This window comes from Glycine max, chromosome 3, assembly GCF_000004515.6.
Source record: "Glycine max cultivar Williams 82 chromosome 3, Glycine_max_v4.0, whole genome shotgun sequence".
Classification (NCBI taxonomy): Eukaryota; Viridiplantae; Streptophyta; class Magnoliopsida; order Fabales; family Fabaceae; genus Glycine; species Glycine max.
In genome coordinates this window covers 45,839,702-45,981,836 of record NC_016090.4, presented here as the reverse complement: position 1 = coordinate 45,981,836, position 142,135 = coordinate 45,839,702, and the positions used below count along the sequence as shown (strand labels likewise).

Genomic DNA, 142,135 nt, shown 5'->3' with positions numbered 1-142,135 from the left:
CTATATAAATCATATGAACAATCTTATCCATAGCAGAAGGTCCCAAGCTATTGGCAAACTCTCTATTAGTGACCTTCCAGAATGTATAATTCGAGGCATTAACAAATATAAGATATTATTCTTGAATTTATAATCCAGAGTATTAACAAACATGGTCTGGAATACTCTATTCCGAAGACTTTTAACAATGTTCCAGATTGAGTAATCCAGATGACATGATTTACTAATCCGACATATAATTTTAACAATATGGAACGAATAATCTGGAGCCAAAATTTATATTATGGATTAATAAATCCATAATTGATGGTTAATGTTTTGATTTCATTCCAAACCAATTCAATCGCCCCTACACCTGCTAGTGCCAAAACTTATGAGTGCAGTCGCATACAAATTCCATTTCACCCTATTATTGCATGACGCGAGCTGAGTGAGGAGACAACGAATTTGTTGACGGGGAGTTTGGAAGAGATAGATAGATAAATGGAGAGAGAGAGGCAGGAGTGAGTGCTCGCCGTATCACATTGTTCTATTTGATATTTGCGTTAAACTGTTGACAATTTCATTTTGACTGATTATGTTGATCAGATATATACTTAAAAAAGTGTTCATTTTATCGTTGAATTAATGTTTTGCTGTTTGTTCACAGCAACAGTCGCCGGATTAATGCCGATGGGCAATGTGGGGAAAGAAGGTGGAAGGCAATATAGGGATATTAAAAATATAGGAGTGCAGGAAGCAAAAGACCGTTAACTAGTAATCCTGACGGCCCAAAAGCCTATTCGAATGGTCCTTCGAGATCCAAAAAAAAAAATAGAGAAGCAAGAGAATAGAAAATAGAAAAAAAGAAAAAAAGTTGTCGTTGGTTTGTTTTTCATTTCAACGAAAGTCTGAACCGAACACGACAGGTTCGAGCTATAGCAGTAGTACCCAAAACCCTAGCTAATCTCAGTAGTGAGGAACTGAAACACACTCACTGTGGCAGAAGAGGAAGCGTCGCTGCTGCATTATTAATCAGATTTTGAGCTCCGCAATCTCCTTCGGATCTTCCCGTTTTCTACAATGGCGGCGGAATCATTGCAATCTCTCGTTTCCCTCTCCGAATTGGTTTCCACTTCCTCCACGAACCACCGTGTTCGGATATTCCGTCGCGAAATCCCTGCGTTCTTGAATTCCTCTACTTCAGGTCAGCACCCAAGCCATCGCACTAACACGCCATTTCCATTTCCATCAACCAACATTGCGCTTCACTTCCAAAACGACGAGCGTTTAATCTCGAACGAGGCTTTGTTTTTCTTCGCTATTGCTTAGCAAGATAGACATGCATCGCACGGTCTGAATGCGTGATTTGTTTGTCATTCAACATAATCGTTTTGGTCTTTTTTTTTTTGGCAGAAATGTCAACGGAGCTCGCTTCGTTACTCACCGATATAATATTCAGAACGGTTGCGATTTACGATGATCTTAGATCGAGGAAAGCCGTTGATGATGTGATTGTGAAAGCCTTGGGTGGAACGGTGTTCATGAAGACTTTTGCAGGAGCTCTCGTTCAGAACATGGAAAAGCAATCCAAGTTTCAATCTCACGTTGGGGGCTATAGACTTCTCAGCTGGTCGTGTCTACTTCTGAGCAAGAGCAAGTTCGCCGCAGTTTCTAAGAATGCTCTGTGTCGAGTGGCTGCCGCGCAAGCTTCTTTGCTTAGCTTAGTTTTGAAAAGGTCTTTTCGGGAGCGAAGGGCTTGCAGGAAAAAGTTTTTCCATTTATTTTCTCAGGTTCAGCTCAACTTCATTCTTTTTATTTTATTGATGCTAATACTAATACGTGTGTTGCTTCCTCAATTTCATGCTTTTAAGTTTTGACCTCTTCCTTTTCGATTATATAATGTATACTAAAAATTATAGTGTAATTTAGATGTTTATGCTTGTTATCAGTTGCCGGATATTTATAAAGTCTACATGGAAGAGCTTAGAAATGGCCGAATTCCTTTCAAGGATAGTCCGGAATTATTAATGCTGTTGCTGGAGTTCTCAAGTCGATCTCCGTCTTTATTTGGGGAATTCAAGGTCAGTGGGTGCACATAAGTTTTCTGGTTTGTGTTTGCATTCGGTTTATGTTAACGTCATAGTGTCTGATGTAGTTCTTTGCTCCTTACAGCCAGCATTTCTTGATATATATGTTAATGCAATACTGAGTGCAAAAGAAAAGCCAGGAAAGAGTCTTACTGAAGCATTTCATCCACTTTATTTGCAAATGTCACATGAAGATTTTCAAAGTATTGTGATACCATCCTCTGTTAAAATGCTAAAGCGCAACCCAGAGATTGTGTTGGAGTCTGTTGGGATTCTGTTGAAGTCTGTTAACCTTGATCTGAGTAAATATGCTGCTGAAATTCTTTCGGTAGTATTAGCACAGGCTCGACATGCTGATGAAGGGAGAAGGGATGGGGCATTAGCTATAGTCCAGAGTCTGAGCCAAAAATCTAGCAATCCGGATGCATTAGACACAATGTTCAATGCTATCAAAGCTGTTATTAAAGGTATAAAATGTCACTATGCTTGTGTTGTTGGTTTGTTATGATGCCTACTAAACCATTTGGAGATTGTGGGTTATCTAGAGTTTTGATTGACAGTGCTAGTGGTGCTGTTGTAATATATTTTGACCGCACAAGTTTCATTCTGAATAGGCTCTGAAGGAAGGCTGGCTTTTCCATACCAGAGAGTTGGAATGGTGAATGCGATACAAGAATTGTCTTATGCACCTGATGGAAAATACCTCATCAGTCTGTCTCGCACAATATGTGATTTTCTTCTATCATACTACAAGGATGATGGTAAGCACATGATGTAATATTCCTTTTCGTTATATATATAATATATTTCTTTACTAAGTTTGTCTTTTGCTTTTTTATTCAATGTAGAATAAAATATTATTAGAAAGAAAAGAGAGAAAGGTAAATATTTGGAGAAGGGATCAGATATCCTCCTAAACAGTAACCAGACAAATGAAAGTAAAACAATAAGCTAAAGAGACTAAAAAATCTAAAGAGCCGTTTAACCACTTATATATCTATAGTGGAATTCCCCGAAAAGCAACCCTGGTTTGACCACCTAGGAAATTCAATACACGATCCTATCCCCTTACGTAACTTAGGGCAATGGGGGCATTGTTGAAATACGAGTGTTCCTCTCCAACCACATATAACAGACATCTGCTGAAGCTGCACATTGCCACAAAGCTTGGCATTGAAAACCTTTAAAGTATATCTCAAGAACTTTTCTAATGTGAAAGACTGAAAGGACACGTTCAATGTACACCAAGTGGCCCAAACAAATTATAATAATGCAGAAATAAATGATATTTCTAATTAGACTTGCACATAAATTAGGATAAAAAGTTGTCTTAGGTAAGTGAATATGCAGCATGTCATTTGTAATGCTTTTAAATGCCAGAGAGTATCAATTGGTATTTCTCATTATTCTTAATGTAAATCAATGAGTTACAAAGGAGGTGGGGTGACTGTCACTGATCATTATTTGGTCAGCTCTCTTCCGCTGGACGTTTTGCTTTTTGGTATTTATGATGTGTTTGGATAAACTCTGAAAAAAACACTTTCATGATATAAGTTTGTTTTTAAGCTACAATTTTAACATTTGATAAACAAACTAACTCTATTCCTTTTTTAAGTGTTGTTTTTTTGGAAAACTTTTGTTCCTATTTATCTGTTATTTTCACAGTTCAAGATAACATTAATTGTTTTTTTTGTCAATTATTCCTTACTTTCCACCTAATTTTTAATTATTTAATTCACATTTATTGTGAAGGCAGAAATAGAAAATAACTAATGTGTATTTATTGTGCAGTAAAAAGGAAAAAGGGTAAAATAGGTAACTTCATAACTATTTTATGAGGAGTGATAAAATTTATTGTATTTCTTTGTTGCTGTGCAAAAATCTTAAAAGACTCTTAAAAAGGAAGAAAGGTGGTAATACTTTTTTTGTTTGGTATTTTGTTGTTTTACAAGCTTATTTAATTACTTTAAAATTATTTATGATGTTTCTTTTAATTTGAAAGAGCTTTTCTACTTGACAATATCCCTTGCAAACAGTTCTTTATAAGGAATTAATGATCATATTATTTGGTGCTGAATCATGCTCTACACTTAATTGACAGGAAATGAGGAGGTTAAAATTGTGATTTTGTCAGCTATAGCTTCTTGGGCAGTTAGATCTACAGATATCATTCAAGAGAGTTTGGTTTCCTTTTTGGCTTCTGGCCTCAAAGAGAAGGAAACTTTAAGAAAGGGTTTTCTGCGCAGTCTACATGCTATATGCAAAAATGAAGATGCTGTCTTAAAGGTAACCTTTTATTATGATTATTTGTAATTGCTTGTTAATTTATTTCATGCATACTATGTGAACATCATTCCCTTATGTTTCAACTATATTTTTCAGATGTTACCTTTGATTGGCACTCTTATGCAACTTGTTAAAACTGGCTTTACAAAGGCAGTGCAACGTTTAGATGGCATATATGCATTGTTACTAGTTGCGAAGATAGCTGCTGTTGATATCAAAGCTGGTTTGTATTAGTAGAAATCTTTATATTCTTTAATATTGAGTACTAGCTTATTTCTGTTTTATTTATTTATTTTTTGCCAAAACTTTTATTTGTTCAACTGTGTTTACTTTCCTAGAGGAAACATTGGTAAAGGAAAAGATATGGGCTCTGATATCACAAAATGAACCTTCTGTCGTGCCAATTTCTATGGTGATTACTCAGCTAAAAATTGTTAATAGCATTACCCAAGTTTTATTCTACATATCTGAAAAGATGCTCTGCAGGCTTCAAAGCTTTCAATTGAGGATAACATGACATGCGTTGATCTACTTGAAGTGCTTCTTGTGGAACATTTACAATGGTAAATTCCATTATAATGCTAAAAAGATGACCATAGTTTTTGCCTTTATGTGTTGTATGCTTGACTATGCTTTGTTTTCTTGGTTCTGCAGTACATTGTCCAATTTCTCGGTCAGATTGATGTTACAGGTAAAGCACTTTGCATTTTATCAGATTCCTATATTTGGCTTGCTAAATTGACGCATTCATTGTTAACTTCACGCAGTTAATGATCTTTTTTATGTGTCATCCGAGATGGGATATTAGAAGAATGGCTTATGATGTTGCCAGGAAGATTATCCCATCTGCTCCACAGTTATCTAAAGATCTATTGTTGGAATTTTCGAAGTACCTTACTTTGATTGGAGAGAAACATTTAGCTTTAAAAACAAGGTAAATAGTTGATGTTAGAATGACCTGCATATTTGTCAGTTAAATTTGTATAAGTCAGCTGGACTTAGATGTGTATATTTCAGAAAGGTACCTCTCTTTGGTAGTAAAAGTTGCATATTTTGCTATTAGATTATATTGGAAAAAACCTAAGTCCCTCATCGGCTAGAGATAGTGCTAAGATAAAGTATATAAGTGGGGGCAACCCTCACCCTATGAGTTTGCTTTTGGGGTTGAGTTAGGTCCAAATCCACATTCTTAGAGATTTGGACCTACCAAAAGCTTAGTGTTTCTCCTGTCCAGTGGCCACAAATTATCTGGAAGTTTCCTCTTCAAGTTCCCCTTTAGGGTTTTTGTTGCTTTTCTAAATTATTAGGCTAAATTGCAATTTTGGTCCCCCTATTTCTAAATCAAGACATTGAGTCCTCCTATTTTAAAAAATAAGCAATTTTGGTCATTTCTTCTGGTGACCGTTAGTTGACCATCCAAAGTCAAATGTTGACTTTGATGTGGCATAATGATGCTATTGTGGAACTTACGTAGGCAATTAGCATGATGCTTATGTGAAAAAAAAATTAAATGAAGGGAAAAATAAAAAGTGTCTTAATAGGAATTGAACTCATAACCCTTTATTTATAGACAAGACAATAAACCACTAACACTTATTTTGTTTAGTTAACTACATTAGCATTATTTTCTATGTATCATTAGTCAATTGTTATTATTATTTTTTTTTCAAATTATCAAAATTTATAATTAAAATATATTTAATATATAAACCTTTTTAATTTTATTTTATATCATTTTATATGTTTTTATTTTTGTGTAGTTTACATATTTTTATTTTACCAATTTATAATTAAATTTCATAAATTAATATGAAAATTATTTACATTATTTTTTTAAAATTGATTTTAATATACAAATTATTTTTACTCTAATTATTGACGTAAAATTAAAAAAGATTAATAACTTTTGACTAATAATTTGTAGAAAATAGTGTTAATGTAATTAACTAAATAAAGCAAGCATCTTAGTAGTTTATTGCTTTGTCTATGAATAAAGGGTTATAAGTTCAATTCCTATTAAGACACTTTTTATTTTCACTTCGTTTAATCTTTTTCCACATAAGTGCCGTGTTGATTGTCTACATAAGTTCCATGTCAGCATCAATATACCACATGAAAGTCAACGTTTGACTTCGGATGGTCAACTAAGGAAGGACCATAATTGCTTGTTTTTTAAAATAGAGGGACTAAATGTCTTGATTTAGAAGTAGGAGGACCGCAATCGCAGATTTGAAATTATAGGGGGATCAAAATTACAATTTAGCCAAATTATTAATAGTCAAATGAGTGGAAAATTATGTTTTATAAGATTGGTAACATTGTTTAGTATCTTTTGGTTTTGCTTCTGGAAAAACACTTGTCTAATGTGGTTGGAGCAAGTTCTTCCACAATCTAGTAAATATAGCTTGTGCCTATCTTGCAGATCTTAATCCTCGAGAGGCTACTAATGTATTTTGGAAATTCAATTTTCTGGGATTTTTCATAGCAGTCCTCACTACCTATTATAGTTTATAGAGGGTCACAAACATGGTCCTAATGTCCTACCACATTTGAGTCGTACTTCTGTACTTCTTCTCTTACCAATCTCAACCTTTTCCATTCTGCTTTAAAACTATTATATTTGAATTTGCAGTGATTCTGATATTTCTTTGGACCCTCAAGTTCCGTTCATTCCATCTGTTGAGGTGTTGGTAAAGGCTCTGCTTATTATGTCACCAGCAGCTCTGAAACATGCTCCAGAATCATTTTTCAGAATAATACTTTGCTCACATCACCCGTGTGTAGTTGGTGGTGCAAAAATTGATGCAGTGTGGAAGGTAGTTATTTACATGTGTGTTGTCTTGTATTCCATTTTCACTTTTATTATTTAATTAATTGCTAATAAAAAAATAAACTAGTATAAACTCAGCAGTCTAGAAGCCTGACCTTGTGCATGTAATCTGATAATAGCCTAATGAATCTGATATGAGTTGCAGTTCAATTGAAATGTGTGTATTTATAAGAGTATACTTACTCTTATATGGTCTAGCTAGATGGAAGTATATCTCTTTTGCCCATACCCGAAAACTGTATGTATTATTTTTCAACAAGACATGTTTAGAATTTTTTCTTTGACAAGCCTTTGAATGAGTAATCTACTCTGGTTTTCATAATCATCTGTGAGATAATGATCATAATTGATTTTACCTTTTATTAGTGTAAATGGCATGTCTGTATGCCTGAAATATACATGGTGAGGGAATCTTTATTTACTCTAGTGCTTTTTTTTTCTCTTGACTTGTTAGCTAACCTGTGTCATTCTTTTTCCAGAGGCTCTCCAAGTGTCTGCAGACACAGGGTTTTGTTGTCATTGATGTCATTTCAGCTAACGTGGGGAATTTCTTACAGGTAATTGTGTGATTGATGTACTTCAAATCTTTTGCGCTTTCTTCTATATAGTTAGAGTAGCTGTGTGATTTACATATTCTGAAGGGATGAATATAGAGTTAGAGTAGCTGTGTTTCATTCTTTTCACTTTCTTTGTTATCTGTTTTTTTTGTGTTAGTACATATTTGTGTCGTGTTTTGTGCCAATTGTTTGACTTCAATCATGTATAAACTGGATTCCTTTAAAAGATTAACTATGTTCTACAAACTACCAAATGATATATTGTGTTGCAGGTCTTACTGGGACCAATGGGCTTGAAGAGTGCTAATCCACTAGAACAACAGGCAGCGATATTGTCACTGTGTAACTTGATGTCTATAATCCCTGGAGATACATATATAGAGTTTGAAAAGGTAGCCATGCAATTTATATATGTATGCTCAGATTATAATTTAGCTGGATTCTGTAATTTTTCAAGATTGTGATTGATATTCGTATATTCTGATTGATAACCTTACCGCATGTTCATGATGCCAGAATTTGCTAAATCTTCCCGAGCGGTTTGCTCATGATACACTTTTGGAGAATGACATTCAGGTAATTCACATAGTGCACTTTATACTGTCTATTGATTGATATTAATATCATCAGTGCAATGTCTTCCATTTGTTGTGATTACTACTTTAAATTTCATTTATTCTAATCGGCAAATATGATTTATATTTTTTTGTCACATGGTTTCAGATCTTCCTTACGCCTGAAGGAATGCTTTCCACTGAGCAAGGGGTTTATGTTGCTGAATCTGTTACTGCAAAGAACACAAAACAAGCAAAGGGTCGCTTCCGGATGTATGACGATGAAGATGGCGAGGTACATTATAATTTTTTCCATTTTCTTTGCTTCATTCCTGAGTTTTAGTTAGTTATACTATGCTTTTTCTTCAATTAGGATCATACACGTTCTAATCATTCTGTGAGGAGAGATCAACCTAGTAGAGAAGCTGCTGGTGCAGGGAAAAAGGATACTGGGAAGGCTGCAAAGAAGGCTGGCAAGTGTTGCACTTCTGTTTGTCTTAGTTTGTAGATTTTGAATTGAAAGTTCACCTAAGCTGCTTTTTACTTATGATGTTATTGTGATTCATTTAGACAAAGGGAAGACGGCAAAGGAGGAGGCAAGAGAATTGCTACTTAAGGAGGAGGCTTCTGTACGTGATAGAGTCCGTGAAATACAGAAAAATCTGTCTCTGATGCTAAGAACTCTTGGAGATATGGCCATCGCTAATTCAGTTTTTGCTCATAGTAGGCTGCCTTCAATGGTATTGGCATGCTGCCTGCTAATCTTTGTTACAATATATTTGATGCTATTTGAATTAACTAAGATCAGTCTGAATTAAAACTATTAATTAAGATGCCCATCTGTTAGTATTACAGCTAAACTACTCCTTACATGATTTGAGCAATCTTTCCTCTTTGTCTTAGCTTTTGTGGTTGAGTTATGTCTAATCCATTTTGAGTTAGGTCCAATTCATTTTTAATATGTTATCAAAGCCCATCTCGTCTTTATGTTCTTGGGTTATGGGTAAATATTCTTTCCTGTAACCTTCAAATATCAAATATCTAGGTATAGGCAAGTGGTGTGTTATGATCCCATATTAGCTGGGAATATGGCCAAAGTAGTCCATTTAAACTTCTGCAATACTCACCCTTTGAACTAGTTTTTGGGGTTGGTTTTGGTCCACTCCATTTCTAATTCTGTGCCCTTCATTTTAGTTAAATTTAATTGCTCTTTCCTAAGGTTGTAGTTTCTAATTATTGAGACTGTACAGTTTATTACATAATTTCTATCCCTTTTTTTTATTATGTGATATAATTATATATGGCTGTGATTCTGGGTCCAAATCTTGTGTCAGGTCAAGTTTGTCGAACCATTAATGCGATCGCCTATTGTAAGTGATGAGGCTTTTGAAACCATGGTGAAGTTAGCAAGATGCACTGCTCCCCCTCTATGTGATTGGGCCCTTGACATTTCCACTGCTTTGCGCTTAATTGTGACTGATGAAGTTCATCTTCTGTTGGATCTAGTTCCATCAGTTACTGAAGAGGAATTCAATGAAAGGCCACATGGCCTTTTTGAGCGGATTTTAGATGGCCTATCTATTTCTTGCAAATCAGGAGCACTTCCTGTAGATTCTTTTTCTTTTATATTCCCAGTAAGCAATTATACTTTCAAACGCTATTTAATCAATGTACCAAGGCTTCTATGTTCCTAACTCTGATTCTCTACAGATAATTGAGCGAATTCTTCTGTGCTCTAAGAAAACAAAATTTCATGATGATGTACTTCGAATATTTTATTTACACCTTGATCCTCATCTACCTCTTCCTAGGATTCGAATGTTATCGGTACTTCCCCAACATTTTATGCTTTATTTAGTATTCTCTTATTTTACCAATTGCCTTATTAATTTTATTTTCTGTAGGTACTTTACCATGTACTCGGTGTTGTTCCAGCGTATCAAGCATCGATAGGACCTGCACTAAATGAGCTGAGTCTTGGTTTGCAACCTGCTGAAGTTGCTTCTGTGTGTATGCTTAACTCTATTTGCATTGTGCAGTTGTGTCTTTGATTCTTTGTAACAATGCTTATGTTATCTCTCAATTTCTAATTATATAGGCACTTTATGGAGTTTATGCAAAAGATGTTCATGTAAGAATGGCATGCTTGAATGCGGTCAAATGTATCCCTGCTGTTGCTAATCGTTCTCTACCTGAAAACGTTGAGGTTGCAACAAGTATATGGATAGCATTACATGATCCTGAGAAGGTTTGAACTTTTTTCCCTGGAAACTTATTGCTTAAGATTTCTCCTTTAATTTTCCTTGTCCATAGAGAATAAACTACTATTTTAAAAAAATTGTACAGTAATATGATGTCTTTGCCTTTTATTTTCAATCCAATTTCACTTTAGATTGTTGTTTTCTTGTAATACATTGATATTTAATTCTGCTTTTGCCTTTTCTGTGGGTCTCCTATATATTCTTAGCCCATTTCTTTTAGAAAGACAATAAAAATGCATTGAAAGTGGTCAAATCCAGAGAACTTATGTTCTGGGCATGTGTAAATTGAACACTCTTGAAAGCAAAGCAATGATAGCGGGGGAAGAACCAAGAGAATGCTGAGTGCCGACATAAGAAATCAACTGTACAATTCATCTCACGATTGTTTCTGAGGTTGAAATTGGGGATTGCTGATGTAGACTGCGCCCTCTGTCCCTATTTATAAGATCTTTTTCAGAAAATTGTTTGTCCCTTTTTATAAGACTCTTTTCTAATTTTCGGATGCATTTAATTATTTTTTGCTAAAGTACCCTTAATCAATTAACAAATATTTTAACCAAAAATTAAAAAATGCTGAGTGCCGACATAAGAACCAAGAGAATGCTGAGTGCCGACATAAGAAATCAACTGTACAATTCATCTCACGATTGTTTCTGAGGTTGAAATTGGGGATTGCTGATGTAGACTGCGCCCTCTGTCCCTATTTATAAGATCTTTTCCAGAAAATTGTTTGTCCCTTTTTATAAGACTCTTTTCTAATTTTTGGATGCATTTAATTATTTTTTGCTAAAGTACCCTTAATCAATTAACAAATATTTTAACCAAAAATTAAAAAATGCTAGAAATTAATGAAAGCAACTCTTTCTCTCCCTTCTTAAGATTGGGGAATATAGCCTCAGATTACTGTTCTCACTTATCTACATTAATTATTCTCTCTCCAAATATTAATTAATTAGATGAGAAGTAATTAAGTAGAAAGAGAGATGATTAATTTTTAAAAAATAAGGGTAATTTTTAGAAGAACAGTACAAATAATTGACAAATTTAATGCAATTAACTAAATTAACTACTTTTCTTGAGGGATGTGAATTAGTTGAAAGGGTTTTATAAAGGATGAAGGGAGTCTTAGAGATTAGAGATATAGCTAAGTTTGCATTTCAAAATATCCTAGAAAGTCTATATTTTAATGATTTGTAGATCCAATTGTTCAGAACTCAACTGACTGGACCTGTAAATGGCTGAATTAATTATTTTTTACTGACTTGGTCTTGGACATGATTTAATTAGTTTCCATTTCAAAATATAATTCATTTTTAGAGTCCCCCCCCCCATCCACCCCACCCCTCCCACCATCCGTTAATTCAGAAAACCAAGAAGGCAATCCCTACATATTAAATTTGAGTCCTCACAATCAAGAGTGAAAACCTCTGCTAATCTACTCTTTTTTCGTGAACCACCTTTCTTTTTCTTTTTGCATTGCTTATTTCTCGAGTAGCTAAACTGTCTAATTGTCTTAAAAATGTGGGTGAAAGAGTTAACCACTAAAGTTCTTAATTGGCACGTGAAGGTGGCTTTTTTATTTGCCATTAAGTCTGAATGTTTTGTTAACTATACATGCACCTGATTTTTAAAGTCATGAAATACTGTTCCACATTATGCTTAAGTATTCTTAGATATGAATTCTTTCGTTACGGTACAATAAGGTTTTCATTTACTTTGTATTGCTATAGTATAGTAGCTTTTGCTGATCGTGCTTGGTAATTTTGTACTGTTTCCTATTTTTTTATTATTTTCATTTAATTTTCTTTAACTTGAACTATATTATGATAAGCTAATTCACTATTTTCAACATTTCAGTCAGTTGCTCAAGTGGCAGAAGACATATGGGATCATTATGGGTTTGATTTTGGAACTGACTTTTCGGGACTTTACAAAGCACTTTCTCACATTAACTACAATGTTCGTGTGGCAGCTGCAGAAGCATTAGCTGCTGCCTTGGATGAACATCCAGATTCTATACAAGTATGTCTGATTTATAATTTTCACTTTTTGCTATGTGGTTTTGGTCTCATGATTTACTGATAATTTTCAGGAGTCCCTTTCCACTTTATTTTCGCTGTATATTCTGGACATGGGTGTTGGAGATGACAATGTTGATGCTGGTTGGCTGGGTAGGCAAGGAATAGCTTTAGCATTACATGCTGCCGCCGATATTTTGAGGACAAAAGACTTACCTGTTGTCATGACATTTCTAATTTCGAGAGCACTGGTAATTTTACTGGCATTTATTTTTTGATTTTCATTATAATCCTAGAACTGAAACCTATTTTCATTTGGAGTCAACATCTTTTTTAAGAGCTAATATAGCTTTATATGAAATCAAAAATGAAAATATTTTTCACTGTTGAGATAATCAAAATTTGTTTTTTTTTTTGGAAGGCATAAAATATATTATATTATTAAGATAATCAAAGCAGTACAAGTGGTACTGAATTAAAAGAAATACAAGCACCTCTGGTGCTGCCCTCCAAAAGAAATCCCAAACTAACCCAGTAGGAAAGGCAACCCCACATAGTTTAACCAAAGGATTCCGATATGTTGGAAGACCAGTGGTTAAAACTAATGTCGAAACCTTTCTCTTTAGTTTTGAGCCAAGACCAAACTAAGAACATAGCCTCTTCCATGACTTTATATGAGTCAAAAGGTTTTCCTTGAAATATCAAAAGATTCCTATGTTGGCATATAGTGCTAGTTAGAGCAACCCACCATCCACTCCATCTGCTATGATTTATATTTGCACCAAACCCATCACAAAATTGTGCAAAATGGTTTAGTGGGGAAGCTGGAAGAGGTCCTACAGCCTTAATCAAAATTTGTTAACCGGTTAATATTTGATATTACTTATTGTTGTCTCCATCCATTTTTTCTTCAGTGCGAATTGTGCACATTTGAGCTTATGTCAGATGAATAGCAATAATTTTGCAGTGAATTTTCAATTTTTTGCCTTACCAGGTTCATTCATCAATGTAGAGTAAGAATTTTCTTTGGGTGAATATATGATGGACAACAGTTTGATTTAAGGTTCATTGAGTGCATATCAGGGTATTAGGGATTCATCCATGTGCCTATCAAAATGTTGTGCAACATAACCCATACCTCATGGCTCATAACAAATTGTATTGTAAATCATGCAACACATTCAAGGAGTGAGCAATATGCTCTTGCCACCACAAAAAATTACTTATCCTTGAGGAATTAGGGATTGAATTATACTGCTATAAAGGTTGACAGACTACCAAACAAAGAATGGGAACTATAAACACCTATTAAATATCATAAGCCTAAACCCATATTCAACACAGGTTCTGGATGGTGCAATAAAATGTCCCTTGTCTGAAAATGAAATGAAATAAATTAAAAACTTTTTAATGCTTGATACTCTCAATAATAGATGTTAATGTGACGAAATAAAATAGTCTGCTTAAAATTAAAAGTAAATGTAAATTTTTGACGGTAGTGTGTTTTGTATTGATGCTGTCAGTGAACTGTTACCTTGATCTATAGTGTAACTTTTCTACTAAACGTTTGACTTTTGGTATTGATTTCATTTGCAGGCTGATCTGAATGCTGATGTTAGAGGCAGAATGATTAATGCTGGTATATTGATCATTGATAAAAATGGAAAAGATAATGTCTCCTTGTTATTCCCCATCTTTGAGAACTACTTAAACAAAACTGTGAGTTCCTTATCACGTGGGAGATTGATCTGCTGGATACTGTTCTATTGTTCTTTTCTTTCTCTGTAGTTTGGCACTTAAAACATTTTTAAGAGTTATATGTGATGCTTCAGTAATAGATTTTCCCTCATTGTCTTAGGCTCCAGACGAAGAAAAATATGACTTGGTTCGTGAGGGTGTGGTTATCTTCACTGGAGCTCTGGCAAAACACTTGGCAAAGGTTAGTATTAAAGCTTGCTCCTCGTTTCTTAATTTTGGTAGCTAGTTAAAATTTAAAACTTTTGCTATTATTTATATTCCTTTTGGAGCAGGATGATCCTAAGGTTCATGCTGTTGTGGACAAATTGTTGGATGTTTTAAATACTCCTTCTGAAGCAGTTCAAAGGGCAGTCTCTGCGTGCTTATCTCCATTAATGCAATCAAAACAAGTATGCAAGAATATTCTTACATTGGATGCTTTTACTTCTGATCTTCACGGAAGGAGTGCCACTTTATCAGCATTAAATAAAAATTGGACAAAAAATAACCCTTGTTTGCATATTTATTTTCCCCCCTCTGTTGTTGATTAGGTGGATAGTATGAAATATCGACACAAGCAATAGGTCCAATATAAATAGTTATTGATGCTTGGTGTTAGGATGCATTTGTATGGTTTCACAGTATTTTGCTGAAAGGAATACTGAAACCTGGTGGCAAATTGTTGTATTACAATTCACATGCTTGTTTGGGTGTAACTCATCTTGTTTAAAGTACAAAGTTTGTGCTGTTATGCTAGCTTGTCAGCACCTTACCTGAACATAAATACATAGTTTTTTTTTTTTGATCAGCCAAAAATATAATATATTCATTACTAAGTACCAGAGGTACTAAATCGATACATATTTGTATAAATACGAATCATAGCTGATTCTATAACAAGCCTTGATATTATACAAGCTGAAAGAAAAGTAGAAAACTACATAGGATAATAGTGCAGAGCTTTAATCTATTTCCCTATGTTAATGCTTAAGGTGAATATTGTCTTACATTTTGATGTTTTCTAGATTTACTCAACTGAATTATTGTTATTTGATACTGCAACCATTAGGATGATGCAGCAGCTCTTTTTAATCGGCTGATGGATCAAATGATGAAAAGTGAAAAATATGGAGAACGGCGTGGGGCTGCTTTTGGACTTGCAGGATTGGTTAAGGGATTTGGTATCTCCTGCTTGAAAAAGTATAGGATTGTGATTACACTTCAAGAAAGTCTTGCTGAAAGGTTGGAGAGTTTATTGTGAACATCTTTTTTTCTTTTTAAACACTGCCTATTTTCTGAATTTTAGAAAATAAAAAATCAGTCTGATTTTTTAAATCGGACTTTTGACCATCAAAATGTGAGAGAAAGGAATATACCTAAATTATTTTTATGTTAATTTATTTTTAAACTGCAGGAATTCTGCAAAATCTCGTGAAGGAGCTTTACTTGGATTTGAATGCCTTTGTGAAACACTTGGAAGAATATTTGAACCGTAAGTTGCTAAGTATTTTGTCCCTAAAATTGTTGATTTTAAATTTAGTTTTATGTTGTGTGTTTTTTTAATTATTTTCACAATTATTGTGTTCAGGTATGTGATTCAGATGTTACCACTACTTTTGGTTTCGTTCTCTGATCAAGTTAATGCAGTCAGGGAAGCAGCTGAATGTGCTGCCCGTGCAATGATGTCTCAACTTAGTGCTCAAGGAGTGAAGCTTGTCCTTCCATCTCTCTTGAAGGTGATAAACATGTATTATCATTATGATTGATGAAACATTTTGTCTGCTCCAGATAAACAAAATGTGGTTTGAGTTGCCAAAATGCAAATTGGTTATTGTTTTGTAAAAGTGTAAATTTTCATCGTGATTCTTGGGTGCTTTACTCCTGTCATCATCTTTTATAGATTCAAAATCTTGACTTGAAGTAATTGATTGATATTATCGGCTTGAAATGTTTAAATCCCCCCTTCCTCCCTTTTGATTTTAAACTATATATTAATAAGATGCCTGATCACAGCCAAACCTTTGGTTTTGCATGTGAATTAAAATACATTTGGTAAGAATGGTATATTTGTAGGCATTCGGAGACTGCAATATCCATATACTTATTGGGAATTCTTGTGCTACTTCAATGACTTCTTGCAAAATCCTTGTAGTATGCGTTGTTTTTTTTTTTATTTCTCTTGTCAAATTCCTTGCACTTGTAGTCTGAAGGAGAGTATGGTAGTGATATGTTTCTCAAATCTCAATAATCTAACTGTGCTTAATGCGGCTTGAGTTGGTAATCTGAAGGAGAATTTATGTTTGCTTCCTACTTATAGAATTATCATTTACTATGCTTCTATTTCAATGAACTATTTCATAGCTAATCTATTTGCTCAGGGTCTTGAAGATAAAGCTTGGAGGACAAAACAAAGTAGTGTACAATTACTTGGTGCTATGGCATACTGTGCTCCTCAACAGTTGTCTCAGTGTCTCCCTAAGATTGTTCCCAAATTGACTGAGGTATAATATGAAGTAAACATTACTTTTTACTTTTAAATTCCTTCTAAGCTATAGATTGCATTGCCTTAACCCATATCGCTATTTGAAGGTTTTGACTGATACACATCCTAAAGTCCAGTCAGCTGGGCAAATGGCCCTTCAACAGGTTTGTCTTGACTTATGAACTATTCTATCCATTTGATTCCTGTTTCTGTGATGAATATTTTTAATTTTAATTTTTTTCCAGGTTGGGAGTGTGATAAAGAATCCAGAAATATCTGCTCTTGTCCCTACTCTACTTAAGGGACTTAGTGATCCTAATGAGCATACAAAATACTCCCTTGATATTCTTCTTCAAGTAAGGTTTACGGCATTTACTTTGTTTATTTTGTTTATTTTTTTACTTAGTTACCTAATATGTTTATGGTTGGTTGCAGACAACCTTTGTTAATTCAATTGATGCCCCTTCACTTGCATTATTGGTACCGATAGTACATAGAGGTTTGAGGGAAAGGAGTGCTGACACTAAAAAGAGGGCAGCACAAATAGTTGGAAACATGTGTTCCTTGGTTACAGAGCCGAAGGATATGATTCCATATATAGGATTGTTGCTTCCTGAAGTAAAAAAGGTAATTCCATAGAATGCTGCTTTTACTTTTGTTTCATTGGCCATGGTTTCTTCTCATTTCATGCATATATTATAAGAGCAGGTTCTTGTGGATCCTATCCCTGAAGTTCGGTCAGTTGCTGCTAGAGCCATTGGATCCCTTATAGGAGGAATGGGCGAAGAAAATTTCCCTGATCTTGTCCCATGGTTGTTTGACACACTGAAATCTGATAATAGTAATGTTGAACGCTCTGGAGCAGCTCAAGGACTGAGTGAGGTCAGACTTTTTCTTTTAATAGGTTTTACGTTTGAGGGTCTGTAGAATTTCAAAAAGGTGAGGATCATTTATTACAGCCTATGACCTTTGGAATTACATAAATAATGTTAAGAAGGATAGTTAAAAAATCTAGAGGATCATTTGTTTTACGAGTTGCAAATAATTTTTTATGGCTGAAAAAGTTACTAGTTAGCTTGTAAATTAGAGGAACTTTCCATTATGCGAATATTGGTGGTCTTTTAATGAACCCTATACATGGAAATTATATATACTTTTAATCAGAAAAATTATAATACAAGGATTGTGGGTTTGTTAAGTGAGCTGGGTATTTATAGTAGAACTGGAAACTGACAAGAATCATGGAAGCCTATTTTTTTTTTTTTTTTTGGAAGGCAGAAAATATATATTATTAATAAAAAACACAGCAGTACCAGAGGTACTGGTGAGATATACACAAGTACAAGACACCTACTGTGTCACCCTCCAAAAACAAAGGAAAACCCAACAATGACCCCACCACATAAGATAAAGATACCCGACCCAGATTAACCAAAGTACTCCACAAGATTGGAAGACCAGTGGTTGAAAGGAGTATTGAAATTTTTCTCTCTAACTTTTAACCATGACCATGCTAGGAATAAAGCATCATCCATCATGGAAGCCTATTTGATAACATATTGGTGGTAATCTGGTGTGAGAATAGTACTACTTTAATGTGTTATTTTCTGTGTAATTGTTTTGCTTTTTTTTCAAGTCTGTTAGTTTCAAGTCAGCTCTCATGCTTATAAGTTAGTTAGCTGCTAGTTTGTTTTTGGACAGCTGGCTAGTTAGTTAGATCTGATCTTCACACTGCAGCTCAAAACTTCTCTCAGTGTGAAAATCATTTTTACTAATTAATAAATAATATGTTTTCATTTTTTATGAATTCAACAAGCTCTCTGATTCCCACTGAAAGATATCATCATTCTTTAAGGAGACCATTTTACCATATTTTTTCTTTTGACTTGTTATTCATTTACAGGTCTTAGCTGCTCTTGGGATTGATTTCTTTGAGCATGTACTTCCTGATATTATTCGACATTGCTCCCATCAAAAAGCATCCGTACGAGATGGATACTTGACCCTGTTCAAGGTAAATAGTGAAAGTACAGTAACATTCACAAATCGCATTGGAGTTTTATAAGATTATTTTTGTAGACTTTATTTAATCATTTTCCCAAAATATTCTTTAGTATTTGCCACGGTCACTGGGAGTCCAGTTCCAAAACTATCTTCCCCAGGTGCTGCCTGCTATTCTAGATGGTATGGTATTATTTTTTAGGGTTAATTTATGTGCTATTATTGCTATTTCTTGGCTTGTTATCTTGGAAAATTTACCATGTTTACTTTTGACATTTTATAGGTCTTGCCGATGAGAATGAATCCGTACGAGATGCTGCCCTAGGAGCTGGCCATGTCCTGGTCGAGCATTATGCAACAACGTATGTTCTATTGTATCATTGTTTTTAATTTTTTGTGTTGCGTGGTTAATACTTTTTTATTAGCCCCACTCCTGGTAAAATGTGTTTGTGGAAACTGTAGTGTTGGCATATTGTTGCACTATTTATGTAAGACTTATCACTATTGATTGAATGATACTTGTGATTTATGCCACAAGTGGGGATGCTGTGCCAATCAGTTTTCTCTGAGATTTCTCTCCCTTTTTTCTATTTTCTCTCATGTTCTCAGCTCACTAATTTCTAATCATAATTAATAATTTTTTTCCCTACAGTTCTCTACCACTTCTCCTTCCAGCTGTTGAGGATGGCATTTTTAATGATAGTTGGCGTATTCGACAGAGCTCAGTCGAGCTGTTGGGTGATCTATTATTCAAAGTATGTGTTGCTCATCCCTGAGCAACTCCTTTACAGTTCACAGAGCTTGATTTGAGTTATGAGCCTATTTATTTGTTTCAGGTTGCTGGAACTTCTGGTAAAGCTTTGCTTGAGGGGGGCAGTGATGATGAAGGTTCTAGTACTGAGGCACATGGGCGTGCCATCATTGAGATTCTGGGACGTGATAAACGTAATGAAGTACTTGCTGCATTGTACATGGTCCGAGCTGATGTTAGTTTGTCAGTACGTCAGGTAATGACTACTACATTTACTTTTTTTTTAGTCAATATATTGTTCATTATTATTATTGGAATATGCTTACCAAATGTAACGACTGGATGCATTTTTCTTTTTTCAGGCTGCATTACATGTGTGGAAAACTATTGTGGCAAATACTCCAAAGACTCTTAGGGAAATTATGCCAGTTCTGATGGATACTTTAATTACATCCCTTGCATCATCATCATCTGAAAGGCGGCAGGTCTGTGCTATATCTGTGTCAACCTATTTTCTATCATAGGTTGCAGAAATTACATATCCCTATTGCTAATGTAGGTTGCTGGACGATCACTGGGTGAGCTTGTCAGGAAGCTTGGTGAACGGGTACTTCCCTTGATAATTCCAATCTTATCACAGGGGCTGAATGACCCCAACAGCAGCAGAAGACAGGTTAGACTAGCTTATGGTGTTGGAATTTTTTTATTTCATCCTAATGATCAAAAGTCTACCTTGGCTGTATCATAGATTCAATAGCTCATAACTTGTTATTTGATACAATTATGAATTTTATTGGTTGCAAGGGTGTATGTGTTGGTCTGAGTGAAGTGATGGCAAGTGCTGGTAAGAGCCAGTTGTTGACTTTCATGAATGAACTCATCCCAACTATTCGGACTGCCCTCTGTGATAGGTTTGTGCATTTTATTCTTATTTCACTGTTTGCAGAACTTTTAGACTGCATTATCTGATATTAGAGGGATATGTTTACAGTGTGTCTGAGGTTCGTGAATCAGCTGGCTTAGCATTCAGCACTTTGTATAAGGTTGTGGCTTTTACTGTATTTTTGAGTTTTTGTTAGTGGTGACTGGTGATTAAAATTCAATTATTTTAGCATGCCTTATCCCCCAAATTTGGAATGTAGAGTGCCGGAATGCTAGCTATTGATGAGATTGTTCCAACTCTTCTACATGCATTGGAGGATGATGAAACTTCTGATACTGCACTTGATGGCCTTAAACAAATTTTGAGGTAAAATGTGCAGTGACATCAATTTCATACTGCGAAGTTATATTATTTGTGCCAATTTCTTGTTTTAAACTAAATGCTTGCATTTTTCCTTATTTGTAGTGTCAGAACAAGTGCAGTACTACCTCACATTTTACCCAAACTGGTTCATCCTCCATTGTCGTATGTGTCTTTCTGTTTTGATCCATTTCTTCTAGATGATATAGCTCTTGTATCTTAAGATTTTTAACTAAGAACTTCTTGTTACTTGTCCAAGTGCCTTCAATGCACACGCTTTAGGTGCTTTAGCAGAGGTTGCTGGGCCTGGCCTTGACTTTCATCTTTGTACTGTGCTTCCTCCTTTGCTATCAGCAATGGGTGATGATGATAAGGTACACTATGCTCACATAATTTGGAGAGATACTTTTGCAGAATTCAGACATAATGTTTGCATCTTCATGTGACGATTTTATGAGTCTTGACCTTATAGAATGCAGATTGATTTGGAGAAATTTTATCCTTTTCTTTTTTTGTTGGTTGTTGATATTCTAGGAGGTTCAAACTTTGGCTAAGGAAGCCTCTGAAACAGTGGTCTTAGTTATTGATGAGGAAGGTATTGAGCCACTCATGTCAGAGCTTGTCAAAGGTGTTAATGATAGTCAGGTATTTTCTTGTAACAACAGATATAATTTGATGCCCTTTATCTGTCTCCTACATGCCCTCCCTACAATTTATTCTATTTTTTATGATGTGTCTACAGGCTGCTGTCAGAAGATCTAGTTCATATCTGATAGGATATTTCTTCAAAAATAGCAAGTTATATCTGGTTGATGAAGCTCCAAACATGATATCTACTCTAATCATTTTGCTAAGTGATTCTGATTCATCTACTGTTACTGTAAGTGCTGGAGTTGTTGACATTATACATAGATCCTCTATACAGTATATTGTTATAATTTGCTTTTCATTAGGTTGCGTGGGAAGCTTTGTCAAGGGTCATTATTTCAGTACCCAAGGAGGTGCTGCCTTCTTATATAAAACTTGTCCGTGATGCCGTGTCAACATCCCGAGATAAGGAACGGAGGAAGAAGAAGGTGAGGCTGTTACCATTAAACTTATTCCTATCTGGGACTTTCAGATATTGTTTTTGGTTCCTAATTGCTAATTTGCACATATTCTGTATAATTGCTCTGCAGGGAGGACCAATTCTCATACCTGGATTTTGTCTTCCAAAAGCACTTCAGCCTATATTGCCAATTTTTCTCCAAGTACTCTTCTTTTCATTCCATTGAAATTTCTGCATTTTGTATGATCATTACATGTTTTGCAATCCAGTTTCACACTTACCATTTTCACATTCTTTGTGGATATTTAAAGAAAACTAGTATAGGTATAGCTTTGTTTATATAATTTTTTAATCCTGTCTGAGATTTTTAAGAACATATCAGTTGATTATATTCTTATCAAGTAATGCAATTCTAGTCTCCTTTTAAAGCAGTTGTAAGTTGTACTGTTGTACCTTTGTGTCAATTTGAGCGTTTTCTATGCTATTGCTGTTGTGCCAGTTTTTGCTCATCTATGGTCTTGCAGTTCCACTGTCTCATTGTTCAGTCATGTCTCCCCCAGTCACTCCTGCTGAGTGAAAAGCACAACTCATCTTAGCATTATTTTTTTCATCTGGCTTTGACATCATTTATGTTCGATTTTTAAATAATATTACAAATATGCTGACTGTTTTCTTTCCTACATAGTTTAAAAATTCTAATATTGCATTGTTTGGTTCTTAGTCCTACATTGTGTGTTATATATAAAGTTGGAAGGTTTACACATAAAATTCATTCGTCAAGTTATTATTTTTGCACACAGGGTCTCATAAGTGGGTCTGCTGAATTGAGGGAGCAGGCTGCTCTGGGACTTGGCGAACTGATAGAAGTGACCAGTGAACAATCACTCAAGGAGTTTGTCATCCCAATAACAGGGTATCTAATAAAATAATTTGTTGATGTAGATTTTTTTTTCCTACAAATTTTCACATTTTAGCCCTTTTTTTTTATTTGGCAGGATTTCATATTTTAGCATAGCAAGCTCTAATAAGTAATGATATCATTTTATAATTTAATATTTCTGTCAATCTTTTGGTCTCTCTTATTTCAGTACATCAACCGAGAACCAATTCATTGGTTGTTGGCTTACTATTTCTCACTTAATCCGCATTGTATGCTTATGCTGACACAAATGATTTGATTTGGCATTTTCTATGTTTAAGAAAATTTCAATAAATTATCCCAGTCTTGCAATCTGCATTTCTTAAAGATATGAAATTATTTATGTCGTTGCCTAACAACGTATGATGTTGAGTTGTTGGAAAGTTGCCTTGTGGTCACCCCTAGCCCACCTTAGTTGTGGTATTGCGGCCTCTTTAGGGGTGCCTTAATTGCAGCCTCAAGGATGGTGGTCTAGTCCCACATCAACTAGACATATGGCTTAAATAGAGCTTATAAATCTTGGGCAGTCCTCACCTTAGAAGCCAGTTTTGTGGGGATGAGTTAGGCCCTAAGCCCTTGAGTCCCTGACTGGATATTAAGAGCCAGTTTGACCAATAGGTTTGTTTTGAGCTTGATCTTGCTCTTCTCATTGTTTTAATTATACATAGTTTCATCCCAAGAAGGCTCTAGGTGAGGTAGATATTTGATTGTCCATGCTTTATACTCAACTGAGATTCTATATTTTATCATTTATTATTCTGGGGACATATTTTATACATTCTGACTTTGCCAATCCTTTTTGTCATAGGCCTCTTATCCGTATAATAGGCGATCGATTCCCATGGCAGGTGAAGAGTGCCATCTTGTCTACTCTAACTACGATGATAAAAAAGGGTGGAATCTCCCTGAAGCCTTTTCTTCCTCAGCTGCAAACAACATTTGTCAAGTGTCTACAGGATAGTACAAGGTTTGAGATAATAAACGATCCCTGTTTCTTATTTTCATCTGCATGTAGTTTTAAGGAAAACGCAACTTGCCCCGTTCAGCTTTGACTTATGTAGATTTGATGCATGGTTTGAAAATATGGAAGTCACCTTTCAACTTCCCACAATGACAAAAATTGCCATCTTATTAGTAAATCATTCAATTAAATATTTGCAGGATTTATCCCATGACTTGCTAACGATAAAATAGTGGGGAAATCTCAAATGGGTCAAATGTAGTAAAAACTTTAACATTCAGTTATGCCGTAATTAAAGGGGAGAGACTGATTTAAAGGAATTGCTAACATTGTTAATGCATAATCTGTATTCTCATTTATTGACAAATGATTTATTAAGAAGATTAAGATGCAGATGTAGAGATATGAAATCCTCATGGGAAGAAGACATCACAATAAAAACTAAAAGGAAAATAGAACAGAAAACAGACTTTTTTCTGACTGTTCTGGCAGGGGAAGATTGGTCACCAATCTAGCATACATGCGATCCAAATCTCATTTTTAGTTGATTATCCATCTTCCTCCAAGGGTGAATCCAACAACAGTTGTGTGTTGGTACTTGGTGGTGAATTCTTGGGACTGCACAAAACCCAATATACATGGATGTTGCCTGTTTCTTCTTTCTTTGCTTGAAGATTGCACTATCCACAGGATTGTCCCCCTTCCATGATCTTCACCTCCATTTTGTCACCACCAAATTCTTCATTTCCTTCACAACATTTGATTTGTCACACTGGACCTATTTTTTACTGACTCACATGAATTTTTAAAGTGTATGAAAGATTGAAAGTAAAAAAAAAAATAACAAACCATTGTTGTCCATTGAATATCAATTATTAAAGGAGAGAAATCTCCTTTAAGGATTTTCCTTTACAGCTGAGCCTCTGCACCGTTTCTCAATGCTACAACCTTAAATACCACTCACTCCCTTGATTCCCTGCTATTTAAGATAAACCCCTGCCCTTCCAACCTCTAACTAATTGTTCTAATTAATTATTTGATAGTTTACTGTAATTAACTTGCAATAAAATGTTGGTATTTGGGAATCTCCTATATGTTATTATTCTTGCTTATTAGATTAGATGTGACTGCAGAACTGTTCGTTCTAGTGCTGCCCTGGCACTTGGGAAGCTCAGCGGACTCAGTACCAGGGTTGACCCTTTAGTTAGTGATTTGCTGTCAAGTTTGCAGGTGATTTCAGTACTTCAATTTTGGCTTAAGCTGATGCAACACTGTGAATCTAACATCTTAGCATTGCTGAATGTTACTTGTCCAATACAAAACTGTTGGAATTTGATTATTTAGGGATCAGATGGCGGTGTTAGTGAAGCTATTCTGACTGCTTTGAAAGGTGTCTTGAAGCATGCTGGAAAGAATGTGAGCTCTGCTGTTCGAACTCGTTTTTACAGTGTTCTCAAGGAGTTAATTCATGATGATGATGAGATAGTTCGAACATATGCTTCTAGCATATTGGGTATCTTGACACAGGTTTGTAGACTATTGAACGGATTTGGATTTTACTGACATTTTTTTTGTTTCCTCTATTCTTCTTTCCTTATTTGAATGACTATAAAATGTTACTCTTCCACTTTTCTTATTACATTTGCTTTCATTTCCTAAATTTATTACAGATGCTTAATTTTCTGTTTGATTTTGTTTTTATAATGTTTTTCTGATTGTTTTTTTACTATAACTCCAGTACCTTGAAGATGTTCAGCTGACAGAGTTGATTCAAGAACTGTCAAGTCTAGCTAATTCACCAAGCTGGCCACCTAGGCATGGTTCCATCCTTACAATTTCTTCCTTATTTCATTACAATCCAGCAACAATTTGTTCGTCTTCCTTGTTCTCAACTATTGTTGATTGCCTTAGAGACACCCTGAAGGATGAGAAGGTATGTTAATACTCAATTAGGTTTGGTAGGCCATGTTTCTGAATTAAGCACCTTAATTCTGTATTTGGAAGTAATTGAGGAGTTATTTGTGTATTAATTTCGAATTTGGCAATTATATGTTGTGATGTGATAGTTATAGTGATATATATAGGTTGTGAGACTTGTAGATGGCAATTAAGGTGTCAGATTATTATTTCTTGTGTTTTGAAGGTGGAAACTCTTGCTCTGGGAAAACCCTTTGTTGTTTAATTTTGATCTCAAATCTGGTCTAAAATCCAGATTATTTCTATAATTTTTTCAGAATTCATTGTGTTTATTTCTGAAGTCTAACAAGTTTCTTGTTATATTGCTATTGTCCGATTTTATTAAATTTTTCTGTAAAACAGTTCCCTCTTCGCGAAACTTCAACCAAGGCATTGGGAAGGCTCCTTCTTTATAGATCTCAGGTGGATCCTTCTGACACACTTCTTTACAAAGATGTTCTTTCATTGCTAGTATCATCCACACATGATGAGTCTAGTGAAGTTAGAAGAAGAGCATTATCTGCTATAAAAGCTGTTGCCAAGGTATGCGCTTGAACAGTCTTGCCTTGACCATGATATCACCTGTAGAATAATATGGTTGAAAATTTACATGGTCTACATTTCTGCAACATTACAGGCAAATCCTTCAGCCATTATGTCACACAGCACTATTGTCGGTCCTGCACTAGCAGAGTGTATGAAAGATGGAAATACTCCAGTTAGACTTGCTGCAGAACGATGCGCGCTACATGCCTTCCAACTAACAAAGGGTACTTTCACAGTTTCGCCTGCATTCTGTTATATGCTCTTTATCTTTTTATTGATATTTTTGTTGGGCAAGGTTGATTGTGATTATGTTCTCAACATATATTTGTCTTTGACCATTGAATAAATAGGATATCTGATGTTTAAGAGTCTAGTCTTGAAAGCATAAGCAATAATCAAATGCTAATAAAACATTTTTTGAATTTTATTTTTCTGGCTGGCACTTCTTACAAGTTGAATGATTAGTTTTGTGAATGAAATCAAGTAATTGGTGTTTTTCATGACTTTGTGCAAGTTCTGGAAGCTCATGACTTGTGTTTAAGTAGAAGTAAAACGGAGTATATGGATTGTTAGTTTAGTATGAGGTGTATTAATTCTTCTTAATGATGAAACTTAAAGACCATACCTTTCACAAATTACACGCTTTAAATATCTTGGGTCCATCATTAAAACAATGGAGAAATAAAGGGTGATGTAAAGCGTAGGATTCTAGTGGGTGAATGAAATGCAATAATTGGTGTCTTTCAGAACCCTAGTTAGTTCTTGCTTCAATCTGTTTCTAAACTAGCCAGCCTTGAAATAACTTATTACTCCAAAACAGCCATATATATAGCACTTAACACTCGAGTGCCATTCTTTCCCTTACATCTTTCTGTGTCAACAAAAAACCTCTTAAAATATTTATTTTTAATCTTACCATAAAAGCATATATAATCTATAAGAATCTTTAGTTTCGGCTTACATCAACATTTTTAATGTCACAACTGTGAATTATTGAATAGGTTTTCCTTTTTGTCTACTGGAACAGGATTTTAGATTTAGCAACTGATAATTGTATTATGGAAATGCTCTCCTAACTCTCTTTTGGGTTTTCCAGGTTCAGAAAATGTTCAAGCAGCACAGAAGTATATCACTGGCTTGGATGCTCGGCGCCTATCCAAGTTTCCTGAATATAGGTACTTATATAATCAAATATGCATTTCTATAGAATGATCATTTCAATCTTATGCAATTCAAGTACCAAATCCTGTATATTTAAGGGAGAAAACAAAATGATAATGAATCTGACATGCTACTAGTAACAAAGTCTTTTTAGGTTCCAGATGAGATACAAAAATCCTCATTAACTTAAAACTAGTCACAAAATGAAATAAAATTCTTAATGCATTTTAGCCTATTAATTTATTGACAAGCTAATTAGAGCTGTCAATGCTAGTTTGAGTCACTTTGCATTGATCTGCTTTTAAATGGGGGTGAGTGACTGAACAACGTGCATGCTGGGCGAAACAAGGAAGCCTGCCTTCCTAACGTTCTCTATCTATTACCCTTGTACCCTGTTGAACATGGAAAGTGGAGAGAATTATTAAATGTAGAAATATAGGAAAAAGGAAGGAAAAATTATAGAGTTTCATAAGCTTTATTGTTTGTATTTTTTCCCAGGAAAAAAAACAAATTTAAGTGCTGAAATAACAATTGTGTTTAATTATAGGTTAATTTTTAAACAAAATGGATAATCTTTATTACTAGCATAGATAATCCTTGTTTTTTCAAAAAAAAAATCAGTATAAAAAAATAATTACTCATCTTAATTAAGTTCTGTTAAATATCAGAAACTTTAATTGCAATTAAACTTTTTGGTAGTTTTCACTGGTTTTGTACGTAAGTCAACAACCCATGTAAAAATATGTTATTGATAAATCTCTCGTATTTACTGCTGTGCAGTGATGACAGTGACGACAGTCACGAAGATATATCAAGTAGCTAAGTTTGTCTTGGTGTTGTGTCCTTCCCTTTCTTCTCTGGTCGGAATACAAAATTCTCGTTGATAACCAAATTTTTGGCAGCACAATGATATAGTAAAAAAAAAAATATAGATATACGCAATTTGAGGCAGCTTACCCAATTTTTTTCCGCCTGGGTATTTGATTATGTCTATAATTGTAAATTAGATGAGGTGAATTATTTGTTTACTTAAGATTTTTATTCAATCAATTTTGGTGGTAATATATTTTTTACACCTGCAATATTTTGTCCATTCTACATTGACAATGCCATCGTAGCAGCTTTGATTTTTCCGTAATGTACTATGTGCAGGTGCAGATTATACTGTGTTTTTAAGATGAATTTTGTTGGATTATATGAAAATAATAGTGGAGTTTTATTGTTGTTAGTTTGAGGGAAGAATTTGGTTGTCAATTCAATTTCTGATTTGATATATTGAAATATATTTGTTGGATGCTAATTTTTTAAAGATTTTTTTTTTCATCACGTTGATTTATCATATGAGGGTAGTTAATAGCTCCAACTTAACGGACGGGGTTATTCACGAGATGTTTTCTTCCAAAAATTTATAGTTTATGATTATTTTTTAACGGTTTATTTTTTCTTTCAGCTAGCATACTTTTATGTGCAAAAATTGATTTTTTTTTTCATTCAAATGAAATTTACTTATAATTGATTATACGTATAATATTTATTAAAATTCTCTTATTTTCAGCTGTTCCAAACACATGATAAATATTATTGATTTTTGATTGATTGTGTAGTTTTTTTACGATGTTTTTTTTTCCTGTTATATAACTTATTGTGTACTTTTGTTTCTTCTCTTTCTATCGTTCTCGTGGTTGTAATTTATTTTTTACATTTTAATTGTAAAAGGAAAATACATCTTTACGTATTATCGTGCCAAATAGGTGATAGTTAGGTGTTGCTGCAATCCAATTCCTTGCCTTCGTATGGAGCTCATCACGATAATGACTTGATTGCTTTCGCCCAATGTTGATCTATCGAGTGGGAATGGTCGAGGTATTTATTCAAATAGGTATAATCCACAGAATTTCAGAAATCTTAAAAATGAAAGAATTCGAGTTAATGACTACAAGTATATGGAAAAAAAAAACCTTTTTTTTTTTGTAATACCTATGATACAATTGGAGCTTATCACCAAAAAAGAATAAACTTCGATCGTCCTTTGTAGCTCCGGTGGTGATTATTTCGTCAAGAGAAGTGCTCGTTTGCTTGATTATACTCTGTAAAGATATATTATTCCATGAAATGAAATGGTGTTCGTATTTTCTTTTTTCACTTTTTAAAAACAAAATACCACATATAACCCATATTGTTCCGTAATCATAGTGTTTCATTAAATGTATTCATGTTTCAATGGATAAAGCAGGAAGCTGATTATCTGTCTTTGAAACTTCCATTTAATGATTGAAGACCGAAGGTCGTGCTTTATTTAAGGTTGAATGCAGTGATTAACGAAAAGCTGGTCTAGAAATATTTTCCAAGTACTAGATGGAGAATTTTAATCAAGATTCCTCTGAGAGCCTTACGAGATAATGTTTGATATTAATATATGGGATTGTCAAAGTATAAGTCGGTTTCTCTAATGTGCATCCTAGAGTAGTGGTTACGAACATAATTTTTTTTATACTAAAAAGTGTTTCTTATATTAAAAATATAAAATATTCAAGGATTCACTTTTTTAATTAATTTGAAATACTTTATAATATATTTAATGTTTTTTAATAAGTGTCAAAACATTAGAAAAACTTGTTATCAAACTCTAACTATTATAGCTGCAAATACAAGAAGTATGATACTACTTGGTATATGATACACATACACTGCACTGACAACTAAAATTTTGTCTTCAATAAAGAATAATTCGAGATTCGCGATTAGAAGTTTAGCCGATTTAAATACGCTAATTATCATATTTGTACTAGTTTCCATGTCATATGGATGGCCGTGCGTTGGTAAAACATATGTTCAAATGGATCTCTCTCATAAAAATCAGAGAGAAGCCTCCCCAATACGTTGACTGAATACTTCGATCGCGATGTCTTAAAGTCCAAAGCGTAGACAAATTCCAGTGGAGATTCACTTTTATATTAAATCTCGTCCTATGGCTATATACTTACTTTTAATATAAATTCAAACTGTAAATTTATCATTTTAGGAAATTAATTTTTGCACTAATCTCAATTCCCGACGAGCGTACTTTGAGAGACATTTGATTGCTAGTTCTTTTTATTATAGATTTAATTTACATGTATAATTTCCTTTCTTTTTTCACTCGTCCTCTGTAGGATCTTTCATTTAGCTTCTTCCTATGCCTTAGCAGGGTCTAATATTTTAAAAAATGATTACATCAAGAAGAAAGAAAGATAAAATAATGATTAATTTTTTATTAGTAGACAATTATTTGAGAAACATGAAAGAGAAGTTTTTTTTTTTTTTTACAGACAGAGACATTCTACTCCGATTACATTTTTGCGACTGTATTTATTATCAAACTAATGTTTTTTTTGTCCTTATAAGTTAAATAATTTTAATCTAAAGTAGATAAAAATTATTGACTCAAGTGACAAATAGACATGAGAGGTGCAATATATAGGCATTCCTCATTTTTTTTTCACCACATTTTTTTGCAGTTAGGAGAGAAATAAGAACAAAACAGTGAAAAGTATAAGTGATGTTATGGATAGAAATAAAAAAATAAAAAGTATTGTAAAATAAATTGTTGGAAGAACATGAGAAGGGATGTACACAACCAAAACGAAACATTATTACTCGATAAATGCTACGGTAACAAAAGTAACTATTTTTTCGTTTTCATTTTCCATCCGGCCTCAGAAAAACAAAGAGCAGAACAACACTAGGTAGTATTAGATTTTACCAATACATACACACTGGTTAATTTTTATTTCTGTTAAAAAAAATACAAAGGTGAATATATAATTCTTGTTCTTGTTCATTAATCAGAGGCATGGCTACATACACAGATCATTTGCTTACATAATTTTAGGGGAAAATATTGAAAAGTGACTAGCTATTGTCAGTCAAGCCCAGGTTAATTGATTGAGATTTTTTACTCTGGTAATATCCGAGATATCCAATAACTTTCAGTTCTAATATCGGATTTGGAGCTTAATCACACTTAAAAATTTTCATCTTTCTCTGATGATACATTATGTGATAATCAAATTAGATTTTTTTATATAAACTACAACGGAATTATACTCACTGGTACAACTCTCCAACATTTGATTACCCACTTGTCAGTTTTTTTTTTCAAACATAAAAAAAATCAAAGCAAAGCAAAACAAAGTTATAAAGTAGTAAAGGAGGGAAGGCATTATACTGGTTTCAAGGGAAATATTAATGGCAAAGTGTATGGTGGCAGATGCACATTGAAGAAGTGCAATAAAAAGGGGATTGTTTTCAGTTGGGTAGGTCTGCGTTTTTATTTTGCTTTCAATAAGTTTCGAATGTGAGGCCTGCCAGGCCACAACCACAACTTTCTCCTCTCTCCTTAGTAATTTGCTTCAACGTTTGAAACATATGTTTAGACTTTAGATAGATGATGAAGCCCCATGATCATGCACCATTAATATACATGATGAATCAAATGCAAGCAATCATGATATTGATGCTGAAAGTCCAAGAGGGTCTCTGAGCAGCACCTTAATTAACCCCACCCACCACCCCATCCTCACCATTAATACTGTTAAGAGAGAGAGAGAGAAATAATAAAGAGATCAGGTTTACCCCCCCCTAATTACAAGTCTTTTTTCCAGCTCTATTTTCTTTGTTTATGTTACTATTTGGGTGTGGTATATGGAAAAACCCATGAAAGTCAGATTTACTTTGTGCTGTTTTCTTTGCTAGTAATGGTTTTCCTCCACTTTACCAATTATTTTCATTCTTGACACTGAAAGAGAAAAATAATGGGTATTGTTGTTGGCTGTTCTTGTTCTGCTCCTCCTCATCCTAGTCATCATCTTCTCCTTCTTGGTTTCTTCTTGACCCTTCTTCTACAAACGTTTGAGGTTGAACCCAGCACCTTCAATTACACAAGGTATAGGAAAGTCAGCAGCTTGAGACTCCAAAGGATTCAGAGACACTTGGACAACATTAACAAGCCTCCGGTCCTCACCATAGAGGTAATTAATATGCTAAATATGTGTATGTGTCAATGGTTGAAAATGTTCATGTTTTTCCTTTTTTGTTTTTCTATATAATAATCATCATTATTAGAATATTTTCATTGATAAATGATGTTGAATCTTAATTATTATTTCAGAGTCCAGATGGTGATCTCATAGATTGTGTCCATAAAAGAAAACAACCAGCTTTAGATCACCCCCTTTTAAAGAATCACAAGATTCAGGTACACGTACACCTCCTTCATAATTCAAATCATAAGATATCTATCTATCTATATATATATATATATGCACCTAATTAATTAACTTAGATCACTAGTTTTTTTTTTTTCATTTGATTAATGGATAACAGAAAGCACCAACGAAGATGCCAAGGGGTATGAAGAGAGTAGAAGAGAAAGAGATAGAAATTAGGAGTGCATGGCAAATGTGGCATAAAAATGGAACGCGCTGTCCAAAGGGAACGGTTCCGATACGGCGGAGCACGGTGCATGACGTGTTGAGAGCAAAGTCTTTGTTTGACTTTGGAAAGAAGCAACGACGGTTTCGTCTTACTGGGCGCAGTGACGCCCCCGATGTAGTCAGCGGCAATGGCCATGAGGTTCGTACGTTTCATTTGCAACTACTACTAAACAATTAAACAACGCTACCATTCTTTACTCTACATTGTTAATTCTTTTTTCAAAGGACCATCTCTATTTATGCCTCTATATTCACTCGCCATATCGCTTTTATTATATCATTTATTTTTTTTTATTTTTCTTAGGATATCATTTAACCAAGATGCCCAAGTTGTAAATGTCATTTTTTTAATTGAAGGAAATCAAATCCAGTTGTCTTTATACTTGTAAGAATATCAAGTTGATGAATATATAATTATCTCCTTTTTTAACAACTAATTATTTAATTAATCAAAAATAAAAATAATGATTAATTAATTTAGTTGATAGTAATAAAGTTATCATAAATTTATATATTTTTAAAAAAATCATTTTTAGTAATGTTTTTTTCTCTAATAAATATATGTCAATACTCAATATAACATTTCTCCTATTTAATTAGGAATATTTTTATTCTAAAATGGATTAATATAAAAAACATACTCTAAGAAATACTTTAAAAAGGAAAAAAAAACAGTATAAAAAACACTAAAATTGATAGATTACTAGTGATTTTTATATGGACAAAAATTTTGTGAATTTCAAAGTGTTACTGCAAAATAGTTGACAATTCTAAATGTGAAAGTGAAACTCCGAGAAGTACTAGTATTTTTTTTTAATTTTTTAATTTTAACATAAACAAGAGGTTGGCAATTAATGTCACTGTTATAAATACGTGTCAATATTTTGACCGAGGCGAGGACCACTAACCATTTACACCGTCTCGTTTGGTAATTAATTAATTCTGCAAATGTCCAGTTTTTATTTTAAAAAATTGAATTCCTAACATTCTTTTATTAGTTTTATATAACAAAGTTTACAATTTTTTTTTATAATTATGAGAGATAGAAAAAAAAAGTGTAAAGTAATATGAATGATGCCATTTAGAGAAATAGTGAGTTTTATAAATCATTTCAATTAGCCTACTGTTTTTTTTTATTAAGTTATAAGTATATTTGACTAAAATAAAGGTATTTAATTAGTGAATGAGATTATCTCATTACTTTATAACGTTAATTAGTTCAGACACTAGCATTTGAACTCTGATAATTACCAAATAATTAGTATACCTGATCATCCCATCTTACTTCCCTTGGCTAACAGTACCTATATTTCATCAATCAATGTGCAAATTGCTTTGACGCTGTATTTTATAATATTATCTTATCATATAGTAATCGATTATCCGTAAAGATATTGGGTCCCAAAAAACTAATATATTAAATCTGAATAATGATAAATCAAACTATCGAAGTTTATCAGTCTGCAGTATATATGAATAGCTTAATTTTATAGTATAACTCTAACTTTTGGGGAATATAATTTACGTGAGTAAAACAGTTATATTAATGTACCAAAAAGAAATATATTTTGCAACTGTAGTTTTTATTTTGATTGAGAGGAAACTTAGCATTAATTATTAGTAATTATTTTGTGTACATATGTAGCATGCGATCGCATACACTGGATCATCACAGGAGGTTTACGGTGCAAAGGCAACAATAAATGTGTGGGAACCTTCGATCCAAGTAGTCAACGAGTTCAGTCTCTCTCAAATTTGGATTCTTTCTGGCTCCTTTGATGGCACAGATCTCAACAGCATTGAAGCTGGATGGCAGGTATTCTATCTAAATTCTACTCTCTCTCTCTTCAAAGTTTCATAAATAACGTTTTCATAAAAGTTAATTGTTTAATCATTTGGGCAGATAAGATATCTCAAAATAATTATAATTGTATTTTCACATATTTATATCATATATTCATTAAATAACAAGCTATATATATAACTTTTTTTACTAGATGATTTCAAAAACAAATTTCTAGTAAGAGTAAGTAGATTTACATTTTTTGTGTAGTGTCTTATTTTGCTTTATTACATACTCTACATTTATAACTATCTAAACTAATTAGATTAGATGATTACAAGTGAGAAGTAGTACATTGCATCCAATGTGGAGAAATAGAGAAGCTAGATTTACCAAATAATAGTATATATCTCTCTCTTAATCTTTTGGTTTATGGTGGAATTAAGAAATGGTCTCTAAAGCTTTGATTGTTCTACTAGTCAGGTCAGTCCGGAGCTTTATGGTGACAGCAGGCCCAGATTATTCACTTACTGGACGGTCAGCATTCATCTCTCTCTTTTCTTCATTCTCCTCCTACTCACATCAATCAACCCTAGCGTAAACATGAATGAACTTTTATATATATGACAAAGCGGTAGGGTGAATTCCTATTAGATGTTTTTATAACAAAATAAAAATAATAAACTTGCAATAAATTAAACTCATGTATTTATTACTCAGAAAACAATTATTGGGATAGTTTGCCCTTGAGTGGAGATTTATAAATTTTGTCTAGTTTCTTTTGGGTGATGCAGAGTGACTCATATCAAGCAACCGGATGCTACAACCTTCTTTGTGCGGGTTTTGTGCAAACAAATGGCAGGATAGCCATTGGAGCTGCCATTTCCCCCATCTCATCTTATGAATCCAACCAATATGACATCACCATCCTAATTTGGAAGGTTAATATTTAAATTCTTCCACATGCAAATTAATTTAAAGAACTTATGATTTAATTTTGTCCAAATAATTATCTAATCCAATATATCAATTATGCATACTCACTTCCTTTTGTAATATTAATTAATTAGGACCCGAAAGTAGGGAATTGGTGGATGAGTTTTGGTGATGGCACATTGGTAGGGTACTGGCCAGAAGGGTTATTCACACACTTGGCCACACACGCCACCATGGTGGAGTGGGGTGGCGAAGTGGTTAACACACGTGCCAATGGCCAACACACCTCAACCCAAATGGGCTCGGGCCACTTTGCTAATGATGGTTTTGGAAAATCAAGCTATTTTCGTAATCTTGAGATTGTAGACACCGACAATAGTCTTAGCTCGGTGCACAATATCTTAACACTTGCTGAGAACACCAATTGTTATGACATCAAGAGCTCCTATAGTAATGAATGGGGCACATACTTCTATTATGGTGGGCCAGGCAACAATCCTCTGTGCCCATAACGCATGATATCATATCATATTTAATATTCTTCTTCATCATGACGTACCTAGCTTTAATTTGGTTCTAGCACTATTGTTTTTGAGTTAGTTCACGTCCAAGTAATACCTTCGTGTTGTTGTTGCATTCTTTGCTTGTACGTAAATATAGAATTATTGTTGTAGAGCCATTTCCGTTCTTGTTTCTGCCTTCACTTTTTTGTTTTGTTTCCTTTGGATGGAAGGGATCGAAGGAAAATGTATGTGGTTGACGTTGTAGACTTGTAGTCAATAAGCAATTAAGGAATATCAGGACACATGTATTGTATATGGATGCATAAACACGATTGGAAAATGGTTAGATATTATTGAATGGCTTTCATCTATTAAATGTCAAGCTTAATTCTGTGAGATTTTTTTTAATCACGTCATTTAATTTTCTCGTCCTTTCAATAAAAAATTACATCTGAAAAACAAATAGCAAAGAAATTTAGTCACATGTCATATTTAGGGATAGGAAAAGAATCACAAAAAGGATTTTTTTTAAGACAAACACAAACAGGGGATATATATATATAAATTTGTCATCATGAGTCATGACATATGTATGTAATAATTTTAAAATTTCACATTCTCACTAAAAAAATGACATTTTTGTACCCTTAATTTTTTTTTTTGGTTTTACATTCTTTCTTTCTTTCCTTTCAGATTACCTATCACTCATATACCACTTTCTTTCTTGTCCTCTAATGGGTTATGGTTGTATATATATATATGTTAGATGTGTCAGACAATCGGTATCCTATTTTATTTCGAACAATCTGTATTTTTGTCCTATGCAATTAAATGAAAATGATACTTTAGAAAACAAATTATTGAGACTACCAAAATTAAATTATGATAACTTACATTATTAATTATCGTAATCCATTTTTTTTCTTATATTTCAAATCTGATGGAGTAAGTTAAAATGATCCTGTCCACGTCATTAAAAATAAGTAAAAACTATATAAGTTGAAAGAATTTTTGGGTCCATAAAATATTTGAGACACAGCAGAGCATGGCTCCACCCTGCCCTCGAAGTTGAAACAGGCCTGGATCAAGCTATAAGGAAATGAGCTATGCTACTCCGACCTTTTTTGGGTGTTGCTCGATGCATCAGGCATATTCCTTGTGCATCCAAGAAAGTGAATTTAAATAATAAATTTTGTGACAATTAATTTAATATAATTTATATGATTAATATTAAATATATATTAAATTTTTTACTATTATATATATTAATATTATTTATTTTATAACATAATTAGCATGTTAGTTCAATTGGTTAAAGCGTGCACAAGCATTATGTCTAATGCACCTAGAACACCCCCTTTCTTTTGTTAAATTCAACACCAACTTTTCCAAAATACTATTTTTACAAAGTTACCCTTGACTGAATATATGTTGTTGTGATATGGGGTGTAACTTTGCAATACACAATGAAAATACTGTGCCAAAAAATAACAAAAATATCTTTTATTGTGTAATTAATTTTTTGAAAATGACAGTCAAGGCATCAAAAGCCGAAAACCAGCCCAAATTTATAAAATTTTCATGAGTTATTGTGATAAATTTTTATTATTAAAATGTCGTTCCAAGATATATACCCTTTTTACAACCATATATTAAACTCATTAGTTGTTATGTATCAACCGATAATAAACAGATGGAGTTTTTTGGGCTTTGGAGCAATTGGTGGTGGTGAGGATGTTGGTTGGATGAGAGGAGCCTGTCATACTTAAATTTGTAATTAAATAAAAATTAAGGGAGGGATAAAATTGAGTAATTAATCATAAAAACTAAACTAAGTTAGGTTTAATTTAATATACTTGTGGTGGAGGAGTGATTTAGCTCTCGAGACCCAACTGTGATGGTGGACTAGACTATTACAATTCGAATTATGTAATAGAATTTGTTAATTTCTGAGAATAATGATAATATAACTTAATTAATTTAAGTTCATTTGTTAATTTTAATTCTGTTACTCTTTATGAATTAAAATATATATATTTTTGTTAAAATAGTAATGGTGTTTGTTAATTTCATGGATTCATTATTATCAGTGTTTGTTAAAAAATTAATGAATTAAACAGCAAATTGTATTACACCAGACAGTAAATATAATATAAAAAATTTATTCATCAGTAAAAAAAAAAAAACTCTAAATAAGTGAGGTAATTGTTTCATCTTTTTCTTAAATAAGTGAGATAACAAAATATACTTATAGAATTACACTTTTATCTTAAAAAAAAAAGAGCGTCAAAATTAAAACTACATATTTATCCTTAAAATAAAAAGATCAAGATTATTTATTCACAATGACACAAAGAATACTGATGATGCATAATCATCAACTCGCTGTTAAAGGACTGATATACTTCCGTGTTGCCATCAGATTGATGATTTTTCAAACAGTTAATACTATAGTATTTTCAAAGCCAGGCAGAAGAGCATACTAGTTTAACAAGTTATACAACATCACGTATCCCTTTCTTAAAGATTGCAATTTACATCTTCCCCTAGCAAATCCTCGTCTTCAAATTGGCAATATACAAATTAGAATTGCAAAACAAAAAAGGATCCATTTCATATTCGGATATTCCTAGCAATTCATCTTTCCCATTCCAACTCTGAAACTTTAGAGTCACCCTTTGCTTGAAGGCCATCTATGCCTCTGGATTGCTGATTAGTTATCTGGTCCCAACCCATAATGTGTGGCAATGCAAACTGCATCAGAAGACAAATTAATAAGTGACAAATCTCTTACCAAGGTGCAAAATAATACTAAACATTTTTTGGGGAACGAGGGCTGCTAGAATAAATGTAGAGATGAAAATGGAATTGAAGTTTCACTGAATCAACTAGTGTGGCTTTCTACAACCTGTTTGGATGACAAACTATCATAACCACAAAACATCAGAAAGAAGGAAACAGAGAAAACTGAAAGTAATTAACTGCTATCAATAGAATTAACAGAAAATGAATAAAACTAATCATCTAAGAAGGACTAGGGGTCATATATGAATAACTGGATCCAAACTCAAGAAACGAGCAGGGACTGGGAAGTAAGAACTGGATCCTACCCCACAAATAAATAAACTAGCATGAATGCTCCTAGTTGCCCAATACAAACAGCTATTTTGAGAATTGATTTAAAAAAAAAAAAAGTTAATAATAATTCAACCAGGTTTATTTAAGCCAAATGATGAACCAGTTTCAAAATACAAAGGCCACATATAAGCAAGGCATGATATCACTTGCCTCCCTCCTACTTTTCATGTATGTTGTACTCATTATCCTACAAGGGACTTGCAAATAAAACCTCCTCTTAACTTTAATATATGTTGTATGTTTGACTGAGTGTCCAACGCGAGACTTCGAAGCACCAAGCAACACAATAGTTGCCCTTTCAGCCCCTTTTTGCTTTAATGTTTTATTTCATGTTGCATTTGTAGGATGATCTTTATTTAACCTCTTATACTGGGTTTTTCTTTTCTTGCAGGTCATAGAATATGGTGTGCATGTGGGAGTGTATATGTTTGGTTCAACCATGCTTAGACTAGTGAACCACGAATACCTTCATTGGTTCAATGACTAGAACAGTTTTATATATACTTATTTTAAGTTCTATTTATCTACAGTAAATTGTGAATGAAATCAACGCCATGACAGTTTTTTGCAGTAAACAAAATAACATATATTCAACTATATTTCAATCCTCACCTAAAAACAAAACTGGGTTGTTGCCAACATGGTCACATGTGCAGAAAATAGTTCAAGAATGCTAATAAAAATGTCAAACAGGCAGTCTGAATAAATTTAAAGGACCACAGTGTTAAATCAAGATTCAAGGCATTATTGTAAAGTATTATTTTAAGACAAGAACTGTGTTGATTAAAGATTAACGGAATAATAGGCATGAAGAATGCCAGGATAATTATTTTCTTTATCGGTTTCTCACTTCATCGCTAGAAAGAAAATTGTTGACAAGATAACAGATAACCCTCTCCATTCTTATTTCATAAATATCGCAAGCAGAAACTCAATAGTCCATAACTAGTGGAAGCTATAACATAATTAACACAAACTTATGAGAAACTAAGCAGATAAAAGGCATACAGTGCAAGCTGTCTTCATTACAGCAAACTCAGCAGTTGTGACGGGAACACTGAAGTAGTCTTTGGTGTTTAACAGGTTGTTGACAACAGCTGCCAAAGAAGGAGAAATAATCAGAGAGAGAGAGTGGGTGCATTGTGCAATCTATAGTAAGCAGCACAAAAGGAGAAAAACTCAACAAAAAAATATCTTACTCAAAGACACAAAGTAGCCATTTGCATGAGGCTTAATTGATAAGCTCTTCCTTACTTGACCAGCATTACTGCAACATAAGGTGCTTACTAAACCATCACTAATCATCTTTAAAGTGGTGTAAACATAAAAAAAAATCTAATTAATAGGTTAATGATAATTAGTTGGCCAGAAAAAACCTAGTCCAAGAGCCATGAAACCAACCTTGATAACATTGAGGGGTCATGAAAGAAATCACAGGAATCTTGAGCGTCCATGGTTATCAAAGAACCAACTTCAGTTGCCGAGAGAGCAAATTTCTACAAAAGGATAATTATTATTAGAGGAAGATAAAGGGACATCAAAATATTCTATGTATGTTTCCTCCTTGAATTACTAAATAGAACATCAGAAACAAGATATTAGGTCAACTTGACAATGCATTCTCTATTGCAGAAACGGGGGAGGAGGAGGAGAGGAGGGGGACAACCCAGACAACTTTAACCGTGCAAATGGAATAGCAAAAATAATTACCTGTCTTTTATCCCAGTCATATTTGCGCTCTCCAATAGAATGCATGAAAGACATCATGATTGAACCGCGTCGATCAACTACAACAGTCCCAGACTGACAAGTGGAATTGACAAATATGATGCTTGGTTAATACAACACACACACACACACAAAAAAAAGTCACATTCAATAAATTTGTTAAAAGAAAACCACAATCTTACATCCAACTTAGTGAAAGTTGGAAGACAAGGAATCAACGAGAATGCAGCTTTGCCCTTGTAAACAGTATAAGGAGCAAATATTCGATCGGAAGCGTGTCCTGCAAGTTTATGGTAGGAAAACAGAAGTAAAGGTAATGCCTCAACTGGTAACAAAAATATAAACACTTGTATAAAGCAATGCCTTTGGCAGCATAGTTATTTGTAGCAGTAGAAATGGCAGCTGAATAGGTAAAATCGCGCCCCTCTTGGCGCAGACGGTCTCCGACTTCAACTTTCCTAGAGGACAGCACTTCCAAGAGCCTATGCCTGTTTCACAAAATTGCAAAATTTAAATGCATATCGTGTCGTGATGTCATCTATCTAACATTATCAAAAGCATATGTTTTATTTTGCAAGAGCGTGGCCTAATAAACGAGAGATTCCATGTTAAAACAATATAATAAAGCCTATGCCTTTTTTACAACCTTTTTCTTTAGTGTTCGGACAAGGTTGCGAAGAATAATGAATCGATTAGAAAGTAGAGGTAATAAGTGATAGTGAAAGAAAGTAAGTACCTGGAAGGGGAAGTGAGAGGGAACACGCGAGATAGCGTGAACATTTTGGAACGCTTTCTCTTCTCAATCTCTCGTTCTTCTTCACTTGTGAGTTGCGTCAGTAGCGGTAGCACACGAAATGGGGTTTTATATTGCCTATGCCGGTTGATGCCCAAACAAAATGGAAATGGAAACGGAAAATGCTTCCGATTGACCACTCTTTACTCTTCTTGCCTTTCCTGAAACGACGCCGTGACCTAAATATTTTGTTGTGATAAAAGAAAATAAGTAATTACACCTGGCCAGTCCCACCCCTTATATTATTTTAGTATTATGTGTTTTATATATATATTATTTGAGTTTCAAAATATTTTATCGTTTATATGTAAAACTTATAAAATATATATCACTTTTTTTAAAAATATTTTTTTAAGATATATTTGATTTAAGATAGATGAAAAATTAAACCAATATATATTTTATAAATTTGGTTTAAACAAATTTTTAATGAAAATCAAAGTGTGAACACCCTTAACAACCCTACTAGCATGAGCCTCACCCTTATAGCTCATGATTTTTTAACCTTTTCTCTCTCTTCCCGTTTCCCATAAATATTTAATACGATAATTTTTCGTTTTGTTAGATATTTTTAAAATATTTAACACAACAGTAAAACAAGTTTATATAAAAATAAATTTATAATAAGATTTTTTACGGTAGAGCATATGACGTGAAATTGTTTATATTAGAAAAGACCAAAACGTTCTTTTTAAAATCATTAAACATTCACTTATCATTAAATTTTAAAATATTTATACAAGATATTTTAAATATGGAGATCCATACCAGCATTATTTACTCGAGTAATACTAGTATCTATTATTTTAAAAATGTGACCGTGAGGGAATATTTATCATATAGATTCTTGAAGAACACTAATGGCATCGTGACTCAAGAAAAAAAGTTATTTTATTTTAATATAATTGTGTTCATATTACAATATTTAAAATAATAATTAATGTTAAATAAACTAATATCACAAAATCAAAAACATATCCACAACGCCCTGATTTATTTATTATTTATAGGAGTATTGTTTATTATTCATTATTTTGCTGTAATGTGTAATGGAAACTTTTATTGGGTTCTAGAATAAATTATAGAAATGATATGGTAATTTTCCCATTCTCTTTATTTTGTTTCGACTGGTATTGGGTACAGCTTTGTAGTTTCTTCTTGGTGGATCCATTCAGATCTCATCCACGATGTGTTGCATTTGTTTTTCACGATGCTGAACCCGAAGCCGCGCTTCTTCTAATCACACGACGACTCATTCCGTACACTTGACACTCTCGTCAACAATGGCCGATGTTGCCGGAGCCACAGTGGTGCGAACCCGTCATCTTTCTTTTCAATTGCACTTCAGTTGAAACGATTCTAGTTCCCAGTCTCAGTCAATTATTATCACCATTTTTCATTTCTCTTTTGCTGATTCGGTTCTCTGCAGAGTCCCTCTATCGGTGAAACCAACGATGCGCAGAAGAATGTGTTCGATTTGGGAGCGTTTGTTGGAGACCTAACTTTGGAAGATGATCCAAGCAGGTCTTCTTCACTTTCTACTAAGTTTATTTCTAGTTCATTCACTTTTGAGCATGCAACTTTAGAATCAAGACTTGTTTTATATGTTTCTGTTAACTTTGCAGCGATGATATATCATTGGAAGGACTAGAACAGGAACTAGAAGAGTGTAAGAACAATGATGTGAGTCACTTTGCCGTTGTTGTGTTGAAAACACTGCTATTGAAATGGATCGGCGTATATTAAGTTATTGTGTTGCTTTGTTTTGTGTAGGTAGTTGCAAATATACTGTCTAAAGGTACCAAACTTAGGGATTATACAAAAGGAGTTGAGAACGATTTGCGCAAAGTTGAATTGGATTCAATTCAGGTTTGTGGTCAATTTTCTGAAATTTTTTACAGCTATTGCTTTTTATTTTGCTTATCCTGGTTAGTATGAATATCTGATTAAGGTGTGGTTGTTTGTACTCAGCTAATGCTTTTGCTTTTGTTTGATTTGATGATTAGTTTTCCTATTGTTCCTTTTTTTGCAGGATTATATTAAAGAAAGTGATAATCTAGTTTCTCTTCACGATCAAATTCATGATTGTGATAGTATCTTGTCACAGATGGAAACTCTTCTAAGTGGATTTCAGGTATGTTTTTGGCCAAGTAAGTTTTACCTTGAAGCTTGAATTTGACACTTCAATTTTCCTCTCTTTTTATGAAGACCTATCCCCATGAAAATTCTTAGATTCACTCTGCAATGCTGAAGTACTTATTGACCTGTTTTTCATCTTTAATAGTCATGCAACAAAAACCATGTACAGTCACAGTAATACATTCAATAATTTGAAGGACTTGATAAAAAATTTGAAGTACATTTTTTATTGTCTATATTGAATATTAAATCACAAAATCTTTCTTATTTTTTATCAGGCTGAAATTGGTTCCATTAGTTCAGACATAAAGATTCTCCAAGAGAAGTCTATGGATATGAGTTTGAGACTTAAGAATCGCAAGGTATGAATGTTTAATTTAGACAAAAAAAATTCAAAGTTGTTCATAAATTGTACCACCCTTTTGCCTTTGGTTATTTTTTTTTCATCAGCAAAAATAAGTGTGTATTATATATATATATAAATCAGTACAAGTAGTACCAATATCTGTACATCCCAGTGTGCATGTTATCTATGTTGGGTTATGGTTGGGAAATATGCTTGAGATATTAGAATACCATAACCCCCATTTCTGGGCACACTGGAATACCCATTACAAAAAGTATCTATGGTCTAATCCCTCCCTTGTACAAGAATCCAGATTTAATATTATCTAAATGTCTGAGCCACGTCCAGCAGAAGAAAATTGCATCCTCCATCAATTTCTGTCCATTAAACTCCTCATTTGAGAATACAATTCTGTTTCTGAGATTCCAAATGCACCATGTGAGGGCAACCCATCAAATCCACCATCTGTTTTGGACTATTCCTATTGCCTTACAGTAAGAGTGTTGTAGAAAGTGTTCCTTAGGCGATGCAGGGAACACAGTTACAAATTCTGTTCATGCAAGGCTCTCCCACCATAAAGGCATTATTCTTTGGCAGCCAAAAAATGTGTGGGACACTTCCTCCTCATGACTCGAACAAAACAGGCAGCGATAATCATCTAGCTGCACATTCCTTCTCCTTAGGTTTGCTCTTGTTGGTAGTCTATCCCTCACCAGCCTCCAAACAAAGTGTGCTACCTTGCTTGGAATTTTCATTTTCCAGATAAGTGTGAATGCCCCGTCTTCATTCTCATCCGCCACAACTTCATTAAGCAAATGATATCCACTTCCCACTGAGTACAACCCACTCACATCCCACTTCCAAATCCATCTATCTTGTTGGTTAGGCTGAACCCTCTACTCCTCAATATCCTCCGTAAAGCTAGCTGCTAGTTCCATCTCTCCTTCCAACAACATTCTCCACCACTCAAAATTCCATTCCCCCGATTCCCCCACCTCAATGCCCATCTGTTGAATAGTGTGATGTTGCTGTTGAGATATACAATATAGTCTCTAGTACTTCTCCATCAACAATAACCCCTCCTCCCTCCACCTATCTTCCCAAAACTTTACCCACTACCTACATCCTATTTTCCACTTCACACCTTCATTGAGCCACCCACCTTCCTCCTCCGAACCACACACAAAACACAAGTCCTGCCCCCAAATCGACTCCTTGTGGTTCCTCCTTGCCTCATCCTATTTTGCCTTTGCTTAATAGTAATACAACCAAAGCAAAATGACTAGTATTATGTAACTTACTATCCTTTTGATCTGGGAAGCATCCTGTACCAGAAGGCTGCTTACACTTAACAATCTTTTAATGTTTATCACATGCTCTTTCTCCATTTTTGTCTCTTCTCTCTACTTGTGTTAAGATTTGTCTTGTTTCATTCAACAGGTGGCTGAATCCAAATTGGCTAAGTTTGTGGAGGACATAATAATTCCTCCAAGGATGGTTGACGTTCTTGTTGATGGAGAGGTATATTTTTTTTTCATGAACTACTTCTCTCCACCAATATTGCATAAGTTGCTTCCGGTGGTGTGGAAAATATTTAATATTTTCCTATAGTATTATACTATCTTGCTTGCATTTTACATACGTTTCTGTTTTCACGACTTCAAAACCAACATTCTAAATTCCTAATTAAGGATCTTAGGTGTTTTGTTTGTGACTTTGATTGTTCACACCATCGGTCGTATCTTGTTTATGATGTTATAGACTCAACATCTTATTATTTTTGACATATCTAGAAATTGGTAGCCATGGCAACATTTAAAAAAGTGTATAATGATTATATTGAATTTGAGAATAATGTCTAGATTGACAGTTTATATCTTCCACTGAGATACATTTTCTGGATCTTCTTTGATGTTTTGGCCTAGAGTTAATTTATTTCAATTTAATCATCGTGGTCTATGTTTTTTATTTTTATTTAGATCACTTGGTTCTTAATGTGTATAGTTTTCATTATATTTACATGTTACCATTATATTCCCTTATAATTAGACTTGTACACTTTGGACTTTTTTTCAGGTCAATGAGGAATATATGAGAACTCTTGAGATTCTCAGTAAAAAACTGAAGTTTGTAGAAGTAGATCCAATGGTTAAAGCTTCAAAAGCTCTAAAAGATGTCCAACCTGAGCTTGAAAAGCTCAGGCAGAAAGCAGTTTCAAAGGTTATTAATGCCTAAAATATAAGAATACTATTTTCTTCTGGCTGATTTTTCTTTTTATTTGGTAGACCATTTAATAGGTAAAAAAAATAATTATCATGGCTTCCCATCTGCAGGTGTTTGACTTTATTGTGCAGAAACTTTATGCACTGAGAAAGCCCAAAACAAATATCCAAATACTTCAACAAAGTGTCCTTTTAAAATACAAGTGAGTTTTTCTTATTGTTTTTTGGAGCATAGTAGTTTGCTATGGTGGTGATTGCTTGAGAGTTGAGATAAGTGAAAATATAGTTATTTCATTCTGAAACCTGTTTCTGGATTTCTGCATTTTATGGATTTGGTTACCATTTGAATGGAATGATTTTATTCTTTGTATTGCCTTTTAATATCCTGAATTTAACAGATTATTTGATAATTAACCCTTTCCTTTTCTTAAAAATCTATTGGCAACATTTGCTCATGTTTTTTATTTAGATTTGAATGAAATGAAACTCGCTGTTGGTTTTGGCATTTGGTTGAATTGCTATATCACTTTTTTGTTTTTTTTGGCTATGAAGCTGATTTGTGCTTCTTAAGCCACTCCTTCACACTTTATTCAAAGTCCAATTGATAATTTTTCCTAGCATGTAATTGCATCTACTTGATAACGGCTACAAACTTTGTTTATACTTGTCTCTCTTGGAGAATTAGATGGTATTCAAGCAAATCTCCTTTTTCATATGTTGTTGACTAAATATTATTTTGTTTAAATTGGTGTGTATTCAGTCTTTCTTGCACAGTGCCTTTGGTAATAAACAGAACTGTTGATCTTGAAGAATCTATTTACTAAATATTCAATTAAATGTTTTTGTTACCACCATTTGCATAAATTTTATGTTGCCTGCCAACATTGGAAGGCTGTAAAATTTACCAATCTATACTTCACTTCGTTGGCCCCCCCTTTAAATTATGGAATCACTTTGGTAATGTTGTGTGCTTTTGGTTCTCTATCTAATGGATGGAAGTATACATGTCTAGGTATGTTGTTTCCTTCCTCAAGGAACATGGCAAAGAAATATATAATGAAGTTCGTGCAGCATACATTGATACAATGAATAAGGTAACTGTTAAAATTAGAATCTTGAATCAATATTGCTATCAGGAGTAGAAAGGATTGGTTGCTTTTGATGTACTTATCTTTGTTTATAATCTTGATTCGAAGCATCTTTTTCAAAGTATATTGAACCTTAGATGAACATCATGGCCCATGTGTCTTCAAGAGAAATTTTTTGTTTGATAAGTCTAGTTTAGTATTTTGAAACCTGAGCCTCCTTTAAATTTGTAATCTCATGACAAAAACCTTGTTTTGTATGATTATGATTCCACCTAAATCTAGGTTCAATAATGAAGGAAGCCAAAGCCCACCACACTAAAAATACATAACATATTTTTTCTTAAATGCAGTTTAAAATGAGATATGGATATGATAGCATTGGAGACTTTAGGTAGCTGTGTTTTGGTCTGACAAGGACAACTGCTGTATGGAAGATGTTAATGATTCTAGGTTGATAATCAAGTGTCTTTGATGCTATACCTGATTAGTCTATTGTTAATCTTCACAGATTTGTAGTTCTAAATCATTAATTTGCATAAAAGACTTTGTTTTGGGTTGTATTAGCTGAAATTTGCATAATTAGGCACTTGTCCAATAAACTCTTGTCAAATGAGAGCTAATTCATAAGTCTGATTGTAAAGCTTACTGAAGTAAGCTAGAAAGAGCTCATAGGAAGGTCATAAGCAATTTCCACAAGCCCAAATAAGCCCTTCCAAATCCACACTGGGATAATTTTAGATAGAATTATAGAAACAGTAAAATTGAAGATAATTTCAAGAAATACGCTAATGCTGTTGAATGTTTGCAGGTTCTTAGTGCTCATTTCCGCGCTTATATACAAGCATTGGAGAAACTACAACTGGATATAGCAACATATAATGATTTAATTGGTGTAGAGACTAGAAGCAGTGGCCTGTTCATAAGAGCAAGGGAACCGCTGAAGAATCGATCTGCAGTATTTGCTCTTGGGGATAGGATTAGTATATTGAAGGTATAACCCTGTCCAGAAAAAAAAGGAAATTCATGCAAGATGATTCTCTTTATGACTACTAATCAAATTGGCCTAGAAATCCATGTGTTTATTTAAGTAAGTTATATTGTTATTAATGCCAATAACTTTCTTCAAGGAGTGAAGGTAGATTTTAAAATTAGGAAAAACAATAGTTAGAAAAGAAATAAATATTTTATTTTAGCAAGTTGTGTTTCAAGATTTGGGGACCTATTACTAATTTTATAAATCAATCATGATTAGTTATATGTTACTTTGATTCAACAAATAAATAAAGAGTTTAATGCTTTTCCACAGACAGTGTAAAATAGTTTTACACTATCATCCAATCATAAATCACCATTTGAATTACTTTAAGATAATTATTTTCAAAGTCAACAAACTAATCATACATGGTAGTTATGATTGGATGACCATGTAAAACTTTTTACACTGTCAGTGCATAATCTTTTTTCTCATAAATAAATTCATACTTGAAATCACATTTTGTTAAGATATCCCATATTGACAAGCAATATAGTTTTTGGCAACCCTCCCTTCTTAAGCTAGTTTTTGGGTTTGAGTTATATTCAGTCCATTTCTAATATGATATCAGAATCTATCCAATTTTTGTTTTGGTCGCTCATTGATGTCCAGTCTTGCTAATTTCATCTTCCAGATGCCAAGGGGTGGGGGTAAGATATCTAATTTTTAATATGGTATCAGAGTACACTTGTTCCTCTGTTGTAATATTAAGTCATTCTTGAGCTTTGCATGGTTCAATAGGAATTCATATATTATTAGGTGACTCTGCACACATTTTACAGACTTTTGGATAACTGCATCAGATTTGACAGTAGATTAATTGTTATACTGTTAACAGGATATTGATGAACCTGCATTAATTCCTCATATAGCTGAAGCCAGCTCCAATAAATATCCATATGAGGTCCTGTTCAGGAGCTTGCAGAAGCTGCTGATGGATACTGCTACTTCAGAGTACTCTAAAAGTTCACTATGTCATGTCATATTGTCATAGCCTAAAGTCACTTTTATACATATTGACATTATCTTCGTTCATATGCAGATATAATTTCTGTGATGATTTCTTTGGAGAAGAATCTATATTTTATGAAATTTTTTCAGGTATTTTTTATGGAGTGTCTTGATTATTTTGACAAGTTTTTTCAATTGAAATTTAAACAAATAGTATACATAAGGAGGACTTTTAGCTTATTGGTATGTGAGGTGAAGGTGAACATTGTTGGATTCATTGTCACCTTGATGTGTGTAAGGAGCACATAAGATGAGAACTTAGTTATTGTGAGAAATAAGATGATCATACAAGGAATGTTTAGACCAGGAATATTCATATTGGATAGGAAGTTGGAGTGGCATCTAGTGTGGAAAAGGAGGTAAAATCACATCTAATATGGTTTGGGCATGTGAGAACAAGACTGCTAAAGGCCCTAGTTAGAATAATTGGCAGATGATGGATAGCCTAATAATTTGGGGTAGTGGTAGATCAAGAAAGAAACTAAATGAAACCATTAAGAAGGATTTATAATTTAATGAACTCTTTAAAGAATTAGTTATAGACAGAACATAATGGCTTCATTCGATTCATGTAGCTGACCCTACCTTCTGGAAAACGGCTTTGGTGGTGGTTGTTGTAATGATTTGAATTTGAATAAAGAAAGGATTGTTGTTAAATTCATTGTGTTATATATTGTATATTATATATTATAATTATACAAGCACCACTAGATCACTTCAGTGTTGAATTCCATGTCATCTCAGAATTGGGTTTTCAAGCAGACCCTTATTATTTGCTCTTTGATATTGTCAGGTCCATTTGGTGTCATTGATGAGCACTTCGATTCTATACTTCCAAATTGTTATGATGCTATAGGCCTCATGCTTATGATTCAAATAATACACAAGCATCAGGTAATGTTTTACTCTGATTTTGATCTTTGGGTGAAAAGAACATGTCTAAACAAAAACCATAGTGATGCTAATTAGACACTTCTAGCCTAAGTGTAATCTCAATGGATGATTCTTAACAGTTCTAGAATTTTATTCCAAGTTCCAAGAATATAATTCTGAATCTTAACCCCCTCCTGAAATTCTTGAAAGTTGTGTTTGGAATAAAAAAATTAGAAATAGTTTGATTTGATTTATGAATTAATTCTTATGTTTGAAATTCCATGTTTGGAACACATTAAAGATAAATTGAGTTGACTTTATGTTTGAAGTTTACATAAAATAGGTTAAATGACTTAACTAATAAGGGCAAAAAATGTCAATTTCAACAATTAAAATTAAGTCAAATCCAACCAAATTTGAGTGGATTTCTATTTGCACATAACTATTGAAAAGGGATTTCCAAATAAAATCATTTTTTATATCATAACTATATAAACAAATGATTTCATTTTTAAATCAAATAAATTCTTAAAATATTTGATTCCAAACAGACTGAAAGAGAATTCACTTAACAGTTGGGGATCTTGGAACATCATTTAGGAAGGAGCTACCATATGAATGAATAATGTTGAAATGATCCATGCAACATCATGAGTATATTGATGACTCTCTGCTCTTTAACTTTTTTAGCACATAAAACATATGTAGACATAGAACTTTGTAGAAGCATATAGCAATCAACAGAATAAATTGCAGTATGCTGCATGTTTTAGCAGATGTACTTGGTGCATTTGAAGATATTTCACTTTTACAATCAACTCGTTACTGACTTTTTTCAATTTCAGCTCATCATGTCTCGAAGACGGATTCCATGCTTGGATTCATATTTAGACAAGGTCAGTTTTCTATGCAATGGTTATAGACTTGTTTACACAAGATTAGTCTTTTCTTGAGAGTGTTTAGACTTTAGACCAGGAAACCATATAAGTTAGATGAATGGACTTCTATGCTTGGGAGTAGCTTTAGTGCATGCATTGAGCTGTGAGTCTAGCTCTGTTCACTATAAGGCATTGAAGTTACTGGGATGTAACTCTTGTTAAAGTTAAATAACAAGAGGTAAAAGAGAAAAAGTAAAATATGATTGACATTGGTTGATGACAGCAAAACTCAAATCTGACCAGATTTTACCCCTGTTTTCATTTGGGATAATGTTCATTGACATTTTTTTGTATAATATGTTGATTGTTTCCTAATCCTTTGCCCACTTTGAAGTGTGATTGAATTTGCTGGATGACAGCAAATATAGTCTGACTAGGTTTTCCAACTTTATTTTCTGCTACATAATGCAAATCACATTTTTGTACAATATATAGAAAATTTATTTATTTATTTATTTGGCAAATATCACGAAGCAGAGTGTGGAGGGTTTTTTTTTTACTTTTTTTTTCTGAATCCCCCCCACCCTCCAATTCATCTTCCTTCTCACCCTTTTCTTTATTATCTCTTCTATTTATATACACATTCTTGGTTTTCTAATGTCCCTCTCACTTGCATCTGGCTTATAGTTGGAAGTTACCTTTGGATTTAGATGGACTGGGTGCTAATAAGATAATGTGCCTGTGTATCATATAGAATTTACTACTATTGGTCCCTGATGAAGCTAATTTTATTTTGGGCAGGTCAATATATCCTTGTGGCCTCGATTTAAATTGGTATTTGACATGCACCTCAACAGCTTGCGTAATGCAAATGTGAAGACATTATGGGAAGACGATGTTCATCCTCACTATGTCATGAGGCGTTATGCTGAGTTTACTGCTTCGCTTATCCATTTAAACGCTGAATGTGGAGATGGTCAGGTTAGTATGATAAAAGTTAGAGCCATCCAAGTTTTCTTTTGTAAAATTCTAATATAATCTATCCTCTGATCAATTGCAGCTTGATTTGAATTTGGAACGACTTAGAATGGCTGTTGATGACTTACTTATCAAGCTTGCTAAGAACTTCCCAAAACCAAAATCACAAACAGTGTTTCTTATAAACAATTATGATATGACAATTACTGTTCTGAAGGTAGGAATCTGTAAAATAACTTAGTTTTAATGTATAGCTATATCTGCATCAATCAATGGAAAGGTCAAGGGTGTGCAATGTGGTTTTCATAACCAGATGGGTTGTTCTCTGACTTTTGACAACTAAAGTTTTCCCACTTGCTTGATTCCAGGAAGCAGGTCCTGAAGGTGGGAAAATTCAAATGCACTTTGAGGAACTGCTGAAGAGCAATACAACAATCTTTGTGGTAATTGCAATCAATTTCTTGTATATATAGTTTCAACACAATGATAGGTTTTTGTTTTGATAGTTTCAGGAAGAAGTGAGTGCATCAATTTTCTGTTGCTATATGTTCTCATTCCTGTTTCTTTTGTCATATAATGTTCGCATCTAAGACCCGCCTAGAAAACTGTAGTGTTTTAAGTCCTAAACTTGAGATAATGACTTTCAAATAACACTAGTATGCCGAGTCACTCCACCATTCAATTCATGAAAACTCAATTTGTTACTTGTGAAAGGAAGTGAAAAAACATTTAGGCAGATAAAACCTCAGAAATGATGACGATGATCTCCAACTTGGAGTAAAGACCTACAATAGTTATAAATATAACAAGTGGTTTAGATTAAAAAAAGTGGGCAAGGGTACCTATAAATTATACTAGGCAAAAAGTATATATAATTTTCCCGCTTGTTCTCATGTGTGGTTGTCCTCACTGTTCTCTTCATTCCTTGTAGGAAGAACTGCTTCAAGAACATTTTAATAATTTAATCAAGTTCGTAAAGTCCAAAGCCTGTAAGTATCATAACAATGACACACATTGTTTTTGTTTTCTATTTTGAAAATATTGGCTTGATTCTGTGTAATTTATCAGCCGAGGACCCAACATCAAATCCGGATAAGCCCATAACTGTTGCCGAAGTCGAGCCACTAGTGAAGGATTTTGCGAGTAGGTGGAAGGCTGCAATAGAGCTGATGCATAAAGACGTTATCACTTCTTTCAGCAACTTCTTGTGTGGTATGGAGATCTTAAGGGCTGCGTTGACTCAGTTGTTGCTTTATTACACAAGACTCTCGGATTGCATCAAGAGGATCGTTGGTGGTTCTGCATTGAACAAGGATCTTGTTTCCATATCTTCAATCATGTATGAAATTAGGAAATACTCGCGGACTTTCTAATTTGTCGAAGATGCCATAGTTATATACTGGATCTAATTCACAATCAATGATATTCCATTCAGTATTATGCCAAAAAACAACTCTCTTGGATCCTGTATGTAAACGAAAGATAGTTTGCTTCTTTCGGGACACCCAAATAAGTGAACTTTTTTTGTGCAACCTATTTGGGAATTACAAAAGTACAAGTAAAAGAGAAAGCACACTACTGTTGTATAATTGCAAATGCATCAGTTGTTCATGTTTGTTTTTTTCTTATATATATTTTGAGTATTTTCTTGTAGACTTTTTTTTATCAAACCATGATTTAAGCATTCTCTATATATAGCCAATGACACTTGATGCAATAATAGTGAAAACCATGAATTCACAGAATATGAAGATGCATGCCAATGCCATAATGTCATTTTGCATGTATCGATGTATACCATTATTACTCTGCCTTCATCACCTTCAAAAGACTCTCAGTAGGCAGGGTTTTTTTTTTATTGTTAGGTTGTTAGCATTCGAGTGGCCGAATAATCATAAAGCAAAAGCCATTTGTTCTATTTTGATTAGTGGCATCCCTATTGCAATCAGCCATCTTTAATCAGGGAGAAAAGAACGTTGTAAATACTGTTTTTATAATTTTTGGGTACATTATATTAGATGGAAGGAAGAAAGAAAACGAGAAAAACTAATGACGCGCCAAGGCGATGATGATGATATAAAAGCGGTGTAGGAACAAAAATATAATTCTTTTTGGAGGGGAGGGGTATATGAAAGTTATCACTTGAAATATATATAAATCAATTTATATTTTACATAATTAAAACTAGATAATATGTATAAGTATATAAAATAAGTGATGTGATAAAAAATAAACATCTATCTGTTAATATTTTTTTCTATTTTGGTTTTTTTTCTGTGAATTTTAGTAGGTCAAGCCGCTTTTTCACACCCTATTAAAACATTAAATGATGGTGAGGGAGAAAAATAAACCATTAATTTTGCCTCCAAAACATTAGTGTTTCTTGTAAGTGTTTCCTAGAATAATAACATTATTTAAGTAATTTTCAAAGTATTTAATATTTTATACCAAAAAAGGTACTCATCACTTTAGTTTCTTGTTTTTTCCATACCAGCATTTGAGCCCAGTTCACTATGGAAGTGACTTTCATCACTTTAGTTTCTCAGTTTTTTTTTTTTTTTTTTGAAAGGCGCTTTAGTTTCTAAGTTGATATGTTTTAGGAAAGTTTAGACACTAATTCTAAAGATTTTTAAATATTTGGAAGAGTACTTAGGGTGATTTTTAATACTTAAAAACTATTTAAGTATTTTTTTACTTAAAAAGTACTTAGAAAAGAGGATAATACCTTAAGAATAAAAAAATACTAATAATTTATTCTATAACACTACTGTCTTAATACGTTCTTTTTTCCATTAATTAAAATTCAAAAGTGAATGAGTTTTTTTTTTGTGTGAATAAATTGAATGAGTTTTATTAAAATAAGAAGTAGTAAAATATACAATTAAACTTCAATTAATAATAAAATTGTGTCCGAAGCAATATATTTGACAATGTGTTGCAGTGTTGGTATCTTTTGCTAGTATTAAAATTAAAGATGAAAATGATGGTTTACGACACAAAAAGAAAGATTTATTTTTAAAATAAATAAATAAAGGCGTTGAACAGATGCACTGCATTCGATTTCGTTTTTGGACCACGGTGGTGGCAGATCAGCTGCCAAAGCAAAGAATAGAGATATTGAGTTTTAGTTTGAGTGTGAGAGGATGATGCGATACAAAGAGGTTCTAACATTACTTTTTTGCTTTCCCCTTATCTTCTTAGATAATAGATACGAATCTGAGTCTCACAATGTCATAATCGTAGGAAAAAGAAGCAAAGAAGGAAGCTTTTAGAAAATATCTGGAAACAAGTGGAGCTGTCGACGCTCTCACCAAAGGTGATATTTTGCTTTTCAAATAAATTGCTAAATCTAACACTCAAAGTGATATTCCTTTGTTGCCGTTGTTGCTGAAGTTCTGGTTTCTTTGTACGAGCAAAACGACAAGCCTTCTTCTGCCGTCGAGTATGTTTTCTCCCCTCTTTTTTTTTTTTTCACTTCCAATTCTGATTATTTTGTTTGATCTGTGTGACTCGACTCGACACGTGTGAATGACACGCTTCTCTTGTCTTGGGCCTTGGCAGGTTCATTCAACAGAAATTAAGCTGTCCTTCCATCTCAGAATATGAAAAGTTGCAAGCCGAATTCTCCGATCTGCAAATCAAATACAATGACCTCTTAGCTGCACACCAGAAAACCTGCAAAGAGGTGCCTTTTACTTTTACTTTTTACTGAACAAGGCACTTACTGTAAATATTTGTAGTTAAAATACAGTCTGTGATAAGTTGACGAGAGAATTTCTATAAAAGTTCAAGGCTTAATTATGTTTTTTATACTTGTAATATATTCATTTTTCAATTTACTACCTAAAAAAATATTTTTTAATTTATTTTATTTCTTAAGATATTCAAACTTTTACTTTCGGTACCTATACTAATTTAAGTGATGACATGATGACGTAAGATTAACGACATCTATCAAAAGCAATAGTTTAAAAAGGAGTATATTATTTGAAGTTTATCTGTTGTGACAAAATGATTGTGGGTTTTGTATCTGTAACTATAAGTTAACACAAACCTTCAAATTGCTGCTTGTAATGCTCTGGGGTTTTGTTGAGATATTCGGGGTTCTAGATGGCAGGTGAAATAAATATATTTTTTGTGCATAAATCTTGTGATGAAAGTGGGGTCCCTGGTTAGCCACAAGAATATGGATTGAAATGTGGTTATGATGGATTTAATATCTTGTGTGGTTAGGGAACTTGGCTATGTTTAGGGGGGTTTGGGCATTAGAAGATAATGTAGGAAACAAAGTAAGGGGGAATGGGGATTGGAAAATCGCTATGGACCTGCATAGAAGGGAAGGAGGTTGGGGACTGACAGAGGAGAAGAAAGCAGGACATCAGCCAATCATTATCTCTGCTTGATAGCATATCATAGATTTTTTGTGGCCACATAATGTGTGGCATATCTAACAAGAATGTGAGAAGTGATAAAAGTTAATTTTAGTCATATTACCATCAATGGAATGAATGGATATTGGATAGTCAAGATTGTTTTACTTAAAACTAATTTTGACCATCCACTTTGATTGTATGATCAAGGCTAGCAGATCCTCTCGTCACTCACATGTTACCCTTCTTGGATATACGGACAATCAAGATTAAAAGTTACTAATAGTCACAACTTTTTCAAGAAGTTGTGATTTTTTGTGTTTTAATTTTGATAATTTATATTAAGATCTAATGGTCAATATTTGTCCATCTCAATTTCACATATAAAAGGCCTTCTCCCTTGATATGTGTCTTATACACATGCTGGCGCGCACATACATGCGCACATTTGATGGTCAAGTTAACATTTATCGGGATTGGAGAAATGTGATAGGTTAATTATTGTGGGTTCCCTCACATACCACTAAAATAGATACAACTGATTGTCCAAAATCTTGCCTTCTATTAGATGTATTCTTAAATATGTTAACTTTCTATATAGTGATTGATCACCATATAAGTGGATTGTGACTCTAGCAATCTTTACCTAAAACATTAGGGGTTCAAATCTTAGTATCACCAATCTAGGGAGAGTTCTACCGATCCAATTTTTTGGTTTGATGGATGTTAGGGTTTATTCACTGTGTACCATACTGTTTCACAGTTAGAAGAAATGAAAAACTCGCATGCCTTGGCAACGGCATCTACCAAGGAAACAACTGATAGTGAATCTCCTAAAGATGGGCTCTAAAGCTTCTGCATTGAAACTTGCAATTCTTGGAGGTCCATACAGGTGTATTTAACCTGGTTTGCAATTTTTCCAATGTTTTTTTTTTCAGTGGAGGTGGTGACTACTGATTGTGAATAATACTTCTGGGAATTTGGATTTTAACCAAAAACAATGGTATCATGTAATTCATGTATTTGACATCACCTGGGATAAAATCATCATGTTTGTTGTTGGGGAGTGACTATTGGTTGATTATGGTAATGTTTTGTTTTGTTTTGTTCACTGTTCTGTCTTTGATGGATTCTGTTGTAACTTGTAATCACCTCTTCCTTTTACTTAAGCTGTGATTTATATTGGTAAAATGGTGTTGATTTCTTATCAAGTTATTCTGATATGTAACAGAATTGCAATGGAATGGATTTTCAATGATATTTTTAAGTTTTTGCGTGTTCTAGTTTCTTCACTTTGTTGCGCAGAAAGTAGGCAGAAGAAAGTGCGACCACCAGTTTATGGTCTAATCGGCCATAACCCTCGACCCTCGTAATGCATAATATTCTAACCCCTCAAATGTCATATGCTCCTTGACTCTGGAAAAAATGGGAAATTTAATTAAACATTTTGCCACTTTGATGTTTTCTTCTTTTGGGGAACATGAAATATCTAATTTATTTTACGGCAAATTTTAAAAATCACATAACCCACCTAATGCTACTGCTAAACTTGCCATAACAATGAGTGGCAGCACTTTGCTCAGCTTATTTGTTCTCACTCACTGATGTTTCCTCATTCACAAACCCAATAGCACAACCTAACAAAATCCCACAACCAATCTTGGCTTCTAGATGGATAACCGTTGCAAAACTTTAAAAACTTTGCATACTACCACAATAATAGTTGTACATAAAGTGATACGTTGGCTTGTCATAAAATGACCTTGGTATTAGTCACTAGATATGAAAAGCAACTATAAGTTTTCTTGGTTTATATCTAACCTTGATTCATCCCGACTTACCCAAAGAAAAAGAAAAAAAGATTTATCCAGCATTTTTTGCAGGAGCCAGATTGAAAATGAACATCATATAAGAGACTTGATTAAAAACAATTGTTAAGTACACGAACCAAAATAAAAATTTAATCATGCTAGTTTATGCTATACATATACAGTCTATTTCAAAGAATAGAAACCAAGATGAGAGAATGAAGAATCACGTAAAAGTGTCTGATTTATTTTCGTTCTGTCAATTAGTTTTGCAAGAAGAAAAAATAAAAGTTAAAAGTACTTGGATACTTATTTTTTTATGTCATTTTGTATACATATTTTTTTTTTTCCTTTTACTTAAAAAAAACTTACTTTTTTTTCCTTTTACTTTCTTTTCTTCCAAAATCTTACAAATTATCTCACTTTCTATTATTTTTTTTCCTTCCTATTTCTCTCATTTTACTTCTATTTTTAAGCCAAACATACTCGTGTTGATTATGTTATTCATGCCAAACATACATCACATTATCATCTCTAGAAACAAATTCAAAAGTTTTAAGATGCAAAGAAAATAAATACTTTTATAAATTAATTTGTGACAATAATTCTTACATTATGATTATTTACATCATTTTAATTTAAGAAAAAAAATTATAACTATTCATATGTATTATATTAAGAAAATTTAAAATATTTGTAAGAACAGTTGTGTCTCCATAAAATTCGTTGTGAATTTATTTCTAACTATCACTTCTTAAAAATCTATTTGTTTAAAATAAAATAAAAATTACATGTAAGGATTAAGAGTTAATTTAAAATTGTAATCAAATTATAATTAAACTGAAAATACAAAAAAAAAAAGGAAAGAGAAAGTTGTTTTAGTCAAATGAAAGGAAAAATCTTCTATTTGTGTGGAGAGGAGAGAGAAATTTTTGCCCTTTGTCGTGTATATTAGGTTTGGGAGAATATAAGCCCAATCCAACCCAACGAAGCCAGTAAGAGTAAGAAATGAAGTGAGGACTAGGATTTAGGAAGAAGCCCAACCCTTATCGGTTTGTAATATTTGGTTGTCAGTGTCGCTGTCTGTGACTACTCCTACCCTTTACTTGCCTGTCACCCATACAAATATCCACGTCCCACCCTTTCCCACAAATAATAGAATATATATAAAAAATGGAGATAGATATGATGAAGGGTCAAAATAAGAGAGTGAGACTCCAAATCAGAGGCTTCAGTTCAGACTCGGGACCCTGCCCTTCTTCCAAGATAAAGTGTTTTTGTTTTCATTATAAAAATAAATTAAAAATATCTTTTAAAAAAATTGCAGTGGCAGCACACACATCTTTGTGTTTCAAAAATGGAACCTAATGACAACCAACTCACCTCTTTCTTCCACCACCACCACCAACAGCACCAACACCACCAGCCGCCGCCACCACCGCAGACCACGGCGTCTCCGACCAACGGGCTCTTGCCGAACGCGGATGGGTCCCACATACTTTACCCCCACTCTGTGGCGTCCGCTGTTTCGTCGCAGCTTGAACCGGCGAAGCGGAAGCGCGGGCGGCCGAGGAAGTACGGAACGCCGGAGCAAGCTCTGGCCGCGAAGAAAGCCGCTACGACGTTGTCTCATTCGTTCTCTGTGGACAAGAAGCCCCACTCCCCGACGTTCCCTTCCTCCAAGAAATCCCATTCCTTCGCTCTAGGTTCGGTTTCGCTTTCCCTTTCTCAATTTTTGTTATCTAATTCTCCCTTCTGATTTTTTGTTTCTAATTTTGAAAAGTTTTAAGATTGGGATTGCGAGTGAGTATAGCGTTTCATAGCTTAGTTATAATTTGATGCAGGCAATGCAGGGCAAGGGTTCACTCCGCATGTCATTTCTGTTGCTGCTGGTGAGGTATGCGTTCGTTGTTCACACTTCACAGACATCCAATATTATTATTGTTTGTTGATTTTAGAATTCTGCATCTGCTTGCTGCACCGTGCAACTACAGTGACTGGCCTGTAACCAAGTCCCAAATGTTTATGTTATTATATTATTGAATAAGCCCATCAATTAATTTCATCCCTTAAGTGTTACTTTCTATTCCAAGTAGTTCCTAAAATAAACTAATTATATAAACAATCTCTCAACTATTAGAAATCATATTAATTGGTCTTTCAAATATTGAAATATCCTTCAAATTAGTCCCTGGACATTAGTCGATTATATGAACGTAGGGACTAGGTTGATGGATATTCAATATATAATTTCATTACTTTAATGACTATTTAAGAGAGAGGGTAATACTTGAAGGACCAAATTCATGATTATATATATATATATATATATATATACATACATATATCTAAACAGTCCGACAATCTATATTCTATTCTGCTAACATATGGCAACTAAGTTGTGCATGTAATTGTAAGTATCTACTGCCCTATAAATATAACTTTACTGGCTTTTGTTAGAATTGGAAAATTCAACTTCTGACTCTTACTAATTAGTAAGAGTGTAACTGAAAATTTAGAGTTGGCTTGTAAAAAAAAAGGGATTACTCAGCATGGTTAATTTATTTAAACGAGCTTAACTGAAAGCTTTATTTTTTTACTTATTTATGAAAAATAAAGCTTGAGTTTGGTCTGTTTAGCTCATTTTTAACTGAATTATTTTTGCTTTTGTGGAAATTTTCCTTAAATTAGTTTTAAACTTTAACAATTTAGTATTTAATAAAATATTTGAATACTAGATAATACTATACAAATAGAAGTTTCTGCTCAACATGTAGTATGCTATAACAAGATCGATCTATCTATATGTGTGTGTGTGTGTGTAAAGCTTGGACTTGGTTCATTTAAAATTTTAAATTACTTAGCTCAATATCAAGCTTGAGTTTGTTTATTTAGTTAAACAATTATACTTGATCGAACATTTGACAAGTCAAGTTTAAATAAATAGTTCATGGATAGCTCGGCTCATTTACAATTCTACTAATTAGTAATTACTATATGGTTTGTTCCACCCCGACCTATATAGTCATGTGGGGATTTGTTCATCCTTTATGGTTATCCGTCTTTGTGTTGTGGTGATTCCAGTTTTTTCAAATGATAATTTCTTGGTAGATCATGTTCTAAGTTACTAAGTGAGTTTACGGAGAGAGATATGATAAATTATGTGGCAATGTCTCTTGTAATTGAGATGGTGTAATGGGAGGGAGTGATCTACTGCAATTCAGGGATAGTGCCTTTTAGGGGTCAGCATAGTCACACCGGGGATCTCTTGGCTGAAGTTCACCAAGTTGCACCTTCTTAAGGGTTCCTATAATGGATCCAGGTGAGGCACAATGGGTGTGCCTAATAGCTATTGCTAACCTGTGGATGTGATGTGAAGTTGTGAACTGTTAAGAGTCAGAATAATTTCTCTTGATTTTTTTTCTGCATTTCCAAACATAAAAAAATATTTCAGTGAACTATGCTTCTCTGTTTTTTTTTTTTTCCTTATGTTATTCCATTTCTCCTTGTAGTTCACCACTCTTTATATAACTTTCCTCCGTCCATGATTTTGAATATATTATGCGTTGTCATTAGTCCAGTTTTATTTTCAGCTTTCTTCTGTATATTTACTACTTTTTATAACTGTTTAACTGTGCACTCAATAGGATGTTGGCCAGAAAATTATGTTATTTATGCAACAAAGTAGGCGTGAGATGTGTATTCTGTCTGCATCTGGTTCCATCTCTAATGCCTCTCTTCGCCAGCCAGCAACCTCAGGAGGCAGCATTGCATATGAGGTAAAATATTAGTAACCATTTTTTATCATGTCTTTTTGTTATATTCTAATAGCTATTCTTCAAACAATCTTTCTTTAAAAGGAAAAGGAACGGGTTGAAACTTGCAACTTTGGTCAAAATCTAGTTTGTGAGTATTAAGATAACCAAGGCTCAAAATCTGGTTATGTTATTTTGGATTTTATTGTTTATTTGGGTAAATTGCACATTTACACTCTCTGCCCTAGAGATATTAATGCTTGTTAAATTTTAGTTATTTAATGTGAATGGGCCTCTTAAAGATAGTCTCTCTCTGTGGCACTCAACACTGTTGGTAATGGCAACTATTTTTAAACTACTATCACACAATAAAAATAAAGATTTTGGGTGAAGTTCCAAAGCCATTAGTAGGACTATAGTAAATATTATTTCGTTCTTAAAAGTCCTAAAATTATAGGAATAGGATATGCCAATATGGTACTTTAATACTCACCCCACCCATACCCACATATATTATTTAATACATCAAATCTAAAATTAGAAATATTATACCTAATTACTTATTCAACAATACAAATTATCATGGATCGAAGTCTACACAGATCATATACTTCTCATCTCAAAACCCTAAGTGTTGTTGTTGTCGTGACTCTGTTGTCTAAAGTCTTCTTGGCTTCATATTCAACTAGTTATGGGAGCAGTTGGTTGTTCTTCCATCCAACTTGCGGTAGAATTTTTAATTAATGTTCTTTGTTTTGTTGATTTTTCATAATTAATTTCAGTATTTAAAAAAGAATTTTTGTTTTACTAGTTGCTCAAAGAAAACTCATTAAAAGAAAATATTCTGTTTAATTAGAATGCGGGTAATGGGTGAGGCCATGAGGGTATATATATGTATGTAGCTACCATAGGGTACAGAGATGGACACTAAAGTTGCTACCAATGTGGGTGTGTTTGGAGATGGGTATTTGTTTCAAATGTTGGTGTAGGAATGGATACTATAATGCCTTTTTCAAATCTTACCCATCTCCTTTCCTAGTAGGAGGCCTATTCATAATTGTTTACCATCCTTAAGAGTATCATTTACTGTAATTGGACTGGAGTGGATGGAGAATGTAGTTTTTAAAATTGGAGGGAAAGGAAGTGTAGTTTAAGCATTACTTGTTGGAGGAAAATGCAATTCACCCTGTAATTTAAGATTTTTCTCTTGCCATCAAATAATTGATTAAAATTATCAAATCCTCTCTGAATCCTCTTGTTTCTCACTTATACTAATAAAAAACTTTGGATTGGAAACTTCAATTTTAAAAATATTATTTAAGAACAATAACTAATTTTCTCTCTCCATATTTTTCATTTTTTTCTCTCATATACATGTGTGTGCTTATGGCTTGTTTGTATAAACCCAACTTCTATGGACAACTTTTCTGATGGTCAAAGTTGGAAGCTTAACAAAATGGTTTCATTTTCCGTAGTTAGCTCCTGCACCCTCTTACAAGAAAATTGATCTTCATTCTTCAGTTACCTTCAAGAGCACAGACACTAAGAGGAACCTTTATGAAAACTGTCTATTAGATTACGACTACTCACTTGAAGTTAGTGCCAAGCGGCAGTAAACTAGTAATATCATTTTCCTGTGTTGCCACTGAATTAACTATCAAGTAGGAATCATAATCTGTGGCTCAATGAACATATGACTAATTGCTGAAAATAATAATTGTTAATTTTTATTGTTTGATTTTTTAGTCAAATGAATTTTCTTTATCATATTTGATAGTCATGTGCTCATATTGCAGTCATAACAGTTTAACTATTTCTTGCTTTGACATCAGGGTCGGTTTGAGATTATTTCACTTACTGGTTCTTATGTCCGTAATGAACTTGGAACTCGAACTGGTGGTCTCAGTGTATGCTTATCTAATACTGATGGACAAATCATAGGTGGTGGAGTTGGTGGGCCGCTTAAAGCAGCTGGTCCAGTTCAGGTAATTTCAGAAAGAACTATGGCTGAATTTGTGGGTGGGAGATTTGAGCTGTGCCCTACATCTATTTTTCTTGGTCTTGATCAATTTGCCTTTTATGCCTTGAAAAGTTGTAGGCCAAACCATTAAGGACTTTGATTTAAATGATGTGTCATTGACCATGATTTATGATTAGGACATAATGTCATCATTTGATTAATATAACCAACCTCATATGTAGGAAGAGGGTTTGATGGTGGTTGTTGATCTGTTTGTACATTGTCCAGGTTGTGAGGTGGCAAACAGATGCTCCAAGGTAAAAGGGGTTGGGGAGAAAGTTGTAGATGGAGAACAGTTTTCTACTTATGCTCCTGATTCTTCTGTAGTTTCTGTTTGTTATATTGCCTTTACCTTGTAGAAGAAAAGTGTGATTTTACATTTAATACATAATTTTTTCCTGCGAATAAAAAGGGGAGATGAGGTGGGCATCGAGGTCGTTCTTGGTAAGAGAGTAAAAATGATTGGGAAAATGAGTGGAATAAAATCAGGCATACATATAGACTTACTTATATCCACATAGTGTCAAATTTCACTATTTTATCTGTTTTCACACTGTCTGATATGAAGAATTACAACATGAAGTCACTTTTGATGAAAGGTTAATCTACACAGGTCATCGTTGGAACATTCTTTATTGACAACAAGAAGGATACTGGTGCTGGTGTTAAAGGTGACATCTCTGCCAGCAAGTTGCCATCTCCAGTTGGTGAACCGGTATCAAGTTTAGGTTTCCGCCAATCAGTTGACTCTCCCAGTGGTAATCCAATCCGGGGAAATGATGAGCATCAAGCTATGGGGGGAAGTCATTTCATGATTCAACAGCTTGGTTTGCATGGGACGCCTCCCCGGTCCACAGACTGGGGTCATCCGGATTCAAGAAATACTGGTTTTGAGTTGACAGGTATGTATTAACCCGTCCCTTATAGTACTTTCATTATGGTGCAATAAGGTTTCCTATCTGCAGGAAGGATAGGTCATGGGGCGCACCAGTCTCCTGAGAATGGAGGCTATGAACAAATTCCCGATTGAAGAACCAAGATGGCTTTTGGATTTGATAGCAGTGATGAATTTGCGGTAGATGTATGATATCTCTACATACCACCAGTCTTTGTCACGTGATGCTGTTTATAGTATGCACCATTCATTAAGGATCGCGGCTTCTGAAAATTAATACTCGTGCATCTCCTTGAAAATATTGTTCTGCCTCGTTTACTGATGTTGTATTTATAAATCACTAAATCAGGGCTGCTTCATTTTTGCGGGCCTGTTAGTTTATACCGGGATAAATATAATAGATATATGCTTCCTAGATTAGCTAATCTATTGTGGACTATATTTTCCTTCCATTTTCAAGGTGCAGTCTTAATATTGTTCAAAATTCTATCAAGCATATATTATTATGGTTCTTAATTTATAAGCTTATTCGGAAAGTAACGAGTCTTTTTCTTTCTTTTCACTTTGTGGCCATCACAGAAGTAGGCCGTTAAGCTGATAAGGTATATATGAAAGTAAATGGCATGGAACTAAAATAAAGCTTGTGTTGATGCCTCAAATATTTTACACGAGGAAAAAAACTTAAAAAGTTATTTATATGAAGCTCTTTAGGTGTTTGGAGTACAGTTTACATACGGTGTAGTGTCAGATGGGTGGCTTAATTTTGTCTTACTTGGCGTTAGTTATATGTTACCTATCAATTATATTCTGTATGCTCAGAAGTTTTTAAATAAGTAAACTTTTTGTTAACTTTTTCAATAGTATTTTTCTCATGTCAATGGCGTTTTTTAAAATCGTTAATATGTCGTCTGTTTACATTGTTAATTACCAATGTACAAAATGTGACTCAAAGTGAACAGAATTGTCAATTCTGAGAGACAAAGTGGCAATTAGGCAAACTCTTAACTATACATACCAAAATAGATGGAATCCGTTACAAATGTATATCAGATTTACGGATTTTTAAATTTTAACTACATATTTATTTACACAATTTTTTATTTTAATTAATAGTATGAGGTAATTAAAAATGGTACATAGAACTTATATAACATATGCTATTCACTTAAGATTTAATTATATAATAACAATTATTCACTTTTTTTTATACATCTACTATTATAAGTTCTTTTTCTTTAAAAAAATTGGTATAAGAGTTGGTGGTGGTAATGTCACTTGTAATGATGGCATTTGTACATGGACGACTATGCTGAATAATGAATATGGATGCCACAATGATTTGCCTTTTGAATTCGATATTTAATACTCCCCCAGTTAAAACTATATCAACTCTCAACCTCAAGTGTGTTTCTTTTTTTTTTTCATTAATGTTATCAAAGTGTTCTTAAATTATTTCTCAACAAATTAAAAATAATGTTCTCATATAAAGTATTGGTAACATATTTTTATCTCGATTTTATAATGTATATTTATCTCGATTAATAGTAAATAATTTTGAAGCAATATTTTTTCCATTAAGATAGGAAAATAATCAATAGATACCAAATGCTATTTGGCATCTAGAAAGGAAAAAAGAAAAGGAAAATAAATAAATAAATAAATGTAAATATCACATGATAAAAAGATAAAATAATAAAATATTAACAAAGTGATTAATATATGAAATCTCTATGACATCATCCATTAATGGTCAATTTTGTTTTATAGAAATATGAAATCGCTGTGAGTGAAAGGAAAATACCATAATATTTAATCCTTTCAATTTTCCATTGTTTGGTATGGAACAAAACAATTAAACCACCAATTTGATCTTTGAAGTATTACCAATAGTCTTTTAAAGAGATGAAATTATGAGTAATTCTTAAATTATTAAATATCCATTTATTGTTCTATTTATTCCATATATTAATGTTTTTACTAATGTTTTTTCAATACTTGAGGGAAAATTTATTATAGTTCCTAATCTTTGAGGGATTATCCATACAATTTGTTTACTTTAAAGACTATGTAAGAGAGAAATTTGCAATAAAAAAGTGTAAGAGAGAAAGCAATACTTTAAGAATGAAACTGATTTAGGAATGAAATTGAAAGTTTAATCGCATCAAAATTATTGAATTATATAAACTTATCTTCAACTCTTCTCAGCAATTTGGACAAAAGGGAAATAAAAGATGTTTTTATTATTATATAATAAAGATAAAATTATCTTATTAATACTTTATCTCTTTTTTCATGTAAGATATTTATATTTTATTTTATATACATATATCTTTTTTATTTTCTTTCACTTAGATGCGTCTGTTAGAGAAAAAAAGAAAAAAAGAAAAAAATAAATAATAAAAATTTACATTTTGATATTTTTTTATTCCACCGAATAGACCCTTATTCTCTTGTTAAATAACCTAAAAGTTATTTCTTATACTTTTCATCTATCCCTTCTAAACTAAAACAGAGTTAAAAGATATTTGGTCGAGGGAGAATCCGAATCCTGTCAACGGTCATATCAGTAGCAGTACAGCACGGTAGCGCACTGCCATTTCTGTGCGTCACAGACTCACATCACAGTATACAAAAATAGCAAAAGACAATCTTTTCTTCGTTATTCTTCGACAAATACAAAATAATAAAATAGATATTTTGGGTTGAGGAAGATATTTGTTTAAGGATTATTAGCCGATTATGATCCTCTCCTTTTTATTACTATTAACAGGAGAGGTCCTTTTAACAAATCTCAATCATTCATTATGCATAAATTATTGGAAGACTCAAATTTTATTATTACTATTAGAGGGCAGCCCTGGTGCAACGGTAAAGTTGTGCCTTGTTGACTTGTTGGTCATGGATTCGAATCCGGAAACAGCCTCTTTGCATACGCAAGGGTAAGGCTGCGTACAATATCCCTCCCCCATACCTTCACATAGCGAAGAGCCTCTAAGCAATGGGGTACGAAAGTTTTTTTTATTAGATGAAGATTTATGCAAAAAGAAAGTTTCTATGCCAGTTAAAAACAAATTATATACAATGAACACGTGACAATATATTGGTAAGTAAGTTTGGTATTCGAGTATCAAATTAAAATGGAGTTTTGTATTAGCCTTAAAATTTTAAGCAAGGCACAATACTGAATTCGCTCCTATTCATGCATCGTATCATACTTAAATTTTTAAATAGTAAAGTGACGGTTCTGGGTTGAAGAACAAGTATACTTGCTTAAGCTTAACTATTATTATAAGTGATATTATGAAATCTTATGTTTTAATTAATACAGTGGTTGATGCAAATGGAAAAGACTAAAGACATTTTATTATTACATGTAAAGGTGTGTTAGCAGAGCAAGGGAGTCCCGGTTCAGTTCATGTAAAGCTGTGTGGGTCCCACTCCCTCTCTCTCTCTCTCTGCTTTCAAGACCTATCAGTCAAGTGCTCCCTTCAAACTTAAGATTGAAATTTTCTTCTTTGTCGTTGGGAAGCCGTGATTTCTTCTTATCTTCTCTGTTTCTACCCCCAAATTGTTAGTGGTGTGAGCTTTTCCTGTTTTATCCAATCAGTTATTATGAGTCTATAGTTAGTGGTGGCATTATTTATTTATTTATTTAATCGTTTGAATTTATCTAAATTGGGAAAGCCTATTTATAACTCGAAGAACTTTATGTGAAATTAAACTTAGTTTAGATCTAGTATATTGCAACGTGTATGGCAATTGTGATGTCAATTTATTTGAGCTATTAACTTAGAAAAGGAAAACAGTAGTACTTAGTTGTTGCCATGGAAAGAGGGTTGCTTCTTTTGTTGTTCTTGTTGTTGGTTATGGTGCTTTCTGTTTGTGGCAACGATGTGGAATATTCACAGTGCAATTGTGACGAGGAAGGGCTTTGGAGCATCCACAACGTGCTGGTTTGTCAGAAAGTGAGTGACTTTTTCATTGCCATTGCATATTTTTCCATACCCCTTGAGCTTCTTTACTTTGTGAGCTGCTCTAATGTCCCCTTTAAATTGGTCTTCCTACAATTCATTGCCTTCATAGTTCTCTGTGGATTGACCCATTTGCTCAATGCCTATACTTACTATGGCCCACACTCCTTCCAGTTGTTTCTTTCCCTCACTGTTGCTAAGTTCCTCACTGCTCTTGTTTCTTGTGCCACTGCAATTTCCTTTCCCACACTCATTCCTCTTCTGCTGAAAATCAAAGTGAGGGAGCTATTTTTGAGGCAGAATGTGTTGGAATTGGGCCAGGAGGTTGGGATGATGAAGAAACAGAAGGAAGCTAGTTGGCATGTTAGGATGCTCACTTGTGAGATTAGGAAATCTCTGGATAAGCATACCATCTTGTATATCACACTTGTTGAGCTTTCCAAGGCATTGGATTTGCACAATTGTGCAGTATGGATGCCTGATGAGGATAGGAGAGAAATGCATTTGACTCATGAGTTGAAACCAAACTCAACAAGGATTTTTCACAATTCTATTCCTATAAGTGATCCTGATGTGTTGGACATAAAGAAGAGCCAAGGGGTGTGGATTTTGAGGCCTGATTCTGCACTAGGAGCTGCAAGTAGTGGTGGTGGTGGATCTGGAGATTCTGGTGCTGTGGCTGCCATTCGCATGCCAATACTTCATGTTTCGAATTTCAAAGGAGGCACACCAGAGTTTGTTGAAACATCTTATGGTGTACTGGTTTTGGTTCTTCCAAATTCAGACTCCAGGGCTTGGACCTCTCATGAAATGGAGATAGTGAAAGTTGTTGCTGACCAGGTGGCTGTGGCATTGTCTCATGCGTCTGTTCTTGAAGAGTCTCAGCTTATGAGCCAGAAACTTGCAGAGCAAAACCGGGCGTTGCAACAGGCTCAAAAGAATGCAATGATGGCCAGGAAGGCAAGGAGCTCGTTTGAGAAAGTTATGAGTCATGGAATGCGGAGACCTATGCATTCAATCCTGGGCTTGCTTTCAATGTTTCAAGAGGATAATATAAGACCTGAACAGAAGATTGTTATTGATTCAATTTTGAAAGTTAGCAATGCACTATCACGATTGATTAATGATGTGATGGAGATTGCGGCAAATGACAATGGAAGCTTCCAGTTAGAGATGAAACCTTTCCATCTACATTCAATGATGAGGGAAGCTTCTTGCACTGCCAAGTGTTTGTGTATATATAAAGGCTTTGGTCTTGAAGTTGATGTTGACAAGTCTTTGCCTGATCTGGTCATTGGTGATGAGGCAAGGACTTTCCAAGTAATTTTACATATGATTGGCTATTTATTGAACATATATGATAAAGGGAATCTCATTTTTCAAGTTTATCTTAAAAGTGATAGTGGAGATAGAGATGACAGAAGTTTTGGATTATGGAGATCGAGCATGCAAAATGAGTATGTACATATTAAATTTAATTTTCAGATAAATGGTATAAGTTCCCAGTCAGATGAATCAGTTTCAACAAGAAATTATACTGGTAGAAGGCACTACAACAATGAACCTAAGGAAGGCCTGAGCTTCAGCATGTGCAAAACGCTGGTGCAGGTAGGTGCATCAATCTCTTGAAAAATTATGCATCATTTTCTGTTAGTTATATAGATTATTCCAATGTTTAAGTTTTAACTGTTTATTAAAAAACACCATTTCCCCCTTTTGAGCATTACATTTTATGCTCAGAAGATGATTATTGGATTGAACCCTCAATTAGTTAAGTCAGTGAATGATGCATTGGGGATTTGTTAATGGTGTTGAGAATGCTTGATGAAACTGTAAATTAAAATTAGATTGTGCTAGTGTAAGTGTGAGGTACTCAGGTCAGTTTTATGAATAAGAAATAGCCTTCACATAGAAAGCCCCTGTTTAGTTTGCTGTTTGTTATGCAATATGGACTCATGATGCTGAATAACAGTGGCCTCCTAAAATGCTCAAAGGAGACATTCTGTTCCAAATTTGACTATATTCATTACTGTTTTTCATTAAAACATTAGGATTTTGTTTGATAGAAAATCTTGAAGTTTAAAGTGACAGTCATTGCCATTTAGTTAAAATCATAATGCTGACTTTGCCAATAGGACTGTAATTTTTCTCAGCTTTTAGTTAGTGCTCACTTTAGTGAAAGGGTTCCTCCAATTATTCATCGAGAAAAATTACGGTTGATCTGTTAATCCAAAATACTGATCTCTAGTGATAAACCAACTGAAATAAGTTTAGTTTATTGTGGTGCGATTGTTTTTTGTAATTCTGAATATTGATACAATATGGAATAATATGCAGATGATGCAAGGTAATATTTGGATATCAACTAACTCTCTGGGTTTGGCACAAGGAATGACGCTTCTTCTCAAGTTTCAGATAGGATCATCCCATGGAAGATTCACTCTTGCTCCTACAGATTTTTCAAACTCTCAGTTTAGAGGGCTTAAGGTTGTGTTGGCTGATGATGATGATGTAAACAGGACTGTGACCAAGAAGCTGCTTGAGAAACTGGGGTGTCAAGTAACTGCTGTTTCATCAGGATTCGAATGTCTTGGTGCTATAAGTGGCTCTGGTAACTCATTCAAAATTATTCTGTTGGATCTTCACATGCCTGAAATGGATGGTTTTGAAGTTGCAAGAAGGATTCGGAAATTCCAAAGCCATAATTGGCCCTTGATCATAGCTTTTACTGCAAGTGCAGAAGAACACATCAAGGAGAGATGTCTACAGGTGGGAATGAATGGATTGATTCGAAAACCTATCCTCCTTCGTGAGATAGCAGATGAACTTGGAACAGTCTTGCAACGTGCAGGTGAAAAATTGTGACAACAATTTTAAATATCTCAAATTTTTTAGGTTCCTCAAAATTCATTACTTTGACATTTTGAAAGAGAACCTGAAATTCTTAACAAACTAAATATACTAGATACTAGGTTCTAGGTTCATTTTGCTAACCATTTTTTCTGTGTGATCTTTTTACCGTACAATGAATTATGGATTTCTACAAGGTGTATAGAACGGCTTCCCACCATCAAATAGAAAAGTATGAAATGCAAAATTCTGAAATTGCGTATACTTTCTTGCATTTATTTATTTATGAAAAGATGGATGAATGTGCCAAAACTTTGATTTTTCAACGTATGTTGCATAATGGTGAATATATTGTTGTGATAATATTAGTTGCTATAAACTTGTAGAAATTGATATTAAGGCTATCATATGTATAGTTCTTGCTATTTGTTTGCAGTTGGTCTCGTCTTAAATGCATACAAATTATAAGAGATTTTTTTTAGCGCGTTTTATACCCCCTGTTAAATGCATACAAATTAGAAGAAACTTACGAAATTGAAGAATAAATTATTAAAGAAAATATTTTTTTTAGAGGTATTAAAAAAATTCTTAATCAAATTTTAATTTGGCATGGTACAGTAAAATTCAAATTTAATAAATTTTCCTAATTCTCCATCTAAACTCTAAAGTCTAAACTCAAATATAAATATAAGAAGATGAAAAAAAATGCTCAAGATTTTTTTAGCACATTTTGTACTGTCAGTTGTAAGTGGGCTTTTACTTCTTGCACCTCCTGAAAGACTTCAACGGCTTAACAACCCAAATAGACCCGGACCACTACGAGAACCCCACTCCTTCATAGTGACCGAAATCTATGCCTCCACCTGGCTCTACAACGTCCTCGTCGCCAACCTCTTGCCCCGCAAATCAAAGGTCCGCTCACGGGTATCCAAGAGCTCTGGTGCCTGTCCTGGAAAATGGGGTGGGCGGCAATGGAGATGAGAGCACCGCCACTGCAACAACCCTAGGGTTGGAGGGGGAAGTGGGGTGCTACTGAGGGAAAGGGCATATTAGTCCATTCAGTGTTTCCTACAAGGTGCAGGAAGCAATTATCTTGTAAGTCCAGTTAGGAAGGGTGTACGAAGCCCAACCCGCAATTATTATTATGCAAAACCCTAAACCCTCACACGTATTTATGCGCCCCTTTCGTGGTTCAGTGTTCATAGCCAACTTCAACCTCAGCCTCTCACCAAGGGTACTCGCACTCTTCCAATTTCTCTCTCATCCATTTTATTACTATTTGTGCTGTTTCACTCTGAACATATCGAAGACTTGCAGGCGCTCTATTACAGCCTGTGAGTTCAAAACATGTGCGAAATCGCATACCATCCTCTTTTCAATTCAGATCCTCTTGATGTGCATGTCTTGAGGGTTTTTTTTGCAGAATGATGAACATTCTCAATAATGATCTATTTGCATTGTTTCGGGCGTTACCCTTTTTTTTATATTTATTTTGTAAAGGGAACAATTTTTGCAAGTGAAACTTGTTTTTTCATTTGAGGATTTTGTTTAGTATACCTGCTGTGCTTATGGACGGTCTTGTACTGATTCGTTATGTCATCAGCACAAAACATAAACCTAAGCTACATCTAATGTTGCCACCATGAATTTTTTGTGTGTTCCAATTCATATGGGAATAACACTTCTGCATTGTGGCAAAAGTTATAATTACTTTCTAATATCACAATCTAAATAATCTTTTTCGAGTCCCATTTAAGGAGTTTTAAATTTGAAGCCTTTTTTTGGTTTCACAGAATAATTATGTATTTTTATGGCTAAGCTGTCAGTTATATTTGCTTTTATTTCAGTCATAGCCAATAATGCAATGAACTCTGTCATTTGTTTTAATGTCAATGGATTGTAACAATTTACAACCCTATCTATATAGGAACTAACAAGTTTCGTTGTGGGCAAAGTAAGTGGTGATCCAATATGTCAAAAAATCCAAAAGTTTTCTTTGATATTCTAATTGGAAAGATGAAAGCTGGGCGAGTAGTAATGGAGTTGTTTGTTGATGCAACCCCAAAAACAGCTGAAAACTTCAGGGCCCTCTGCACTGGGGAAATGGGGATTGGAAAATCTGGGAAACCTTTACATTACAAAGGTTCTGCATTTCATCGTATTATTCCAGAGTTTATGTGTCAGGGAGGAGATTTTACAAAAGGGAATGGAACAGGGGGTGAGTCAATCTACGGTTCCAAATTCAATGATGAGAATTTCAATTTGAGGCATACTGGTCCTGGTATTCTCTCCATGGCAAATGCTGGACCCCATACTAATGGTTCTCAGTTCTTCATATGTACTGCAAAGACACCATGGCTTGATGGGAAACATGTTGTGTTTGGAAAAGTTGTTGATGGATACAGCGTTGTGGAGGAGATGGAGAAAGTGGGTTCAGGAAGTGGCAGGACATCTGAACCGGTAGTGATCGAAGATTGTGGCCAGATAGTAGAGAAATGAGTTGATACAATGATGTTTCGTGACATGTTATATAGGATGTTAATATTCAATGCAAATTACTAGTATTATAATAAGATTTGTGTTGTATTAGGAGTCAACTTTTTCGTATCCAGTATTATTGCAACTCCCAATTCTTGCATATGGTGGTAAGCAACGCGTTGCTTTCTAGTGAAATAAGTCTGTACTTAAATCTGCTCTTACGTGGTTCCAACTAAAAGATGCGTAGCTATCAGTAGTTGGTAATGCTAAGAGAATTTTAGAAGCAATAGGCTCGTAATATCTGTGGATTGGTAAATTAGATTGAACAAGGAAGGATGAAGCACTACATTTCAAATAGGTTTCATTGTAGTCTTTACCTTCAATTTTTTTATTTTTTTTTGGTGAATTTTATCCTTATAAATTAATTTGACGCATTTTAGTTTGCAAACTTTAGTCTATGTCATCTATTTATTAATAATTATATGAATTAGAGATAAAATTTACCAAAATAAATAAATAATTAGTAAAATTTGTCAAAAAAATAAAAAATTAGGTGTAAAATTTGAAAAAAAAAAAGTTGGAATAGAAAGTGTAATTGTGTAAGGAGTAAATTAAGAATATAAAATTTATAAGTTTCTTAAAAGTTAAAATAAAATTTGTGAAATTAATTTGTTGGAATAAAATTTATCAAAAGTTAAGAATAAAAAATATAATTAACCCTTTGAAACAAGGTAGGAGAAAGAAGCATGCATGGCGAAATTAAGTGAGGCAGTGGAGGAATAATATGGTAGAAAGAAAGTACTAGAATTGCAAATAATTTATCATCCGTAGGGGGGGACCATGTATGCTCCCAGCACCTATATTACCAAATAATAGTAAAAATGGCAAAGTAGTACTTCAATTCTTCGATCATATTGCTTTGGCTGGTTCCTCGATCGTTTTAATTAGTGTTAGTGTTAATTGGTTACTTTTCTCCTTTGAAAAGGTGCTTAGAGAAGCCGAGGAGTTGGAAGGAGGCCGTGGGGGAAGTTCGCGGTTTGGTTGGGAACCTTGGGAGCAGTACGGTAAAAACAAGGATGTGATGGTGTTGGACTTGGAGGAGGACTTAGGAGTAGACTATTTGGAACACTTCTTACGCGTAATTTACACAAATGGGTTAATTTTTTTAAAAAAATGAATAGATTTTCAAAATATTACAAGAATATGAATAAGTTATATTTTAAAACACAATTTTAAAAAGTCTTAATTTTTTATATAAAAAAACTGAAGTTGTTTTAAAATATGATTTTAAATATTTTTTTAAAAGAAATCGTAGTAACAATCATGATTTTACTATTTTTTTGTTTTTTTAAATAATGAAGTCATAATAATAATCACCACTTTAGTTTTTTTTTCTGTTTTCTAATATTGAAGTCGTTTGTTCAATCACGACTTTAGTCTTTTTTTATTTAAAATATGAAAGTAGTATTTATTTTTTATGTAATAAGTATTGGTGTTGTATATTTGAAATATGTTACAAATATAATTGTATATTATTTTTATAAATGTGATAATTACTACATTTCGACCACAAGAGCAACACATACAAAGTGAAGTACCATCGATTTGGCGTGATGTGTTAGTAGAATAAAAGGAGGACAAGCTCAGCCAAGTTAACAATAATCAATGGGAAACCAAAACGACAAATAAAAAGGTTAACATGTGGAACATTCTCCCACAAATAATTTTATTTTTCACGTATTCCTGATATATTTCATCTTAATTTTTATTACATTTCTATGATTTATTTTCTATTTTTTATATTATTACTATTTTAAAAAAATAATTAATATTTCAACAAATTTAAAAAGTACTCGTTAAATAATTATCATGTTCATAAAATAATTAAAATAATATACAATTATGCTTGAAACATATTTCAAATACACAACACCAATACCTATTACATAAAAAAATAAGCACCACTTTCATATTTCAAATTAAAAAAATGACTAAAGTCATGATTGAAGAAAGGACTTCAATATATTTTTAAAAAAAAACTAAAGTTATGATTGTTATTATGATTTCATTATTTAAAAAAAACAAAATAAAAATACTAAAGTGGTGTTTGTTATTACAATTTCTATAAAAAAATATAAATTACTTGAAATCGTGTTTTAAAATATGACTTCAGTATTCTTTTAATTTAATTTTCTAATTTTTTTTAAAAATATGATTTATTTATATCATGTAATATTTTAAAAAATTCTTCATTCCTATAACTTTATTTTATTTTAAATTAACCCATTTATGTAAATTTGCCCCTTGTTACTCTGTCCGAGGATGTGGATACGGATGCTTCTTAGTTAAGTTACATATATCCTTCCTCAAACCACTTTATTCCTTTCTCTTTTTTTTTTCTCTCCACCAATGCTTATTTTTAGGGATTAGCTAGACTGTATGCTCCACTCTTCAACTGAATATCTTGTAAAAAAAATCCCAAGTCTTTTTCCTACTTTTTTTTGTTCTATCTTAACGTGGGTCATTGTTTCTGTTATAATATTAAATCCTTTAATTGAATCCTCTCTCTCATGATAAACTATTTTGTATCCTCTCTTGAGATGCTAAAGTACATTTTTTTACTAATAAAAAATAGGATAATGATACATGAAGTCTTTTTCATTTTAAATATCTCACTAATACTTTTTTATTTCTTTTCATTTCTATTTTTTATTATGACATCAATAATATTTATATGTCTAATAGTATTTGTGGTTTTCATTTATCTTTTTTCTAAAAAAAATATATTTTTTATCACTTATCTTATTTTTAGGTTTTAGATTTATTTTATGACACTCAATTGATGAAAAAAGTTATAATATATTGTACAACACTTTCTCGTAACTCGTTTATTTTTCTTTTATCATATTACTATTACTATTATTAATATTTCCTTATTATTTTTCTCTTCACTGTAAAAAAATAACGAAAAAATGAAGGTTTATATAATAAAACTCATTAAAAATATGGTTAAATAAAATTAATAATTATGAAAATATTAATATAGCATAAATTTAATTTTGCATACTTAATTATTTTTCGTCCCTGTGAATTTATTATTTTGTAATTAGTTAGTAATATCAATATATATATATATATATATATAGTGGGGTGTGTTCTGAGTCCGTATGGACATGGATTGAATGATAATCAAACGGTAAAATACTAGGATCAATATTGGAGAAATTGTTTTTGTCAGTGCAAGAGTACAACATAATTAACAAACCAGATAATTCGTTACACATGAAGACACAGCATTAATTAACTCATAATTTAGAATAACAAGAAATTTTTTTCTAGTACCAGCGGTGGCAATGGCAAGGATAATGGCTATGGCAATTAATGAAGGATGAGGAGGGGAAAAGTGATCATCTAGAGTGTTGGAGGAGGTGGAATATTGCCAAATTAAATCTCTGAGGCACTATTTCAATCTTCAGTTTGTAAGAGAAACCATATATACAAGGCACGCTTTGATGACAAAGATGACTCAGAAACATCTTTGGAGGCAATCCCCAAGCAGGGTGAATTGTGAAATTAGTTACCCATTGATGAAGATTAAAGACACCAGGTAGGTATGAATAGGCACCCATTCAGTTATCTATTCTGGAGTCTGGACAGCATGCAAGCGTTTAGTGCAAAATGGCAAGTTTTATAAGGTCTGATTGTTGATTGTTGTCTTGTGAATATGTTATTTACACTGCAATTTCTTTTGCTATATAATATTTGTCGTCTACCAGAATTTCCAGTTAAACAATCCCAAATCTTGCTCTGCATATTTGAAAACTTCTGACCACTAGTCTCATGTCTTTCCCCTTAACAGTCATATAAAATGTTTTTTTGGTTACTGGAAAGGACTACATATATGAAGAGTGGAGATGCTAAGTTCCTATATAGATGCCAATTTTCAAATATTTAGATAAAAATTAATAAAACAAGTGATCAAATATGTTTGATTTAAATATCTAGGAACTTATACTCGAAGGTGAGGATAATAAATACACGGAGAAAACTTAGGTGTAACATACTACATGTAAAAAAAAATATTTTTCAAGAGTAGTATTTCTCCAATCTATAATAAAAAAACCAGTTTATTTTTATTTCGTTATATAAAAGAATAGAACAAAACTTTTTTCATATTCATGATCAATTATTGACATGCTTCAAAAATATACACCATATAATTCAAACGGTTGATTAAATATTCTACTTGTCTCCTTAAAATGAGATAAATATAAGTATTTATATAAATATTGTTTGAGTCTAAAAACTTTTTCTATCTTAAACTAGGGCGTCATTCCTCTCCCCTAATTCTTCTGGGAAAAAAAATACACTACCTGACATTATTGATATAGAAATAATTTTTTTTCTTTATCATTTAAGTTTCTTACAATTTGTTCATTGATCACTAAACTCCCCTAAAATCTGATGAGGTTAATACCTTTATTGGATCTAACTTTAAAAAAAAGTGTTTCGGACTCTTATTCAGGGCTCAATTCCACAACTACCCCGGCTAATCCAATTGAGGCATTTGTTTACTGCACTCCTATTAAATCCAGCACATTTTGAAATGATGAGAAGTGCAGGATACAAATAAAGGAATACAAGATTCAAATTCCTCCAATTGAGCACTTTGGCCCAATGAATCTGAAATGGATATAAGTTGCGTTGTTACATGCTGTTAGTATACGCTCCCTAGACTAGTGACTAGTCCCTACTCAACTGAGACTTGAAAGTGATGATGAGCAAGGAACTGACAGGTGCGGAACAATATGTTTTCACCAAGCTACATAAAATTGAAAGGTAAAATGGATTACTATTGGTAAAATCAATGCTTAACCAGTTTAACAACAAATTAACAAACAGGAGGTTGCTAAGATGAAATATGCTCAATTGCTGATTGCTGAACGTAAAAAAAAAAAAAAAAAAAAGCCGAGAAATGCGGGTAACATGTTTATGTGTGTTTTCTAGGATATTATGACATACTTTTTTGTGAATGTTATTGTAAAATGTGGTTGTGATATCAATAATCAGGCAAAAAGGCAATTGGTTTGTAGGATACAGCAAAGATTCTTTTTGCCTCTGGTAGACGTGGACAGCAATGGCATAATAGCAAGGTTGTGGCCTTGTGGGTCGCCAGGTGCTTCATGAACAATGCCACCAAAAGGATGTGTTCTGTTCTGAAACAAACAAAATAAAAGGGAGGGTGAATGGAGGGGGATATTTGATTTGATTGTATGTTTTCCTCTTTTTTTATTTTATCATATTTTTCTCTTAAGTATTTCAGTTAGGAGCTATTAAAGTAACATTTCACTAAAAGGACCTCCTCTAAGTTTTTTTCTTCTTTAACGTCACATATCTTTTACATGAGAAACTTATGTTTTAGTTAGGTAGATTCAGTATGCAAGGTAAAAAATTGTTTTTTTTAAAAAAAAATATTTATCAAAATTGTATATCTAGAACTCAAATTTAAAATCAAATGTTAAGATGAAACTATCTTGTCTTAGTTAATGTATGTGTTTGATGGTGAAAATTTTCTAATATTATAATAAATATACTCAAAATAAATTAAGGAGGATGATTTAAGGAAAGAAAAGGGAAGAATGATGATCTGAGAGATTAGAAAAATGAAAAAAAAAAAAACGAAGAAGAAGGAGAAAGAAAGAAATCGAAGAGAGAGACAAAAACAAAACAGATTCTTCCACCACAAATTTTGATTGAAATCATTGCCTCAATGGAGAGGTTTACATTCAATTATTTCACATAACCTAAAGAATTATTGCATATGTGTAAGTTTTTTATTATGTTTACATGTAAAAAAATAATTAATTTAATAAGTTGATTCTTTTCCTATACATTATTTTTGGAAAAATAATAATCGTATATTATGAGTATGATTAATATTTAATTCAATGAATTAAGAGACACTCGTGAACTTTAACTTAAGAAAAAAAAATTAATTTAAATATGACACTAAACACTTGTCAGATATTTTTTTAAAAATTATGCGCACCCTCTATGCTGTAAATATGCAATTTTTATCTATAATAAGTAAAGTGAAAAAAGGAGAAAGAGGGAGATTGAAAAAAAATAGATAAAATTTAATTAATGTATCTCTAAATTAATTAAATTTCAACAGTTATTTAAAAAAAATTCAATATTTAAAAATAAGTATTATATCACAATTCAAACTACTAATTAATATTTACAAAATTTATATTTAAAAATGACTTGTTATGAATTTTAATTATAATATTATTTATATACCAAAATAGATGTTTAACCTAATGGCATGAGTATTTTTTCTGTTCATCGAAATTTCGAAACTGCATTCCTTCTTATTGAATAATAAAAAAAAAAGTGACGATCACGAAACAACACCCCTCTGCCCGGAAAATTTGACGATGGCGTTCTTCAGTTGAGGCATGTTATTCGCTGCTCACTCTTCCAACTACTACTGTTGTTCTTCTTCGTCGTCTTGGCCTTCGCATCTTCACAATCACATCCAATAGAGACACGTTGACTTTGCTGGAAGAAGAAGAAGAAGAGAATGGAACAATCGCTTTTGGATGACATAATCAATCGCCTCCTCGAAGTTCCTACCCTACCGGCTAAGCAGGTTCAGCTATCCGAGTCCGAGATCCGTCAACTCTGCGTAGTTTCCAGAGAAATTTTCTTGCAACAACCTAATTTATTGGAGCTCGAAGCACCTATTAAGATTTGTGGTAATTATTTTCTTCTTATTACCTGGCCGTGTCTAATTTGGTCATATTCTAACCTGGAGAACTAATCCTTACTCTTAATTTTGGGGTTTGGACATGATCTCAGTGCTTTCAATTGCATGCTTTGTTTTTTATTTTGTATGATTTACCTTTGCATGCTTATTGACGACTGTGTTTTGAACTGGCTTAGTCAGTGTGTTGTTCTGAACTGCATGTACTGATGGATTCTATAATAGTGGGAGCCACGTGTTTTTATTTTCTTACTCGCCTCTCTCTGACTGCACCTGCACTAAAACTGTAGAGAGTCCTGATTTTATTTGGATTGGTACTCAAGTGTTCTGTTATTCTGTATTCTGTGGAATATGTGTGGAATGGGATTCCCTGCAGTTAAAAAAATAGTGTGCGCGAATTCTTGGTGAAACTATGTATGGGATAGAATATGTAAACAATATCCCTGAATATTGATGAATCTATGCAATTTAAAAAACATCTGCACACAGAGTATATATTTGATTGAAGTTTATCTTTTATCTTTCACATGCTCGATGAATTTACGTATAATGTGAGCTTTGAGAACACTTGTATGGGTTTTCAGCGTTGGGGATGGTATAGCTAAGACATATTGCTGCAATTTTTTCCAAATTTTTATGGTGTTTTTTGTTTGAGAGAAGTTTAAGAGAGCAGAGCGGTGGAATTTTGTTTTTAATCATACCTTGTTTTGTTAAAAAAGTTGGAAGGGAGGGAATTGCTTTATAAATTTTGGACTGCACGGATTATATTGTTCTGTTATTGTATTTTATTTCTTATCTCCTCCATTATTGTTTGTAAGGGTATAACTGTATATTATTCATATTTTCCCTCCCTTCCCTTAGGAACTGAACATAGTGATATTTTCCTCTCCTTTCCTTCCCTTCTCTTGAACCAAACCAAACAAGGGGACCTCTCTTTTGAATTGAACGCATTGTTAATTAATTTGCATGCTTCATTACTTTTTCATGGTTATCTGGTTAGTGGCTACCTTTTGTACACTTACTGACAAGTTTATTCTGGACTACAATCACTGCATATGAATAATCATATAATTTGAGCTTTGAGAATATGCATCATTTGTTTTCTGGATTTCGTATTGTTTGTGTATATGATTTTCTTGGGTAAAATGAAAATTTGATTGGTTTACATAAAGAATGCCTATAAAATTCTCTCAATTAACATCACTAAACTTGTGGTAGCAATTTATCTCATGTTGGTTTAGTTGACTTAAACTGCAATATCAAATCGTGGGATAAATTTTTTATGTCTCTTGCAGTGCTTGCAAATAAAATTCATGTTTGTTAACTTAGAATGTGGGTTTAGACTTAACTCAACTTCAAAAGTTAACTCATGGGGTGAGGGCTGCCCCCCACTTATATATTCTATCTTTGTCTTATCTCTAGCCAATATGGGACTTGGGTTTTTCCCAATATGTATTAATTCCCACGAGTTTATTTTTTGCTTCTGATTCTGACATCATTATTTTGCAAAAGTTATTTGCTAAAACTGTTGTTTCTTTTCTTTTTTGTTGTGGATTTGTGTTGAAAAGTCTGAAAATGTTTGTATACTAAGATTATGGCATCTCTAATGGCTAAGAGTGTATTTTAGTTTTAACATAAGGTTGGATATGCCTTTGTCAATTCTGGAATAGCATCTACATGAACCAATGATCCTAAAAGGTTAAGATGTTGGAGAAAGTACATGAATGGGTTTATATTTAAGGGTTAATTATTTTATGTCTTGAGTACCTAAACAAAATTTTCAGCGCTCTTGGTCGTTATATTCTTTTCTCTGTCAACAGTTTTTTAGTCCTTGGTGTCAAATAACAGAGTTAACTGATTACATAACAGTCACGTTGGCAGCCCAATGATTTGCCTCATCATCAAGTAGTTTGACGTGGCAGACATGTATTTTTTTTTTTGTAAACTACTTAATCCCTCATTTTTCCGTACTAGTTCATGACGTCAAACTAGAAGATGAGGGATTAAAACAGTTTATCAACAAACAAAAAAATTACACATGGTTGCCCCCGTCAAACTACTTGATGATGTTACAGTCACTAGGCTGCCAACGTGGTTGTTACATTAGGGACCAAAAACGCTAAAAAATTGTTTAGGGACTAAAAGTGAAATTTACAAAAAGTTTAAGGACCAAAAATATAATTAACCCTATATCTAATATGCCTCCTCATGAAAGAGGGCTTTAGGCTTGCAATGTGCACAATGCACAGCCCACCCTGCCTTATGCTGAAACTGAAGTTTTATTTTGAAGAATGAGGGCAATATGGATTGAACTCTAGATCACATTTCCCTCCCACGTTGTTTTTGTTTTATAATTCATTTTCATATTCACATTCACATATTACACATTTGTATAGAAGCAAAAATTGAAGTCTCGTGGGAATAAATACATCAACGAACATGAATTTCATTTACAAGCACTGCAAGGGACATAAAAAGTTTATCTCATGATTTGATATTGCAGTTTGATGTTCTCATATTTGATATTACACATTTGTACCATATAATACTCTATTGTTGTACACAAGAAAAATATTGTGTGTTTTAGGAGTTTCTGTTTCATATCCTTATATTGATGTTTCAGGTGATGTACATGGGCAATATTCTGATCTTTTAAGGCTTTTTGAGTACGGTGGATTACCTCCTGAAGCCAACTATTTGTTTTTGGGGGATTATGTTGATCGAGGGAAGCAGAGTTTAGAAACAATTTGCCTCCTCCTTGCTTATAAAATAAAATATCCTGAGAACTTTTTCTTGTTAAGGGGAAACCATGAATGTGCTTCTATAAACCGGATATATGGATTTTATGATGAGTGCAAGAGAAGGTTCAATGTAAGGTTATGGAAGACATTTACAGACTGCTTCAATTGCCTGCCTGTGGCAGCCCTTGTCGATGAAAAGATTTTGTGTATGCATGGGGGACTTTCTCCCGACTTAAATAATTTGGACCAAATTAGAAATTTACAGCGGCCCACAGATGTTCCTGATACAGGTTTGCTTTGTGATCTGCTTTGGTCTGACCCGAGCAAAGATGTTCAAGGATGGGGAATGAATGACAGAGGAGTTTCATACACATTTGGTGCTGATAAGGTCTCACAATTTCTTCAGAAACATGATCTTGATCTTGTTTGTCGTGCTCATCAGGTTAAACTCCTGCCTTTGGTGCTTAATGTGTTACCAGGTCTTCAGGATTGAGTTTGTATACCCATTTCTATGACAAAATGACTGTGAAATGTATTTCTCTTTCCCAGCAATTTTAATCTATCATCTCTTAACATTATTACAAATACTTTAATTTCATTAAACTGAGAATTACTTTTTGCCATGTAAATGTGACACAATTTTATGCATTGAGACTTGAAATCTTCCAATGTAGTGCATTAGCTTTAGCATCTGATGCTTTGTACTGTACATGCCTTTATGTTTAGATCGGGGGATAGTAGGCCTCGATCAACTATGCTATTGAAAGTAAATTGTTTTTTGTTTTCGGCCTTTTTTTACCAGGTTGTGGAAGATGGATACGAGTTCTTTGCTAATCGACAACTTGTAACAATATTTTCAGCACCTAATTATTGTGGGGAGTTTGACAATGCTGGTGCTATGATGAGTGTTGATGAGACGCTAATGTGCTCTTTCCAAATATTAAAGCCAGCTGATAAAAAAGCAAAGCTCAATTTTGGAAGTACAACCACTGCTAAGCCTGGAAACTCTCCAGCAGGTGTAAAGGTTGGAAGATATTAGGTATGTGCTTGCTTGCATGACATCAGTAGGTACATATCTTCTAATGCTTGTGACTTTTGAGACACACTTTCGCACAAATGTAGATATTTCTGAGTTGATATCTTCATAGTGATTTGGCATTTTTGTACACTCCAATTGGCTTTGTATCTTGCTGAGAATTTGTTTCTGAAGCCTTCAAAAAGTAATACTTGGAATAAGCGCTTGTCATGATTACATAAAACTGAGAGGAGATGGTTGTGCTTGAGATTAGGTGACTGGCTAATTGGAGGAGACATTTGCCATTTTCTAGGTTATTTCGTGATATTTTTTTCCTAGTTTTCAATTTGATTAGTATTGTGGGATTTCCATAGATTCAGCCATTTCCAACATAATTAGGATAATTAGAATGATCTTATTTCATGTGCTAACCCTGCTAGGAAACATTTGAGAAATTAAATTTAGCAGTGTAAAACATAAAACAGTAACAAAGCTTTTCAGCTGAAGCATGCATCAATGCAACCAAAGTCATTGAATGTATCCGTTGTTTCACATGGTTCCCACCCTAATCAGTTAATGGATGCTGTTGCATTTGTTACTTTGGGTGTGAGAAAGTGTGGCTTTGTGCTAAATAGCTTAATAATACCGTGTAGGCAGATTTTACCTGCTGTGCAGGTTTCAAATCTTATTGGTTGGACTTGGAAGTACCCTAAGGCCAGGGTCATGCCATTAATGCCCAAATGGGGATTAGTCCCGCACACGGGGTGTTACCTTGTAGGGACTCCTAGTGTGAGGCCAAAACAAGCTAAACTGTAATGTCCTAATCAGTCATTCAATTCAAGCGATTATATATCACATCACTTAGCAGTTAGCACTGCACTGAATAGTGTCCATGTTTTCTATTTTTCGTTGTTCACACTTTTTTGCATTCACCTATATATTCTAAATTTGTCTCCCTCACAATCCGATGCAGTCCTTCCTGGATGCGAAAGTGTGAAATTAAATTTGGCTAAAAGATTGCTACTACTACGGATCAGCTTGGGCTTGAACTCCTAATGGTTGCAAGAAGGGGAAAATCAAGTTCCATTTCGCCTACTATGATATTTTGGAATTGTAAAATCAAAGAGAACACCATTATGAAGTTTGTAAACCATTGTTTATTATTGGTACAAATTTGCATTTCAAGATGGAGAGCCATAATCTCCTTGTCTTCCTTGTACACTAATAACTGGTATATTTTCTTAACTGTAAGCTTCACAAGCGTAGATGGATACATCCGAATCTGTTGCTGAGAACCATTTAAAAATGCTTATACGATTTGGCATATATGGATGGCAGTTGAGGCTGGTGAAACAGAATGTCGTCAAATCTCTTCGTTTTCTCATTTTGATTGTCTTTTTTGTGTGAGAAATCTTGTTTGATCTGGGACCATCTTCGTTTTATTTAGATTTTTATTTCCTGAAACATGATTTGAGGCATTGCGACTGGGAAAAATATCGGTTATGATCTGCTCGTAGTTTTGTCGTTTGTGATGTGATCTATTGGTTTCCCTTCTCAAGGTGTTCAACCTGTAGAAACTGATCAACTGAGAGACCGAAGGAACAATTAAAGTTTAGGGTTCCTTACAAGTTACACGTGTGGGGAAATTATGTTTTTCTTGTAACATTCACAAACTATTACTATTGGATTATTACAAAGTTTTTAACAATAGGAAACGGACTTTTTTTTTTTCAAATTAAACTTCGAGGACCTATTTGTTTCTTATTTTTGGAATTTATTTTTTTAAAAACTAAAATAAAAAACTCGTTTAGTAATAGTAGTTTTTTTAAAAAAATATATTTTATAAAATTGTGTATTTTTTGGTATTTAGAATATAAAATCAGAATATCTTATTTTGATTTTTATTATTAAATCCTAATAAATATCATGCATCTGACACTCTGATTTATTTAATGAGAGTTATATAATTTTTTATTGATAAATATTAATTATTAATTTATTATTTTTTTATTAACTAAGAAAAATTAAATTTGTGACTTTTTCTCTCTCTCTTCTCCTTCCAATCTTATAACCTCCGAGACTTATATAAATTTACTTAATAACTTTAGTTGAGATATTCATAAGTTTTTTCTTGATTTTTTTTATGAAACCGTTTAAAAAAAGTTTATCAAAATATAAGATCAAATAAATCGAATAATTGAGAATTATTTTTTAATTTAATGAATTTTTGATAAATAAAAAATTAAAACTCCATTATTTTCAAGCAAAACAGTGGTGGTTAGTTTGTTGCAGTTAAAATCTGTATTCAGCAGGACGCGCGCGCATATATATATATATATACTTCATTATTTTATATCCATTTTAACTAAAGTATATCCAATCAATCTCTCATTACATCACCATAGATATATTTCTCTCAAAGGGTTATGATTACTTGCTTTGAAGACAAAATTAGTGGTCATGTACGAGACAACTGGCTCTGTGACTTTTAGTTGAAAAGGTATTAATCTGCCGACCCTCAACCAAAATTATTGTAATAGCACACAGTTTGATGGCTAAGGTTGAGCAGTCCTAGTAATTAACACCATCAATTAGTAATTAATAATTGAAACCCTATGCTGATGTGCCCTTACATGCCTTGTCCACGCTTGCACAGTATTATTTCGTCGTCATATGTTCCTGCCAATTGACTATCTTCAATGGCAGCAACTACGTATTGGACGACAAAATCCAAAGAAAGAGGACATGAAAGTGACCCTCATTCATCTTAATCTTATAAGTTATAATCCAAATTACCTATACTCTATGATTACTATTTGAAATTCTGCATGATTGAATTGTGAGACAGCGTCTCCCCCAGCGGAATATTCAAGATGATGTAACATCTTTGTTAATAATCGCTTAGAAAATTATTTTGTGTAGCTGTTAACGGAAAATATCACACTAGAAGCAATTTTAAAAAAGTAACGTGTCACATGGATAGCACCGTGATTAGCAGCTGGGACATAGACTTGGCATTGGATACTTTGGCACACTCATTTCTATTATTAAGTTATTCAATTTGCTAATAGTAAATTATAAATCATGCCTACTAAAACTTGGAATCTTTCTGAGGCGTTTAACATAGAACTCTCAAGATTGTTTCATTTACTCAATGCCCAAGATTCATTAGCACTTATTTTGGCTCTTGTGGGTTCGCGTGCTCACCAATATAAATAAAAATTACGCCTTCAACTCTTCAAGTATGAAATATTGTGTTACGGAATTCGGAATTTGATGCGTTATTTAGTGTTAATGACCCCACTACCGTTTACGGAAAATAAATTAAAAAATGTAGAAAAAGAAGATAGAATAAAAAACACTCCCTCCATTTTATAACTTTAGTTGTTTTAGCCTTCTATTTTTTTTTCAAAATAATAATTATTTTAGAATTTTAATGTGTAATTAACGTTTTTTTTTCAAATACACTCTTATTTAATACTTACTATTAGACTCTTAGCGATGCTTGCATCAAAGATCAAGATATAAATAAGAAAATTTAATAAAATAAAAGCTATTACAATTTTTCAATTTTAAAATAAAATTATTGTAGTCGTGGTTAAAAAAAGTTAAGGGATCAAATTAAATTTATTGACAATAAAGGGACTAAACTTAACCAAATAAATAAACAAAGGGACTAAATAAACAATTTAATTTTCATTCAGATAATTATAAGTTTAGAACGAAGTTGACATAAAAAATTGACATTGATTAGGCTTGATAGAAAATTTAAAAGCAAAATTAAACCCTTTCATAAATCAACAACTGCTCAATGTTCTCTTCATTTTTTTTTTCGCTTCGTATTTGTATGAATTGTTATTATCATTCGTTCAAAAATGGCATTAGTATATGAAATACGAGGGTTGACCGGGGTTGCATGTCTCGAATTGTCGATATAAATTTCGTTTGAACAATGATACATTTTATTTTTTACTAATATAAAAATAATGCCAGCTATATATGAAGGCGTAGAATACGAAAAATCATACATATACCTTCAGACCCCGGGGGACCCAAAGCACTGAACAACTACTATTAAGTTTCCATGGTCAAATGAAGAATCAAGAGTAAAACAAAAAAACCTAACGAAACATTGTTATCGTGGAAAAAACATTCTTCAAATAGAAAAATGACAAGGAACCTCATAAGTCATAATTAAATAGACGTGCTTCTCCCACTCTCGTCAACGTAGGGAATGGAACTAATCGAATTTTCATTTCTAGAACCCAAAGAAAAAGGTGAACGGATGCCAATGCCATGGCAGAGCATGGTCACAAGTAGTAATAACAAGCTTTTGAGGTGTACCGGATCCGAAAACCTTATAAAGGGGTTGAAAATTTAACTTGCTCGACATAAAAAAAGAAGCAAAAGTGTTTGGCTTAGTTTATTTAAAAATCTTTTTTTTACTATATATATTGTATAAACTTAGAAAAGCATTACTTCCTTATGATTGATCGCATACAACCACCCATGCACTTTCCATACTAAAAGAAGAAAAAATACATGATATTTACTTCTTACATGTTAATTAGTAAGACATTTTAGTTAGTTATATATATATATATATATATATATAAAGACATTTTAGTAAGTTAGAAGTATTTTTTTGACTAATTTAGAAGTTAATTAGAATCTGAAATTCTTTGAACCTCTGAACATCAAACAATAAACAAAAACTACTCATATAATAATTTCCTTGATCTACAAGGAGGAAAAATATTTTATTGATCATTCCTTCATCACCGTTAGTCACACCACCACTCAAGATCCACGGCTGTCCGACAATTTCATCACCCTTAGTTAACATTGATATATACAAAAAAAGCCCTAAGTCAACTTATGGAATTTGTGTTAATTTTCCTTTCCAGGGTCAAATGAACAATCGGAGTAAAAGAAAATTCATTGAGACATTATTGCGGTGGAAAGAATATATTTCTCTGACTAAAGAAATGACAAGGAACGTATCACGCGACTTGAATAACCTCATAAGTAGACCTGCTTCTCTCCCTCAAACGTCATCGCATACTTCATCCTTAATTTCAAACCATTTATTTATGAATTATTATTTTCATCCAATAAACTCCTATAATATTATTTAGAATCATAAAAGAAATACGGAGAAAACGAAGAGAAATATAAGATAAGACAAAAGTTATAATAAAAAGGTTATAATGATCGAACATGTTTAATTGTTTTTTATATTATTTCACAAGTGATTAAGAGTAAATATATTATGTTGTATGTAATTATAAGTTTGTACTGAATAATTAATAATATCTAATGATAATTGTGTTTTGAAAGTGATTAACTATCTTGGTTGTGGGTTTTCTGCCCACTTCCATTAAGAAAAAAACGCACACACACTATTTTAGTGAATGTTGGGTTGACAATTCTCGACCAAATAATTATATATAATCTTTTATTAACAGACATGATAAATAATGTGATAAAAAAAAAATAGAAGAAAAAGATGAGACGAAAGATAAAGCAGATAAATATTTATAATATTTTATTTAATTAGATACGGAAAAGGGAGGGAAATGCAGGATTCTTATTTGCTATACAATCCGAAACTGAAACTCTTTAAACCTCTATTATACATGAGTTAGTAAAAAGGGTCCGTTGAGAAAAAATAAACAGAACCTAATAGGAAAGACTACTCGAAGCATAAACAGCTTGATTCCAGCAAATTAAGTGAGAAAATTGGATATAGTTGCAGTGGTGAGAGCCCCAGTCAAAATCCACGGGTGTCCTGCAAGAAGAGAGAGAAAAAGAATCCTTAATCCTGGAAGTAAAAAGTAGATGGAGGAATATTAATGAAAAGAAGACTGACGCAAGGCTTGATGTGCGGAAATGCGGTTAGAGGGATCCCTGGAAATCATTTTCCTAAGGAGGTCCTTAGCAGGTGCAGAAACAGAGCTAAAGATTAGGCTGGGAAACCTAAGATTAGCCCTCAAAACAGACTCAAAGATTTCGGGAGCAGACTCTCCATAAAAGGGTGGAAAGCCAGCCAACATGGCGTAAAGAATGACCCCGCTGCTCCACACATCAACCTTCTCATCGTACTCTCTCCCCATAATCACTTCGGGTGCAACGTAATAGGGCGTCCCCACCACACCGCTCATGCTACTCCCCTCACCCAACCACTCGGCGGACCCGAAGTCTGAGAGCTTAAGCTTGTTCCCTTCATCGAACAGGATGTTTTCCGGCTTGATGTCCCTGTGCGCGAGTCCCTGGGCGTGGCAGTGCGCCACGGCCTCCAGAAGCTGTTTGAGGAGGCTGGCGGCGTGGGGCTCCGTCAAGGGGCCTTGGGCGGCGATGCGGTCCAAGAGGGTGTGTGGCTGGCAGAGCTCCAGGACTATGGAGCAGGAGTCGGCGTCCTCGAAGGCGTCCATGATTTGGAGGATGTTTGGGTGTGGAGAGAGGAAGCTCATGGCCTTGGCCTCCATTTCGATGCAGCGCCTGTCCTCGTTTAGGAGTCTGCGCTTCTCGATGAGTTTAGCCGCGTAGAATTTGTTTGAAGTGCGGTGGAAGCAGCGGAACACGGTGCCGAAACGGCCTCGCCCGAGTTCTTCCAACACTTGGTATTCCTCTTTCTTCACCGCTGCTTCTCTATACATTCTTCTGTGTATATATAAAATAGAGAGCAAAGGGCTTATATAGTCACTTTTTTAAGCTTAACTCAAGAATACTGCGGGAATATTCCCTTTGTTTTCTATTCAGTTATTATGCTCATTGCATGTAACACGGCACAACCAAGATTCACCACGTATTTCTTTAACTGTATTAACCGTGAGAGGGAAGGCTCCCTCTGCTGCCGTTCAAATATTACTAATTTGACTCTTTCAATTTCAAACTTTAAATTTGATTTCCATGGTAATGACAATGAATGGAGTCTTTATCATTTATAATCATGTGATCGGATGATCTTGACTTCAAGATTATTTAATTTAGATATTCAACAAGAGAAAATATAATTTAACCAGGATTTATTCTTACTGAATGTAAAAGTGTTACGTGCAGTTATTAATTTGGATTAAACGGTGTGATATATTCCTTTTTAGGGATAGAATATTCATAGAATATAAAACTTTATCTTAGTAAATTATTTGAGATTTCTAATCGTAAATTATTTAGAAAGCATTTTTTTTACACAAATTAATAATCTTATTTGGTATAACAATTATAATTAGATTATATAGTGTAAAACTAATCTACAATTCTAGTTAAATTACTCATTTAAATCGTCAATTTTATACAATAAGAACTATTGATGCGATGAATTGATAACGGATCTTATCTTTTTTCAATATATATATATATATATATACCTTATAATGGGGAAGATAGAAATAGGAAGAAAAAATTAAAATGAAAGTAAATTGTAAGATAATTGAGTTTATATTTATAATTACACTTTTAAATTTCAACTTTGAAATTACATGTGAATTGAAGTCACATTTTACTTCCACTGCTGCCAACCAGTTTCCAGTGTAGAGAGAAGTAACACTGACATATTCTCGTACATGATACCAAAAGACAATATTTTTTCAAAATCTAAAGTTGAGCGTTTCAATATTTAATAATAATTAAAAATATTATTTTACAACAACTATCATGAATCTATATTAAGGATAATTTGTGATTGTACAACATAATAGAATAAAAAGAAAAAACCAAAATAAATTATAAGTGCATACAACCATTAAACTCTTATATTAACTAGAAAACAATAGAATGAAGTGGTAAAATAACTTAACAAAATGGCACGGTAGTACAAAAATAAAATTGCAATGCATTACTTCACTCCAAAAAATTATTTAATCGATTATTAAAATATAACAATTAAAATCCTGTATTCCAAATTTAAGAAGATTTAAACATTGATGTGTTAATTTTCCATATTCATTTGAAAATAATAAGTGCTAAGTTAACAAAATTCATTAAAAAAATGATATTGGATTAATTTAACTCACTTAAACGACTTTTTAGTAAAAAATTTATGAGCTCCACTAGGATGCAATATCCCTGTAAACTTGACAGCTATGAACTAAAGTTTCCTCTAAATACTAGATAAAGCAAATCCATTGTACTACGGCCGTATAGTACTCACTCAGCACGCATCAGACAAATCTAATAACGCAGAAAAGATAATGAATCTTTTATATGTGTAGCATTACACTTTCATTAAATTCTTCAATTAGCCTAAAAAGAAAAAGGAAATAACAGCCCGAGCCATAGATTGACGAAACAAATCACGAATGTACTATTGGACAGATTCGAGGCAAAAGTGACTCGATCAGTAAAAAATCAAATTACTAAAAAAAATCCATCAGAAAATCTCGCTACTTAAGGTAAGCGTCTCAAAATGATGTCAATTTAATTCAACTTGGCTAATCACCTCTTAGCAAAGGTCCTCACTTTACATGGACATTGGTCCAGCGACAAAACTTCCATGATAACGGTCCCAATATATGTCAGTACATGCATGTCTGAATGTCGCTGTTGCTGCTTGCCCCCCATCCAAAACGCATTCCATATCTAAGCTTGGAATTTCCCCCTTTATGGGGCAAAGTTGGCGTTCCAAGCTGAACCTGAGTCATGTGTCTCTGAACAATGGCCAGTCCATCCGATCTGGGGCGTTAATATCTTTTCATACACTGTATTAATGTATGTAATGTTAAAAACATATTAACTTAAAAGTAACAATGGTTTTCATAAATAACAGGATACTGTAATTTACACGCACTACATAGCTTTCTGAAGTGAAAAAGGGCTGCCAAAATTATTTAGAAAGGGAGGGGGATTTCTCTCCAACCCCACTTTTTCTTTACACTGGAAATTAATTTCCAGAATAAGGGGAGACATAAAAAGAGAAAAAAAAAAAAGTGGTGTGAAAAGAATCTCCCTAAAATGGATTGGCTGGGGAAACAAGATTTGAACTGGCCCAGGTCCAGCCCAAAATCAGAATGGCCTAATTTGGGCCAGGCCACTGGCCTGCTTCTAGGAAGAAAGTCACAGTTTGTGTCCATTAATATCAATTAATGCACGGGTTCTGGGCAACAGGGCAGGTGGAGATAACAACATGAATGACTTATTTGTATTCAGTACAATGAATGGATAGATCATATAGGCTCTTGCTCCTTCCAATGGATATACTTTCTAGTCTTCCTTATTTACACACGAGCATGTATATATATATATACAACACCATAGTCCATGGCGGTAAATCCCCCAAATGATAACAAGGCAATCAATTGATCGCGAGGCAAGCTGCATAGTGCATGCAAGCTTGATCCACTTATTAAGCCCAACCTGAATTTGAAAAAGCCTCTATTTCTGAATTATAAATGCAAAGTAAAATTGGATTATATACCACATATTTCAACTTACATAAATGACGTCAGAAGGGAGCCTCTAGTGATTCATCCCAAACTTCTGCACTACCGTTAGAGGCATCCTCTACATCTTCTTCCATAGAAAGCCTAATATATTCTCTATGAGCAAAGCGATCCCACTCTGTCAATGTAGGATTCTCACGTTCCTGTTCACACAAGACATATACCAAGGCAGTCAAAACTTACCAACAATAGTCAATCATACTGACTCAACAGCACAATAACACTTTTATCAAATATTCATGCACCTGACGAATCAAAAATGGGTCACGAGTTTCAAAGGCCATGAACTTATTCAGATTGAACAGGATATTGAAAACACTTCCTGAGAGTTTACCACCTTTCAGGTCACGCAGAGTTATATAGCTCTCTTCCTGCAGAGTGAAGAATTTGAATTTAAAATTAAGAAATAAATATCTCAGATAAAGGATAAGTAATGACATAATATCAACCAAAAGGATGGAAAAAGGACAAGAAAAGGAGGAGCCAAAATATGGAAATTCGGTATATCGGCAGAACATAAAATTTTAAACTACTGACTAGATTAGAATATCATATTCCAGCTAATGTGACTTCTCATCAACATAATACAAGGGCAAACAATCAGTAGAAAAAAAAAATTGAAAGACAAACCTCAGGTCCAATCATGTCAATAATCTGGCACAGTATATCCTCAAAAAGCACAGGTTCTTGGGCCATGCACTCCATTCGATGCAATTGCTCCTCATAAAAAAATTGCAGTTCATTCCGTGTCAGAACTCCATTTCCATCCAAATCAATGCACTTGAACCTAATCATGACACATCAAATCACAAATAGCTAACAAGAGTCAACCACAAAGGTCAAACTTCCAATGTTCGCCTAAGAGTGTACTTAGGAGGCAAGGTGGAAAATAAAGGGAAGTGAAAAAAACAAAGGTGGAAAACTTTAAGAAAAACAATTGCATAGGCACTTTGAAAATTGCTTTATAAAATAAAATAAAAATGAAATTGTTTTTTAATATAAAAAATGAAAATTGTTTCATAGGCACTGCCACCCTAGTCTGCTTTATTCTGCACTTTAATTGGATGAAGTTTCAGTGACAGAAATTTTTTAGCTTACATCCCAAATTTCTGAGACAGAACCATGGACTTGTATGCATGCATACACACAGTTCTAAGGGGAAAAAAAACACCTAAACCACACTATATAACATATACATGCCTAAAATGCATTAACCTTGTGTCTGAAACCGCACAGCAACTAAACCATTGACATCTTACTAAGTGGCAGGGGCAACAAATAAAATGGACAATGGATGGGAAACAAAATACCAATACTCAAGACTTGGCTCGGATGATTTATCCTCTTCTGACAGTATGAAGTAAACAAAATCTTCATAACCCATCTTTCCCTCAACCTTACTGGTAAACCTTCTAGGAACCTGAGATAATATTAAAGTGAATCAAAATCTGCATCTTCAACAAATGCTCTGGTAATTCATATAAACATAAGTGAAAGGACAGTGCATGTGTATTTGGAGGGAGGGGTAGGGATTTGGGTTGTCTGTGGCCCTAGACAGCTGAAGTCAAATCTTAAGACAGAAGCAACACATGATATAGTAATCCACACCAACCTGAGAAAATATTCTATCAACAATTCGATAGGTAAGCGCATGGTTACCATATCTGATGAGATTCTCTTTGTCTATCAAGAAATCATGATCTGTATCCAGCTCCCAAAACTTGCAGTATATAACATAAAAATGCTCGTAAGAGAAGTACCTGCAGATAATATTTAGGAAAGGTAAAAAAGATTAAGGCATCATAATACAAATATATTTAGTTCGTTTGAATAATGAAACCAAGGTCATTTTCTGAAGTTAATTGAAATGAAATTTTCAATTATATCTACCTCAAAACCTTGTTTATGTCCTCTTCTTCATCAGCATGCAGCATTGCATCAATTATGTTTCCACGCTTAAGCTCCCTCAGGGTAAGACGGCCATTTCCTGATCTATTAATGTAGTAATATATTCTGTATATGACAGTTTCAGCTGGGCCATTGGAAAAAACAAACAGTTATGAACATTGCACCACACACAAAAAGACAAAACAATCCTTTAACTGATTTTCCCAACACTCAAATATATGAAGTGTGACTCTTTTTCAATAGAGATATTTCATATGTAGTATACATTATAAGCAGCCAAGAGTAGAACTACATAACTATAAAACTTTTCCATGTTTCAACTTAATCCTTTATAACGAACCATCAACAAACAACAGCTCCAGCATAGAAGAACATGTACATGCCTTCCAATAACCCCCAAAAGGGTTTCTTTTAGAAACCAGTTTATACCTAATATGTTACTATAGATATCAACAAATAAATTTGAAATTCTAGCCATACCCCTAAATGCAAGGTTATAACCAAGATGGAAGACAAACCATATCTCTCTTGAAACTCAGGTGTGCTCTGCAGGAACTCCAGCCCTGGATGAGTTGCCAAAAGCTCACATAGCACAGGTTTAAAATCATCCTGACATGAAGTATAATATATAATATAGTTCACCAACAAGATGGATAGGAATATAATATCAAAGCCAAGAAAATCAACAAAAATGGCCCCTAAAAAATAAATCATACTAGTATCAAATGGGAATTGAATAAATGACATATTTGGATAATATCATCAGCCCTGACTGAGAAATTTTTGGAGTAGCCGAAGAAAATTAAATAAAATGAAAAGCAGGAAATATGAAAGAAATAGAAGCAAAATACCTGAGTAAGGTACTTGAGCTGTGGTTGCTTTAAAATTGTGTATATCTGAGTTGCTATATCTTTTGTCAACATGTTGCCATTGATCCAATAATCAATAAATGTTTTCCTAAAGGAATATTAAATCAAGGAATTAAACATAGGTATTAGGAAATACTAATTACAGGGAACAAGACCATTAAGTTATAATTCTTACATCGAGGGAACTTAAATAAACCATGTTCATTTTATTAATAATACATAAGGTTTTCAAGCTAGAAATCAATCAGCATACTGCCTGATTGAACTGAAATAGCACTCTGCAACAGTAACTTCTGGTTTAACACCAAGCACAACAAGAGACCCACAGAGAATCTCTCGGGCAAACGATGTATGGAACCATTATCGGGGCATACGCTTGCCCGATTGAACTGAAATAGCACTCTGCAACAGTAACTTCTGGTTTAACACCAAGCACAACAAGAGACCCACAGAGAATCTCTCGGACAAACGATGTACGGAACCATTATTGGGGCATATGCTTGCTTCCACCAACTTGCCTCCTCCTTTTAATGTTTGGTTCCTTCATCTTTTGACCTTGGAAAGTAAGGCATCAAATATTGTTTTATATGTCTTAGTAGGAAGAATTGAGAACCTTCATAATTCAATAGAAGATTGAGAAAGAAAATTTAGTGTTCTTTCTTTTCTAGCTAAAACTTAAAAACTATTCTGACATACTTTTCAGTTCAGATCTGTTTGAAAAATCAATTTAGTAAAGAAAGTTAAATCAAACAGCATTACACATATGTTCATCATGTTTGTTGAGACCAGGGAAGTATAAAGCTCTCTAGAGGAAAAAAGATATAAACATTTAGTTCATGGACTAAGTTATAATTCTCTGCAGCCTCTTCAACACATCATCATTCATTTTTTAAATGACAATACTTTCCGGATTTCCTTCAATACACTTTCAAGATGTCAAATGAGGATCATTTCCAAAGCTCCAAATTCAATTCTTACTAGAAATTCAGTTCTCAAATTTTTCAACAAAAAAAAGCTCAGTATGGAATTTCAGCCAGTGTTATAAAACACCCTTAAAATTTCAACATGTCCAAGTGCATGTCTGTTTTTTTTTTTTTGGGGGGGGGGGGGGAGAGTTAATCATCTTTTATTTAAGTGATTTCTATAAATTTTTATGTCTCCCATACTTATCAAATGACTACTAATTTGACTAAGAAACCATACTCTTTTGTTTATTGCTTTATTTTTGGTTGATTTCTAACAACTTTCCCAGTCACTCCTCTGATCAATTACTCTCAACATCATTGTTGACTTTGCAATGATAGATTGCAGCTAATTTAAACTTAAAATCCTAGAAACTAGTTGGAAGAGATATTTGAAAACCCAATTAAATTAGGGATAGGGGTATAGATAAATTGTTTATGGCATTTGTGGCATATAGATAAATTGAATAAAACAAAGGAAGTAAATACTAAATAGGCCATTAATATAGCATGTAAAACCTGATACAACCCAGTGAACCCACCACCCTTGAGCTTGAAATATGAATTAATGATAAATCCACCACTATCAAATCTGTTTAGATTATGCATTATAAACATCTAAGATTGAACTAAGGACAACTCGGTCAAGATGGCTCCAATATGTCAAAGAATTGCTCAATCTAAAGGGAACTAAAGAATGCTTCTACCTATAATAGACAAGTTATTTGGGAAACAGAATTAAACATTAAGACACTATAGCAGCAGGATAATATGTGAATAAGGGTATATGTAAGACTTTGAGAAACTTGTAGGGTTAAGGTTTTGTATCATGAAGAATTCACTGAGTAACCTAATATAACAAACAATATACTGGCTAAATCCTTAAAAGAAAAATCTAATTGTACAAAGACAAATTGGGAGGGAAAAAAGAACACACGGGAAGGGAGTGGAGTGGACAATGTAAGTTTGACTCCTAGTTTGAATAGCCAGTGAAATAAAGAAATTGATTTTCAAAAATAAATAGCACAATAGTCAGGAATACAGGTGTTACGTATTCTTAAAACCTCTTTCCTTTCTGAATTTACTCACAATAGTTATTATGCTCCAGCTTTACTCAATGTCATGGAATCTAAATAAAAACTTTTTAGATATCCAAACAGCTAAATCCAAGAACCACTATCCACAACACAAAAACATATAAAAACTTTGTTTTAAAAAAAAATAGTAATAAAGTACACACCTTGTCACAACTCCAGTTCCATTATCGATCTTTCTGAAAAGAGATGTGGAAAAAAAAGATGGCAGCTTGCATACTTCCTTAGTAACTGACTTGAATTCTGACAACCAAAGAAACAAGTTTACCAGAATTAAGCTATCACCACAACTCTTCGTTTTATTACAAAGTAATTTTTAGATAGATAATCACTTTTTGACTTATGGAAACATTCAACTATTTTTTTTTCTCAAAATGAAGAGGTAGAATGTGCCACTAATTGGAAATCATATTTCATATTTCTCCCAATCGCCAATTGGCCTTTCAGACTCTATTGCCCTTATATGCCCAATATCTCACCATGTATCTGCAGCCCATCCATGTGATCATGGAATAAATGGTCAATTCTAATCAGGCATTTTTCTTTCAGATCATTTGGAGGAGGACGCCCAAATTGAAAGTAGAACTGCAAACACGCAAGTATCTATGTTATGAGCATGGACATAGCATGAAAAGGGGTGCGAGAGGGTGAGAACCAAATAAGAAGGAAAAAAATAAAGAACAAATGCACTCATAGTTAGCAGACCAGGAACAAAAGAAAAATATCACCAACTAAAGATTTTAAGAAAACTGGTCGGTTGTACATAATAGGATTACTACTAATGATTTGTTGCAAGTTCGTAGCGATTTGGATGAGCATTGGATATGTCCTACTTGGTAACAGCATAGATGTTAATGTGAGAGAGAGAGAGAGAGAGACACTTTTATGGCAATGTGAAATTTTGGCGCATACGAATTAAGGCTTAGAGCATAGTGATGGCGTATTTAAGTAAGTCTCATTTCACTCCTTTCAGTTCAAAGTACTTTTCTTTTACTATCATGCACAAAATATTAAGATAACATATCAGATGTGCCTAACCTGAGGTATCACTTCTTTAACCGGCTCACTGACAACCTTCAAAGGAGAACCCAAGTTAGATGGGCCAACTCTCTGTTTCACTATGCGAGGGGAACCAGATGTACTTCTTGGAGAAAGAGGTGGTGCAGTGCCAGCAGGAAACATGGAAGGCAAAGAATTGCTTGCAGCATTTGGACTAGAGCAATTCCCGGGGACATTCAAGGGAGCACCCGACTTTGCTTCATTTACCAATGATGTCACCTACACACATTAACAAGTGCGACATAAGAATAAAATCATAAATGCACGCATTACATTCTTTAATGATTAAAGGGGGAAAACTTAACCACGTAAAGAAACTCAAAAATAAAAATTAGTTAATAACAAATATTTCATTCATATACTTTAAGTATTCACCGAGACTTCATTTATATAGCTTGTGCGAGTAGGCATGATTTTAATGTTGTCCTTCGAAGAATGGTCTAAGGTGATTTCTCTTAAAGAAAGAGATTGAGACATAACAGTTGAAATTAATCACTTATAATACACGGTGAGTAAATCTAGGAAAAAGTCATAATACTCGTGAGGTAGGTGTATGGAATCCAACACCAACGGCTATCTTTAATTAACATAAGTAATAATTAATAATCCATCATTCTCATAAAAACTTGCGGATTTGACTATTATTATCGAAACGATTAATAATTTATTATCGGACAGCGAAAGTTGCTAAGAATAGATATAGTAGACAATAAGAATCTTGAAACGAACAATGTAGCAATACGTTGATTCTAAAATTGAGGAAGGTGAAATGAAGCGTACCAATCGGTTGCTTTCGGGAAGCGAAAGCCACTGCTCGAAGAGCGTCTCGACGAAAGTTAGGTTAGATTTGAGTGCGAGAGAGGACACCTCAGGGAGCTGCAACAAATCGACCTCCAACGACGCCGTATCGCTAATGACCTCCATGCTCATTTTAAGCCGTAACCGTATCTCTTCTCATTCACGTAACGAAACCTGCTGGAGCGAGCTGAATTTGAATCGAAACCGCGTGCGTGAATTAGATTCTATATCGGAATGGAAGAAATGCGCTTGAGACAGCTGTGGATTCAGCAGGAGGAACCCTAGATCTTTCTTCAACTGTTGGGAGATTAGGATCAATCACCGATGCTGATTGAGAAAATGGAATCGTGCGGCGATCTGGATAAAAGAAAAATGAATGCGCTTGGGAAATAAATTCTGTAGAGATCCACGCGAATTTGGAGGGAGAGAGAAAACAAATATGTGTGCAGATACTGGAAAAAAAAATTAAAGAGAGACGTGTTGTTTTTGTATTTTTTATTTTTCTTTGGAAACAATGAACAAAAAAGAGCAGAAAATGTGAATTTGGCAGGCTGACACGTGGTCTGCTTACCGGAAATACGGTTTTTTGAGTGCAATCATCAGTCATCGCATGTACCATCCTACGTATACAGTCAACACCACTCCCAAGTTCCGATCCATGGTTCCATTACTTTTTTGGTACGTCACCATTTGGTTTTTTTGGTACATATTCATGGTTCCATTATTGTTACTAAATAGTAGTATTAAAAATTACAGGGAGTTTAATAATTATGTAATAATATTTTACGCGGTTAATTAATTAAAAATAATTATTGATATGAGTTTTTAAATTATTATTTCAAAAGTCAACTTTACTTTACATATTAGGCTTAGTATTTTTTTCCGATGAGTTTAATTTCATCTTAAATATATATAAAATAATAATTACTAGTATGGTTTTTAAAATTGTTATTATAAAGATATATTGTCTTTTAGAATGGTTTGTGTTACAAAAACTCTTCACACCTTCCCCACTTGTTGTCTTTCTCTTGACCTAATTAAAAATATAAACTTTTTTCACTTTTAATGATATTTTTTATCTTACAATAATGATATGTTATGTTAGGTTGTTGTTATTTTATCGCATCTTGACTCATTATCATTATGTATAAAATTTAATGACATTTGTTGTCTTTATGTAGTCATATCATGTTTGTGTACATATGTTAAGTAAGATCTCTAAACAATCTATAGATGCTTTGATAGTGTGATTAGAGGTGGGTTGGCTATGGTGGTAGACATTTATGATTAGGATGCTCAAGTAAGTAATTATTCAATTAGTTTCAACACTAGAGAGATCGAGAGATCGTCGTACTTTAAAAGGTGCTCATTGTTGCTATTTGCATGAAGAGAGTGAGAGTTAAGCAATGGAGTGGGGATATGTTTGTGAGATCCATTGACAATCTATGTGTTAATTTAGACGTAGAGGGATTATTTATGTTATGTCAAAATTGTTATCGGATGAAATATGATGAGGAATTTACACATAAGTAAGAAAGTGTTAATCACCCGTCATATAGGTCAATATCTTGACCTTTAATTTGCAAGGCAAATCTCGATTATTGAAATGTAAAGACAAAATGATGATTAAAGCTACATATATGGTGAATTAAGTTGAATCGGTTTCAAGGTACTGGGCCTTTATTAGATTAAATGTCAGACTCAAATAATCATTTCTCATTTTGTTGCATGGAGAGTGAAAGTGAAAATATATTTCCATTATTAGTATGTTGTTGTCATCATTCTTTAAAGAAGTCAAATCAACCTTTTAACTCATTTTCATGGGTGTTACCATAAGATAAGTCCTTCAATTTGTAGTATCAAAGTTTGTTATTTGATGAATAATTTAGTTTAGACATAAAAACAAGGTCATATAAGGGCAAGTTTAACTCTTGTTTCAACCATCTCGCAAAAAATAAGATGAATTTAGATTTTAGTTTTGAAAAGATAAAGACAAAAATTTTAAACTCAACATGCTAAAGAACAATGTTATATTTTTAATCCTACAAAAAAGTTATATTTTTAATAAAATGTGTAAGTTTAACTATATTAATTACTTACTTTTACTATTACTATAGTATTTAACTTATGGCTTTTTACCTTTTGGTTACCCTAATATTAATGTGGAATATCTATAAGTTTTGCTAATGATTAATATTTGTCGGTGGACTTGTTTAATGAGAATTTTTTTTTCAATCACATTTTTTTTTCATCTACAAGGTTCAAATCTATTACTTTACTTAAGGAAACCAAACCTGATATTAATTTGACCTATGGTTTGTTAGTTATGACTTTTTTGTTTGAGTTATATAACCACAATAATGAGATTAAGTTTTAGAATCTTATACAAGCTATCTAATTTCTTTCACTAGTGAAAATAAAAAAACCCTTAACTATTAGGTTGAACCGATTTTCTTGACATATAACTTACGAGTTAAGTTATTATATATTTTATTTTATTTTATGTTGTTATTTATTTTTTTATTTTAAGGTTTATTTAATGCTTCTCAAATATAAAAAATCCAATCCAAAATAGTTTTGGATTCAGTTTGATTTCAGAACTATCTTGATTAAATGATGAAATAAAAAAGTTAATTCAACTCGAGATTTAGAAAATTTAATCAATATTGATAAAAATATTATATAAAATATAATTTTAAAATTAATTAATGTTCATTTTCATTACTTTTTTTAAAAATAGCATAATAAATCAATGAATATATTATAATTTATAAAATTATATTACCTATTAAATATATATTAAACTTACACAATAAAAATTAACTAATTACTTTATTTTCTCATAATGATCTTATCCGATTTAAATATAATTATTTTAAGTAAAAGATACAATTTAGACAAAAAAATATTTTATTTTAAAGCCCATAAAAAATAATATTAAAATGTAAAAAGGCAAAAATTGAACATGATATTTTTTAAAATATTAATAACACATGTATCAAAAGTTCTTATAACAATATTAATAATGATATATATTTTTTATTCATACGAATGAAAGATATTATTGAGAGATTTATCATACTTAGATGTATACCGTCCAATCAACTGAGTTAAAATTTATTAAAAACGTAAAAACAGTTTTATTAATTTGTTAATAATTTTTTAATGAGTGATAAAAAGACGTGTTTAAAATAGTGTATCCGAAATGATATTGTAATTTTTGGCCTTCTTGGTGTATGCTATGCAATGAGCCTCATCCACAAACAATCTCTATGACCTGACTGTGGAATCACATTCACACGCTCTTCACCTTTTTCATCTTCTTCCTCCTCTCATACCACCTTCACTTCCATGAAGCCACAACATCAATATCAATGACAACAACAGTTTCCACCGATTTCCTCCCCCTGTTCAACCCCCACCCCAACCGCACCAATTCCCATTCTAATTCCCGTACACTCCCAATTCTCAATGAAACCACCAACATCAACCGCACTCTCTCTTCCGTTTCCAAGCCCCAAACCCATACCCTCGATTTCAAAGACACCCATCTCCTCAAATCCCTCTCCCGATCCTGCAAAGCCGGCAACTTCAACGAGTCCCTCTACTTCCTCCGCCACCTCGTCAACAAGGGCCACAAACCCGACGTCGTTTTGTGCACCAAACTCATCCACGGGCTCTTCACTTCCAAAACCATAGACAAAGCCATTCAGGTCATGCACATCCTCGAAAACCACGGCCACCCCGACCTCATCGCCTACAACGCCATCATCACCGGCTTCTGCAGAGCCAACCGAATCGATTCTGCATACCAAGTGCTCGACAGAATGAAAAACAAAGGCTTTTCACCCGACATCGTCACCTACAACATTCTCATTGGTTCCCTTTGTTCCAGGGGAATGCTCGATTCAGCTCTTGAATTCAAGAACCAGTTGCTGAAAGAAAACTGCAAGCCCACCGTCGTTACTTACACTATTTTAATAGAAGCAACTCTTTTGCAGGGTGGGATTGATGAAGCAATGAAGCTCTTGGATGAGATGTTGGAAATTAATCTTCAACCTGATATGTTCACTTACAACTCCATCATAAGGGGTATGTGCAGAGAAGGTTACGTGGATCGTGCGTTTCAGATTATTAGCAGCATAAGTAGCAAGGGCTATGCCCCGGATGTCATAACTTATAACATTCTCTTGCGAGGTCTTTTGAATCAGGGCAAATGGGAGGCTGGTTACGAATTGATGTCTGATATGGTTGCAAGAGGTTGTGAGGCTAACGTTGTGACGTACAGTGTTTTGATTAGTTCGGTCTGTCGCGATGGGAAGGTTGAGGAAGGGGTGGGTTTGTTAAAGGATATGAAGAAAAAAGGGTTAAAACCTGATGGTTATTGCTATGACCCTTTGATTGCTGCTTTGTGCAAAGAGGGTAGAGTGGATTTGGCTATTGAGGTATTGGATGTCATGATCTCCGACGGGTGCGTGCCGGATATTGTGAACTATAACACCATATTGGCTTGTTTATGTAAGCAAAAAAGAGCTGATGAGGCTTTGAGCATTTTTGAAAAGTTGGGTGAAGTGGGGTGTTCACCGAATGCTAGTTCCTACAACTCAATGTTCAGTGCTCTATGGAGTACTGGGCATAAAGTTAGAGCATTAGGAATGATTTTGGAGATGTTGGACAAGGGTGTTGATCCTGATGGGATTACGTATAATTCGCTTATATCTTGTTTGTGCAGAGATGGGATGGTGGATGAGGCCATTGAGTTGTTGGTGGACATGGAGATGGAGAGTAGTGAGTGTAAGCCAAGTGTTGTTAGTTACAACATTGTTCTTCTTGGGTTGTGCAAAGTGAGTAGAGTTAGTGATGCCATTGAGGTGTTGGCTGCGATGGTGGACAAAGGGTGTCGGCCAAATGAAACTACTTACACTTTTTTGATTGAAGGGATTGGTTTTGGGGGGTGTCTAAATGATGCTAGGGACTTGGCTACCACCCTTGTTAATATGGATGCTATTTCTGAACATTCATTTGAACGATTGTACAAAACATTTTGCAAGCTTGATGTGTACAGACAGCTTAATTTGTCTGATTAATTAACAACTATAGGGGATTTATAAAATGCAAGAATTGTCCACGAACTCTTTTGTTTTGTTTCAGTTTTCCTACCAGTCTTTGGTTAATTGTAGCTTTCTGTTTGGAGTAGAGGACAGATAATGTCCATAGTCATTGTTTTTTTCTGTTGAGGATGCTGTCATCACTATGTGCTTGTCCTTTTTGACGGCAAAGAAGGTTGTATATGATTCCGAATGCTAGATGGATGGACTTCGAGTGGGAGATGGGTTTTGGGAAGCGAAAAAAATCTGACTTCCATAGTGGCTTTATGTGAAGAATTTGTGATGATGCTGCGATTTTTTTGACCTTTTATGGGGTTAAGATTTTGTACCATTGTTACACTTAAATTCCTCGTTACTCTCCAAAGATATATTATGTGACTTTGGGGGTAGAAAATATGATTAACAACAATTCGGATCAGTAAAATGTATATGTGACAAATTATTTTTTTAGTCTTTGATATAGTAATTTGACACTTTGCGATAGTTTTTAACATAGTTTTAAAATACAAATTCAAAATGAACCAATATTATGATTTAATTTGAAAAATCAATCCATTTTTTTGTCAAGCTGGTTTCAATAACTTTTAAAATAAGAATAAAAATTAGTCTTTAATATCAAAATTAATTTTAAATAATATTTAATTATTTCTTTAGTATCTAAATTTGAGGTGTGTTTTTTAATCTTTAAAATTTAAAGTTGTTTTTTTCTTGAATTTTGACAAATTATTATTTTTAGTCTTTACTATAATAAATTAATACTTTCTGACAATTTTTAGTCATTATATATTAATTTATTTTGTAGTTGCTTGAATTTATATTTTAAAATTGTCACAAAGTGCTAAAAAATCATCCTAAAGTACTAATTTATTATGTTAAAGACTAAAAAAATAATTTATTAGAAGGTCAAGAATTAGAAAAATAAATAAATTTTAGGAATTAAAAAAACATACTTCCAAATTTAGAAATTAAACTACTAATTAAACCTAAAAAAATATCAATTGAAAATATATAAAATATAGTTTGATGAAATACACTCTTTTAACACGAATTTGAGGAAATTCTTTTTGTATGGTTGAACATTTTTATACGGGTGTTGCTAGGTGCACCCAACATTATTGCTGGTGCCCATCATTTTTTAAAAATACCAAGACTACTCCTACACTTTTTTTGCATTTGTGATTGATGTGTGAGAATGGTCCGTAAATCGTTAATATTTTTAAAATAAATGATTAATTAGTTAAAAATAATATTATATCATAGAATAAATTATTAAGTAATTTATATATTTAAAAATATGCATTTAACTATTTATGATGAATTTTAATCAAAATCAAGTATGAATTTATTATAAATTTTAGTTTTATAAAATAATGTTAGAATACTAACAACAATAGCAGCAGCAGGAGAAAAAAAGAAACTCTTTGAGTAGCGCTGCGGAGCTTGGGCTGACAGAAGGAGACTCACTGGTTTGGTGTAGTAGAAATAGCCGCCTAGACACAACACTCTCTCACTCAGGAATGGATTGAATATTCCTCTTCTTTCTTATTATCTCATTTTCTCATTGATTCAGTTCCCAAGGTTGTCGTCGCCATCCACGATTCCGCGCTGATTTATCCATTAATCAATGCTTATAACAAAATACAACAACAAATAAAACTCATTACTCCAAATCCTCATCAACTCTTTTCAATTCCTTTTCCCTATTCTCTTGTCTCGCCAAGATGCAAGGGTTTACGGCACCGACTACAGATTTCACTGAACTTCAGTCTACTATGCGAGCCATCGAGCATGCTTGCACTTCCATTCAGGTTCCAATCACTCTTTTTTTCTCTTACTGTTTCTCTTTCCTTTTGAAGTAGAGGTAAGAATACAAAACTTATTTTAAGTAGATGTAAAGTCGGATTCAGAATCCAAATGCTCAAATTCTGGCTTCTTCTTGCCGGCATATAATCAAAGACATTATTATTCAAATATGTTTTTTATGTTTAGGAATTAGGGATGAAGGTTAAAGTAGTATGATATGATCACAATCACACTTCTGAAAAATGACTGTATGCTAGCATACTTTTTTTTTTTTTTATCGGCAATTGTTAGTTGTTAGTTATTTGTTAGTGGGGGGATTCAAACCCATGACCTCTTCCCCCTCCCTTCTCCCTTTACCACCAAACCAACCTTATAACTCCCTTATGGTAGTATACTTACCTTTTTCCTCTCTTGTAAGAAAATCATTGGAAAAGATGCAGTTATTAAGCTCAAGAACAATGCAAGTGTATTACTACTTCTGAGTTCTGAAATCTATTTCATTTTTTAGAAGAAAAAATTTCAGAAGCTCTGAATGTATCTATCAGAATCTTATGATTCACAATTCGAATCTTACAATTTGATAAAATTCAGCTACCTATTGATTCGTATCATAAGATGAATCTTAAATGAGTTGGGAAATGCCATAGTCCCATTATTGTCTTGAGGTGATATTTTCTTTAACACTTTCTACTTCAAATTCATGTGGGTGTAGTGAAGGGATAGAGTTTCTGCTAGCATTTCATTTGAAGTATTACTCATAGGAATGCAAATACATATGTCCTCATGTTCTTATTCTTTGTTATGCATTTATTTTCAGATGCATATCAATCCAGGAGCTTCTGAGGCAGTTATATTGTCATTAGGCCAGTCTTCTCAGCCATATAAGACTTGCCAATTCATTCTTGGTGAGTTTACATGTTGTGTGACAAACAAAATATCTTCCTTATGTATTATGCAAATGATACTGCTAATTCATTTGATCATGGACAGGCAAGAATGTGCACATTAACTTGAATTATATGTGTTGATGGACATATCGTTGATGCCGTAGTTTACTTAGGTGAAATCATCACTGCGAGGGATCTACTGCCCTTTCAATATGTGAAAATTGCAGTTTGAATACTTTACTTAAGAATTAGAATTTAATTAGTTTGTCTGGTCATTATAAAGCATTTTTGGTGTTGCTTGTTAGTTGGATGATGAAAATAGCCAACTTGAAAACAAATTCAGCATTGTAATGCTATGCCTGTTCAGTGATTTGATTCATTTCATCAGCAACTATATAAGTGACTCCATTATTCAGTCCCTAAGGTTAATTTTGGTTGTCATTAGTGATGAACTGGGCAATAATTTATGCTTCAATGGAAATTATACTTATCTCGAGGGTTGTGTTTTTCTTTAATATAGGCAGGCTATGGAGCATTAATACTGCATTTCAATTCAAAATAAATCATCTCTTAGTGATATGATTACCTTGAGAAATTATAATTTTCACTTATTTAGATGCATGCTTCAGTTTTCTTTCTTTCCCTCATTTTTTTATGTAAAAAAAAATCTTGGGGGTAAATTTCTGCTTTTTCAAGAAAATGAAAGCACAACCAAATCATGGGATCGGACTAGTTTAGGTAGATTATTTTTGTTTTGGAACATTTTTGTCAATCATTGTTATTCATTATACACTATTAAATGCCCTTTTTAAGTTTTTGCTTTCTGAACACTGTAATTTGTTTGGTATTTAGTTTTACAATTTAGAGAAAGTGTGTGTGAGAGAGAAGAGAGAGATTGAGAAACAGATTGTTATTCAACCTAACTGAAAACAGTTAAGGAAAAGTTTATATAGTTTCCAGCGAGAGCTGTCAACTATCCTAACTGATGACTAACTACAGTTAACAAACTGACAGCACCTAACTGTAGTAAGTAAAAATACTTGAGGTACAGTATACACTTATACTGCCCCTGAAAGCTCATGAGGGGTTGGAAGAATGTCTTTCACATGTATTTTCTTTCCATATTTTGGTTCCTAATCAGACTTATGCTGCCTGATTGAGGAACCATATTTATGGTGACTAACTCTGTATATAGTACCTCTGGTACTTCTCTAATATATATATATAGATTTATCTTTGCTGATAAAAAAAAAAGAAAAGTAGCAGGACATAAAACCTTGGTCAAAATATCTGCCAGTTGATTAAGAGCAGGGACATGCACCACATTGATCTGGTTGGTGAGGACCTTTTCTCGGACAAAGAACAGATCCAACTCCGTGTGCTTAGTTCTAGAGTGAAGAACAGGATTATGAGCCAAGGAGCAGTACTGGTATTGTCACAAAGAATGACAGGAGTGGTGTGAGGATCTTGACTTCAAAAAGAAGGGACTGAATCCAAGTGATATCAGCTGCTCTGAGAGCCATGCTCCTATATTCTGCCTCTGTAATAGAACGGGCAACCACTGACTGTTTCCTGGACCACCTAGCGATCAAATTAGGTCCAAGAAAAATAGCAGCTCCAGATGTAGACCTCCTATCATCAGGATCAGATGCCCTATATGCATCGGAATAGGCATGAAGAGGAAAGGGTTGCTGCAGGGAAGCAGCCTTGAAATGCAACCCTAAAGAAACTGTACCCTTGAGGTACCTCAGAATTCTCGGGTTCACAGATTGCACAGATTCGAAAACAACATCACTTTCATGAGACAAACTTCCAAAACAGCCTTAAGAAAGAGTAAACGAGCCTAAGTTTTGAGTTAGGTTGATAGAACCTAAAGCACGTTTTCGAGAATGATCAATACACACCTCTCGCGCAAGCAACAGAGTTTCAACTTCATCAACAGAGAATGGATCAAATCTACTAGTGATGAGTGAAATCAATGATTCATATTAATTAGGGAGTCCATCAAGAATCAAATTAAGATGCTCAGAATTGGATACTGGTTCACTCTTAGAATGTGAGTTTGAGTCTAACTCAATCCCAAAAGCTAGCTCATAGGTGAGGGTTGCTCCCCACTTATATACTCTATTTTGGCATTATATCTAACCGATGTGGGACTTGGGTTTTTTTCAATACATCCCTTCACACCCAACAATTTTGGACTTGGTATATGAATAATATGATAGGTGACCCGTTAATGGATTTAGGATAGGCTCTGATACCATCTTAGAATGTGAGTTTGAGTCTAACTCAACCCCAAAAGCTAGTTCATAGGTAAGAGTTGTTTTCCACTTATATACTCTATCTTGGTACTATCTTTAGCCGATGTGGAACTTAGGTTTTTTTTCAATATTCACCAAAGGAACTGAGCGCGTTGACTAGATTTTGCACATGAAGAAGATAATAAGAGATGGAGCGATTATCAAGAGAGATTTCGAAGCTCATTGCAAGCTTGACAAATCTTCGCGTGAGTGAGATTGAAAATGTGATTGGATGCGATCCCATAACTGCCACGGCGATTGACAACCAACAATGCGAGGAAGAATTTCACCAGAAATAATGGATTACAACCACACAAGAAGAAACTGATTCTATTCGTACCAAACACGATACTCACTGGTGACTTTATCTGAATTGCGATCTTCAACCGAAGCATATTTAGGAGAAATTTGAGGATTAATGATGTAGCCTTCAAGATGATGACTATGAATAACAGATCCCACCTGTTGAATCCAAAGAAGGTAGTTCTTTGCATTCAACTTCTGAGAAATTGATTGCGTGAACATTTTGGAAGAACTAGCCAATGACGATGGCAGCGGTGAGGAGGAAGGAGGAGTCGATGCGGAAGCCACGAAAAAAGCTTGGTTTTGACCTAAGCTCTGTATACCATTTTACAATTCAGAGAAACTGTGTGTGAGAGAGAGAGAGAAGAGAGAGATTGAGAAACGGATTGTTATTCAACCTAATTGAAAACAGTTATAAGAAGAGTATATATAGTTGACAGTGAGAATTGTCAACTATCCTAACTGACAACTAACTATAGTTAACAAACTAACAACACCTAACTGTAGTAAGTAAAAATACTTGAGGTACAGTATACGCTTATATTTAGTATTTACTATTCTGGTTTAGGTCATGCTGATACTCTAATGGTTTTGTCTATGCAGAAAATTCCCAAGTGGCAACTGCAAGGTTTCAAGCGGCTGCAGCAATCCGAGAAGCAGCAATTAGAGAATGGGGTTTTCTTAGTGCTGATGACAAGAGAGGCTTGATAAGGTCTTCTGTAACTTTGATTCCACTAACTTCTGTGCTGTTTTTGATATTTACATCATGATTGGCTTTGCTCATATAATTTACAATTAAACATCTTTCTTGCACGTATGAGCATGTTCTAGAAAGCAGAGATTCTTATGTCATGTTCAACACAATCTTTGTGGTTGGGAGAAGTTATGATAAGGAAAAGAAGCAAACTTTCTGGAAAATGGATTTTGCTCATGGACTGCAAAATTGAATAAAACACAAAGAATACTTAAAAGAAATACAAAATCTCAAAATAAAATTCAGAAGGGCTTATCAAGACTGTAAAACATGGTTGATGTATGTGTACCATTTGTTCTTAAAGTTTGCTAATTGATCCATCTACAAGGTACTTGCAACCATGTATGGATTACCAAATGAATTGCTTTAGCTTCAAGTAGTATGGTTGTTGCCAAATCCTTGGCTCGAGCTGGGAGCCAAATCTCTATAATGTGTCACTTGTTTGATAGTTACAAGACAACTCTCTATCAGACTCTGTCATGCTATTATTTGATCCGTTGTTACTTATTCCTCTTTAAATATTTGTTACTTGCAGTTTTTGTCTATGCTATGTCATGCAGCATGCTAGTTCTCCTGATGGCTATGTCCAAGCAAAGGTTTCTTCTGTGGCTACTCAGTTGATGAAAAGGGGTTGGTAAGTAGTGCATTCTGTTTTTGTTTTTAGTTTTATTAAGAGCATAACTGAACACATAGCATGCATATTCAACCTTGTCTCATTTATAATTGAACACTGGATTCTTTTTGTTACAAACTTTTAGCTTGTCTGTGTCTTTTTCTTCAATGAAGATAATGGAGGAATGTCAGATTGTCATTGAATTGAATGATTAGCTTTGTGGGCAGGAGATGCTATATGCCATCTTAGAACATGAATCACCAGAGGCAGAGTGTGATGTGGGAGTAAGTGCAGATGCTGGAGATATTTTGTCAAACTGTTGTATTGTAAAAATCTTACAGTGCAGATACAACTCTAGTGCATCCATATAAATTATTTACATTCAAAGATTGTTATTGAAATCTTTTTCACTTTCAATAAGCATCAATAATTTTTAAAAAAATATTAAAGTACGGCAAAGGCTACGGTGGACAAGCTTTGTAAGTGGCTCATAGTTAACAAATTTTATTAACTGTTGGATTCATGACAAGGATGTCTCCACCATCGACTTCCTTGGCGAGATCGAAACCCTCTCCAACGGCTATTGGATCTCGTTAGTGTCGCATTTTACACGGTAACAACATTGCTGCTCTGCCGAGGATACGATGGAGAACTAATGACGATAACAGTGGTGTCATCGATGAATGCAATTCACGCTACTTCCACTTGATGATGAATGCTAATCGAAGGCACAACTCTCTAAAGGGAGCCATGATTGATGGAACTTGGGTAGATGACCCGTATAAGGTGAAGGAGGAAGTAAGATCATTCTTTTCAAAAAGATTTCAAGAAGCAGATGAACAATGACCTAGACTGGATGGAGTCTGCTTTCAGTCAATCAGCCAGCAACATAATGAAATGTTGATAGCGCCATTTCAAGAGGAGGAAGTAAAACAGACTATATGGGATTGTGGGAGTGATAAAAGCCCAGGCCTTGATGGAATGAACTTCAAATTCATCAAGCAGTTCTGGCAACTAATTAAACCCGACGTTCTTCGTTTTCTAGATGAATTTCATGTTAATGGAGTTTTCCCCAGGGGCTGCAATGCATCCTTCATAGCTTTCATTCCCAAGGTGGCTGACCCTCAACTCTTGAATGACTACAGACCTATCTCATTAATAGGTTGTATGTACAAGATTGTCTCTAAGGTGCTGGCTAAAAGAATGAAGAAGGTGATGTCCTTTATTGTAGATGAGACCCAATCTGCTTTTATTGAAGGAAGACATCTACTACATAGTGCCCTCATTGCAAATGAGGTGATTGAAGAGGCTAAAAGAAGCAGTAAACCTTGCCTTGTGTTCAAAGTAGATTACGAGAAGGCTTACGACTCCGTGTCTTGGGATTTTCTGTTCTATATGCTGGAAAGAACAGGATTCAGTTCTAAATGGGTCAAATGGATTGCGGGGTGTTTGAAATCTGCGTCTATTTCGATTTTGGTCAATGGTAGCCCTACAGCTGAATTCTATCCTAAAAGGGGTCTGAGGCAAGGGGATCCACTAGCACCCTTCCTATTTAATGTGGTAGCTGAAGCTTTGAATAGGCTGTTGCGGAGAGCTAAGGAGGAAAATCTGTATAAAGGCTTCAAGGTAGGATCCAACAATGTGGATGTTAGTATCCTACAGTATGCAGATGACACAATCTTTTTTGGGGAGACAACTATGGAGAATGTAAAGGCCATTAAAACTATTCTGAGGACGTTTGAACTTGTGTCAGGCCTAAAAATAAATTTTGCAAAGAGTGGCTTTGGAGCTTTTGGTGTAACGACTCAATGGAAGCAACGGGCAGCCAAATATTTGAATTGTGGGTTGCTGACTTTTCCTCTTGTTTACCTGGGTATACCTATAGGGACCAACCCAAGGCGAAGGCACATGTGGGATTCCATTATTCAGAAATGTGAGCGAAAACTAGCAAAGTGGAAACAGAGACATATATCTTTCGGGGGAGAGTGACATTAATAAAATCAGTGCTAACATCGATTCCCATCTACTTCTTTTCTTTTTTCAGGGTCCCTAAAGCAGTGGTGGATAGGCTGGTGCGAATACAACGTCGATTCATGTGGGGAGGTGCAGCTGACCAAACTAAGATTCCTTGGATCAATTGGGATGTAGTATGCTTACCAAAAGAAAAGGGGGCTTGGGCATCAAGGACATCAACAACTTTAACCTTGCATTGCTCGGCAAATGGAAGTGGAATCTCATGCAAAACCAAGGAGAACTATGGGCTAGGGTATTAGAATCCAAATATGGTGGTTGGAGGGGTTTGATGGATGCAAATTCAACAGCTCATGAATCAATTTGGTGGAGAGATTTAAAAAAGGTTTTCCTTTATTCACACCAGGGGCAGCTTATCAATAATGGGATGAAATGGAGGGTTCGAAGTGGAGACAAAGTCAAATTCTGGGAGGATAGGTGGCTAGGTGGGGAGGATTCACTGGCAGGAAAATATCCTAGGCTGTACCGGATATCATCACAGCAGCATCAGCTTGTTCGTCAGATGGGAAGTCATAAGGACAGAGGGTGGGAGTGGAATTTCACCTGGAGAAGGTCACTATTCGACAGCGAAATTGACTTGGCTGTCAATTTCATGAGAGAGGTTGATGGTAAGGTCATACAGCAATAAGGATCATTTCATGAGAGAGGTTGATGGTAAGGTCATACAACAATAAGGATCCGATGAGGGGGAGTGCAGTGCAGACCCAACAGGCCAATACTCAACACGTAACACATATCAAATGCTACAGGAGAAGACAGCTGAGGGTAGGCAAGAGGAGTGCTTTGTGGAATTGTGGAGATTAAAGATTCCAAGCAGAATAGCAGTTTTTGGGTGGAGGCTACTTAGAGACAGACTACCTACTAGACAAAATCTACAGAGAAGGCAAGTGCAAATCACAGATACGCTTTGTCCTTTCTGCAGAAATACAGAGGACGGTGCATCACATTTATTCTTCCATTGCAGCAAAATCCAACCCCTTTGGTGGGAAACCATGTCATGGCTACACTTACAAGGTGCTTTTCCTCTAAGTCCAAAAAACCATTTTCTTCAACACATAGGTGTTCAAGTGGATGGTGTAAGGTTCAAAAGATGGCACTGCTGGTGGTTAGCTTTAACATGGTCTATTTGGAAGCTCCGAAACAGCATAGTGTTCTCTAATGCAACCTTCAATGCTAATAAATTGCTTGAAGATGCTACATTCCTCATCTAGACTTGGCTAAGGGGTTTTGAAAAAGATTTCACAATCCACTTTAACCAATGGTCAAGTAGTATTAGTCAAGGTTTCTGTATCAGTAGAGACTAGAACAGTTTGCAGGGCAACATCTGTATATTTCATTTATTCCTTACTTTGGTTCTCCTTTAGACTAGGATTGTCTGACTGTGGAACCAGCAGTAAGGTATAATATATATGTATATCAGTACCTCTGGTACTGCATTTTATATAAATAATATTATCTTTGCTGACCAAAAAAAAATCGGTGAAGAGGTTTTCAATTGCTTTGTTGCCACTGTAAAGTTTGGTTAAGTTTATTCCTTTTTGTAGATTTGTTTCTGGGTTTGGTTTTTAAGCCTTGGGTTTTCCTGCTTAGGGTCTAAACATGCATTCGTGCAGTAGATAACAAGAAGATGAGCAAGCAAGCGACAAAAGTACTATATTTTTTAATCAATCAAACTATTAATGAATTCTCCAACTTTTGAGATTTTTTTACATTTCCATTTGGTTGTTGCTGTGTTGATGATTAGTAAGTTAAATGCTCTTTCGGTCATATGTATCACTTTTGATGTTTATGTTGCATTTCACTTCTTGATCTTTGGAATAACCTCAATTTGGCGTTTAGGGGTACAGGTATTTTATGATGGCAATCAACAAAGTATTAATTATTTATCTATCAAATGAAAGTAAAAACTTTGTTTATAATATGTAAACCTGAAACCCTAATAATGTGTCTAGGGTAGGCTAAGGCATTTAATATGAAACTGTTGAGATCATATCCAATGGCTGAACTTCTTACTGAGATTATATTGTTGCATATCAATATTGGATAAGGTTTTATGGTTATGGATTTATCTCTCTTATAGTTTGTTTGATAAAAATATTTGTATTTCTAGGCTTGAGTTTGTACCTGCAGAGAAGGAGGCTCTTTTTTATCAGGTGCCAAAATATTTTGTTTCTGTTTGTAGTTTCTTTTCTTTCAGCTTTGGTCTCAGTATTACTCTTTGCATGTCTGCTTCCTTTTCTTCCTTCTGTTCATATTTCTGGACTCAATCTAACTTCAAACTTTTTTTTTTCCACAAAAAATTACCTAAACCCTTGTAAGTAGTGTTAAGCAGATCTCAATCCTTATGATTAAAGTGGATCAGTTATGTGTTGCAGTTTTACGGATGAAGAGCAAATCAGTTTTGAAGACTTTAATTTGTGATGAAAAAATTAAGAGTTCAATTACTACAAATTAAAGTCTTCATAATTAATTTGTAGTAAATATATTATACTTAACTGTAAGGCAAGATTGTGTTAGGATATCCATTCAGGATTTTTTATTTGCTCCCAAACATCCACATTTCATGCATGTCTGACAATTTCATGTACTGTAGGTGAACCAGGCTATTGTGGGCATTCATGGTTTAGATGTGCAGTTTGCTGGAATCAAATTCCTCGATTCATTGGTATGAGATATTTTATGATTAAGAAATTTTTGCCATTTCGCTTATTGCTTTGGATGTTAAATATGTTTTTTAGTTTTTGATTTATATTCAATATCTGTAGGTATCAGAATTTTCTCCATCTACTTCAAGTGCTATGGGCCTTCCAAGGGAATTTCATGAGCAGTGTAGGAGGTCACTTGAGCAGGACTACCTAAAGGTCTTTCTAATTTTGAATATTTATTTTCACTTTTCTTTTACCAAGTTAATTGAAGTTTTTTCATTAGAACTAACAATTATTTCTTAATTAATATTAGTTTTTCCTTTTTTCCCCTCTTATATTGCCTATATTATAGACATTCTACCGCTGGACACAAGAAGCTGCTTCAAGTGTCACAAACAGGATTATTGAATCTGACTCTGCTGTACCAGAGGTTAAAGTTTGCACTGCTGCACTGGATCACATGCTTCAAATTTTAAATTGGGATTTTCGTAGCAATACTAGTGAAACAAAAATAAATGTAAATGTCTTCTCTGCTGGAGTTAGACAAGATGGGGATTCTCTCAAAAGGTCTGAATGTCACCTAGTGCAGGTAATCAGTTTTGCTTATTAACAATTTACAGGCATTTGATAGAATGAAATATAACACACTGATTGGTGTCATAACTAGAAATTTGGACTAAATCTCCCATGGATCGGCTTTCATTCTGTTTTTATGCTTACATGCAGCCTGGTTCTGATTGGCATGATGTGTTAATACTAAGCAGTCATGTTGGATGGCTTTTGAGTTTATATGCAGCATTGAGGCTGAAATTTTCATGCGAAGGATACTGGCTTGACTGCCCTATTGCAGTCTCTGCTCGAAAGCTAGTTGTACAATTTTGTTCTCTAACAGGAGCTGTATTTCTTTCTGGTATGAGTATTCCTCGTCTTCTTTTATGCCAATTGTATGTTCATAGAATTACAATCTAAAGGTGGATAAGTATTTTACCTGTCTTGGTGATGAGATATATGGTTTTTTCTAAGGATGGATTTGATAGAGATGTCAAGCAACTTTTACTGATAGTAAGATCTTTCTTGATAAAGTGTTCAATTAAATTAATTGGTCCTTGCACAAACTTTATCTTTTCTGAGAGATATCTTCTGGAAAGCATGGAATGAGACTATAGTGATAAGGGTTAGGCTTCTAGAAGTGGATATTTCTTCAAAAGTATGAAAAACTTCATTACTACCTTTGCAGTGGTTGATTCAATATCAAAATTTTCAAACCGTTACTCTACAGCTGTTCTGCTAAATTTTGCTGGATAACTAGTTATTGCTCAAAGCACTCCTGATCAGTCTTAGGCCTTAGGGACTCAGTTCTCTGTATCACCATTGCAACATGTCCCCTAATAAATTTAAGTTATTCGAAATTCTTGATTTGAATTTCTTGGACTTTTTTTTTTTGGTTTTTGGTAAAGAGATCCTGACTAATCCGGAGTTTAGCCGGGAGGTCTTTGACTTTGTTTGTGCCTTGATTTAGATGATGGAAAAATGCATGAGCAGCATCTTCTGCAGCTCTTATCCGGGATAATAGAGTGGGTAGATCCTCCAGATGCCGTTTCAAAAGCTATTGAAAATGGGAAAAGTGACAGGTTTGAAGGACATTCATCTGCATAATGCACATGTGAATGCACCCCACTACCTGCGCACCCACCCAAAATGGGAAAAGTGACAGGTTTATTTTTTAATATTATATATTTGACCCTCAAATTGATGTTGGTTTCTTTCAGTGAGATGCTTGATGGTTGTCGTGCATTATTGGCCATTGCAAATGTAACAACCCCCTATGTGTTTGAGGGTTTGCTAAAATCTATGAGGTTATTGTAATAATAATTTAATTTTTAGGTGTTAATCATAATGGGAGTTGAAATAAATCGATGTGAGTAAACTTTTTGTTTTGATACTTCAGGCCCATCGGTACTCTTACTTTTTTGTCAATGTTGATGTCTGAAGTAATTAAAGTCCTCATGACTAGTAACACAGAAGAGGAGACTTGGAGCTGGGAAGCACGTGATGTCTTATTGGATACTTGGACTGCCATTCTAACGGTATTCATTTAACTAGAACTATATGAAACAATTGCCTGTTTCTTCTAACTCTAATAGCATTTCTTCAATGTAAAATCAAAATTCTGAAGCTTGTTTAGTTCTGGTGATTACACTGAGCTATATTTATTGTTCTTTCCAGCCAATAAATACTATCAATGTGAATGCTTTGCTTCCATCCGAAGGGATAAAAGCTGCTGCCAATCTCTTTGGTTTCATTGTAGAATGCGAGCTACGATGTAAAACCTATATGCAACTTTCTATAATGCAGTCTTTTTCTGTCCTCTTGCTTTCTTTTTCCTCATCTACTATCTTATGGTAATGTGAATTCTCTTTTTATTTAGTGGCCTCTGCAACAGCATTTAATGATGAGGGCGATTCAGACTATCTTCATGCGTCGGTATCTGGTATGAGGAAGATTATAAACCTTGCACATGCTAGCATTATATTGTAATTTATGTTCTTGTTTATATTGTCTTTGCCATTGCTGGATTTTCTTTAAGCTGTTTCCCTATTGAAGAAAAAATACAGACTAGATAATAAAGCAGATGTGGGCAGCAGACAGATTCCTACTTTATAATGTGAATATGTGATTAGACAGGGCTTGGTTGAGAACTCAATTTAGTTCTGAAAATGAAAAGTTGTTGCCGAAAATGGTTTAGTGGTTTTTGTTTAATACTTGTGAAAATTTAAAGTCAAAATGTGCTAAAATTGCATGGTCATTGATGCCTTGTTGGAGTACAAGCGAGTGCCACATTCGTGGGTTAGAAACAAGTTAAATGATATATAGTATATGAGCCTATATGTAAGGGAAGAACTGAAGCCCAAATAAAAGAAGAGTATAAAAAAATTGAAAGACCCGACCATAAAAAAGCTCAGCAAGTGAAGACAGACCTGTAGCTTCTAAAACTCAACAAAAAGAAGCACAAGTTTAGGCAATAAAATGAAAGTAGGAAGTGCGGCCTTTGAGACCCAAACTTGAAGTACAAGCCAAAGCTGAAAATTGAAGATAAGTTAGAATTGGACCAAGCTAGCTGGAGTTGAGGAAGTGTTGGAGAACAAGCCCTACATCGGTATTTGGTGGGTTAGAAATAAGTTAGAGTATAAGCAAAGGGGTCATGAGTTCAAAGTGCCCAGGCATTTTTAGGACACAGTGACCACTCGAGCTGAAAGGCTACTAACTCACTCTCACACACTCTTTGACAAGGGCCCACACATAAATGCCTTTAGTTGTAGCCCCTTCCTTGATTAATTCAATCCCTTTTCCACTAATAATAGAGTACTAGAACTTGAAATGGAATGGCTAGGGACCTAGAGTGGGGGCAACAATATCATACAAAATACTTAAAAAAAATGCAATTTGAAGCAAAATATAGTTCAAAATCATTGCATTATTTTTGTACTATATTAATATTAATTGGAGTGAAATCTTATGGTTTTATTTTGAAATATTAAATAGGAAGGGGCTACAATAGTTTTCAACAGTTCAATCGCATTTATTTTATTTAATGCAGATGATTTCCTTTAAAACACATCCAGTTCTTGTTTGAAAATATCATCTAATATTACAAACTTAGTACTATAATTTTTCATCTCCAAAAATTCAAATAGACATATCATTTTAGGGCTTGATGAATTTCCTTTTTTTAAATGATACTGTCTTTGCAGCCATGGATGAAAGGTTAAGCTGCTATGCTCTTATTGCAAGAGCTTCTATTGATGTTACAATTCCTTTGCTCATAAGAGTATTTTCAGAGCGGGTTGGACACCTTAATCAGGTTGGTTTTATATTTGAGTAATGTTAGCAACATACTCTTTATTATTGGTTAAAACTTATTTATTGGAATTTACAAAATGATGTGAGTCATCCTCAATATTTAACGAATCTCACTTGTAATTTTGCAAATTCCAATAAAATTTTACCAACAGTAAAGATCGTGCTAGAAAATGTGTTGTTAGTATTTCTCTTTATATTTGTTATGGAGGTTATCTTTCTTGGATGGATATTTTAGATCTGTCATATAAATCTGCTTTTCAGCCCCATCCCGTTTCTAAAGATTAGTAGTTGCTCAGATCACAAAAATTGATATCAGTAATTGTTCTGACTGCAAAAATTGTTATCGGTAATTGTTGATACTGCAAAAAATTGATATTTGTAATCATTCAGACCATACAAAATTAAATGAGTTCAGATTGCAAAAATTGAGATGTGGGCCAGGGGGGCTGGAGAGCCAAGAATTGGGGGGATTTTTTTTCTCATTAAGGAGAATGTAAATTTGCACCAGTTTACAGGAGGTGAATAAAGCAAAATGAAGAAAAGCACGAATATATGCAATGTAGACATTTAGGATGTGTGATGGTCTAAGGGAAGGCATCCTATATAGAAGTGCTGTAAGGAGAGAGAGAAAATCTCTATGAAAATAAAATTGAATATTTTTGTTATGTATTCAGAGTTCTCAAGTCAGCAAACTAACTGAGAATAGATTCTAACAGAATATTGACTGACTTAGGAACATTCTAGAATATAATGAACACCAACCTGTAACAGAAAACATGCACATAACAGAGGCACCACGCTATATTCTAGAACATTTTCTGCACCAATTGGATGTCTAAATATATACTGTATAATAACTAGTTTCTCCTTTGACTGAATGCTGCATAATTCTTATTGATAGGGTAGAAATGTTGTATCTCAGTAAAACAAATTGAAATATGCAAAATCTAAAGTTCTATAAGAAAATATCATAACACTGACACAGTAACACATACCACTCAGACTGACTTCTCTCTGTGTGTGTATTTGTATATTTGTTGCATCTATGTGTTTTTGTCTTATCCATATATAATTATTATTTTGTGTCAAGTCATGTGAATTATTTCCATATCTCGTTATTCACTTCATTTGTAGGGCAGGGGCATTATTGACCTGACTGAAACTTTGGAAGAACTTTATTCATTGTTGCTGATTATTGGTCATGTAATTGCAGATGAAGGGGAGGGGGAACTACCGCTGGTATGTGAATAGTATTTTCTCCATATTTTATATGTTTCATTTAGAACTGTTCATTGGTGCTGCGTATATTTTTTTTGTGGGATAATAAAGGGAAAATGCTCTATTTGAAAAAAAACGGCTGGGGGGGGGGGGGGGGGGAGGACAAGGTTTACTAAAAACAATTTGGTAGTTTGATACGCACAAAAAATAAGTTGTGTATTTCCTTTATATTTCCATTTTTAATCCTTTCTGTGTATCAAACTGGCAAATCGTTTATGGTAAATCTTGTGGGATAATAGAGAAAATACTCTATTTGAAAAAATGCCTTTTTTTTTTGGGGGGGGGGGGGACAAGATTTACCATAATGAATTTGGCAGTTTGATACACATTAGACAGAAAATAATTTTGTGCATTTCCTTTATATTTCCATCTTTGACCCTTATTATTCTGGTAAGTTGACAGTAATGTGCATTGTTGATTTAAGGTTATGTCATGTATTTAGGTTCCTAATACGATACAAACCCAGTTTGTTGTTAACGCTGTTGAAGCAGATAAACATCCTGTTATTTTACTTTCCAGGTAAATTATTTTCTTATGCTTTTCTGTTTTGGAATCTGATGTTTGAGTTCTTGCAAAGAATGTTAGTAAAAAATAGTATTGAAATTAACATTACTCTATGTCAATGGTGTACAAGCAGTTTCTTATTAATATGAAATTTGATGAGCAAGACAAAATGGTGGATTATGTGGCAAATGTCTTATAGGCTTAGCTTTGCAAGAATTATAATGCCTGTCTACGATATCTGTTTGTCTGTGAGCACATACATGTCTGTTACTCTGTTAGCCTGAAAACTTTGTTTGAGTTAAAGAGCTGTTCTTTGGTATGAGTTCTTCCTTGGATATTGAAGAGTTGAATCATGGTAACACTGTGCTAATTCTTTAGTGCAATTCCTTATGTCAAAGTTTGCATTGGACATCATGTCTGATCCAATTCTGCAACCGTAAAACCATGTTCTTTATGCATTAATGCAGCTCAATCATAAAATTTGCTGAGCAGTGCCTCAGTCCAGAAATGAGAGCATCAGTTTTTAGTCCCCGGCTTATGGAGGTAATTCAATTTATTCATTTCCATCTTGCATATGTTAGTCTGGCTCTTTTACCTCCTACGGTATTCATTTTAAATGTCTGTTATAGAGTATAGACATCAAATCTGAATGTGTTGCTATTGTTGTTTTCTTGTTTTATTTCAGTAGTAGAAATAATTATCAGAATCTTACATTTCACAATTCGGCTACCTACCGATTTGTATCATAAGATGAATCTTAAATGACTTTGTATCTTACGATACATGAATGAATTTCTGCAATTTGATATCATTGATAAGAATCACATGATTCAACAGTTCATTATTATTATTATTTCTTTTACTTTTCTTTCACCAATTCTCATGGAAAAAGAATTGAAGATAAGACTTGTACTATTTGATTATTCACTCACTCATTCTATACATGTACTCGATTTAGCTATTTATTAATTGCTTCATTTCCATTCTTCTAAAATAAAGGCTTTACAAACTCAGACATAACTAATAATTTTGTAATTTTGTTTTACAAGACTTCTGTTTAAGTTATTTTACCAATTTCTGTTTTAAATTTTTCATATTGAACACTATAATCATGAATCATCTATATGGCTTTTACCTATGTACTCAGTACCTCTGGTACTTCATTTTCAATTATATATATATATATTTTTGCCGATAAAAAAAATGAATCATCTATATGATATATATGAAGTAATTTTTCCTTGTTTCTGAATCTTATGACTTGATGCAAATTATGATTCACGATTCAAAAATTAGCTTGGCGATTCATGATTTGAATCTCGATTTGACAACCTTTTGGGAGATGGATATTCTAAAAGTTTTGTATTTACAGAACATTACCATACTAATGATGTAGTGCACTATTTTTTGTAGAGTTCTTTTAGGTAAACAACTTGCAAATCTTTTAAAAACTAATAAAAGATATTACCCTTGGTCATATTTGGTTGTGTTCACCATTAGATGCCATTTTTACTGGTTAAGTGTTTTAAATTATGGTCTTATTTGGAGATTAAGTATGCTAAATTCAGTCATTTTGATTTTGAATATGATACTGCACTTTGGAACTTCTGAAATTCTTTTCTTACGAGGTACTGTTTTACTTCCCAATCCCTTTTAAATTTATTCTATATGCAGTCAATTATATGGTTCCTTGCAAGGTGGTCTCGTACATATCTAATGTCTTCTGATGGAATCGGAGAGAAAATCTTAGATTCAGGTCATCATCATGAGCATAGTTCAAAAAAGGCTTTGCTTTGTTTCTTTGGAGAACATAACCAAGGGAAACTTGTTCTTGATATTATTGTCCGGATATCCTTCATCGCACTTACGTCATATCCTGGGGAAAAGGACTTACAGGTTTGAGTTTAAAATTTCTATCATTTTAACGATTTTGGACATCCTCTTTTAAATGAAGTATTTTGCACATGGTTGTGTACCTAGTTTTCATCTTTATTACTAATGTGATGTATATATGCAAATTCATACGTTCTTAATTACAATCTTTACATGCATATTTATTTTAATGGTCACTATGTGAATATATTTGATCATATTATGTAAATATATTATAGGTGGTAGTTATTAGTGATGATCAATTTGATTCTACACAATAGGCATTGTTGGAATTATGGAGTTTTACGTATGGTAAGAGAGAAGAGGGAGAAAAGAGACTATATAATATTCACTTGTGTACAAGGAGTGGAAGAAGGATGTCGTGGATGTAAGAAGAGTAGGAGATCGTATCATAGCCTTAAAATTGGTAGTGGGACAGGACACCTTTAATGTTATTAGTGGGTACGCACCTCAGGTTGGGTTAGCAGAACACTTTAAGGTAAAATTTTGGGAGGATCTAGAAGGGGTACTTCAGGATATACCCCAAGGAGAGAAAGTTTTCCTAGGAGGGGATCTCAATGGACATGTAGGTAGCGTGGCTAGAGGTTTTGAGAGGGTGCATGGGGGTTTTGGCCTAGGGGAGATGAATGGGGAGGGTAAATCCATCTTGGAGTTTTCGGAGGCTTTGGATCTTTCTATAGCCAATACATGGTTTAAGAAAAGAGAGGAACATCTTATCACTTACAAAAGTGGAGGGACATGTTCTCAGATAGATTTCTTCCTTATCAGGAAGTCTGATAGGAAGTATTGCTTGAACTGTAAAGTTATCCTGGGAGAGAGCTTGACTACCCAACATAGAGTTTTGGTTATGGATGTAAGAATTAGAGATAGGGCAAAGAGAAGAAGTCCTATGGTAGCACCAAGGATCAAATGGTGGCACTTGAAGGGTGAGAAACAAGGAATCTTCCAACAAAAGATATGGGAGGGATGGTGTGGACAATCACAAGGAAGTGCAAATGATATGTGGAACAAGATGTCCCAAGAGATTATTAAAGTGGCTAAAGAGACGTTGGGTGAATCTAGAGGTTTTGGACCTAGGGGTAAAGAATCGTGGTGGTGGAATGAAAGCGTTCAGAGCAAAGTTAGAGTAAAAAAGGAGTGTTTCAAGGAGTGGTCTAGGTGTAGAAATTCTGAAACTTGGGATAAGTATAAGATAGCTAGAAATGAAACCAAAAAGGCGGTGAGTGAGGCAAGAGCCCAAGCTTTTGACGGACTATACCAAGCTCTAGGCACCAGGGACGGAGAAAGATCTATATATAGGCTTGCTAAGGGTAGAGAGAGGAAGACTAGAGATTTGGATCAAGTAAAGTGTGTTAAGGATGAAGAAGGCAAAGTCTTAGTGCATGAAAAAGATATCAAGGAAATGTGGAAGGCGTATTTCCACAACTTATTTAATGATGGATATGGATATGACTCTAGCAGTCTGGACACAAGAGAAGAGGACCGGAACTATAAGTACTATCGTCGGATTCAGAAACAGGAAGTAAAGGAAGCGTTGAAAAGAATGAGTAACGGTAAGGCGGTGGGGCCAGACAACATACCTATTGAAGTGTGGAAAACTCTTGGAGATAGAGGTCTTGAGTGGCTCACCAAACTCTTTAATGAAATTATGAGGTCAAAACGCATGCCGGAGGAATGGAGGAGAAGCACGTTAGTGCCAATCTATAAGAACAAGGGGGATATACAAAATTGTGCAAATTATAGGGGAATCAAGCTCATGAGTCATACCATGAAATTATGGGAAAGAGTGATCGAACGGAGATTAAGAAAGGAGACTCAAGTTACTGAGAATCAATTTGGTTTCATGCCGGGAAGGTCGACCATGGAAGCGATTTATTTATTACGGCGGGTGATGGAGTAATATCGCATGGACCAACAAGACTTGCACTTGATTTTTATTGACTTGGAGAAAGCGTATGATAGAGTGCCTAGAGAGATTTTGTGGAAAGCTCTAGAGAAGAAAGGGGTTAGGGTTGCATATATTCGAGCTATCCAAGATATGTATGATAGGGTATCGACTAGTGTTAGGACACAGGGTGGAGAGTCAGACGATTTTCCCATCACAATTGGTTTGCATCAAGGGTCAAGCCTTAGCCCCTACCTTTTTACCTTAATTCTGGATATCCTCACGGAACAAATCCAAGAGATAGCGCCGAGATGCATGCTTTTTGCAGATGACATAGTCCTCCTTGGAGAGTCGAGGGAGGAGTTGAATGAGAGGTTGGAAACTTGGAGACGAGCTCTAGAAACACATGGCTTTCGCCTAAGCAGAAGCAAATCGGAGTATATGGAATGTAAGTTCAACAAAAGAAGGAGGGTTTCTAACTCAGAGGTGAAAATAGGAAACCATATTATCCCTCAAGTCACACGGTTTAAATATCTTGGGTCTGTAATACAGGATGATGGAGAAATTGAAAGGGATGTGAATCATCGCATTCAAGCAGGATGGATGAAATGGACAAAAGCATCGGGGGTGTTATGTGATGCAAAGGTACCGATCAAGCTAAAGGGAAAGTTTTATCGGACTGCGGTAAGACCGGCGATTTTGTACGGAACAGAATGTTGGGCGGTCAAGAGCCAACATGAGAATAAAGTAGGTGTAGCGGAGATGAGGATGTTGCGGTGGATGTGTGGTAAGACTCGACAGGATAAAATTAGAAACGAAGCTATTAGAGAGAGGGTTGGAGTAGCGCCTATTGTAGAGAAGATGGTGGAAAATAGACTTAGGTGGTTTGGGCATGTAGAGAGAAGACCGGTAGATTCTGTAGTGAGGAGAGTAGACCAGATGGAGAGAAGGCAAACAATTCGAGGCAGAGGAAGACCCAAAAAGACTATAAGAGAGGTTATCAAAAAGGATCTCGAACTTAATGATTTGGATAGAAGTATGGTACTTGATAGAACATTATGGCGGAAGTTGATCCATGTAGCCGACCCCACCTAGTGGGATAAGGCGTTGTTGTTGTTGTTGTTGTATTGTGTTGTATTACAATATGATGTGTCTGTTCATAAAACCTAAAACACCAACCATTATTTATGCTAATCATAATCCTAATTAAAGAAGGAAGTGAATCACGAGATATTAGGAAATATGAAAACTAAGAAAATAGGAAAACTAATCCTAAGAAATAATCTCTAAGATATTTGTTGAAATATCTCATAATAGTATCAATGTTATATCTTAAAATATTTTAAGAATATTGATATTTCTTTGTTTCCATGTTTTCTAATATTGTGATTTGTTTCCTTATTTAATTAGGATTATTAGTATAAATAAGGATGAGTGTTTTAAGGGTCTATCACATTTAATCTTGTTGTAAATTATCATAGTATACAAGTAAATAGTATTCAAAGTCTCTTTTCTCTTTATTATCTCCTTGTATTTCTAAAACAATATGATTAATTCTAAGATATTGAAGACTGTTGAGAAAAACTCAAGTCTCACATTGGTTAGAGACAAGGCTAATATAAAGTGTATAAGTGGGGGACAACCCTCACCCTATGAACTAGTTTTTGGGGTTGAGTTAGGCCCAATTCCATACTCTAAAATGATGTCAAAGTCTATCCTAGATCCATTAAACGGGCCACCCACCATGCCATTCATGCACCAAGCCCAATAGTGCTCTGCGCGTGAGGGAGTGTGTTGAAAAAAATTCAAGTCTCACATTGACTAGAGATAAGGCCAATATAAAGTATATAAGTGGAGGACAACCCTCACCCTATGAGCGAGCTTTTAGGGTTATGTTAGGCTCAAACCCACACTCTAAGAAAGACAATATAGATATCATTGGATACACTATATAATTCTAAGATTTTTTAAGTCTTTAACTTATGATTAAGATATTATTGAATATTTTCATGTATTCAAACTATTGGGAAGTCCCACACCATTTGCCTCAATTCTTGGGGTGCAACTTATATATTTGTTGGACAACTTAACTTAATGCCAATTGGTTTAAGATGAAATCTAACATGGTATTAGAGCATATAGCCCATCTTGGTAAATAGCTTATTTTGGTAGGTTCGCCCGTTCTAGCAGACATTTTTGGAGCCCCATGTTGGAAAGTTCCACATCGCCTACCTCAATTCTTGAGGTGCAGCTTATATATCTTTTGGGCAACTTCACTTAATGTCAATTGATTTAAGATGAAATCTAAAACAAACTTTTCCAAAAAAATTCTTTCAAAAGTTCTAAGATTATGAACTAACTACACTTCTACCTTTTTTTTAATGACAAAATTAGAATTAAATATGCAATTCTAAATCAAAATTATTATCCAAAAGGAGCCTAAATTGAAACATCTGAAACTTAATGGGCAAATGCATTCATCTTCTAAGACTATGTTAATTGAATGTTACACCTTATTGTCACCTCTCTAGCTAGGCAATGGTTCCGAGCTTGACCAACCTGTGGTTTGCGTGGAACCATTTGTGTGGCTTCTAACTTAATCTGTATATTTTGGTACCTCTGGTACTCAAGTAATATAATCATTATTGTTTGCCGATCAAAAAAAAAAAAATCTTCTAAGACTATGTCAGAAAATGTTGGATTGGCACCCTAGACATTTATGTTTGCTTGATTTAATATGCATCTTTTTCTTTACCATTTTTTTCTTTTGAAATTTAATATTTCAATTTATAAGCTCTGCAAGTGCAAGTTTATCTGTATTCTGTAAAAGATATTGGAATAAATGGCAGACCATGTTGCTTTGTGGTTGTGCTTAATGCAATGCATTTCTACCCAGGGACTCACTTGTTACCAGTTACTTCATTCGCTGGTTCAGCAAAAGCATATATGTGTCCACCTTGTTACTCTGGTGAGTCAATACTTATTTGTGTACCATTAAATTGACAAAACTCATCAAAGTTCTGCATATTTTAAAATGTTTTTTTCCTCATTAATGGATGATTCAAGTTTGGTAAGTAGTTGCTTATAATAATAGTATGTTCCAAGTTCTTGAGCTCATAAACAAGCAAACTTTGTTCCTTTTATTTGCTAGGATAGACTTAAAAGTTTTCATCACTGTATAATGATGACAAAATGATCTATCGAAATGTAAAAAGCATCATATCCTTCCATTGTGCTTATTATCAGCATCTGCCAATCCATTTTTTCTCATATCATATTTAGATGTTGCATTGATACAATTTTAATTCACATGCTCCAAAAATGTAGTCCAACTTGCCTTACAGTTGGTTACTTAGCAGTCTTAGCTCCAAATGGGTTCTCGGGGGGTACTATGCTCTCCCTCTCTTGAACACCACATGGATTCTTCCTTGGGTGATATAGATTTCCAAACACAAGGTCCATGTCTCCATGATGTGTCTGTCAATGTCCTTGATAGTTTTATAAGGGTTTTCAGCACCTAGATCCAATAATGCATTGTAGTTCTGATGTGGTCTTAAGTAAGCATGGCAACTTTATGGTCAAGCCAGCACAGAGGTTGTTCTTATTGTTTACTTGGTGCTTATAGACTCCAAGGTTTTTTTATAATTGTTTAGTTGTTATAGGCTTGATGTATTCAAAATTCCATTTCTCCCTGAAAACTGGAAAGTAGTCTGAAACGACTTTTGGTAATGGAGTAATTCTCAAAATAATATTTCTGTAATGTTTTAATTGTTTATTGCTTTAGATAATTTCTTAATCATATATTCATGTTTTTGATTGGCTTTATGCAATATTATAAGTGTTTGGACATACAAAGGATCAAATTCCCATTTATTATAAAAATAATGGTTGTTTTCCAACTTCCAGTTGGCAGTAACCTTTCATCTTTTATTCTGGTTGTTACTTTACCAGCTTTCTATGTTATCAGATCTTGATTGTCTTGAACTTCTGATATTATTTGCAGAATTCATGGCGTGAACTAGCAACTGTATTTTCCACTGAAAAGACTTTGCTCTTGTTGGACACTGCTCACCAGGTAACATCCTTATTAACTCTACCCACCTGCTACTTTGTTGCTATGAGTTGTTGTCTAACTGTTATCAGTTTCTTGCTTCAGCGATCTCTTGCACAAACGCTTGTTCGTTCGGCTTCAGGCATAAGAAATTCAGAGGCATCTAGTCAGTGAGTGTTTCCTTCAACTTCCTTTTTGCTATAGTTTCAAAATTTATGACACTGTAAAAGTTTTGTCTCTTTTTGTTTAAAGGTATGTAAGAAATCTCATGGGTCCTATTGCAACATACATAGTGGAGATATCCAGCAAGAGTAATTTTAAAAGTATTGCCCAGCAACCAGATATTCTCCTTTCGGTGAGGGCCTGAGCATTTATTTCATTCTAATGTTTGTATGAAAATAGTTCCTCAACATCATCGATGTCCTGTAGGTCAGCTGCATGTTAGAACGGCTACGTGGAGCTGCAAGTGCTTCCGAACCTCGGACACAGAAGGCTATATATGATCTAGGATTCTCTGTAATGAATCACATACTAGTTTTTCTTGAAGTGTATAAACATGAGGTAGCATTCACATTTATCATTATCTTAAACTTATATAATATCCTCGATGCTCTTGACAGAAGTGTGATTTATATGACTTATACTTTTGTTAAACATCTTATATTATCTAAATCGCCCATTTTCTTAGTTAGATTTATTCCTTATAATTATTTGATTTTATTTATTCAGTTTGACAAATGTGTCAAAATTTCCAAGTTTTTGACATCTTGCTATTCTGTTCTTATTTGTATTTATTGTTTAGTCTGCAGTTGTCTACCTGCTACTTAAATTTGTAGTTGATTGGATTGATGGACAAATTACATACTTGGAGGCCCAAGAAACTGCTGCTGTTGTTAATTTTTGCATGCGTTTGCTTCAGCTGTATTCATCTCACAATATTGGCAAGGTAAATTTCTGTTATCAATTAGGTTGCTTTTTATATGGAAAATACTTTGGGTCAGGAGGAAAATTTTGCCTAGTTTAACTTTCTTTTTGGTACCTCAGATTGTTTTGTTTCCTCTGTGGCTTCCATTTTTCTAAATTGTTTGGGTGCATTTAGCTGTTATCATAAAATTGAATTATCAAGGGATTTTTATTATCTTGGGGAATGAGCACTTCTAAGTAGTGCCCTCAAACTCCCTCTTCAATATGGATATTTTTTTTCTTAAAAGAGTTATACTATTGAAGCTTTTATCTGGTTCAAACCATATACAAATCTTGAGGTTAGACAGTTGGAAAGGAAAATCTTTAGAAGTCAATGATTACATCTTCAACAGTTAGTGTGAAGCATAAGGGGTGCAAAGAGCCAACAATATAATTGTTTTAATCATATTATTTAAAGTCAATATATTATTGTTTTCTGTGAACAAATCCCATAGTTATCGCTAATTCACTTTCTCTTTTTCATTATTTTAATAAATTTCTCCCTCAAATTCCATTTGCTCATTTTTCAGATATCACTAAGTCTTTCAAGCAGCTTACTTAGTGAGGCTAAAACAGATAAGTATAGAGATTTACGTGCTCTTCTTCAACTTCTCTCAAGTCTTTGCTCTAAAGACATGGTAAGGATTTTTTTCGTAAATTATTTAGACTAGCAGTTGGAGAGATATTACCTGTCTCTCATACACATACTTAACATAGGTGCAACTTAACTGAAAAATTCTTAATGTGGCAGATTGATTTCTCATCAGATTCGATTGAAGCCCAAGGCACTAACATATCTCAGGTCATATCAAGGTTACATTTACCTGTTCCATGTAAAGTTTGATGGTCAATATCTAATGCATGGGTCTTGCAGGTGGTTTACTTTGGTCTTCATATGGTCACACCATTGATTTCTATGGACCTCCTGAAATATCCCAAACTTTGTCACGATGTAAGATATTCCTGTGCTCTGTGGAAATAATACCAGACTGATTGTCATTCAACCAAAGCTGATACTGTATAACTTATTTGCAGTATTTTTCTCTCCTGTCGCATATGTTGGAGGTTTATCCTGAAACATTTGCACAACTAAATAGTGAAGCCTTTGCTCATATACTTGGAACCCTTGATTTTGGTCTTCACCATCAGGTGATATTTGGAATGTGCCCTTTCTTTAATAATCATTAATATATGATCGAAGCAGTGAGAAACTACAATGACACAGAGAAACTTCTAAGCTTGAGGAGTTTTTCAATAGTTTAGCATTCTCTTCCGGTCTCCTAAATAAATTTCTCCACTGTGTACTACAGTTCCCAAATCAATTTCTTTTTCCCCCAATTGGTAATTATGATTGTGCTTAGAATTTATGGCTAAGAACTATATCCTTTACTGATTTTGCAGGATGCAGATGTGGTTAGTAAGTGTCTGAGAGCTCTGCAAGCTCTTGCTTCTTACCACTACAAGGAGACTGGTAGTGGTAATATAGGCTTGGGTGCCCACACTGTGGGTCATAAGGATTCGAGTGGGAATGTTCAGGAAGGTCTTTTGAACCGTTTCCTTCGTTCATTGCTGCAGCTACTCCTTTTTGAGGATTACAGGTGAGAATGCAAAGGAAATTCTTTTCCCCCTTTTTCTTTCCTATTTTACCAAGCCCGACCATGGTATGGACCTTGAGAGTGGGGTGGTTTAGCCATATAAAAAACAATATGGATAATTTAGTCACTGTGACTTGAATATATGTACTGCATTCGCCACTCAGCAGGTCATTTTTTATCTTCCCCCCTCCCCCTCTACTCCTTTGGCAGGAGATTGATAGAAGCCCAACTAGTAAGGCAGACTAGACAGCCCAAGGTTTGGAGAGTCTACTCTAGGAGTAGGAGGAATAAAAAACAATAGATTTAGGTGTTGTCTGTGAAGGAAGTTCTTATCCGTTATCATTTTATTCCAAATTTCTGATTATCTACAAGTTTTTCTTTTCTAGGAAGTTTTTCATTCTGTTATCCTAAATTCTAGGAAGTTGGAGGAGAATATTTTAAAGGTATGGGGAGTCTATTAGGGGATCATATTCTAGTTTTCTGAGATTGTTGTTCAGAGCTTGGCTCTGGAAAGGGGGATAGCAGATTCAGTCTGTAACTCTTGTATTTTAATAAAATAGATCTTTTGAATTGGGAGTCTATTAGAGATTGATTTTTCAAATGAATACAACAACAAAGTCTTATCCCTCTAGGTAAGGTTGGCTACATGGATCACACAACGTCATTCGACTCAGTTAAAAATCAAAGCTTCAGGAATATTGTTTGCCATAAGATCTCCTTTGACAACTTCCTCCAAGGCCCTTCTTGCTCTTCCCCTACTCCTTTTCATAGGATTACTAACCATGTAATATAGGACCTGTTTGTTTAAAACCACCTTTTTTTTTTTTTTATAAGAAAAGCATTTTTTATTAGAAAATAGTTTTCTGTTTTTTTTTAAGAACCAACTTCTATCTGCTTCTTAAAAAAATCACTTTTTTAAGTTTAAACAAATGGACCCATATTCTTCTAACTGGTGCGGTTGTGCCTCTTGTGACCTTTGTGTGTGTCCAAACTATAATTTATTTTGTCATTTCTCCTCAATCGGTGCTATCCCAATCTTTTCTCATATATAATCATTCGGTATCTTGTCCTTTCTTGTGTGACTACACATCCATCATAACATTCTTATTTCTGTTACTCTCACGGGGTCACATTTTTCTCATGCTATCCCTTAAAAGTCCAACATTCATTATCATATAGTATAGCTAGACATATAGTGGGCGTATCAAATGAATGGGTATATCAAACACTGTGACATCTTTAGAGCACACCCACATGCTTTATTTATTTCATATGTATTTTATAAAAAAATTTGGATGATTTAATTTAAACTTGCAAAAACATTTCCACACAAGTACCTTGTTTACTAATTCCCAGTATAATGTTACTAAAAGGCCATTTAACTTGTTAGCTAACACTGTTGCGAAATCACATTGTGATTGACTAATAGTATTACTCTTTATTTCAGTTCGGATCTAATCAGTGTTGCGGCAGATGCTCTCCTTCCATTAATCCTGTGTGAGCAAGGCCTGTATCAGGTATGCATCTCTGACTTGCATTTGGTAAAAAATTCAAAGCAAATTTTCTCAATTAGAAACCTGCTTTCTTAAATTTTTATGGCCAACATTTTTGAACTAGTATAAAAAGTTGTTTTGTAAATGATCATAATGTTGCTTATTCTCTTCAATGGTGAATATGCAAGTTACTTTTCATACCAGGAATATGTTTTTAAGATTTTTGTTCAATGTCTATCTAAATCCATTTCAAATCAGTATGCATTCCTTCAACGAAAAACTTTCAGTATATTTATTGTCTATTGTTGAGTTACTTTTCCAAAAAGGAACCTCCATTATGAATCAGCTTATATTCCTATGTTTTTTTTGGGGGGAATTCAAACTTCAGTTTTTAGAAAATTGTAATGAGTCATGATACACTGTTGTTCAATATATTCTAGTAATTCCTATTATGATTTCCCCCCTCTATTTTATAAATAGTTCCTGAGAATACTTGGGTAAATTTCTTTACAGAGATTGGGGAATGAATTGATAGAGAGACAACCAAATGCAACACTCAAATCTAGGCTGGCAAATGCATTGCACACACTAACAAGTGCAAATCAGCTTTCTTCCTCCCTTGATAGAATAAATTACCAGAGATTTAGGAAAAATCTCAATAGCTTCCTAGTTCAAGTTCGTGGATTTCTGAGAACCATGTGATCAACTGTGTATGGCTTGTATTGTATAAGGCTTCAAAAGAAGAGTTGAGAATTAAGATTACTAATTAAACCATCAGCTGGAGACGAAAATACAGAGCTAATCTTTTGGCAGACAAGTATTTGGGGCTACAGAAAACAGAGTCCTATCTTCACTGGGCTTCTGTAAGTCATATCACTTTGGTTGTATGCCAAAGTAAAAGCTTTTTGGTTTGTCAGAGGCTATTGCAAAAGCAGAAAAGCTGTCTGAAGATCTTAGAGTAGCAATTCAGTGACAAAATGGTTGTTGAGGCAACATTCTTTTCTGTCAAGTTGCATCCTTGCGTAGATATACATTACTATCACTTAGTTTGGTAGGAGCCTCTATATTTACACTCTTTCATGTTTGTGCTCTACTGCACAAGCACGGAATTCGTTTAGATCTGTTAGAGATGATGTTAAAGTGTTAAACCATTCCAAAGTTTATGCAAACTTAAGCTTTGAGGGAAGTTGATTCTTCAGAAGATCAAATTCCTAGAGTGGTTTTATTCACATTAGTTTTGCAATTATGTTGTAATAACTATAAATATGTCCGCATTGTATGTTAAGGTCTTGCTCATCAATGTGTACAGTTACGTGTAACTGTAACTTCAATTGCCGAGTAAGTATTAACGCCGAATCTTTGATTAATCTCGTTTGGGGAAAAGTAATTCATAATGGATAATTCTTTACATGATTTGTTACAGCATACAACTGCAATTTCGTTATCCATGCATAGTGTACGTAATTATTACTTTGCCAGGGGCAGGGAGTTGAAAAGTCCATGATGGCCACTCAATGATAACTTGATAAGAAAGCTCTAGTCAAATACCTAACAATGGTATCCTATCACTGGTTGATCGATTCATTTTACTACCTTTCAACTCCCTTTTTATGTCCAAACAATCACATTTGGAACAAATTTGAATCTTATATTGAAGTTAAATAACGTGTACTGTCTGTCTACGTAGGCTTTTATACCAATTAGGGATAAAATTTTATCTAATTTTTTAACCGGGGATATATTTCAAAAAATTACTCAAAACAGGATAAGTTATAACAAGTGTTATTTAGAAGTCGTAACACCTGTCACAATTTTTTACTTTTTTAATTGAAGTCGTAAAATTATTTATGACTTCGGTTCAAATGTTATTCTTTTTTACGACTATAAAGTCGTAAAATTTTTTTAAGCTAAAATCGTAAAATTATTTATGATTTCATTAATTTAAGAATTTTTTTTTTACAATTTTAAAGTCGTAATTTTTTTTTTTAATTTTTTTAAGGTTTATTACTTTGAAGTCGTAAACCTGTTTTTTTTACTGTTTTTTTTCTATTCGTACACTTAATTTTGTTTTGTTAACTTTTTTTTTGTAAATCTGTTTTTCTTTTAAACTTAAAATTGTTTACGGTTTTATTTTTATTTTAAATAAAAAAATTAAAAAATATATTTAAATATATAATAAATAATATTAAGTTTACTTACTTATTAGTATATTTTTTATGATTTTATTTGATATGTTATTATTGTATTTTAATATTTTATTATTTAAAACATGTTATATATATATATATTTTTAATATAGTTTACTTGAAATATTTTTTTATTTAAAGTTTAAATAATCTATCAATAAAAATTAAAAATAACATAATTAATACATTAATATAAAACGCACAATATAAATGAAAGAAAAACATAAAAATTATAAGTTATTTTAATCATGTACTTGTTTGTATGGATAATTAGTCAGATTATGTCCTTCACTTCTACATAATAAGCATTTCTTAGACCTATTTGAAATTGTTTCATTCATCTCCTTATATATTCGAGTAGTGGCCGGTCATATTATAAATGTTGAAAAAGTTGATATTAACCAATAATACTTATTTCAAGTCTCTTTTACCTCAAATGTTTTTTATGGCTCCTCACAAATGTTTGTCACCACTTTCAACACTTCACCATCTGCATATAATATAGCACCATCAAGTTCTTGTTATCGTCCATCATTACTTACTCAAATACGTGAAATGGGTCACAAAGATGAGGACGAGGATGAGGATAACAACAATAATAATAACGATGGCGATGATGATGGTGATGATGATGATAATGGTGATGATCATGTTCTTCAACAATAACGGACAATTACACGTGAACATCCTAAAACAAGAGGAGGTAGAGGTCATAGAACAAGAGGACAACAAATACAGGAAAATCCGGTTCAACAAGATGAGAGACCGAGACACATATCTAGAAGAACTCGTTGTGGGACATCGTCTCATTATTAGTTTAACAAATATGTAATTTTTATTTAAATATAATCAATTTTTTAATTAAAGTCTTTCAAATTTTTAATATCTCATTTTAATCTTTTTATGTATTTTTATTGATAGATTGTTTAAACTTTAAATAAAAAAATTTAAAGTAAACTATATTAAAAATATATATAACATGTTTTAAATAATAAAATAATAACATATCAAATAAAATCATAAAAAAATATACTAATAAGTAAGTCAACTTAATATTATTTATTATATATTTAAATATATATTTTTTATTTAAAATATTAATAAAAACCGTAAACAATTGTAAATTTAAAAGAAAAAACAGATTTACGAAAAGAAAAATAATGGGTTAACAAAATAAAAATAGGTGTACGAATAGAAAAAAAGCAGTTTAAAAAATAAAAGGCATGTTTACCACTTTGAAGTAGTAAACCTTTAAAAAATAAAATAAAATAAAGGTATTACAACTTTAAAGTCGTAAAACCAAAAAAAAAATTCTTAAATTAATGAAGTCGTAAATAATTTTACGACTTCGATTTGAAAAAAAAATTACGACTTTAAAGTCGTAAAAAAAACATCATTTGAACTGAAGTCATAAATAATTTTACGACTTCAGTTAAAAAAATAAAAAGTCGTAACAGATGTTACGACTTCTGAGTTAGAAGTCGTAACACCTGTTACGACTTATCTGATTTGGATAATTTTTTAAAATATACCCCGGATTGAAAAATTGGATAAAATTTTACCCCTAATTGGTAAAAAAAAGTCGGTGTGTATCCTTTTTGCCTCAGTTAGTAACACATTTTCTACTATTAATTAAAATTTAAGTTAATTCACTTATTTGGTCCCTATAATTTCATGATTCTTATCTTTTTAGTCCATATAATTTGAAAGTGATCTGTTTATATTTTAATTCTCTTTTAGTTCATGTAATTTAAAAACTATATGGATTAAAAAAATAAGAATAATGAAACTATAATGTCTAAAAAGACTACTTTCAAAACTACAGAGATAGAATTAAAATGTAAACTATAGAGACTAAAAAGATCATTTAAAAACTATAGGGATAAAAAAAGTAAAAATCATCAAACTATAATAAAAAAACTAATATTAGTGTTTAAACATGTATGCTAGCATTTCTCACTGAAAAAAAACTAATAATTAAAAGAGTGCATGTTTAAAAGATTTTTTGTATTGGACACAAGAAAAGTAGCAGGTGGTCTCAATTCATACCTAAGGTTGAAAATTGTCTTTGCGGATTGCGAGAATTTTGCTAATAGAATTGAAGGGATAGAAAAAGGAACGCATGAATTCCTGCATTTCATCAGCACTAATAGTACAGGATGTAGGTCGAGTTTGTGTTGAATTCCCGATCTCAAGGTACAATGAAAATGATGGTTGCAACTTGCAGAAGGCTATTTGACACAGCAATGAAAACAATGCAAGCCCGGTTTGTAGTTAATATTTGGTTCCTATATTGTATTCGAAAAACCACGAAAAATAGTGATATTGATATGCGGGAGTGGGAGTGACAAAGAAGTGAGGGTAAATAAATTAATCAAAACAAGGAATCACCTGTCAAAGAAAAAAGTTGGAAAGGAATGGACTATGGAGCTAAACCATATAAAGAAACGCTCTCACATCGATCTATTCGAAGACCATTGTTGGGCTAAACAATTTTGGTTGGCTTCTCCAAGGGCTTCCTTCGTTTTGGTGAAATTCACAGTACAAAGTTTTGCCCTTGGTTTCGTAACACGGCAACAATTAGAGGTTATGAGAAGGTCGTACAATTTAGGGTTTTTTTTTTTTACCTCCTGTATACTTGCATTAATATAGGGTTTGTGGAAGACACGAGATCAGTTCTTTTGTAGCAACTATCAGAAAAACTTGTTTAAATTCTAAGGACAGCATCTTCAGATAGAATATTAGGAAAAAGGTACAATTGTTTACGTTTAGCTAAAGTGTACGCAAAATTGCACAAATTTCATGCACCATTGGGCTCCAGCACAACCATTTGAGAGTACTATTGGTATTTATTATTTTTCTCGTCTAACACAATTATCAAAGAAGTGAAATTTGATACAGTTTAACTATAAGAAATGTAAGTATTAAATTCAAAAATTTTGTAAAAGCTCAATCAAAAACGTGGTTTGACTTGTATTTTTTTTTTTTTTGTTAACATTTCGTTCTATTCGTTTAAAATCTAAATTCATATTTACCAAGAAAAATATAATAGTGTGTTTCCCCTTCTGAAAATAGTAGCGACAAGTAAAAATAGAAGTACTTTGCACCCAATTTAACTCAAATTGAATAGTCAGACAAGTAACCTCATCCCCTGCAATTGCGTCAAATGGCCAATTCAACAAATAAAGCATTGCACTCAACGCAATTATTTATGCGAGTTGCTTAAAAATAAGACGTTTTGTTTAACAAAAAGTTATCATTAGAGCATTTGAGGAAGCGTTTGTTATACAAACATGGTTACTTACATAAGTAACATTAATTAACTATTTTTTATCAATAATAAAAAAAAGGTAATTTCCAAATCAAGAATTGACAAAAAAGAAAAACAAGTGTAATAAAGTTCAACACTCATTTTGGCAACTTTAATATTTGAGGGAACTTTTTTATAGAATTTTTAAATGTATGTGATATTATGTGATTCACAATCCACTCAATATAAACAAGTCAATACTCTAAAATATTCATTTACTTGTACTAACTGATAACCAACCACAACAACCAATCCAAAAATGATAAATTGAAAAATCTCATAAAAAAATTGAAAAATACAAAAAATAAAATGCAAAACTTTTTATTGAATTGAATTTTGATTCTATCAATGAGAACCGATCTTGTCTAAACTGAACAAATCTATTAGATTGCATACTATTAACAATAAAACAAGTTGTTTCCCATATTGATAAGATGCACTCCTTATTCAACCCTTATTCTTTTTAAACCCTAAATTAGTAAGTGTCTACTCTTTCGTTCCTCTTTTGTCTCTTCATTAATCGTCTCTCTCTTTATCCTTCTATTTCCTCTTCCACATCCCTAACAATTGTCTTCTGTCTTCAGATCTCACCCTTAGTACTCCCATCTCTTTAGTCCTTCTTATTGTTTTGTTTCATTTCTTTTCGAGTAAAAAAATTATAGCGTTTTTTTCTTAGATTTTCTGTACTCCGTTACATCAAATTTATTTGCAGTTATTGGTAACATAAATTCCTTGCCATTCTTGCAATCAATAGCATAAATGCTTGATGTTAATTTTTTTAAAAAATGATTGTCATTAGCCATTGTGATCACTGGTATTAAACTCTCTCGATTTTTTTTAATAAATTTTATAAAATTTGATAAAATTCGATAGACTCAAGTTAAAAAAATTAGGTCAAAATATAAATCATTTTAAATTATTTTTATTTGTTTAATATTTAATATACATTCATTTAATGTGTTATTTTCTAATAAAAGAATTTACATTAGACTTGATTATTTAAGTATTATAAAATTTATAATTTATTTTTTTACTTTATAAATTTGATAATGCTCCTATGTGTTATTGCAATATTGTATTTGATTTTTATCTTTTAAAAAATTTATTTTATTTTTGTATGTTTTAAGAAAGGGCGAAAAGGATACTTCCGTCAGTACAAAATGTGAGGGCTAAAAGTTTTAATTTTATTCATCTTCCTCCTCGTCTTCTCCCTTCTCCCTTCTCCTTCTTCCTCCCTCATCTTCTACCATCTCAATTTCGTCAGAAATTTTACTGTGAAACCTCATGAAACCAAATCAACTTATCATGCTTCATCTCAATTTCCCCCACCAGAAGACACCAAAGTTGCAAAATCCCATAAACCCAAAACCATAAAAATTAAAATAAAACAACAAAATTAACCGTAAAACCCCATAAATCCAAAGCAATTTAACACACCCCCATTACATTTCCCTCACCACATGATACCAAACCTCCGGAACCCACCAACCCAAAACCAAAAGATTGAAACTTTCACAGCCAAACAATGTTAACAAACATCCATCACACAAAAGTAACAAAATTTGGC

The 142,135-nt window shown here is 33.7% G+C and overlaps 13 protein-coding genes across 22 annotated transcripts; 10 read left to right on the top strand and 3 right to left on the bottom strand.

The window, feature by feature from the left end:
- Positions 1–841: 841 nt before the first annotated feature.
- Positions 842–28,462, top strand: LOC100811808 (protein ILITYHIA). Its single transcript, XM_006577264.4, has 60 exons — positions 842–1,186; positions 1,396–1,772; positions 1,932–2,063; positions 2,155–2,536; positions 2,684–2,830; positions 4,171–4,355; positions 4,452–4,578; positions 4,694–4,767; positions 4,842–4,918; positions 5,010–5,046; positions 5,123–5,289; positions 6,988–7,171; positions 7,665–7,742; positions 8,015–8,134; positions 8,259–8,318; positions 8,466–8,591; positions 8,670–8,769; positions 8,867–9,036; positions 9,631–9,930; positions 10,007–10,123; positions 10,201–10,302; positions 10,395–10,544; positions 12,415–12,579; positions 12,650–12,826; positions 14,172–14,294; positions 14,434–14,514; positions 14,606–14,722; positions 15,382–15,554; positions 15,727–15,804; positions 15,901–16,048; positions 16,691–16,813; positions 16,902–16,958; positions 17,040–17,150; positions 17,230–17,421; positions 17,503–17,676; positions 18,698–18,808; positions 18,909–18,978; positions 19,079–19,157; positions 19,448–19,550; positions 19,632–19,802; positions 19,909–20,031; positions 20,106–20,219; positions 20,351–20,457; positions 20,538–20,589; positions 20,689–20,795; positions 20,895–20,954; positions 21,049–21,163; positions 21,324–21,434; positions 21,532–21,669; positions 21,743–21,865; positions 21,968–22,039; positions 22,638–22,750; positions 23,565–23,723; positions 24,851–24,947; positions 25,062–25,244; positions 25,456–25,650; positions 26,037–26,216; positions 26,311–26,443; positions 27,316–27,394; positions 28,161–28,462. Exons 1-60 carry the CDS (start codon positions 1,063–1,065, stop codon positions 28,201–28,203), a joined length of 7,893 nt encoding a protein of 2,630 aa, XP_006577327.1. The 5' UTR covers positions 842–1,062; the 3' UTR covers positions 28,204–28,462.
- A 3,131-nt stretch (positions 28,463–31,593) lies between these two features.
- LOC100805566 (uncharacterized) lies at positions 31,594–36,426 on the top strand. The gene is made up of 7 exons (XM_006577263.4): positions 31,594–32,389; positions 32,530–32,616; positions 32,745–32,993; positions 34,500–34,670; positions 35,121–35,174; positions 35,432–35,578; positions 35,708–36,426. The coding sequence occupies exons 1-7, from the start codon at positions 32,174–32,176 to the stop codon at positions 36,083–36,085; spliced, it is 1,302 nt and encodes a 433-aa protein (XP_006577326.1). The 5' UTR covers positions 31,594–32,173; the 3' UTR covers positions 36,086–36,426.
- Positions 36,427–38,373: 1,947 nt separating this feature from the next.
- Positions 38,374–41,947, bottom strand: LOC100527314 (single-stranded DNA-bindig protein WHY2-like protein). Its single transcript, NM_001354960.1, has 8 exons — positions 41,679–41,947; positions 41,306–41,430; positions 41,125–41,222; positions 40,925–41,017; positions 40,616–40,710; positions 40,414–40,481; positions 40,223–40,311; positions 38,374–38,830 (listed from the first exon to the last, which is right to left on the bottom strand). Exons 1-8 carry the CDS (start codon positions 41,720–41,722, stop codon positions 38,714–38,716), a joined length of 729 nt encoding a protein of 242 aa, NP_001341889.1. The 5' UTR covers positions 41,723–41,947; the 3' UTR covers positions 38,374–38,713.
- Positions 41,948–42,799: 852 nt separating this feature from the next.
- On the top strand, positions 42,800–53,899 carry LOC100810735 (vacuolar protein sorting-associated protein 52 A). Its single transcript, XM_003521732.5, has 20 exons — positions 42,800–43,045; positions 43,165–43,259; positions 43,361–43,418; positions 43,509–43,604; positions 43,768–43,869; positions 44,153–44,236; positions 45,661–45,741; positions 46,297–46,440; positions 46,554–46,645; positions 47,455–47,536; positions 48,339–48,521; positions 49,402–49,517; positions 49,606–49,664; positions 50,368–50,468; positions 51,293–51,343; positions 52,127–52,306; positions 52,386–52,520; positions 52,672–52,746; positions 53,235–53,292; positions 53,372–53,899. The coding sequence occupies exons 1-20, from the start codon at positions 43,019–43,021 to the stop codon at positions 53,674–53,676; spliced, it is 2,124 nt and encodes a 707-aa protein (XP_003521780.1). The 5' UTR covers positions 42,800–43,018; the 3' UTR covers positions 53,677–53,899.
- Positions 53,900–55,284: 1,385 nt separating this feature from the next.
- Positions 55,285–57,784, top strand: LOC100810209 (c-Myc-binding protein homolog). Its single transcript, XM_003521731.5, has 5 exons — positions 55,285–55,464; positions 55,547–55,619; positions 55,697–55,745; positions 55,865–55,988; positions 57,437–57,784. The coding sequence occupies exons 1-5, from the start codon at positions 55,447–55,449 to the stop codon at positions 57,521–57,523; spliced, it is 351 nt and encodes a 116-aa protein (XP_003521779.1). The 5' UTR covers positions 55,285–55,446; the 3' UTR covers positions 57,524–57,784.
- Positions 57,785–59,679: 1,895 nt separating this feature from the next.
- Positions 59,680–65,603, top strand: LOC100809675 (AT-hook motif nuclear-localized protein 14). Of its 3 annotated transcripts, none has more exons than XM_014774040.3 (6): positions 59,680–60,187; positions 60,326–60,378; positions 62,129–62,260; positions 64,069–64,221; positions 64,870–65,158; positions 65,207–65,603. In XM_014774040.3, the coding sequence occupies exons 1-6, from the start codon at positions 59,839–59,841 to the stop codon at positions 65,284–65,286; spliced, it is 1,056 nt and encodes a 351-aa protein (XP_014629526.1). In that variant the 5' UTR covers positions 59,680–59,838; the 3' UTR covers positions 65,287–65,603. The 3 variants fall into 3 exon arrangements, with proteins under 3 accessions (XP_014629526.1, XP_006577325.1, XP_003521778.1); XM_006577262.4 differs by having other exon boundaries at positions 59,681–60,187; positions 65,231–65,603; XM_003521730.5 differs by having other exon boundaries at positions 59,681–60,187; positions 65,222–65,603.
- A 2,889-nt stretch (positions 65,604–68,492) lies between these two features.
- LOC100805023 (protein EIN4) lies at positions 68,493–73,676 on the top strand. Of its 2 annotated transcripts, XM_014774039.2 has the most exons (3): positions 68,980–69,116; positions 69,235–70,730; positions 71,460–73,676. In XM_014774039.2, exons 2-3 carry the CDS (start codon positions 69,453–69,455, stop codon positions 71,985–71,987), a joined length of 1,806 nt encoding a protein of 601 aa, XP_014629525.1. In that variant the 5' UTR covers positions 68,980–69,116; positions 69,235–69,452; the 3' UTR covers positions 71,988–73,676. The 2 variants fall into 2 exon arrangements, with proteins under 2 accessions (XP_003520851.1, XP_014629525.1); XM_003520803.5 differs by having other exon boundaries at positions 68,493–70,730.
- CYP7 (peptidyl-prolyl cis-trans isomerase CYP7) lies at positions 73,134–74,645 on the top strand. Of its 3 annotated transcripts, none has more exons than XM_006577259.4 (2): positions 73,134–73,206; positions 73,900–74,597. In XM_006577259.4, the coding sequence occupies exon 2, from the start codon at positions 73,944–73,946 to the stop codon at positions 74,469–74,471; it is 528 nt and encodes a 175-aa protein (XP_006577322.1). In that variant the 5' UTR covers positions 73,134–73,206; positions 73,900–73,943; the 3' UTR covers positions 74,472–74,597. The 3 variants fall into 3 exon arrangements, with proteins under 3 accessions (XP_006577322.1, NP_001344010.1, XP_006577323.1); NM_001357081.1 differs by having other exon boundaries at positions 73,162–73,306; positions 73,900–74,645; XM_006577260.4 differs by having other exon boundaries at positions 73,184–73,321.
- A 6,124-nt stretch (positions 74,646–80,769) lies between these two features.
- LOC100808597 (serine/threonine-protein phosphatase PP1) lies at positions 80,770–86,328 on the top strand. 2 transcript variants are annotated; one of them, XM_006577257.4, is made up of 4 exons: positions 80,770–81,211; positions 83,843–84,402; positions 84,763–84,999; positions 85,949–86,328. In XM_006577257.4, the coding sequence occupies exons 1-3, from the start codon at positions 81,037–81,039 to the stop codon at positions 84,997–84,999; spliced, it is 972 nt and encodes a 323-aa protein (XP_006577320.1). In that variant the 5' UTR covers positions 80,770–81,036; the 3' UTR covers positions 85,949–86,328. The 2 variants fall into 2 exon arrangements, with proteins under 2 accessions (XP_006577320.1, XP_006577321.1); XM_006577258.3 differs by having other exon boundaries at positions 80,779–81,211; positions 84,763–85,028.
- A 4,169-nt stretch (positions 86,329–90,497) lies between these two features.
- PPCK1 (phosphoenolpyruvate carboxylase kinase) lies at positions 90,498–91,646 on the bottom strand. The gene is made up of 2 exons (NM_001254652.1): positions 90,848–91,646; positions 90,498–90,766 (listed from the first exon to the last, which is right to left on the bottom strand). The coding sequence occupies exons 1-2, from the start codon at positions 91,632–91,634 to the stop codon at positions 90,705–90,707; spliced, it is 849 nt and encodes a 282-aa protein (NP_001241581.1). The 5' UTR covers positions 91,635–91,646; the 3' UTR covers positions 90,498–90,704.
- A 1,533-nt stretch (positions 91,647–93,179) lies between these two features.
- LOC100807531 (probable serine/threonine protein phosphatase 2A regulatory subunit B''delta) lies at positions 93,180–101,694 on the bottom strand. The gene is made up of 13 exons (XM_003521726.5): positions 101,088–101,694; positions 100,287–100,526; positions 99,728–99,833; positions 99,395–99,491; positions 97,175–97,280; positions 96,842–96,932; positions 96,306–96,447; positions 96,028–96,175; positions 95,726–95,835; positions 95,046–95,202; positions 94,661–94,786; positions 94,408–94,558; positions 93,180–93,674 (listed from the first exon to the last, which is right to left on the bottom strand). Exons 1-12 carry the CDS (start codon positions 101,235–101,237, stop codon positions 94,418–94,420), a joined length of 1,614 nt encoding a protein of 537 aa, XP_003521774.1. The 5' UTR covers positions 101,238–101,694; the 3' UTR covers positions 93,180–93,674; positions 94,408–94,417.
- Positions 101,695–104,338: 2,644 nt separating this feature from the next.
- On the top strand, positions 104,339–106,218 carry LOC100806999 (pentatricopeptide repeat-containing protein At3g04760, chloroplastic). The gene has a single exon (XM_003521725.5). It carries the CDS (start codon positions 104,480–104,482, stop codon positions 106,190–106,192), a length of 1,713 nt encoding a protein of 570 aa, XP_003521773.1. The 5' UTR covers positions 104,339–104,479; the 3' UTR covers positions 106,193–106,218.
- A 1,378-nt stretch (positions 106,219–107,596) lies between these two features.
- LOC100804486 (exportin-4) lies at positions 107,597–136,368 on the top strand. Of its 4 annotated transcripts, XM_006577256.3 has the most exons (32): positions 107,597–108,021; positions 108,834–108,921; positions 112,110–112,218; positions 112,796–112,894; positions 117,015–117,057; positions 117,498–117,569; positions 117,670–117,765; positions 117,902–118,138; positions 118,276–118,459; positions 119,069–119,180; positions 119,319–119,405; positions 119,498–119,636; positions 119,776–119,872; positions 119,978–120,040; positions 121,302–121,411; positions 122,545–122,649; positions 123,131–123,207; positions 123,660–123,735; positions 124,867–125,088; positions 129,867–129,938; positions 130,974–131,045; positions 131,127–131,191; positions 131,274–131,376; positions 131,451–131,582; positions 131,824–131,967; positions 132,515–132,622; positions 132,736–132,786; positions 132,859–132,936; positions 133,020–133,133; positions 133,386–133,582; positions 135,027–135,096; positions 135,586–136,368. In XM_006577256.3, the coding sequence occupies exons 1-32, from the start codon at positions 107,935–107,937 to the stop codon at positions 135,772–135,774; spliced, it is 3,498 nt and encodes a 1,165-aa protein (XP_006577319.1). In that variant the 5' UTR covers positions 107,597–107,934; the 3' UTR covers positions 135,775–136,368. The 4 variants fall into 4 exon arrangements, 2 of the variants coding, with proteins under 2 accessions (XP_006577319.1, XP_025983755.1); XM_026127970.2 differs by lacking the exons at positions 107,597–108,021; positions 108,834–108,921; positions 112,110–112,218; positions 112,796–112,894 and adding an exon at positions 113,101–113,157; XR_003266544.2 differs by lacking the exons at positions 129,867–129,938; positions 130,974–131,045; positions 131,127–131,191; ... (8 more) ...; positions 135,027–135,096; positions 135,586–136,368 and having other exon boundaries at positions 107,609–108,021; positions 122,624–122,649; positions 124,867–124,940.
- The last annotated feature ends 5,767 nt before the right edge of the window (positions 136,369–142,135 follow it).

Coding starts and splice junctions, on each gene's coding strand:
- LOC100804486 (XM_006577256.3), top strand. CDS start 107,935: ATGCAAGGGTTTACGGCACCGACTACAGATTTCACTGAACTTCAGTCT. Junction 117,570..117,669: donor TCAAATTCCTCGATTCATTG/GTATGAGATATT, acceptor CAATATCTGTAG/GTATCAGAATTTTCTCCATC. Junction 132,787..132,858: donor AAGGCACTAACATATCTCAG/GTCATATCAAGG, acceptor TGGGTCTTGCAG/GTGGTTTACTTTGGTCTTCA.
- LOC100811808 (XM_006577264.4), top strand. CDS start 1,063: ATGGCGGCGGAATCATTGCAATCTCTCGTTTCCCTCTCCGAATTGGTT. Junction 9,037..9,630: donor ATAGTAGGCTGCCTTCAATG/GTATTGGCATGC, acceptor ATCTTGTGTCAG/GTCAAGTTTGTCGAACCATT. Junction 20,590..20,688: donor CATTCAGCACTTTGTATAAG/GTTGTGGCTTTT, acceptor TTTGGAATGTAG/AGTGCCGGAATGCTAGCTAT.
- LOC100806999 (XM_003521725.5), top strand. CDS start 104,480: ATGACAACAACAGTTTCCACCGATTTCCTCCCCCTGTTCAACCCCCAC.
- LOC100810209 (XM_003521731.5), top strand. Junction 55,620..55,696: donor TGTCGACGCTCTCACCAAAG/GTGATATTTTGC, acceptor TTGTTGCTGAAG/TTCTGGTTTCTTTGTACGAG. Junction 55,989..57,436: donor ACCAGAAAACCTGCAAAGAG/GTGCCTTTTACT, acceptor ACTGTTTCACAG/TTAGAAGAAATGAAAAACTC.
- LOC100527314 (NM_001354960.1), bottom strand. CDS start 41,722: ATGTTCACGCTATCTCGCGTGTTCCCTCTCACTTCCCCTTCCAG. Junction 41,431..41,678: donor CCTCTCACTTCCCCTTCCAG/GTACTTACTTTC, acceptor TTTGTGAAACAG/GCATAGGCTCTTGGAAGTGC. Junction 41,018..41,124: donor CAACTTTCACTAAGTTGGAT/GTAAGATTGTGG, acceptor TCCACTTGTCAG/TCTGGGACTGTTGTAGTTGA.
- LOC100810735 (XM_003521732.5), top strand. CDS start 43,019: ATGGCCGATGTTGCCGGAGCCACAGTG. Junction 43,260..43,360: donor TTGGAAGATGATCCAAGCAG/GTCTTCTTCACT, acceptor TTAACTTTGCAG/CGATGATATATCATTGGAAG. Junction 49,665..50,367: donor ATTTTATGAAATTTTTTCAG/GTATTTTTTATG, acceptor TGATATTGTCAG/GTCCATTTGGTGTCATTGAT.
- LOC100805023 (XM_003520803.5), top strand. CDS start 68,976: ATGGAAAGAGGGTTGCTTCTTTTGTTGTTCTTGTTGTTGGTTATGGTG. Junction 70,731..71,459: donor TGTGCAAAACGCTGGTGCAG/GTAGGTGCATCA, acceptor AATAATATGCAG/ATGATGCAAGGTAATATTTG.
- LOC100805566 (XM_006577263.4), top strand. CDS start 32,174: ATGGGTATTGTTGTTGGCTGTTCTTGTTCTGCTCCTCCTCATCCTAGT. Junction 32,617..32,744: donor TAAAGAATCACAAGATTCAG/GTACACGTACAC, acceptor AATGGATAACAG/AAAGCACCAACGAAGATGCC. Junction 35,579..35,707: donor TCACCATCCTAATTTGGAAG/GTTAATATTTAA, acceptor TTAATTAATTAG/GACCCGAAAGTAGGGAATTG.
- LOC100809675 (XM_014774040.3), top strand. CDS start 59,839: ATGGAACCTAATGACAACCAACTCACCTCTTTCTTCCACCACCACCAC. Junction 60,188..60,325: donor ATCCCATTCCTTCGCTCTAG/GTTCGGTTTCGC, acceptor AATTTGATGCAG/GCAATGCAGGGCAAGGGTTC. Junction 65,159..65,206: donor TACTGGTTTTGAGTTGACAG/GTATGTATTAAC, acceptor TGGTGCAATAAG/GTTTCCTATCTGCAGGAAGG.
- LOC100807531 (XM_003521726.5), bottom strand. CDS start 101,237: ATGAGCATGGAGGTCATTAGCGATACGGCGTCGTTGGAGGTCGATTTG. Junction 97,281..99,394: donor GGAACTGGAGTTGTGACAAG/GTGTGTACTTTA, acceptor ATATTCCTTTAG/GAAAACATTTATTGATTATT. Junction 94,559..94,660: donor ACCCATTTTTGATTCGTCAG/GTGCATGAATAT, acceptor TTGTGTGAACAG/GAACGTGAGAATCCTACATT.
- CYP7 (NM_001357081.1), top strand. CDS start 73,944: ATGTCAAAAAATCCAAAAGTTTTCTTTGATATTCTAATTGGAAAGATG.
- PPCK1 (NM_001254652.1), bottom strand. CDS start 91,634: ATGTATAGAGAAGCAGCGGTGAAGAAAGAGGAATACCAAGTGTTGGAA. Junction 90,767..90,847: donor TTCCGCACATCAAGCCTTGC/GTCAGTCTTCTT, acceptor CTCTTCTTGCAG/GACACCCGTGGATTTTGACT.
- LOC100808597 (XM_006577257.4), top strand. CDS start 81,037: ATGGAACAATCGCTTTTGGATGACATAATCAATCGCCTCCTCGAAGTT. Junction 81,212..83,842: donor AGCACCTATTAAGATTTGTG/GTAATTATTTTC, acceptor TTGATGTTTCAG/GTGATGTACATGGGCAATAT. Junction 84,403..84,762: donor TTGTTTGTCGTGCTCATCAG/GTTAAACTCCTG, acceptor TTTTTTTACCAG/GTTGTGGAAGATGGATACGA.